The sequence below is a fragment of the Chaetodon trifascialis genome, chromosome 1, assembly GCF_039877785.1.
Source record: "Chaetodon trifascialis isolate fChaTrf1 chromosome 1, fChaTrf1.hap1, whole genome shotgun sequence".
Taxonomy (NCBI): domain Eukaryota; kingdom Metazoa; phylum Chordata; class Actinopteri; order Chaetodontiformes; family Chaetodontidae; genus Chaetodon; species Chaetodon trifascialis.
In genome coordinates, this window is record NC_092056.1 from 8,104,962 (window position 1) to 8,247,585 (window position 142,624).

The 142,624-nt window shown below is 43.7% G+C and overlaps 6 protein-coding genes across 10 annotated transcripts; 4 read left to right on the top strand and 2 right to left on the bottom strand.

Annotated features, from left to right (window-relative positions):
- The first annotated feature begins 27,542 nt into the window (after positions 1-27,542).
- Positions 27,543-68,712, top strand: dmxl2 (Dmx-like 2). 5 transcript variants are annotated; one of them, XM_070959999.1, is made up of 56 exons: positions 27,543-27,903; positions 35,027-35,152; positions 35,413-35,484; positions 35,604-35,682; positions 35,882-36,026; positions 36,871-36,937; positions 37,041-37,213; positions 38,749-38,929; positions 39,058-39,238; positions 39,387-39,605; positions 39,701-39,972; positions 41,302-41,571; positions 41,664-41,893; positions 42,079-42,281; positions 42,817-42,938; positions 43,483-43,572; positions 43,705-43,813; positions 43,914-44,033; positions 44,168-44,395; positions 44,557-44,843; positions 45,444-45,616; positions 45,705-46,356; positions 46,582-46,911; positions 47,001-47,120; positions 47,403-47,538; positions 48,388-48,498; positions 48,662-48,831; positions 50,485-50,582; positions 50,666-50,831; positions 51,304-51,568; positions 51,712-51,914; positions 52,015-52,413; positions 52,781-52,963; positions 53,049-53,345; positions 53,441-53,632; positions 53,760-53,836; positions 54,157-54,287; positions 54,768-55,013; positions 55,329-55,511; positions 55,872-55,955; positions 57,182-57,372; positions 57,489-57,622; positions 57,717-57,802; positions 57,986-58,187; positions 59,101-59,218; positions 60,468-60,533; positions 61,368-61,454; positions 61,598-61,719; positions 63,444-63,582; positions 64,468-64,528; positions 64,761-64,888; positions 64,994-65,071; positions 65,200-65,291; positions 65,375-65,427; positions 65,534-65,751; positions 66,803-68,712. In XM_070959999.1, exons 1-56 carry the CDS (start codon positions 27,817-27,819, stop codon positions 67,010-67,012), a joined length of 9,462 nt encoding a protein of 3,153 aa, XP_070816100.1. In that variant the 5' UTR covers positions 27,543-27,816; the 3' UTR covers positions 67,013-68,712. The 5 variants fall into 5 exon arrangements, with proteins under 5 accessions (XP_070816100.1, XP_070816067.1, XP_070816077.1 ...); XM_070959966.1 differs by lacking the exons at positions 55,329-55,511; positions 60,468-60,533 and having other exon boundaries at positions 42,076-42,281; XM_070959976.1 differs by lacking the exons at positions 55,329-55,511; positions 60,468-60,533.
- A 416-nt stretch (positions 68,713-69,128) lies between these two features.
- Positions 69,129-73,364, bottom strand: gldn (gliomedin). Its single transcript, XM_070960002.1, has 10 exons — positions 72,627-73,364; positions 71,923-71,974; positions 71,817-71,834; positions 71,581-71,679; positions 70,951-71,052; positions 70,695-70,802; positions 70,268-70,351; positions 70,062-70,187; positions 69,812-69,962; positions 69,129-69,722 (listed from the first exon to the last, which is right to left on the bottom strand). The coding sequence occupies exons 1-10, from the start codon at positions 73,146-73,148 to the stop codon at positions 69,257-69,259; spliced, it is 1,728 nt and encodes a 575-aa protein (XP_070816103.1). The 5' UTR covers positions 73,149-73,364; the 3' UTR covers positions 69,129-69,256.
- Positions 73,365-76,273: 2,909 nt separating this feature from the next.
- Positions 76,274-79,231, top strand: cyp19a1a (cytochrome P450, family 19, subfamily A, polypeptide 1a). The gene is made up of 9 exons (XM_070960001.1): positions 76,274-76,469; positions 76,566-76,716; positions 76,811-76,965; positions 77,048-77,212; positions 77,338-77,452; positions 77,579-77,690; positions 77,898-78,060; positions 78,345-78,586; positions 78,974-79,231. The coding sequence occupies exons 1-9, from the start codon at positions 76,274-76,276 to the stop codon at positions 79,229-79,231; spliced, it is 1,557 nt and encodes a 518-aa protein (XP_070816102.1).
- A 9,842-nt stretch (positions 79,232-89,073) lies between these two features.
- Positions 89,074-108,394, top strand: tnfaip8l3 (tumor necrosis factor, alpha-induced protein 8-like 3). Its single transcript, XM_070970494.1, has 2 exons — positions 89,074-89,571; positions 107,272-108,394. Exons 1-2 carry the CDS (start codon positions 89,526-89,528, stop codon positions 107,832-107,834), a joined length of 609 nt encoding a protein of 202 aa, XP_070826595.1. The 5' UTR covers positions 89,074-89,525; the 3' UTR covers positions 107,835-108,394.
- A 7,565-nt stretch (positions 108,395-115,959) lies between these two features.
- Positions 115,960-129,173, top strand: scg3 (secretogranin III). The gene is made up of 12 exons (XM_070983419.1): positions 115,960-116,538; positions 117,311-117,363; positions 117,528-117,570; positions 117,744-117,971; positions 119,181-119,323; positions 119,666-119,824; positions 119,904-120,138; positions 120,461-120,577; positions 123,416-123,499; positions 124,330-124,440; positions 125,860-125,949; positions 128,279-129,173. Exons 1-12 carry the CDS (start codon positions 116,436-116,438, stop codon positions 128,395-128,397), a joined length of 1,485 nt encoding a protein of 494 aa, XP_070839520.1. The 5' UTR covers positions 115,960-116,435; the 3' UTR covers positions 128,398-129,173.
- Positions 129,174-129,275: 102 nt separating this feature from the next.
- Positions 129,276-134,594, bottom strand: lysmd2 (LysM, putative peptidoglycan-binding, domain containing 2). Its single transcript, XM_070983524.1, has 3 exons — positions 134,158-134,594; positions 132,470-132,810; positions 129,276-130,020 (listed from the first exon to the last, which is right to left on the bottom strand). The coding sequence occupies exons 1-3, from the start codon at positions 134,401-134,403 to the stop codon at positions 129,969-129,971; spliced, it is 639 nt and encodes a 212-aa protein (XP_070839625.1). The 5' UTR covers positions 134,404-134,594; the 3' UTR covers positions 129,276-129,968.
- Positions 134,595-142,624: the final 8,030 nt, after the last annotated feature.

Here is a 142,624-nt window from a genome sequence, read left to right on the forward strand (position 1 = left end):
CTACATTTCACTCCTCTTTATTCCCCTTTTTTCCTCCGCCCTCTGCTTTCATCGCCTCCCCTCTCCCCGATGCCTGTCTCTCCTAGATAATGTCAGTGCCTCCAGGGTGAGTAGCACAGTGTGATCCTCCCCCCTTCATCTGTGCCTCCACGCCTTCTTCCTCTTCATTTCTCTCCTCATCCTCTCTTCTGCACCGTGTTTCTCTGATGTACTCCCTCTTCCTTTTTGATAAGCCCCAATCTCTCCCCCCACCCCCCTTCTCTCCCTCTGTCAGAATTTAGAGAGGGATAAAAATCACTAAGCTCTGAATTATCTGGCTCTGCTAAAGGTCACAGTCCTAATCATCCTGGATGATTGTGAACGGAACCAGCAGCAGTCATTAGCAGCACTCTGTCTGGGAGCGAACCAAAAAAGGATGACAAGAACATAGTTTTTGCTCCAGATCAAACAGGCAGTCTGATGAACAGGCAAGATTTCAGAAAGGAAAAACATTTTAAATTACCCACTATGGCAGTACATTCTGAACATTTATTGCACTGTACTGTGAGTTTATACTTACATGCATTTTCTAACATTTGTTTTGAAATGCAGACGCTGGCTTAAAAAAAAAAATAACTGAACACATCTCCAAGCATGGGTACAGTTTAGCGTATGTTAACAGTGAGAAATGACAGGAGCAGGAAAAAACGGTGCTAAATCATGGTGGTAAAAACCATTGAGGGGAGAGATGCAATCAATATTAAGTATGTGGGAGACAAAAACATCTCCCCACAAACAACAAACAGACAAAGCAACAATAAAGAAGATCAAGGCGACAAGCGAAGACACGACTGCGTGGATAACACAATCTAAATTATAAGTGAAACCAGCACGATGAAAAACACTGAGACAACAATGAGATCTAAAACATCAAGGGAAATACAATAAAATAAATCAGGCCTAATACTGGAAAGAGAAAACACAGGAGATGTGAGTGTGCCGATGGATTAGAGGATGTGTGTGCGTGTGCATGTGTGTGTGTGTGTGTGTGCATGAGGCAGAAACAGTTAGAAAGAGAGAGTGACAAAGACATCCAGTATAAGTAGTAAGGACAACACCTAATGCACATGAGCTTTTTCAACATGTCCCAGGTTCATATTTTTCAGGCATAAATTCATTTGGCATAACACTCTTTCGGTTTCCTCGCTCGAAGTGCGACGATCACACACTAACTGACTGATAGATAAGTGATTTCCACTGAAATTCAGGTTCACCAGATGCAGCCTTAGATTCACTGGTTCTGATTGTTTTCCACTACTGTTATCATTGCTACGTTTCACTGCTGGCTGCACCTACAAGTATTCACCACAACCCCCAACCATGACTGAACAACCAGCTTCAGGCAAATTCACGCATGCACACACAAACGCATGCACGTACACACACACAGGCTGATGAGATATGATAATTACTCTGTTAATGTACCATCTTTTTTGTTTTTTTATTAGTGTCAAAATGTTTGGTATAGTTGCACAAAGTACAATTTATATTTTGTCCTACATTGCCATCTTGTGTACTTAAAGTTACCCTGTGGCAGTTTTGACCTCTGGTGACTCGAGGTATTATGTTTTCATGAGCAGGCTGTTTTGTGTTTTGTGAGGACACACGTGCACATGCATGAGCGCGTGGGTTTCGCAGTACACGCTCCTGCCAACTGCCAAGGTCTTGTGCACACAAGCCATTAAACACGAAAGCAGATGAAAGGGTGAGGAGGGCTGTTGAGCAGGCAGGTAAGTCAAGAGTCAGAGCAAAGAAGCATAAGCCAGAATTGGCTGTTTGTGACAATAACCTGCCCCCCCCCCCAAAAAAGAGAAAGAAATAGAAATGCTCCAGCAGAAACATAAAAAGCCTTAAGACCATCTTTCAGAGGAGACACTATCTGCTATCACATGACCAAAGTTCCATACTTAGCTCATGTGATGACAACTAAGCTATTGCCATGACAACTGAGCATACATCACCCATTGAGGAATACTGTAAGATGGGGGGGGGGGGGGGGGCTAAAAAAGGAGCTTGAGAGAGAGAGTCAAATCTTTAAAATTGGGAATGCATTCAACTTGTTTACGCCAGAAGGATGCCCACAATTCCTTTGGCTGAGAAACACTTCCTGTAAACATTCCTGTATTTGTTTGCAAGAAGACGCCACAGAATACATTTAGGAGTGAAGTATAACCCAGCACAACCTACAATGTGCCTCAAAGATTTAGATGCCTGGCATGCCTACACACAGACAGAGGGCATCACAGAGGTTTAAAAAAAGCCATTTCAGAGTACCCAGTAGTTCTGACCGAACCAGCAGAGCACTTTGTTCAGAGCTGACAGAGTTCCTGTCAGCCCAGTGGCAGGCTATCCCACTTTCACCAGTCTATCAGTCAGCCAGCTTTCCAGCGACTCTTCGCCCCCACTCTCTTCCTGATAGCTCTCCATCAACTCTCTGATGCTATCTATTGCTCCAGCGAGCTATCGTTCCATCGGCCCTGCAGCGTATCTCCTCCCTCCTCCACAACCTCCTCGACAGCCCCCTCGTCTCTCTCATGGTCTCTCTCTCTCTCTCTGCTGTTGCATGTGGATCGATGAGTTACCGCTGTGCTGAATGTCAGGCTGTCTGGCAGAGGACACACCGGCTGCTGGAGGGACGCCAGGGGACAAGCGCTGACTTCATGTCCCCACAACATCAGCGTGATGGTCATGGAGGTGAGTGCGCATGTCGGTTTCTCTGTATGAGAGGAGACCATTGATTCTCACCAGTCTTTTACTCTGCAACAGTGGAGCAGAACAGGTAAAGGTCACAGGAGAGCCAGCTCAGTGCATACAGCACAGATATTGTGTGCATGTGTGGCAACAAAGGCCATGCAAAGGCCAACTCAGTGAAACAGGCACAAATCAAATCCTAAGCAGACACGGGATCTTGCAATACTCTCAAGTCGTCCCTATGTGTGTGCATCTCCTCACAGGAGCACCAAGGGGAGCATTTACAGCACAGCGAATCACTAAAATCACGCTGCACAGAAACAAGGCTCCCGTTTATGTCTTTCCTACTCTCTTTCCCTTTGTCCCCTCTCAACCACAAAGTAATGACCACCCTTTTCCGCCCTCTTAACTGACTCAGACAAACATTCAGACTCCTTGATTACCTGAGTGCCAGAGTGCCTCTGATGGAAGAAAGTCATCCCGACATTCTCTGTGTGTGATCCAAGCTCAAACTCCATTAACTGTTACCAGAATAGACTCACTTTAACCATCCCCAACTGTGTTCATGGAGGAGACAGGAAAAGGTTTGAAAATCAATGCTGCAGCAGGAATTTCCAGAGTTTGTATTTTAGAAAGTACCGACACGTGGAATGTCAGATAAATAAACAAATAGTAGTGATAATGCTGATGGATGTAAACAGAATAGATGTTTACACGTTGCACAAAGAAGCTAACTGAGTGATGTTACATTTCTTAGCAAAAAAATAAGCTGTGATGATACCATTTACCTCTGCCAATTTTCTTTCTTTGCCTCCTTCCTCCTTCTTTCCTCCTCTACTTCAGCATCAAACCTCCACCACCTCACCCACCCTCACCCTCACACACACACACACACACACACACACTGCTCCACTTGAAGTCACCAAAGGTCAATCTCTTTAATCTCAACTGACACAATCGTTATTGGATTCTCCTCCACACTTCTAATGAATATGGATACAGATACACACATAAGCGAGTTTGCGCACATGTGCGGACACACGCGCACACCTACACACACACACACACACTCACATACTCACCCTCCATTTCTATCTGTTGACACCACCCACAGTACATGTAGATGCATCTTGTTGCTATTACCCTTGTGACTTGCAGGCTATCAAAGCAGGAAAATGTGTCCTCACTGATACTTCTGCAGCCGAAATGTTTTATCAAGAGAAATAGCATTGTCAGTCAGATGTAAGGTCGTGATAGCTTTAATTTCACACATGTGTGGGCACAATGGATGTGAGCATGGTGGTGTGCATCACTGGAAATATGAAATGTATTTGTTTCTTTCCTTTTGAGCAGAGCAAAGAGTTCAAGAGCTACGGATTACTCATAGTCTCCAATGAGCCACCATGACCACGGTGTCAGCCTCATGGGAAATGTTCAGTAAGCAAAGCCCCACTCCTGTCATTCCATTCCTCTCTGTTTTGTGGTTAAACAACATGACAGGTACAGCTATAGCTGTGAGGAACAGCAACAGCATTGATGCTGTGTTCAATAGCTTCAAGTGACCTTTGTTCACGTTTTCCTGAGAAATGACATGTTGTGATGTGCAAAAAAAGACTGTCCTCTTCATATAGCAGGGGTGAAAGTGATGTGATGTTGCTGTACCACCACAACAAGTCTAAGGGTGGAGGTCATATTGGTGTGTACCAACCAGAGACTCTGGTTTTTATCCTATCTCTGACCAGCAGTTCGCATTTGTTGCTTTTAACCATGGTGGGTGATCTTTCCATAACCTTACTTGCATAGTTACACATTGCCTATGATTAACCACAAGTTAAGCTGACATGCTAACATGATCACAACGACAGTGCTAACATTCTGACCCAATGGCCCTAGAGGAAAAGTCAGAGGATCAACAAATTACAGTTAATCCTGTGGGGGACATGAATGTACCACATTGCATGGCAATCCATCCTACAGCTGATGAGACGTTTCACTCAAAAGTACAAATGTCAACCTCATGCTGGTGCTGGAGGCAAAGTCAGGGGATCACCAGAGTCGTTAGGAGTCATCCTCCATGGACCTTTAATGTCTGTGGAAAATCACACAACAATCCATCCTCTAGTTGTTTCCAGTCTGGGCTAAAGTGGTGGACAGACTGACCCACTGGCACTGACTGACATTGCCGTTTCTAGATCTATGTCACATGTGACATGAGTGATGTGATATGAGTCTTCTTTGGATCAGTCATATGGATCATTTTAGAAGTCACCAATAACAACCTGTTATGTCATTTAGGTATGCAGACTTGTTGTCTGTGAGGCATTTAACTAACACTTCTCATTTTTACAGAGATGCTCTGTACAGTAAACATATTCTCTTGCCTTGGAGGGTAGAATTAATTATTCTTGGATGTGCACCAACACTGCATTCATACACAACGCAAGGTTGTTCTGGAAGATGCATCACTAAAAACCCAAGCTGGCAGTCTTCAGCTTTCTCCCAGCTATAATGGTGTGATGAGGCACCAGCCAATGACAACAGTAAGACAGTTACTTCATAATTTAATATCCTCCAGGAAGTAGCCAACTATCTATGTTTAACTGCTGTCCAAATAATGGATGTAATATGAGATTTGGATAAGGTGTTCCAAGATGGTGCCCCATTCGTACCAATGGATATTGCTGTCTAGGCCCTTAATGCATCCTTCTCCGGCTGGACCTGGCTGACTGCCAACAGGCATGAATGATGCAAAAACAATCTGTTCATACAGCGGTCAGTATGTTAAGATTGCTGCACAGCCCGGAGCTGTTCTGAGGACTTTGTCCAAATTGAGGGGGAATAAACTTCACAGTTCCCAGTGTGCTCCATTATAATTAATCTCACAGACTAAACCGAGCTACAGTAATTACCCAGGGCCCCAACATGAGACAAGCCCTCAAGAAGTTTGAATTAAGTTTGTTTCTGTCTGCATGTTACATTATTGGAGTCGTAAGTCAGTTATTATTGTTGGCTGTCTATCAATAACACTGTCTAAACTGAATAAACACTGGTTTCTGGTGTTGTTTTGGAATAATATTGGTATGTGGATAAGGCTTTGCTAGCTAATGTTACAATTGTTAGCATGCTGATATTAAATGTTCTGTTCTGTCTAATTAAACAGTATCACATGTAAATTGTACAATCTGTTGAGAAGGGCTAAAATATGCTGAGACTTCATAAGATGCAGACTAAACCACATACGGTATAAATTTTTTGTAATGTTTGCTGAAATGTTGCACAAACGTGTAATGTTGTGCAATGAGATGATGTTCATATGTTGACTCTGTTATCTGTAAGTGAGTGAGAATGGATGCATTAAAGGTCCTGTTCACCCTCACAGGTGTTTGAATGTGGTTGATTAGATCTCTGCTCAGGCTGAAGGTGGACTGAGCGATGCTGGGAGCTCTGTAAGGTTGCCAGACCCCATGTACCAAACGCATGTGATTTGTCCCACCATAGATGGTGCAATAAAGCCAACAGGAGGCAGGAGATGTCAACCAAACACAGTCAGTACCCGCCCACGTGTTCCTGAGCCGCGCCACAATGTCCTTTCACCGCTGTGAGCAACAGACTTCCCCATTTTTCAGCTTTTGTCAGTCATTGAACTATTGAACTTAATTGAACAATTAGTTTTAGTTGGACAGTTAGCTGTAGTTGGAAAAAGTAGTTACTGTTAACTACTTTCTCTACGAACTTTATTGGTTAATTAGTGCCGTATGCTTCAGTGCTGCAGTTCACAATGTGTCACTGCCTGAAGTCAGATCTTGATGACCATCAAAGTGTGATTGCTCCCCTCTCTGGAGCACATTGTAAAGGAAAGCTGTCAAAATAACATTTTATTTCACTCTGAAAGGGCTCCATTGATCGTTTCTATTCAGCAGCAGGTACAACAGTGAAATTATAGTATAGCGACACTTTATTTTTCTCTCTATGTATCTGTGGCTCTCTCTTTCCACAGTGAGTCATGATGGTGTTTCCTAATGAGGTTTGGAAACCTCCCATTGACACTGAAAATTATAGTGAGCTAAAATTAAACCACTGCCTCGTCAGCCCCATTTTCAAGACATTCTGGCTGATGAATAATTGAGTTTGCTACTTACGCCATGACATCTGTTATGTATGACAGAAATGAAGGCCTTATTAGCGTGATCAAGCTTTACCTGCGCCTTCACTGACGCACAGTGTAAATATGTTTTACAGTGTAAACATGCTAACAAAACACTGCGGTGGGAAAGACTCAAAAGGCTGACCCCAGCGCTGTGCATGGGTATATAGTTCTTGAATATTTCAGAAAGATACGTGACTCCTTTTTTCCACTTGGGCAGCTGCGCAGAGACAGAGACAAAGAATGAAAGAGCGTGATTTGCAACTTTCCTCCCTACCTCCTCACACAGTGCATCCGGAGGGAAAACACCTTTTAGCTGTGTGGCTGTGTACTCGGCCTGTCAGCACATGGCTGGGAGTAAATCTCAGCAGAACTGAGGATGATCTGGGCAACAGAGAGAAGAGCCAGGTAAGTGTTAAAGTCTGAAAAAACAGAGAATAAAAGCGTCTAAACAAAACAGAAAAGCCAAACTGTGACTCAAAACAAGTCACTGTCTCATTACTTTACTTGCTTTGTGCAAAAGAGAAGCAAATAAGAGAAAACCTCTTGAAGACTGGTTTGCAGATGCTACAGCTTTTTTTTTTTTTTTTTTTAGGTCTAGCTTTGATGAACTAAGTGAAATTTCTTAAATCTGGCCAAAACTGCAAATGCAGTGTGATATTTTACATTTAAATTTTTTGTAATAACAAGTTTGCTGAGTGTGAGTACAAGATAAAATAAGTTGCGAAGCTTATCTCTCCCAAAGTGTGTCCACCGCGTCATGAGAAATGAAATGAGGTTGTGTAGATATTTCATTCTGCATTCTCTCAGCCTCATTTTACTTTTGCTGATTAAAATTCTCTCTCTGTAAAACTCTCCAGACTGTTTTGCTCTCTAACTTGTGATTACATCAGATTTTATACTTCTGCTGGGTTGCGCCGTTTTATTAGCGAGGAGGGAATGGGGTCAAAGAGCAACCGAAAATGTGTCGAAGGAACTAATTGGAGTGTGTGCGTGTGTGTGTGTGCGTGTGTGTGTGTGTGTGTGCGTGTGTGTGTGCGTGTGTGTGTGTGTGTGTGTGTGTGTTGGGAACCTACACATTCAGGAGGTTAGTAGGGAAAATAATTGAGGTGATGAGAGAGGTGAAGGCAGATTTGGTTTTAGTCTGCGTTTTGTCACTGAGCAGATCATTTACTTTAACCAAAACCTTTTTCATCACTATAAGCTGCTGCTTAACACACCTTCACCCTTCAGATAAATGGCAATCAATGACACAACCACTGACCTGGAGAGAGTAAAGAGTGACCTCCTCCAGTTTATGATTTAATTTAGCAGAAAACTGGAGGAATCTGACGTACTGTTCTTGAAATATTTGTCAGTATAAAGGTTGCTTTTATATAAATATTCATATGTGATTGTCAGTTGAGCTCAGTGTGTTTTATTCAATCTATTATAAATTTGGATGCAGCAAATAATGTATTTCAACTCCGGTTTAGTCGAATGATTTCATCTAGTCTTTTTTTTTTTCACAGAAAAATAAAAACTTTGCTTTCATCTGGATTTTACATCTGTACGCACGTCTGCAAGAAGGCACAGTGTAACACAGTTCACAGTAAATAGGGATCTCTGGAGTCTTGCAGGGCTTAGATTATTTGTTTCATGTTTGTTTATCATTTTTTTAAACGCAAAACATTATGTATAACATTTTTTTTTAATCTGATTTAATTCTATACGTGCAGTACGCTCATGCATGCTAACTTTAGAGTGGAATCATTTATGAGATCAAATGTCTGCTGTGACACCCAATACCATACAGCAATAACAACAAAAACACCACTACTGCTGCTGATAGTACTCTTAAATACTGTTATTATTGTTTAATTGGCAGATACTATTTCACCCATAGCGTGCATTCAGATCTCACATGGAGAGTTAATTTTCCAGTCTGTTAATGCTGCCATATATAAAGTTCAAAAAATGTTATAGCAACGGCTGTGGTAAATGAATAGACTACACAAGTAGAGCAAATTATAACCTTGGGAAATTGATGTATTAAAATGTCTGGACAACATCTGCCGATTCTATTAACAGTCTCCAAACTATTTCACCTCTGACTCTTTGGACGCCTCTCTTTACATAACGTTTTCCATCTAAGTTTGGTTCTGATTCCTGGAGTTTGACTAAAAGGGTGAAATTGGGGCCCTGTGACCCTGACCTACTCTGTTTCTGCAGCTGCAAAAACTGCCACAGAAATGACTGTTTCCTAACCCATCTAAGAATAGCCTGCAGTCATCATTTATCCAGCAGGCTGCAGCTCACATCTAACCCTGGTGTATTTAACCATGTCTAATGCACAAGGTTGTAAATTCTCTACAAGCCACTCTGCTCTGGTGCCTGCAGTAGACTTTACAATTACCAGATGGTTAAAGTCAGGGAGAAAAACACAATAAAACACTTTTGACCACATTTGGCCTTTTTGCAAGGTGAGTGTGAGTATGAGTGTGAGTGTGTGTGTGTGTGCGTGCGTGCGTGCGTGCGTGCGTGCGTGCGTGCGTGCGTGCGTGCGTGTGTGTGTGTGTGTGAGTGAATACAATAAAACACTCGTGTACATGAGTGTACACTGGTGAGAGTGGTAGTGTTCAGATAAAAGACAAAAAGGACCAAGAGCACAGAGTGTGAATAGAGAAAAACGAGCAGGACACACACACACACACACACACACACACAACAAACAGTGAATTTACACTGATGTTACATTCACAAACATAAGTATTGATAGTCAGTGACAATCACTTTAATGGAAAGCTCTTTGGACCTCATTACTGACATATAGATTTTGCTATAAGAGCTGCAATTAATGCAATTAACTAACTGCAAAGTTGCTCTCTTATTTCAGGTGGCTCACCAGAAATAAAAAAAAAATAGTAACTAATCGAATATAAAAGGCTATAAAAGGCTCATCTAAGCCTGACAAGTTCACTGCATTAGATGACAACGAATTGTTCCTATTAGGCCTTAATCCAGTTATTATCAAATGAAGTCACAGTTTAATCGTTCAGATCTAAATGTTTCAACAGTGAATTTATTTGTGATGTTCGCAACATTACAGTACCTGCAGTTACAAGATAATCTGAGTCCATCACCTGCCATTGACCATAAGGTTCCCGTCACATCTTTCCATTGTCTAATGTTTTATGAGCATGTAGCTACTGCGGCCCCTCAAGGACAAAAGACATCCAAAAGCAGAAAAATACATATTAAGCACTATAATACATACTATATAAGAGTGAAGGCATCAATATAAAACAGCCCGTCCTCACTAGGAAAATGGCTGTATGGATCAACCTTGCAAATAGATTATTACGACCCATATTTACCTTCTGGTCTGGTCTAGTAATTATGACAGGAGCAAAGGAGGAAGTTGGGTGACGTAGCATAAAGAGCAAGAACGTCCTCATTTTGGATGAGGTGGGGTGGACGTACGGGTCAAACACACACAGGAAGCAAAGCATGCTGACGCTACATCATGTACATAACAGCAACATACTATTTTAACCCATGATCCTTCCCTAAACCTAACCAAGTAGTTTGCGTGCCTCGACATAAGCAAACTGCAACTGTTTCGCAGCATTAAGACACAAAGAGAACGTCCAGTATGACGACCAGCTTGTCACTCGTGCCCTCCAGTTGTGTTGGATGTGTTGACATAAAAAGAAATCCAGTCTACATCCATAAATTCTACAAATACCAAAATGCATTATAGTGAAAAGCACGTATAGGGCAATGCAATCCACATCCCTTGCAAAGTGAAACAGTCCTGAGAAGAGATAAACAACAACGCAATAATTAACATGCAGTGAATGCCTGGATAATGAGGCACGAAGACAAAGAACATGCAATGGCAACCATCTGAGGAACGTAGCCCTTGTGGTCATTGTGGTCCTGCGAGTAGAAAAATAAATAAATAAATAAAATTCTTTTAAAGGTATTTTCAAGAGCATTCATAAAACCTGGGGGCCTAATATGCTTGATATTGAATCTAAACACCAAATTTCATGTATAATTTACAAGCTGAAATGGAGCACTGCAGCAAACAAAATGTAATTGATGGTTTTGATTACCTTTGACAGAGGCAAACATCTGTGGAACAGCTCAAACACTGCAAATGATGATAAATTACTATCTTTTTTGCCAAAAGGGCAGCATTTATTAGAATTAGAAGAAGCAGCATAAAGAAACTTTCCTCTCCTTCTATGTTTTGCACTCGTTATCCTCTAACATCACACATGCTCTACTCTTTGTCCTGTTGCTCTTTTAGTGTTTAGTCATGGGCATCTACAGGTCGCAGTCCAAAAAATATGAAGTGCCAAATAAAGTGAGGTAGCTTCACAAGCAAAGGGTCACACAGGGGCTTTTGAAAGGAACAAAGAAACATTCTGAAGTGCCATGACAAGCGCTTTAGGCTGTCATGTTACACGATCCCAATTAGCCAGGCAATCCTCATCTCCAAACTGTTTGTCCTGTCTTACATCACAGAGTACCCACACGATCCATCTGCAGCTTTAACGACGAATCTCTCTCCCTTCTCTCTCCCACAGACACTACATCAAAGGCAAAGTCGTGGCAGAAACAATACAGAGAGCAGCCATTCCACCATATTTGTTATGTCCTTAACAGGGGTGTGAGGGGAGCTCTGTGGCGGAGCGCACTCATTAGAGACCTGAGGATGTTGAGCCAGCAGATGCTAAGGGGGCACCTCTCTCACCCCTCTGTCCTCTGAGCCTCTCCTCAACGCGCGCGCACACACACACACACACACACACACACACACACACACACACACACACACATACATGAATTTGCCTGTCTTACCTAGAGCTGTCAGTTTGATGTGCCAAACACAGATTCACTCCCCTTTATTTGGAAGAGAGCTACTAGCAGTGCTTTACGATGCAAATTCCCCTGTGTCCTTTTATGTGGAACCTTGCTAACATGCCTGTCATGTCATGCTTTCCAACAGGGCTGCTTTGAATGCTGAACTCTCAAAGCTATGGTCAGGATCAACACTGCAGCTGCTCTTAACCGGAGTTAATATTCCATGAGTGGAGAAACTCTGAGTCAAGCCGGGCACTCCCAAAGCAACCCATCCTCACTCAGGTGGACTCATGATAGAGAATTATTTAGATGTGAATAGAAAGGACTGTCAGTGAGCGCGTAGGAGAGGGAGGGGGAACTGAGATAGTACCTCTGCGCCTTCCTGTGGTTTCATTGCCGAGCTTTGGTCAAATATTGCATCATGTGTTTTCTCTGGGGCGTAATAATTTTAGATGAAGTTCAGCAAGTGTCAAAGGAAGAACATTTAGCTTTTGGCCTGTTTTGGCAAATATATTTCTCATGTTTTGTACAATCCAGTTCATACCTAGCAACTTCAAGTAGTTGCGGCTTGTTTTTTTTTTGTAATTTATGATGAGAGAAATGGCTCTTGTTGGTAGGTGGTGGCAATTTCGTTCCTGCGCTGTTCACTTAGAATGAAACATAGCGTGACGATAAGGCCTGCAATAACACACTGATGTCCTCTGATGTCCTCTACGTTCTCCCAGCTCTCCCAGAACCTAAGCGTACCTCCTTATCACACGCAATTAGTGCACAGGTCCAATATAAGCACAGGAATATGTAAGCTTACGCATGCACACCAAAAACTGCTCCAACATCAACTCAGTAAGTCCATCCGATGATGATTAACAGCACAAAGAGAGCACATTTTTCTGCCTGGTTGGCTGTTTTTGTTCTGGATATGTTACTCTAGTCCACACAGACCTCACTGATTTTCATGAAAAGCCATTTCTGCATGCCAAATGCTGTTAGGATTCACAGATGTCTGAGGATGTCACCTCAGGTGAAATGTGAGCTGTCTAGCATATTGAATTGAGAAATTTTTCTTTCAAGTCTCATCCATTTTGCTGTTTACAGAGATGCATTTGAATCGTCGGGGCAATTTGCATCTTAGATGCCTTTCCACGCTGACGGGGAGGAGATCATAATCTTTATCATAATCTTTTTTTTTTCTCATTGGAACCTCTCTTATTCTGTACTGTACTGTAACATCACAATGTTATGTATTTACTTCAAAGCCAGTACGCAGGTAGGCACAAAATATGGAAAACACTTTGCGTGTATGACAAGATTGATGAAAGCAAACATAAAATCCCTTAAAGCATTCCCTTGCAATGCTTTATGTCGACTGCAGATGCAGGTATAGCTTGGCGTGATGTTTGAGTTATGAATGCATTTTTATAGCATCTGGAAGGGTTTGGAGCCTTATCTTGAGGTCAGTCACCTTCTCGTGGAATAAAGATTTTGACATAATCTGTAACGATATAGCATAAACGTCACTATTTTGAATCCCATTCATAACCTAAAGTTTGGATTTGTCAGTTACAATGCTTCTGCCAATTAAGTGAGATTCACAATTTTGTGGGCCTTAAAAACAACCTCATACAATATACGGTTGGCAAGGGCAACACTGTCTTTCATGCCACTCTGGTAAATTCAGAGTTTTCTGCACTCACTTTATGCACATGAATGCAACATAATGGGATGCAAAATAAATCTTTAATCTTCCATCATTTTTAACTCCACTAGCTTGTCTTCTCATGCCACTGCGAGAGCCAAAGAATTAGAGGCAAATTGATCAGATATTCTATTTTCATGTCCTTGAGTCCTCTGCAGATGGGAAATAGGGCACAGACTTTGTTTACAGAGCGTGCAGGTGATTCCTCATGAGAGCTGACAGGTGCTTGGGTTCTACTTCTACCTCATCTGTAATGTACTTGGCCAGTGGGGACCTGGATCCTCCCTCAGACAGACACATTTTTAGTGGCTGGTGATGCTCAAATGACCAAGTAGCAGTAACTTACTGAACATTTGGATGGCAAAAGATTTAAGTTTAGTTTTAAAATGTTTTTCATATTTTCAATGAATTAAAAGTGTTAAGTTGAACTCAGTGAACCCCACTCCCACTTTGTTGTACTCCTAACATCACTCTGAGGGTCTTACATACAAAATCCTCAAAAGTCTGTTCTAGGTGGGTGTGTTTGATTTCAGTCACTTGACACGTGCAAGGGGTGGTGCATTAAATCAGTGATTAATTAAGGTAGATGCAACCCTTTTATTTATCTTTTTTTTTTTTTTTAACCTAGGCTGTTGTAATGCTAATCTTAGATTGAAAAGAACAATGTGCAAGCTATGGCTGGAAAATGTTCATATCACCAGAATGAAAAATTAACAGTTCTGACACCACGTCAAAGATGTCTTTGTATTACGTTGCAATGCTGAAGTTAGCATGCTAATCAGTTAGCCCTAACCTGTCCTGTTCTTTTAATACTACTTTGTACCTCCAGTGGCGATGGTCCAATGGTAAAGCCCACTGTCATATCAGCTGGGAAAAGTATGCGGGTTTGCAACCCACCACCAGATGGTGATCAGTTGACAGCTCCACCCCTCTCTTCACCCCAAAACATGCGGCCTCAGGTCAGATGATACGATCATGAAATCGATCATCGACCTTCGACCTAGGGCGCTCTGGTACCATGTACACTTATGAACGTCCTTATGTTCGAACATGGTGTTCATTATGGACAGACCATGACTAGCACAGAAGTCCAATAACAAACAACCGCTCAGGTTCAGATCAGGGGGGCCATTCCTCCTAATCACGCCTCTCCAGGTGTCTCCATTGTTGCCCACGTGGTGGGCCCACAGGATGAAGATGAGGGTGCCGCATAGTCTTTTTGGGCTGTGCCCGGCCGGGCTCCACGGCAAGCCCGACCATCAGGCGCACACTGACGGACCTTCCGTTCAGGCCTGGCTCCAGACAGGGGCTCTGGGCTTCCCTCTGGGCAGGTATCATCTCTTCTTCCGCATTTTTTCATTGGATCTGATGAACCATTTTTAGTCTGGACCCTCACCTGAGACCAATCTGCCACAGGAGACCCTACCAGGAGCCCTAGGCTCCAGACAACATAGCTCTCAGGCTCACCAGGACACATAAACCTCTCCACTATGGTAAGGTGATGGTTCCCAGAGAGGTTATGTGTTTTTGATGCAGATAAATGTGCAGTGTCACCAGTTTAAGAAGGAACATACAAACCACCTCACTAATGGTTAAAACTTCAAATCAGCACAAAAAAGACAATGTTATGAACACACACATTACAAGAACTATTGTGCAAACACTGATCACCTGTAACCACATCCAACAGCGAAGTGCTTTAATGACACACCTTGGAGGCTATTTTTACATTGCCATAAGAGTTATTAAGATTTTGATTTTAAGAGGATGCTAAATTTTTACCACACCAAATCTTTACCCATCCCCAGCCATCTCTTACCATAACCTAAATATACAAATATCATGCCTAAAATCAACATTCTGGTCTGGAAAGTCCTCCCAGTATGCCTGAAGGGATTCATAATTTTAACCACAAAAAAATCAGTTAATGAAGCTTTAGGTCTTGTGGTGTAAAACTGAAGGGATTTAAAAAAATGAATGATATACTACACTGTAGTACAGCTGAACCCCCACCCGCAGAACCTGTGCCAAAGATGCTCCCTGCTATCTTTGTTCTAGTTTTCCCTCGAAGTATAATTTAAATCTATGATTACTCTTTGGTCGAACTCAATTATTCCACTCAGAGAGAGATATAGAAATCCTCTGCAAAAGTTTTCCAATAAAAGTTTTACAATGAAAGATGAGTCCAATAAAAGGCAATAACACTAGCACATCCTCATTAAAAAGTGCTTTGTCATATTTCAACTCCAAAGGCAACGTAGGACCAGAAGACTTTTATTAACCCATTAGCATGCTAATTACTCCAGACGAATAACAACACATGGAGAGATGGAGAGATGTTCAACCCCACATTTTAGTTGCAAGGAACGTGTTTTGAATAGTTAGGACGTATATTTCATGGCCCATTTCTCATTTAGGCAAATTATGAGAAACACGTTCAACTTGCCGCTGAAAAATGATATTGTCAGTGTTATGAGGGAGCTGCATTAAGCAATCCTGGCTACTGTTTGCAAACAAGCATCATTCATGATCAATATCCACAACTATGAAAGGTGATCCTCCAAGCTTTTCTCAGAAGCTCAATTGATTTTTAGCTTGCCTTTTGTCTGAGGTTTACGAGTATAGCGGAGTGCCATACACTCCGGGACGCCTTTAAACGTTTCTTTGTGCTCGGCTTGTCTTTGAAATACATCCTTGTCAGTTTTGTTAGATTTGATCCACAGTAACCTCAAGTAGCTAAATGCTTCGACAGCTGTTTCTCCCCCAGTTGCATAGAATTTTTTAAAATATATTGCCTCTTTAATGGTGCTTATTGGGGGGGGGGGCGGCAATAAGGATGGGGTGACGCTGTGGGGAAGAAACTGGTGCTGCTACCATAACACCATCAACCAGGTGGTGGATTATCCAATAAAAGGAGATAAAAGACATGACTTTTGGTCATGTACAAGAACACACCAAAGGCCTATATGGAATTGTGTGAGTGTGTGAGCGTGTGTGTCCGCATAAGCTAGAGACAGAAAGACAAAGAGGGGGAGTTTAATGGAGTGTCCCAGGGCGAGGCTCCGTTGTTCCCCCTCATCAAGCACGCTGGCAGTGCTTTAGCCCCATAATGGCTACCGTGTGCCCTGAGCCACTATACGCTCCACAGTTTCCTCTCACTCATTGCTCATTCTTATAGGCCAGGTGCAACCATACTGGGGACAGGAGTTGGAGAGGATGCACTACATTGCATGCACAGCACAAGAGATGGGGGGCAGGTGATTGCTGTGATATGGAAGAAAAGAGATGCAGGGACCAAAAGGGATGGAAAGAGGAGGAGGGAGAGCAAGGGGAAGGGCGACTGGTGAGGGCGGGAGGGGTTTATGAGGTGATTATGGAAGGAATCACATAACAGCACGGTCTAATCACTGAAACAAAGCGGCTGCCAGTCTCTGAGAGGGCAATGCTTGCTCTTATTAACATGCCCATCTGGGATCATGTCACACACATGAAGAGACTTGCACTCTTTCATGTGTACACAAATACATATATACTGTCAAGAACAGCTATGACAGCAGCCATTTAGAGGAGAGGAGGGATATTTGGCCGAGTGGAGAATAGCATGGGGCAGCTGAATCCCTCCCTCATATATCACAGGCAGAGACCATTACAGACAATCATAATTGTGTCATTCAATACACACGAGGAGGACATAACAACAAAGCTGAATGGGCTGCCTGCCTGCTCTCTCACTGTCTGCCTTTCTGTTTATGGCCACGCATTTCCAAAACCATTTTTATGCGCTGATCTCCATGTGACTGAAGATTAGACTTTTAAATCACTGAATATCTGTATCGACAACAAAAATTAATATTAGAGAAATCTCAGGTGAGAGAGTTATTAGTAACCCAAAAATGGCTCTTCCAGCTAGTTGCAGCTGAGTTTTTTTCTTGGTCTCTACTGCCCCCTATTGATCATAAAGAGAGACACTCACATGACTATGATTGTGGTAGGAAAGGTTAACCCAGAAAGGAATAAAGTCACATAAAGACACTCATTTAGAAATCGTGAGTGCTGCCATCAAGCCTCTTTTTCTACCCAAAGCATCCCACAGCCTATGAAAACTTCCATAACTTAGGCAAAATGCAATGCTGGCATAAGATCTGCAGAGAAGGGAAGATCTGCTTCTTAACACGTGAATGTGACATATCCGAGTCAGCTGAATGGCAGGATGTGCGACGCCGTGCTTGCTGAGTGCCCTCATTTCATATCACGCTGTCGGGGGAAATTATCTGACTGAGCGTGGTGTTTTCAACTTATCAGTCCCACCAATCACAAAGTGTCGTGCAAAATGAATAAGGTGATAATGAAGGGTGGCACGGAGCTGTTTTTTTATACTAGACATGGCTTGGACATTTAATCCTGTTAGCCTTTAGCCTATTTTCCATCCTATTTTCGTTTCTCTATCATCCTCATCAGCTGTGATGAAAGCGTGAACTGTTTTATTGCAGGGAAGCTAAGTTACTACTAATTCACCCAGTGTTTATTAATGAATTGCCTCATTCCCATTGATGCATGCCAGTCAAAAGATGTACGTGAAGTCACAATTTTGATACCATCTTTTTTTTTCTGCATGTGATTATCTGTAAATTTAAATGCAGCCTTCTTCAGAATAAGCATTAAAATGCTGGGAAAGATATTTGCTGATCAGGATTTTAGTGTAATGGCCTGCTAACAAGTAAGACATTTGTACCTTGTAGCTCAGCCAGTCTGTTAATTGGTTAAGATGGTAATTTGAGCAGAATTAATTAGAAATTTAGAAAACAAAGGAAATTAGTGCAGGTTAGAAATCAAATTAATGTCTTTATCTCAGTATCTGCACCTGGGACTGAATCTCATTTCACCAGACCTTTCTCCTCTCCCTGCCACTGTCTAATGGCTCTTGTTAGAACAGGCATGGAGTAGTCTTCACCATTTCTCCACCTCGTAGACCTTTATGTGGTCCCCTCTCTTCACAGGCTTCATTGTCTCCTCAGCTCAGATAAGAAGTCTATTATGAGCTTCCTTTAAAATTTACAAGGGCTGCAGTATGACCATCGTCAAACTCAAGGTCTTTTAAAGTGCAGTGGCTTTTCACACTCTCTGTCTCTCTCTTCCACACACACCTGTCAGTCTAAGAGTGGTCTTGTAGTTGATTCTCTCTCTAGAAACATTTTATCAGGCCTGATGGTTCAGATTAATGATCAGCCAGAGTACAAAGACACAAAGAAAGAACCATTTACAAAAGCCTGCTTTTAAATCAGGCACTATTCAAAACACCATTTATTATTGCAGCCCCTTTTCTCTCATATCTAATCTCCTTTTGCAAACACACCTTTTCAAACCTGAATTATAATTCCTAACTCTAGTGTCGTTTCTGTTAAATACTGTTGTTCACACAATGTGGACTATTGTGTAACTATGAAGCAGGTATTGAAAGGACTAAATCTGAGCCCACTGGGACTGGGTGTTTGGCATCACAGTAGGTACTAATTATGTCTCAGCCAACTCTGACAAGAATAGTTAGTCTGAAATTTCTTTTTCTTTATAGAATTTTTTTTTTTTTCTTTAAAAAAGCAGGTAGCTGTATCGGCTACCTCTCCTGATCCTGGATTCTAAGACAAAGAGCAAACAGTTTTCTTTTTTCTTTGTTTCCTAATCTTACTATGTGTTGTATATCCTGTTTTATTAACCACATTGGTCTGTGTCATAACATAATCCTGATAATCCCACTGTAGGTTGCTGAGCCAACAGAGCTGTATGTAAGCTTGGGGGGGAAGGAGGGAGGGAGCTACTCAGCAGCAGTAGTGGCACTGTGTGGTATAATAATTTCCTCCTGCTCTATAGGCTACTATATTCCTGGGGTTCACCCGTCTGCTTATTCCAGACACACCTGTAAATGGATGCTGCATAAATGCATGCAAGATAATACACACAAGCAGATGCACAGACAATAAACTCACTTATATACAAACAGACAGCTGAGCAGTTTGTGCACAAATTTGGCACGTCAGCAGGAATAAATTTTACAAGCAAGGACAGGAACACAAATGCTCACACTCACATATTTCATTGACTACAAATACTACTCTACTACAGGACCCACAGCTAAGATAAGGAAATGACTCACTTCCTTAATGCAGTTTATGCATACACCAAAACCACACAGAGCAGCCCCCCCAACCACCTATGTCTGCATGTTATTTACTTGCTTATTGCCAGTGCTGAAACGCTCCCTTGTTGTCACCAGTCAACAGTGCCCTCTTCTGGCTAATATATCACATTACAATTCGTTTGTGTTGGAAATGTGGTGTTTATGGTGGAAGTCTCTTTTATCATTAAACAAATTCATTGCTGAGGGAGCACCCATCACTTTCAGATGGTGTGATGATATGCCAGATATCTGAGTCATTTTCCGCCATGTTTAGGTTTGTATAGGCTAAGAATAAATGTCCCTGTGTGACCAAAATCACAGAAATATAGATGATGTAAGGCATGTTGCAGCCCTGCAAAAAACTCTGTGTTTGGAAATGCAGTGTCTCACATGTCTTCGTCTACATTTGAAAAATGGAAAACTGACCCACAGTCATCACTGTCGTCCAGGGTGATTTGAGGAAATCAGTTTCAGTTAGTGGGTTCACCACATCACCAAACCTAAACCTCTCTTTCATAAACAGTCTAAACCTGATCAAACAAAAACTGCAGAGACGGGAGACATTTAAACCCATTTTGAATTTGATTTGAATGATAAATGCAGAGCTCTGACACACATTTTAAAGTCTGGGCCACACACTTTTATTATGCATGATTTATTTCTGCAGGGAATTAAGAAATGGCAGCAAATCATTATTTTATGGAACATATTCACTCAGCATCAAGTGCTGGAAACCTTCCAAAATGAAGGGTCAATTAGGGAAAGATGTGAAATGGTCATCTACAGGTACAGCACACTACAAGAAGCCTTTCCCTTTGCAGGCAACAGTGTAGCCTGAGATATCCAACTGTGTGAATGTTTGAAATCCTATTAATATCACTGTGGCATGCATTCTCATGATGCTGTGAAATCAAACAAACCTCTCTCAGAAATAGCCATATTTGTTGCGAAAAAAAATGTTTTAAAGATTATTTTGTAGCATATTGCATTTATTAGATTGTTGTCAGGGGAGAGCGACAGGAAATATCAAGAGAAGCAAAGAGGGAGTATTGGATCTGGACAAAGGTCCCTGCTCAGATTCATAGTGACTACAACAAGGTGCACCGTGTGAGATGTTTTACTGAGTGATGATTCCTCTGTTGGCCTCTAGTGGTTCACCACAGAAGAACTCCCCTGCCTTCAAGGTACTGTGATGCAGTCAAATCAATTCCAATCATCTGTGCATATAAAATATGGTTGTAAACATTTGGGTTTTTTTTTTAAGATGTTATAGTCACAACAGCATTTTCCTAATGCTGCTCTCCTTATTTCAAAACACTGGTTCATTGGAGGATATTTCATGACTATTTTCATGAGCGTCAGTGCAACATGCACAATCCCAGTTCAATGGCAGCAGCTCCTGTGTCAGAGCATGACAGGTGGCCAACCTTTTTTCCAATCTTTGACCCTGCTCTGCCTGAATATCAGTGATCTCATAGCCACTTTGTCTGTTACTGCCATTAGTCTATAGATGCCCACTCTAAAAACACTGTAAAATATGATTAAACCATCAACTCAGTGTTTTACTCATACAGTAATATGAGCAGTATTAAGGGGCTGAAGCCCTATGATGCATATAGTATATGAATAACAGATATGTGCACCTCTTTCTGCGCAAAATGTTTGAAAATACAAATTCTAATAAATGCTAAAGTAAAGTCTTCTGAGGTGCATGCATGGATATAAAGGCAGTGCATAATATAAACAAAATGATCATACAGCTGTTAAATGCTCTCGCACATCTTCTCTCTTCTATTGATTTTCAGGAGTTCATCGCTGTCTGTCACCGTGATTCAGTAACCTGTTGCAACTCAGACAGGATTATAAGCTTTGGTATGGTCTGTTTGTGTGTGTCTGTGTGTGCATGCTTGTGTGTTTGCGTGCAAAGCCCTTGATCTTCTCTTCACACTTCAGAGCCACGTCAGAAATCTGCTCACGCCCACCATCTGCTCCTTTATCATGTACTGCACTTTGCACAGATGAACTCATATTTGTGTCTGACAAATTATTCGTACACTACAGTACCATCACTCACATCAGGTGCTTGGAAAACAGACACATGCACAAACACTGTGAGCATAGCACCTGCCGAAAGAGAACAGCATGTGGTCCAAATATGAATGAGAAAGAGAAACACAATAAAGCTCAATAATGTGGTGATGAATCATGTTACAGAACAAAAGGGGCTGAGGAAACTTAACATTGCAAATGCATTTCTGCTAGTGACCCCACCCACACACACATTTCAATTGTATTATTGAACAGCCCTCAATAGGTTTCTGAACCACTGAATAGGAAGGGAAATAATTCACACACACTCAGGGCAGTGGCAATGAATAATTCCTGAAACAACTGCAGGCGTGAGAGATTCATCAGTTAGCCCAAGGCTGGCTGGACAGGAAAGCAGGAGAGACAGATGGACTAGTTAAACCACAGTAAAAGAAGCTGACCTTCCTCCGAGCAGGAAGAGGAGGGGAAGCGACAAGAGTGTAGAAAGAGCGACGGGAAAGACGAGGCGGTGTCAAAGACAGAGACGATGCTCTGGAATAGCTGTCATCAATCTTCAGTATCTCTGCAGACACAGAAATCTCTGAGTAGGATTGCAGAGTGTGTGAGACAGAGATGGAGGAGGAGGCGTGGAGGAAAGAAAGTGAGAACAGATGAGACGTACGGTATGCTAGTAAAGCTCGTGTATGAGGTGAAGAGAAATTCGCACCAAAATCAAATACCTGTAATGTGGAGGAATTACTGAGGCCAGGCAATTACGCTCAACCGCTGCCAGGAAATGCTGACAGATAAAAGAACAAATAAAACCCTTATGAGAATCACAAATCATAAGCGGTTGTAATTTTTCCTCCAGGCAAGAGAAATCATTAGGGTCCATCCATTAAGATGCCCTGGCTGCCATCGAGGAAGTTTTTATTTTATTAAGTTTTACTGTTACCACATACTGAGACTGAGGAGAATACAGGATAATCTCTGATACTGATACTTTAAAAGTTTCACTTTTTTCAAGTATTCCAAGTTTAACTGAGGTGCCCCTGAGCTGGATGCTTTTAATTTGTAAGGACAGATGATGCCAAGATTGGAGACTACAATAGCAAAATGGCCACTGGCCATGGCTTCCTTTCATCATAACGTGCACGAACAGGATGCCGTGGATGCACCTTAACAAATGCAACATTTTTGCTCTGAGATACATGCCGGCCCCCTGCAGGGTTTTAGATTTGAACAAAAGAATGTTAAAATCCAATTTTGTCCTCTGTGGGCAAGCAATAAAGGGTGACATATAACATGGCAGAGTTAAATCTCTCACAGCAGCATTCTGCAGTGGGAGAGGCATCTAAGTGTTGATGAACATGGCATCATAGTAGTCTAATAAAGACAAAACTGATGGTATTATAGTGCTATTAAGTTATTGCTAAACAGACTCTCATCGTCATACTGTACAGTCTGACAGCAGTGGTGGACGTCCTATGTTACACTGCATCATGTTTTCTCCACTGATGGACACCCTGTCGGGAACCTCCTAATGTCTTCTCCGCTGGATCAGCACCCTGGAGGGAACTTCATCACATTTTCTCTCGTGGAAGTACACCCAGTCACGTTTTCTCCAAAATATCACACTCTCTTACACATTGGGTCACTGTAGAGTGCAATTTATCATGCTTTAGCACTACCAATAGCAGCATCTAAGGGCATTTTTGCTGCTTTTCTTTTTTTTCTTCACACACAAAAAGCAAAAAAGTTAATAAATGGCCAGACCGTCGCCCACCTCATCAAGGAGTAGACCTTGCCCCAGAGCAGAAAAGAGCAGTAGCAAGCTACTGTACAAAGTGGTAAACTGTCATAAGAGGCTTTTTAAAAAAGACCCTAATAAAACAGTTTATTGACGCTGTTCTGAAATGTTTTACTCTCCTGTGCATGCTGTTTTTAAGGCAAAAGCACTTTGTCAATTGAGTAGTTTGACTTAAAAAAGATGACTAATTATATATGTATTTTTTACGATTCAGCTGCTTATAGTTGTAAAAACATTTTATGCCCGTTTTACTTCAAATTTTCAAATTTTATTGATTTAAGTAAACCTCTACCACCATCATAAAACTTTAATAACTCACTATGGGGGAGCCATTATGAGATGTATAATAACACTATCAGTTTTGTTAGTGACAGCTGCTTCCTGCGTTTTAAATCTTTGCTGGTATCTTCTTTGTACATTTATATCATGGATTGCGATGTCTTTAATTATTAACATATTTTATTCATTTGTGCAATCAATTCATCAGGCATGCTATCATCATTAGTATCAGTTGTTGCAGTCGAACACAATCAGCTTTGTGAAACGATAGAGGGAGGAAGATAAAGCTAGAGACAGAGAGACTGCATGCAGCATGGTTTGAGACCGGAGGCAACACATCTGTTCATGAATAGGGTAGATGGATGAACACTTGAGTGGCCTGTTTTAAGCCCGCTTCCTCACAAGTGGATGGATGAGAAGCGTGCCCAATCCTGTTCAAGACTCGTGTTCTTTGGAATGCAGCATTGATTCGCTGCCATTGGCGCGACGCATTTCGCCTCCTTTCTAAGCAGACGGAAAAGGAAATGATAAGAATAAGAAGGAAATAATAGAAGGACTAGTGAAATTATTGCGCATAATGTGTGAAGAAGGTCAGGTGTCCGGCATGCATTTTGCTCATGCGCCGTTTTTACATAGGAGTTAAAGCCTGCTGGTCATGCTTTCTGAGCTGTGATTGATTGATTGTGTTAAGAAACTGTAAGAGTTGTTTCAACATACAAAGGTGACCTGATCAGATCATCGGATTTCATGAAGGCGAATATTTTGAGCTTTTCATTCTAACTCTTAGCTGCCATCAGTCATGTTGCAGAAGCAAAGAGCTAATAGTGTAATTTAACAGCAGTCCTGAAAGCTATCTTGAATCCTCTCTTCTCCTGTACAATACATTACTCTGACATTTCAAAGAAACAATCAGCACACTGTATTAGATATTCTGTGTTGCTCTCCTGGGTCCCATTAGTATTATTTGCAAACATCACAATGTGTTTATCTCATAATTTCCAACATAATTCATTTTCACTCACATTTTCAGAGAACCACTGAATAATTATTAAGGTTATTCTTTGCTCCCTGCTGGTTAGGGCCCATTTCTTTTGAAACAGTGACAAAGCAAAATGCATGTGCCAGTAGTCACAGATTGCCAAAACACACAGAGCAGCATGAATACTGATTCTCTTGGTTGTAAAATGAGATGAAATAAAAAAGACTCCTCAGACATTGAAACTTATTTATAGTTTTAATCAAGGTCTGACTGAAATGTCAGATTCACTTCTCGACATTTAGTGTGAAGAGGTACCATTGTGCTCAAGCTGTTGCTTATCTCAGCATTTACGTGCTGCTTTGACAGAAAACTAAGGCGCTCGCACGGTCAGTATTGTTACATTATGACAGTTACATTTAAACAATATACAGCAATTTAATTATTTAAGAATGTGTAGAAGCTCCATTACATTTTTGTCCTGGGGAGCAGAATGCGTTGTACCTCCGGCCCAGACCGGAGCTCCCTCCAGCTAGCAGCCATCCATGAAATGAGAAAATCTATAATGCATTTAATTCTGTTCTCTGTAGATCAAGACTCTGTCTCCCAATGGCACTGCAGGGACTACAAACACTGCATCAACCTTCTTCCAACCCTACTGCAATATCCATACATACAATGGCTGTTACTCACAGTGTCACTTGCATGAGCCTCATTTCCTGATCTAAATACACAGGTTAGCTATGCTAATACCCTCATATAACTCTTTTTTGGCTCTCTTCTCTCTGCAGTGATCTCAGCATTCTTGGCCAAATGCACAACATCCCTGGGATTTTAAGAGATGAATCCCCTGTTTCTTAATAATCTAAAGTGGATGCTCACCATAAATCATAATCGATAAGGAAAGGCACCCTTGAAATAGGTGAATGTGTCCAGTTTTTTTTTTTTTTTTTTTTTTTTTGAGTGTGAGTATAAATGGCCTTAAAAACATTTGAGATATATTAGCTAGATTACTTTTTCGGAGAGAGGTGCTTCAAGGTAAAGGCATGCAATCACAGCAGTCAGCCATTCAGGAGCTGAAGGAAGCAGATTTCAAGCAGGATTTCCCTGACTTTCAGTTTTCTGGGTGGTTATCTGGATTGCATAATGCTGCATAGTCAGGCAGGGATTTTGTTCCTGATTTATAAAGACTTACAAAGGGCTGCTTGTACCGTGTGAACTGGTCTTTAAGTTATTCTGCGACAGTAATTACTCAAACATCAGAAAAAACCTTGAGTGATCTTGAGCCTTTCTATATTTACTTACTCAGTTTTCAAATTTACTCAAATTCCCCCCTTCAGTCAGCACAGATAGTACTTCCCTTCCCATTATTGTGGCCTGTCAGTGATTACAGAGCAGCTGTAACATCTGACACTCCAAGTTCAGGCCACCAAATGTTAAATGGACAGACAAAACATTACACATCCTCCCGGACGAGTGTCCCCCGCCATTGTTGCTGACACTGCTTATGTGTACGTGTCACAATCTCTCTGGGCTACTGCCTCGCAATTTTCTGTTCTGCTGTCCTGCATGTCATGGTGCCTGGCAGGCTGGCCCTGCCTGATGATGTCAGTGTGGTTTAAATAAGTAGGCCAATGCCATGATGGTTGGTTGTGAGTATCACCACCACGGGTCCCCGTCAGTCCTCTCATGAGACAATGAAGGAGAGAGTCTGACAATGGATATGTAAGAGGGGGTTCAAAAGAGGAGGCAGATAGACAGTATAATGGTGATTTGCTCCATTAAATCTCATCAGTGAGATGAATGAGGGTAGATAAGGAGCTGAGGGACAGTTGCAGCGACAGTGAAGCTCAGACGGGTCTTGCTCACTCACTCTCTGTTCTCTGTAAAATGTCGAACAGTAATGGACATCATTGTCACAGCATTTCATGGCTTATGTTGCAGCTGTGACATCAGCTGTTGCCCATGCAGTCAGGGCTGCAACTAATGATTATTTTCAATTATTCTGCGAGTTATTTTCTTGATCATTTGGTGTATAAGACATTAGAAAGTTACACTTTCAGATTGTTTGTTTTTGTATTGTATAAGACAAAGAAAAGCAGCAAATCCTTACATTTGAGAAGCTGGATACATGAAATGTTTGCCATTTTGCTTAATGCTAATTAGTAAACAACTAAATGTTTCAGATGTGCATACCTTGAAGCCTTAACAACGTCACATAGGATGGAAACAGATTTTCTCTCTCATTTCTTCTTGCTGAGTTGTTGCAGCACCGTTTCATAAGCATCATTAAACAGTTTCAAAATTTGCATGTGACCTGGTTAGACTGCCACTTTCAACCCCACATAAGAAAACCCTTCAGCTCCATAAAGGCTCTCAGAGTATGGCTGCTGTCTGCTGCATTTCAACGCTGTTTTGCGTCCACGGTTTTCTCTCATTCTATAACATATTTCCCATCTTTCAATATTACTACTCCCACCACTTTTGGTTTCACCACAGACTCTACTTTTATGATCAATGAACTCAAATCATCGGCAGAGGGCTTCTAGCTCCACATACTGGCGCGCCGTAAACATAGAAAAGCAATGCTAGAGCGGATGCACAGTGCCCCAGAAAGATGCACGGTTCGTCATGAAGAGAAGTGTTTGCGTTATTTAAAGACAGGCACGGTACCACGCGCAGTAGGCTTTTATATTCAGGAAAAAGGCCAACGAGGCTTAAGGTGATATCCAAGAGTCGATAGGTCCCTGTCTAGGTTTCGCGTATCTATGATCATTCAGTCGTGCCTTGACAATGTCGTGAACGCGCATGTCAGGTTCGCTGCAGAGATCCCACTGCCTCGGCTCTCACGATTAATCGTGGGGATGGTGTTGACAGTGAGAGGCGACGGGCGGCCAGTCTTACATGTTTAAATAGATGACAGGGCCAGGTGAGATTACATTTATACGGGTCGAAGACAAATTCCCCGCAAACCTTCCGTTTGTGGAGGAAGACGACGCTGCCGGGCCGAGGACAACGTTAACGTTACTGATGGAATTCCCAGTCGTTGCTAGATGGAGAAACCGAAAGGGTGGACTCGTTATTAATAATTAAAAAAAAGAACATCAGCTGCTAAAATATAAGGAAAATGCATCTGCATCAGGTGCTGACGGGAGCTGTAAACCCTGGAGATTGCTGCTATTCGGTGGGAAGCGTGGTTGACATTCCGTTCACGGTGAGCTTTTATTTTGATATTATTTGCTCAAGATGACACCCATTGAAGCTAGCCGCTGACAAGCTAGCTGGCTAGTTAGCTAGCTAGCGCTGTATTGGCTGGAAGCGGGCTGGCTAGCGAGCTAAAGCCCTGGCTAGCCGGGCAGTGTGCTAGCCAATCTGCCGCACCGAGGGATTCACAAACAGTGAGTCGAGACCTCTCCGGGCACCCTGATCACAAGCCCCTCTTTCATTTACCTTGACAGTCAGGCAGACATTGGCAAGCTGACGTCCTCAAGTAGATACTCAATGGAAATGTCTGCATTTATCCCTTAAGGGTAACGTTATACTGTAACGTTATTATTTATAGCTACAAGACGCTAGCCACTCAAATGACCTTTAGCTGCATCTCGTTACGTTAGAATACTGCAAGGGAATCCCTTTGCGCAGCCATAACATTATTGGCAAATATTTGCAAAAGGGGCCAGCTCTGACCACATTTTGCGGTGCACACACCACAGGTGACTACGCACGGGGCTCGGCAAAAATTGCGCACCGCTACGGGATGGCAAAGCTGTGTTTTGTCTGGTTGCAGAACTAGCTAAGCTCGCTACCATTTGGCGTTAAATCCTCCTCACGGATCATTAGCTCGCTGTCATCCCAGCATCAGCTGCGCCAGCCATGACGTAGAGAGCCATATATGGATACATGAGCTGGAGGGCTGAATGGCAGCGTGTTAGTGTCGAAAATAACAATCAAAAACGTGGTGCCATCTGTCCTCTTTTTGAGTTTAGTAGAAGAGAAACCGCATCTATTGTATTGATGTCTGTTGGCTGCTTTTCAGCTCGCATGGGGGAGCTTGGCATCAGTCATTTGTTCTTTATGTACTGGTGCTCATGCTGATCAAATACTACCTGCTACATACTGTGTCTGCCATTTATTGACCTCTTTGGATTATACTCATTCTTTATCCGTCTGAGGTCTCTTTGTGCTTCAAGTTTACATTGCAGAGAAGCCCAGTCAATATCCCATTTAGTGCAGAGAGACATGGCAAGAACATGCAATAGTGCAGCCCCTTTTGTGATGACAACAGAGCGGGGGAAAAGTGCCAAATAGTTCATAACCACAACAGATGCTATGGCTCTTAAAATGCTTAAAGTGAATCTGTTGACGTTTAAAATGTAGTAGAAAGTAAAACTCTAGCATCCTGAGCCTGAATGGGGTATCTGTTGCTATCAAAAGCGGCTCTGTCACCTTTTCATACAGTTTACTGAAATGATGTCTGGAATGGTGTTTAGCTGAAGCTCAGGGTTTGCCGACCACAAAGATTGAAAGCTGGGAAAATATGCCACCGCTGTGTCATTACATAATGAAAATGAGACGTGATGGTCTTAAAGGTTAAGATTGGCTCAGGTGCAAACCGTTAGGTCATGATTTTGGCCCTGTTGGTGACGGTTGTGACTGCTTTGTCACCATGGACCAGATCCATGGAGTCTTTTTTGACCGGAGTTCATATCAAAAGCAACACGGCTGCGTTAGTTAAACTCTGTCCATGCCGCCTCAAAGTAAATTCTTGAGCAGATATGTTGCAGGCCACCATTCCCTCACGCTGAGAACACAGTGAGCCTGTCTAATGGCTGCCAAATCTGGGCTTGGTCTGTTCCTCCTGCGTATTACTGAGGTGCTGCTTTGTTGCTGTTGTTTCATATTTTTTCACACACCCTTTCCACCCTCCTTTCTGATTCCCTCAGACTGTTACAATATAGTGCACTGATTCATTGTCCTGTTCATTTCTGTGAAAACTATAAATAGGAGTTTTCCCCCTTTCCCCTTACACTGACCCCAGATCAAGGATGTTCGAATGTAAACAGGCGGGCTCTGTACCGAGGGTCATATCTGCTCAACAGCACAGGACAGAGCTGGTTGTGAGGCTAAAGCCCGGCACGTCGCCACAGGGCCCCAGTTTCTATGCCTGGTGTTTTCTTTCTGTGTCTGAGAGGATATTTGAAGAACACTAGACATCATGTCCGATGCAGTTACACTCACACTGACCCTGAGGGCTCCTAGGCCAGACCCTGACACACACACACACACACACACACACACACACACACACACACACACACACACACACACACACACACACACACACACACACACACACACACACCTAACCTACAGCAGCCAGTGCACCAGTTCAAGTGAGCAAGCTTGAGGCCAGCACTTCATTGGACATGCAATAGTTCCCTCTCCATGCTGTTTGTCTCTGTGCTCCAGCATGGCCTCTAAATGTTGTGCACATTGTCAGAAATGGAAAGATTTAAATGGACTTTGAATGATTGAGAGTAAAACACAGATGCCCTGTTGTCGTTGTTGTTGTTGTTGTTGTTTCTGTGGGCCCATGGATGGTGGGTGGAGTTTCATGTTGAGAAACCCGCTTCAGGAAAGTGTGAACCATGAGTAGAAATGTGAAGGAAGTGTACGGTGATCAGCAGGAAGAGGCCAAAAGAAAGTGATGTTTTTTCTGATATCAATTTAATGACAAAACAAACATTAACCATTTTGTCTTTTAGTGTCATCTGTGTCTCTCATATTGCGAGCGTTAAGCACTGAAGACTCGATGATAATGTCCTCTTGAGAGGCTGTAAAAAAATCACGGTTATAAAGACTATTTCTGGGTCTGTCGCACTGCTTTTTCACCTGTGTTTGTAAATGCACTTACAAACAGACCTTTGGGTTTGATATGCAGAGCGGCAGATGAGTGAGCCACTAAAAATAGAATACACTACAAAGCACAGAGAGAGAGAGAGATTACAAAAACCCACCCAGGCTGCATATTCCTTTACATTTATTTATCTTAATAGTGGAAAGTATTTACTCTGCATCAGGATCTTGATCTGTCAGAATAATAGAAGTGTGACTTTTGTAAAATTTCAGGTGTTTCAGACTCATAACCCAGAGCCCTTTAGCTTTAGCATGTAACTGTAGATACACCAATGGGTGGAATGCAACCAGATTTTGCTGCTTCAAATACGTTACCTTCTAAATTTGGTTGAAATTGCACAGTGCATATGAAACGGGTCATTCACTCAAGATTTTAGCCATCCCATACAGAGCAGTGATATGGCATACCAAAACACAATTGACTAACCTTTTCCAAGTTCCTCAATCATGTATCAGAATCCTGACTAAACAGGATGTTATCACCCCGTCTGTGTTTTGAGATCAATTAAGATGCTGCAATTGCAGCCAGTCCACTGGATACATGGATTTAGTTGGATATGATACGACCAACAGAGTGGAGACGAAGTGACGCTGGACTTGGTGTAGTTTGACCACTGCTTCACTGCAGTCATGCTGCAGTGAATAGCATGAACAACAGGGCCCATATGATATGGCTATAGACAATGGGATCAAAGTACAGGTCAGTGCCTCAGGCTTTGCCAGGGAAAATGCAGGCTGACAGAGAGACCAGGTTACGACAGGCCAGAATTGATCAATTCTTGCTTTTAAATATTTGCCGTTTTGACTGCGGCCCAAAGCCAGCAAGCTCGCACAAACATGAAAATGGCCCACATGGTAGCAGCTGTGGCTGTGGGACATTTTCACATGATTGCGTTAGGCATGGGGAGTGAGTGGCATTAGCAGAAGCAGAAGTGATTTCTCCTGTTATCTGCTTTCATTATCACAGCACATACCGTAACGTTCTGCATTCACTATTTCACTTTCTTTTGCAGTGAATTTCCCCTGAAAAGCAGCTAAACCGCCTACCTCAAGGTGTTTTCAGTTATTCAAATAGCATCTAAGATGCTTTCATCAGTAATATAAAGCAAATAAAATAAAAAGGACATTGCATTGCATAATCCGGATGAGCTGCAAGGACAATGCATTTAGTAAAATTGATCCAAACTGTCAGTTTGCGTCGAATAATTAACAGAGATGAAGGAAAACCTGACGTGGAAACTCAGTGATAGGAAGCGTCTGTGTGCTCTGGTCTTCATGGTGGACATTACCAAGTGGCTCTGAGAGCTGAACCTCAAGCTCCAGCCAGCTTCTCAGCTCTCTGCTGTGGCAAGTGCAACAGGGAAGAGGAAACAACACTGTTCATTTTCCTTCTCAACAACAGCAAAAGCCTGCCAGGACATGCATATTATGCTGGTGTGTGCAAAACTTCCTCTGTCGCTTGATGAGAGGTTTCAGGATATGAAACAAAAGGAGTTGAACATAGTTTGCCGTTTAATGTGGCATCAGCTGCAACAACCTCCAACTGAGAGCAGCTCTTTCAAAACTGACTCTATGCTGACTGACCCAAATCTAGAAAGCCATCCAGGAGTAGCATCATCTTCATCAATACCATCAGACACCTCAGCAAAGAGAGCAGCCCTAGTCATCGTAGAGGTTAGTGTGATACATGTGGTCAGTAATGTAGTATGGGCAGGGGAGCTGCCAAGGGGCGGCACAATAAGCTTCTTAGGTGCTGCCCAATCACCAGTGACCCACCTGGCATGCGTGCCACTCCTATGACAAATTTCTGGGGTTGCCACTGAGTATGGTCCTAGAAGGATGTTATAAAAATGGAAATGACCCTCAGTAGGACAAAGGTTCCCTACCCCTGCAGTAGTGGGACTTCAAAACACTTTAGATGAAATCAAAATGCTCCCAACGAAGTGCAATGCAAAAAGCACTTCCAGCCAAAGGTCACATGACTGCTCAAGACAGTCGCTGAATAAATGTAGTTCACTTTCTATAAAGCAATACCATGACATTGCAATTGTTTCTCTTCCCACTATAAATGGAACTGCTTCGTCAGTGTTAATGTGTTACGGAGGTAATATTTATCTAAAGGCAGCAACGGTCTTGATGTAAGCAGCTTTCGTGACTGACAGGGAGGAAACCTTGCTGCTTCAGGGTTGCACTCATTAAGTCAGCAGATTTATAAGCTACAAATACTTTAGTGTAGCTCCAAGCACATTCATAGACAGAATCAGCGGCTCCTCACTGCCGTCTGTTGCTGAATCAAATGAATATCGTGACAGCTCCTAACATTAAATTGATTAGACTGGGCGTCCAGCAGACCCTCATGTCTTCTGTCTCCAATATTATTGCCCCTCAGTAGTTGAACACAGTCATGTAGACAGACAGTGCTTGTGAAAGGCCAGATTGCACCGTTTTTGAACATTGTTGAGATGGGAAATTTTCTAGTATTGACCGTTGAGTATCTTATTCTCCGTTTAAAAGACCAGATAAACAATGAATGTGTGAAAATCAGATCTGTAAAATTACTTATGATGAAGATGCTAATGAGGCTTCATGTGAGTTGTGTCAATGTTTACCATTATGCCATTTATCAGTACTATGCCGCCACTACTAATGAATTATCCCACTTCATATTACTATCCCTCAGTACCTTGATGTTCTGCGTCCGTGTGTGTGTGTGTGTGCATGTGGATTTGTGGACGATGAGAGAAATACATGACACACGCCAGGCCCAAACCAAAAGAATAAAGCCGTGATGATGGGTCATCCTATTTAAGGCAGACTCATGTTTACCGGCCTGGCTCAAGGTCCTACCACATCCAAATTACCTTGCTCACACAGAGAGTGAAACGGACTCACACTTTCTGTGTGTGTGTGTGTGTGTGTGTGTGTGTGTGTGTGTGTGTGTGTGTGTGTGTGTGTGTGTGTGTGTGTGTGTGTGTGTGTGTGTGTGTGTGTGTGTGTGTGTGTGTGTGTGTGTGTGTGTGTGTGTGAATGAGAGAGCGAGGTGCAGAGCAGTCCTAGACAGTGCGTGACGGTGACCGCTTTTAATTCCAGCTGTAATGTGCAGGAGGAAATGCCGCAGTAATAGTAAAGCACACACTGCGCCACCCTTACTTCTCTTCCTACCTATGTCCCACATATTATGTAAGGGCATGTAAAGTATAATCTTATGACAGTCTTCAGAATAACTTCATCCCCGGCTGTCACTTTATATTATCCGACAGGCTGTAACGCGGTCCTGTTGTGTGACCCAGTGCTTCCCAGCCTCTCCTCTTGTTCTCCTGAATAATGAAAGACACAAGCCGTCATCCTGGCTGTACTGTTGCTTCGAGGCCAGCTTGCCTGTCTCCCAGGTGCTGCTGCCATTGCTGCCATTCTACACACGGCTCCCAACCGCCAGCAGCCACCATTGTATCACTTTACCTTGCTGCTCCTAATCGTTATATTAACAGAGGTCTGCCCATTAAGCCTGGCCGTTTAGCATGCGCTGTGTATTTCTGCTTATTGCACATGAGTAGGTGCAGTTCTTTCATGCAGTAGATCTGTAAAACAGCATCCTGTGTTACTTGTTATAAGGTTTCTGTGCTCATTTTAGCACCACATCCTGACAGTCGTATGGTGGTTTAAGGGAATTGCCGTGCTGTGCTAATCCTGTCGTAATATCTCACCCTGCTTATGCAATATTCATATTAGTGTCATGGAGTGCGATGACGGCCTGCTTTTAGTTATTCATGTGTCATTATATTGTATGTCCAAAGTAATAAGAAACTGGATCTATAAAGCAGTAGACTATGTGAAATGTAGAGTTAATTCAGAAATGTGAGTCATTGTTTTCAAGACACGTTTAAAGCATTAATGTACTTCACACTCATATTTTTGATTTAAAGTTTCAGTGCTTTGTAGGCCTGAGCAATCAATTGATATGTTAAATATTAGCCTCTATATGCAGCTCAAACACATCGGATAAGTGTGTCTGACGGAGGTTTCTCTCACGTTCAGGTAACGCTCCTCCTTGTTTGCAGTGCTTGACCAGAAACGGACGTAGCATGCAGCCAGGAGGTGTTCAGCGAACTTGCGTCTTGCGTTGCCGATGTGGTTGCACTTCTGAGAGTTTATCCAAGTGCTGAGCTCTCGCTAGCGCGCTGCCTCTCTCTCTTTGACACGACTTTGTTCGCGTGACACGAAAACACAACATCGGTGGCTTTTTGTTCTGTTCATCAGGCGTAGGTGCTGTGTGTCTGTTTTCTGCATTGTGTAAATTCACAGTATCGCAGTATTATTATTATTTTTTTTTGCTTATTGTTCATCCCTCGTCTTGAAGTGACATTTGTCTATTGTGACTGGCTCTGATTTGCTTCCTCTTCCTGTGCCCCTTTCTTTTCCAGGCCTATGGCTCAGGTTGTGATGTAGTGATCTTGGCTAGTGACTTTGAGTGTGTGCAGATTATCCCGGGAGCTCAGAATGGAAACATACAGGTGGGCTGTGTGGAGTGCTCCCACCAGCTTGGCAGGGTAAGTGTTGACTGCACCCTCAGACACACTCCCACATGCGGGTTTTGTTTTTCCACGATGCCAGAAGACATTGTCATTTACACCGAGCATAAAGAAGTACATTTAGCCTGGCGTTAGCTGCTGTCTTGCACTGCCCGTGCTCTCCTCTCCTTGCCGTCGTGCACCACTCCCCACCTACCCCTCTCCTGTGGGAATGGCTGTGCAGAAGCACTGATGGGGTGAGTAATGTTGTGATGATGAACACAGCTCTTTATTTTTAGATCGCTGCTTCCTACGGAAACACAGTCTGCATCTTTGAACCTCTTTCTACCAACCCAAACAAACGCCACAAGGTGAGCACAAATGTCAGTGTTTTAGACATAAGTAGTGCTTTAAGTCAGTACCCAGTGAGTTAAATCACACGTGTGCCAATAACATTGCATGGTGTGTGTCACTCTCCTGTCACTAACAGCAGCTTAACTATCAGTGGCAAAAGACAGGACAGTTCTTCCTCGATGCCATCACCTACAACCTGGCCTGGGACCCACAAGGTACGGCGATGCTTTCTGTGTTTAACCGATTCACTGACAGAATTAATCCACGCTACGCACAGCTCCCATTACAGCCCCCTGCGGTTTGTCAGGAACAACGTGTGCATTATGTAAGAGTCACAGTGTGCATGTGGCTCTGTGTACTGTAGTTGTCAACGTGGGACGAGAGGTGTGTGACATAGTGCTTTTGTGTCCTCAGGGAACCGTATCCTAGCAGCAACTGAGCGGCTCCAGCTGTGGGCTCCACCACTGACAGATGCCCTGATAGAGGAGGAGGATGGGCAGTTGACGGAGGACAAGCCCCACCCTGTCCTCAATGACTGGAACTGTGTCTGGCAGTGCAAGTACGCGTTTGCATTAGTGTATACTGTAAAAGCATGCAACATCATTGACGTGGAAAGAAAATATTGCCACTTCAAGGTTAACAATTGAAAGCAAATATGTACATATCCCGACAGCTAGCATTGATTAGCCTCAAGCAGACTTATGTGATTTCATTTTCTTCATTCCCTCCTCTCTGCACTCTTATTCTGCAAGTTTGTCACTCTAAGTGAAAGACTGCTTTGCTCGTCTTTGAAAACAGCAAAGCTTACTGTCAATTTTGTGAAAGAAAATTGAAGTGGAGTTGTTATTCAGGCTTTGAGGGAGCGGTCGAATATTACATGCGCGCTGTTCGTTTTCTCCCCACTGAAAGTAACACAAGAGCAAAATGTTTCTGTCTTTTCCTGTCAGCTGACGTGTTCAGCTTTTTTTCTGTCACTCATGCAGTAAAGAGTTAGTGCCGCGTGCAGACAAAATATTAACTCTAATTCTTCCCCTTGAAAGTTGTGACATTGCAGCATTTTTACTGATAAAAACTTATAGGCAGTTACTGATTATCCAGGCTCATCTGAGCTGGTTTGCATGCGCTGTTGTCAGCCATTCTTTTGAGTCTGTGGCCTGTGCTTGCTTTGAGCTGTGTAAACAGACATAGACATATGATACCATATGAGTAATTGTCATCTGATGACACTCATGCATATCCAGCAAAGCAGCTACTGTAGAACAAGGAAGTGCAAGTTCTGAAATAACTCATGTGCAAAATCACCACATACACGATAACAAACGACAGCAGAACTGCTTGTGGGTATTTTTTTGTCCTGTGGAGAAGTGAATGTAGCTGATACCATTGTTTATGCTTTCTCTCAGGACTGCTGCATCCGTGCACGTTGCCAAGTGGTCTCCTGATGGGGAGTACTTTGCAACAGTGGGGAAGGTACGATTCATGTAAACACGTTGCAAAACAACAAATTGCTGAGAAGTTTTTGTAAATGGGCCTGTGGTGATGTTTGTGGCGATGCATGTGTTTGCACACGCAGGATGACTGTTTACTCAAGGTGTGGTATCCCACCACGGGCTGGCGTTCTGCAGTGGTGGTCCAGGACCCCTCCGATAAAAAGCCTCCGCCCGTTCACTTCTCCTTCGTTTACCTGGCTCATCCCCGCTCGGTCACTGGTATGTCGTGGAGGAAGACCAGCAAGTTCATGCCCAAGTAAGAAAGCACACACACAAGCAAGCGGTCAGAGTGGATTGTTGTCTTCTAAAGGATGACATTATTTTTTGACTCTAGAAAGAGATTTTGATCCTTTCAAGTCATGTGTTATCAGTCTTCAAATACCTTGCAAGCTATACTTTCACAGATGCAACAATGAAAGAAAAGCTCCACTTATACGTTTTCCTGCAAAAATGTGCAGTCCCACGGCTGACCCTCACCACTGCCTGCTGTGTCTGTGGCCAGTCTAGTGTTGTTTTTGGCAGCCTGTTTTAATTTTAGTCTTAGTCTAGTCTTTGTGTCAAGCTGTCATTTTAGTTTTTATTAGTTTTAGTTACGTTCATACTCTTTTCAGTCGACTGAAAGTCTGAGCATTTTAGTCTTATTTTAGTCAGAATTATCCGTGGCTATTTTCATCTATTTCTAGTCGACGAAAACTGATGACAGTTTAGTCGAGTTTTAGTCAATGAAAATTGCATTTTAGTCTATTTTTAGTAATGCAATTGACTATATTGACTATTTAACCCAGTCAATATAGTGTAAGTGCCTAGTAGTACAGACGAAAACCAAAATTTTCTTTTAGCCAAACCCATTTCACAATTCAAACAAGGTTGTCTTATTATTATATTATTGTTACCTTATAGACTCAAGAATACATCCATTCCAGACAAGGAAGACGCTCTGATTTGAATTTACAACATATTTATTTTACCAAGCAAAGCCGGCTGGCCGGCCATCGGTCCTGTTCTCTGCGTCAGCTGTCTGTCGTTAACGCTAACCTACCGCAGCTGCATCTTCTAAATAATGCCACAAGTGGGAACTAATGCCATGACATCGCCTGCGACTGCAGAGTGTGACCTGATGCAGCCCCTGAAGTGAGACACAGGAAACACAAATACTGCAAAATAATAATAACGCAACTAAACGAGACGAAATAACGTGATAAAATTTCGTCTCGAAACGAAACGAAAATGAAGAGACATTTTAGCAGAGTTTTTATCTTATAAACCACATTTAGTCTCGTTCTTATTTGTCAACAATAGTTGACTAATCCACTGAGTGAATTATTGATTTCATCAAGCAAAAGATCACAGGCTGAGCAAAGAGAAGTGTGCGGTGTTAGTTACACATACTCTCAGCTTGTATTCAGAGCATCTCATTTAAACAGTTTTGTTCGTGAATCTGTAGCGTTTCATTGGATCTACAAATAAGAAGCCGTCTGGTTGTTTCCTGTCATGCAGTGAGAATCTGGACATGTTAAATTTTATTCCACCCACTTGCACTCCCACTTTATTTATCATTTTGTAATTCACTGTGTCTGTTGGAAGGGTTGTAAGATGCACTGAGAGAGACAGTGTTGAGTAAGTCACAGCAGTATATGCTCATATGCCACATACCACTACCAGTTAAACCCACGACCGCTTGATTTCATAATACAGTGTAATGTGTTTTAATTGAATGTTTTTAGGGTAAAAATATTAAAGAAGAACAAAGTGATTATTGATTGTGTAAGTGTGTGTGCTTTTATGTTCTAGGGGTTCGGTGTGCAACGTGTTACTGACGTCCTGCGAGGATGGTGTGTGTAGGTTGTGGTCGGAGACGCTGCTACCAGAGGACAGCCTGCTTGGAGGACAGATCTCTGAGAACACACAGTCCTTCAGCTCCAGCCTGCCAGGCCTGGCAGGCAATAAGGACAAAATCCAACATGCTTTGGAGGTACACTTATTTACTCAGTCAGATCTGACCAGAGGCAGTTCATTAGAGAGAATCTAAAATATGTACTATATCTGCTTAAGGAAGTATCTAAACCTGGTCTGTGTTATTCCTGTGCTTTACTTGATTAGTCAATCCACCACCTGAAGCATCTGCGCCGGGGCCGGAGACGGTCCTCGGCTCTGGTGGCACACAGTGAGCTGCTGCCCTCTCAGCTTAGCACACAGGACACACACACTCACCGCCATATCGTTCATCACGCTAACGCCCTGTGTCACTTCCATATCTCAGCCAGTATTAACCCCAACACAGGTGGGTTGTCCTTTGTTGCAACTGGCTCAGACATGTTTCTGTGTTTCTGATAACTTGTCCAAGCTCGAATAATACTTTATTGACCTTTTTTCTCAGTACATTCACCCATATTTGTCTTCCTCCTCCCACCTTCCTCTCCCTCCGTCAGATATCCCGTCAACGCTGGCTGACTCTGCAGTGTTCAACCCTGACGATGGCAGTGGTGGTGGAGGCTTCGTGGTTCACTGGCTCAACAATAAGGACCTCAGCTTCACTGCCTCCATGGAGCTCTTCATGTTGCAGCTTCGTAAGTTCTCTGAACAGCAGCTGGAGCAGACCACCGAGGACCCCCTGGACCCCGAAGGATCCCCTATGAAATTTGACTTTGGTATGACCCACAGCTGGGCCAACACTCATTCCTTAAAACACATTAGTTTAAAAGCAGCATCTCATGTAAAAACACACTGTTTTCTGGCTTTCCAGACCTGGATGAGATGTCTGACAAAGCCTCCTCAGAGCAAGGGGAAGAGGGTGAACCAGGGGAGCAGGGAAGCACCAAGGCATCCTCCCCGGGATCCAGCTCCAGCATGCCTTTGCCCTCCATGCTGCTGGAGCGGAAGATGGAGACTCTGACCACAGAGTGGAACAAGAGCCCAGACATGCTGTTCACCATCCACCCTGCCGATGGATCTTTCCTGGTCTGGCATGTGAAGTACTTGGACGAATTCAACCAGGGAATCTTCAGACAGGTTCAGGTGAGCAGAAAGCAAAGCAAGTGAGAATTATTGTTCCGAATAAGTAGCTCTTCTGCTTTAAATTCAGTAGTGAATCACTTGCTCACACATTGGTCAGTCAGCAGTGAAGTTGTAGTTTGACTTTTGTTGAAAATGTGAGGTGACTCAGCACTCCCCCAGCCTTATGTAAGACTCCTAATATCCCTTTTCTTTCCTCTGGGGGAGAGGCACTGTGCTCCTGTCTGCATGTAGGCTTTTAAAACTTTGCCATGTCACACTGTTTTCTGAAAATTGATTGAATTCCTGACAGCTGTTTATTTTATATTTGGAAAGGCAATGTGCATTGTTAAAGTTTCACTTGAATGAATCACACCTTAATTGAAAGTTTTCAATAATAATTCATGTATAAAAAATATGGAGGGGTGTCCCAGTCACATTTTTGGGCCCCAATCACAGTCATTAAATATTGGGTATCTGCAGAGACTGTTAAGTTTCTATTTTTTAATTATTCATCTGATATAAATACAAGTTTAAGTGGGAGAATGCAACCCCTGAAATTACAAATGCAATGCAAATGAGGCGAAGAGTTGTTGGAACTACACAAACACTCAGTCCACTCACAGTTGTAGGTGGTGTTACAGTTACAATTGTCAGCTGAGTGCAGACACTGGCTGCAGAGACCAGACAACAGTCAAATTTAATTCTGGCCCGTCAACAAGTTGCTGACAGAATTGACGGTAATTAGCGACAGCGTGCCCGCTAGCGACGTTTAACCGGTGAGGAAATGAGAGATAACAGATCTGTTAGCGAGTTTAGTGAATCCATGTCTTTTGCCAGCCTTAGAGTGCAAACTCCGAGTCGCTCCCTGGTCCGGCAAACTCATTTTCAAATGCTATAATTTTACAGCGAAAAAAGAATCAGAAATTGATCAGTTTGATTTAAGATGATGCCAACCCAAAATATCGCCAGATCGGCCCCAGGGAGGTCACCTCTGAGCATTTCTATAAATAAATAAAGATCCTTACTTATTGCGATTTCTTTGCATGCATGGCTGTGGTACGGTGCCGTATGCAGACATATAGCTACTGTATGTGTCTTTATTATCAGATCATAATGAGAGAACACAGACTTTGGCCTTGTCTAATAAGAACTTTATTAATGCTGTTTACACATAGGAAGTCCATATACTGTACACTGTAGAAAGTGGTGGTGTATGTATGTATTATGTAATAAGCTGAGTGTGTGTGTGTGTGTGTGTGTGTGTGTGTGTGTGTGTGTGTGTGTGTGTGTGTGTGTGTACTGTATGAGCCTGTGTTCCTAATTCTTATTTCCCCCCATCTTTCCCACCAGGTGTCCTTCTCCTCCCGTATTCCAGTGGCATTTCCTACTGGTGATGCCAACTCGCTCAGTAAAAACATCCTGATGTACGCCTGCACTTTGACTGAGGGTGAGAGTGCCGGGGCAGGGGAGCCAGGTAGGATGGTCCAACGCGTCCCCCACTCTGCTTCAGCCTCAGCCGGCCTGGGTTCACCCGCCCTGGCCTCCTCTCCCAACCCCTGCCTTGGCATCAGTCCTGCTGTCATGATGGTCTCCAAGCATGTTGATGGATCTCTCAACCAGGTAAAAGATTCGAGAGCTTGGGATGCCCCTTTTTTATTCCATGTTTTTCAGTGACCTTAGCCCTCACTTCATTTTTTTGGTTCCCTCTGCAGTGGGCTGTGACATTCGCTGAGCGTTCTGCCTTCTCCAACGTATTGACTGTATCTCACAAGTTCCGGTACTGCGGCCACCGCTTCCATCTGAACGACCAAGCCTGCCACACAGTGCTGCCCCTGCTGCTGACCTCCTCTCACCATAATGCTCTGCTCACCCCTCCCTCGGCCCCTGGCAGTCTGGAAGGAGAGCAGCCTCCTACCTTTCCACTACCAAAGGGACTTCCCAGGTACAGAACAGAGGGAATGCACAGGACAAGAAGGGAGTAAATGAGAAAGAATGAGCAAGGAGCACATGGTTGAAATGCCTTAGATGCTGATTATTGTAACACAATGTGACACATTTTCATACTGCAAATGATGGACTTGTCCCTCTGCATGATGATGAGTGCTAGTGTTACTTTTCCATTAGCAGGAAGCAGCTTCGTAATGCAGCTACAAGGACCTTCCATGACCCCAACGCCATCTACAGTGAGCTGATCTTGTGGAGGGTGGACCACATTGGACCCCTGTCCTGCACTGGAGGGGTCTCTGAACTGGCCCGCATCAACTCCCTGCACACCTCTGCCTTCAGCAATGTTGCTTGGCTACCTACACTAGTACCCAGCTCTGTACTCGGTAAACACCCCATGCATTTTTAATGTGGTGGAAATTTTAACCTCAGTGATGAATGACAGCGCAGAAACTTTGTGGCAGTGAGAAAATACTTCAAGAACTCAATACGAACTTGAGTGTAAAAGTGGAAGTTTCACAGTATGTTTCTCATAGAGCAAAATTAAATTTGGATCACTATATGTCAAAACAAAACCGTGCCAAATATGCACCACCTTGCATGTCAGATTTGCACTCAAAACTTTCTCCATGTCTCATTATAGCCTGCACATTTTCATGGCTGTGCTTTGAAAGATAATATATAGACTATATAATATGTAATTTTCCAATTAAAGTCCAACCTGGATCTAGTCTCTCTCTGCTGTCTGAGGAAGGAAATTTAAAATTTAAATTTAAAAGTAATTCTTTCTAAATCGTGAGATCATTATTATTAATTAATCATTTAAAACTGCCAAATATTTAATGAATTTCTTTGGATCATTGTTTTGTAGACAAAATAGTACCTGCGATACTTGCATGAACTTTGTGTTGTGTCCCTCAGGAACTTACTGCAACAGTGCGAGCGCCTGCTTCGTGGCATCGGATGGTAAAAACCTGCGTCTCTATCAAGCCGTGGTGGATGCCAGAAAACTACTGGATGAGCTGTCAGATCCTGAAACATCTGTGAGTGGACACACACACTCAGTCCTGCACAGGAAAGGAGTAATGGTGCTTATTGGGATGTGACAAACTCTGCTCAGTGAATCTTATACATGTGGGTCTTCATGTCTCACATCGTGGGTCTTTAAACCTTTTGTCAGAAAGGAATCGAGTCCAAAGCAGGCTTGCGGGCACCCATCAATCATGAAACATCACAAATCTGATATAACAACATCATTCACATATTTAATTCTTATTATTAAGCAGCTTTTCACTGTCTGTGAGCTATTTAATAATTTCCTTTTGATGCTGCCTTTAGTTAAAAATCTTGCCAAAACACAAAGTAACAATATGCTTTTGACATTGGACACAAGATCTTGCATTTATTGGAAATGTGGCTATGATCATAAAGCTAATTTTTCTATCTCTTTCTTCATAGCACCCACAAGCCTATATTACCCTGCACACTGCATCATAATATGCAGTATTTTCTCGCCACGATAGTGGTTTCAAATGCAGTACACTAAATGGATAATTTGCCATTTTTCATGCGTGTGTCCCTGTTTAGAAACTGGTGGGCGAGGTGTTCAACATCGTCAGCCAGCAGTCCACTGCCAGACCCGGATGTATCATAGAGTTGGACGTCATTACAAACCAGGTTAGCAGCTGCTCTGTGTTTTTCACACCCACCTCAGGTCAGTGTTGGACGGAAATGCAGGGCTTGAAATCCTGAAACCTGCTAATCAATAGACATAGTAACCTGTTTGATGCTTTTTCCATGTGCACCCAGTGTGGCGCCAACACCCAGCTGCTTCATGTCTTCCAAGAGGACTTCATTCTAGGTTACAAGCCCCAGAAAGAAACAGATGCATACACACCCGCCTTTCCATCTGGTGAAGGTATAGCACACTGTTAAATTAAAACTCTGTGCAGGTACGTTTCCAAAAAAAAAAGGATTTTCATTAGAAGAAGACAGTAACGTACTTTTACTATACCTAGATTACCAACCTGCTCCATTCTCTGAGAAGTTCTTCCTGGTGGTGATAGAAAAGGATCTCAACAGGAACTCTGTCCTCCAGATGTGGCACCTGCACCTCAAGTCTGTGCAGGCCTGTGTTGGTAAGTGTGCATTACACACAGCTGAGCAGCTGTTGGCAAAATTGGAAGTAGATGCATGAATTTTAAATATGAAGTCTAACATTTTATTTACATCAAACCAGCCAGCTATGATATTCCTGCATCTCTGTGTCCAGATGAGCCGAGCCCAGATTATAGCTTCCAAAGCCAGCTGATGGTTCCCAATCAAGTTGTCAATGCCGACTCGTCTCCGGAGACCTCTCCCATCAGACCCCTGCCGCGGTCCGCCTCCACAGCCAACTTACAATCAGCAAGCAAACTCATCCTCAGCTCCAAGCTGGTGTACAGCAAGCGGCTCGACCTGCCCCACGGGGTGGAGGTTACCAGGGCCACCCCCTCTGCAGGTGGGGATGGTTGTCACGCATATGACTCACACCACCTTGTTGTTGCCAAATTAAAGGGAATGTGTTGTAGGCATAGTCCCAAAAAGGTTTGCATTCATTTTTAACTGAAGAAATCATGGTAATGCACGTAAGCAACCTGGATTGCCTCCTCTTCCTGCTAGGTCACCTGAGTTCCTCCTCCATCTACCCTGTGTGCCTGGCTCCGTATCTGATTGTTACGACCTGCTCTGACTCTCGCGTGCGGTTCTGGCACTGTGCCGTGGAGTGTGATGACGGGTATAGCGAAGATGACCAGGACAACAGGGTGTACCGCTGGGAGCCCTGGGCCCTGATGAACGAAGAGGAAGACAACAACAGTGCTGTGTGTGTGTCAGGGCGGCCTGTCGCGGTGTCCTGCTCCTACATCGGCAGGCTGGCCGTGGCCTTTAAGAAGCCACGACAGGGACAGGTAGGAAATTGGAATTTGCCTTTGTAATGGTGTTTTCAGTGCAATGCACTAAAAACCTACAGCAGTGTGGGTAATCCATTTTACTGTGGCAATCACCTTGAGGTGGAAGATTGCAATAAAAATGGAAATGCAGTGAGTAAACATCATTTGGCTATATAGCCGGGATCCTCCAGAAATAGATAACAATTCCATATATCAGCATATGAATACATATTTATGTGAAGCAGAGAATGGCAGAGGAGGAACTCGATTGGATCAGCACATGCATTATGCACATTATACATTGCAGTGTGTTCAAAATCTGTGCTAACAATCATTAGCCATTAGTGAAAAGGAAGTGATAAAACCTGACTGTCTGAGCATCCTGCAGCTGCTCTGTATCTGGATTATGTGCAGCTGGATGTCACTGAACAGAAACTGAGTTGAGGTCTAAGAACAGTAGTCTGGCCTATGAGTTTGGGTTTGCAATGTATTTCGGGATATCTTGCAGGAGGCATTTGTCTTGTGTGCCTTGATTGTTTCACAGTGTCTACAGTATCTTCAGATGTGTCATGTTGTAAGAAATCAGACATTTTAAGAAATCACTCATCTTGTCTTCAGCTGCAAAGTTCTGGAGAGGACTTCTCCATGCATGTGTCTATTTATGAGTGCGAGTCCACCGGTGGCTCAGAGTGGGTTTTAGAGCAAACTCTCCACCTGGACGACTTCACCAGACCTTCAACAACCCTGGATCCAAGAGTCAGTGTGGACTCCAACCTCTTTGTGTACAGCAGGTCAGGAGAGCACTGCTCTGTTTATGTCATATTCTGTATGTATACCAATTATTGGGTGTTATAATAAAAAATATTTTCCACATGCCAGGTCTGACCTGTACATGAGCAGAGACCATAGCTCCCCCAACATTAAGCACTACGTTCACCTGGACTGGCTGTCAAAGGAGGATGGATCTCACATCCTCACCGTCGGAGTTGGATCCAACATTCTCATGTACGGCCGGATCTCCGGCATGGTCAACGAGCAGACGAGCAGCAAGGAGGGGGTGGCTGTCATCACCCTTCCTCTAGGGGGCAGTATCAAACAGGGGATCCGCTCCCGCTGGATCCTGCTTCGGTCCGTGGACCTCCTGTCCTCAGTGGATGGCACACCATCTCTGCCAGTCTCTCTGTCCTGGGTGAGGGACGGCATCCTGGTGGTGGGCATGGACTGTGAAATGCATGTGTACGCCCAGTGGCATCAGGACAAGAAACCCGGTGAGGGAGAGGAGGGCAGCCTATCGTCCGCAGACATCGCTGGAGGTCAAACTGCAGGTTCCTCCTCGGTCTTTGAAGGGAGAGCCAGGTCTAAGAGCGTGTTTGAAGGGAGTGCCGCAGTGGACGAGGCCCTCCGTGCCCCGGCAGGACTTCAGGAAGGGGGACTGTTCGAGGCGGCTCATTCCCTGTCCCCGACTCTACCCCAGTACCATCCCACGCAGCTGCTGGAGCTCATGGACCTGGGCAAGGTTCGCCGTGCCAAGGTGAGTCTGTTTCCACCTCATTCAGTGACTCCAAATGTAAAGTGGTAATTTAGCTCTCATTTATTTATTTAAAAGGAATAGATCATTAAAATCTCTAGACGGTTAGATTACTTTGAGACCTACTTTTAAAGAGACAGATGGCCACAGACACTGTCTAATGGATAAACAATGTCTAATCCACATTATTGTATTCCCTGTATAACCTGCTGCTCTTGTGTGTTTCAGGCCATCCTCGCTCACCTGGTGAAGTGTATCGCTGGGGAAGTTGCCGTGGTGAGGGACGTGGAGGCTGGTGAGGGCGGCGCCAGGAGACATCTGTCTCGGACCATCAGTGTGACTGGCAGCACAGCGAAAGACACCATTGTGGCTGGCCGCGATGGGGGCAGAGATTACACAGAGATCAACTCCATCCCTCCCTTGCCTCTGTATTCCCTCATGTTGGCTGACCTAGACACCTCGTACAAGGGAGCAGAAGAGGCTGCTAAGGGAGCTAAGGTGGCCGACGGAGAGGGAGCCCAGAAGTCCACAGAGGACCAGTATTCTGACCTCTTCCAGGTGGGTAGAGTTAAAAGAGCTCTGAGAGAGAGAGCTGATAGAGGTGTCATCCGCTGATGCTTTTAACTCCCTTCCTCCTGTGGAAACAGGTGCCAACAGTTACCACAGACGACTTTGTGAACTTTGCCACTGACAAACCAGAGAAGAAGTCTCGAGTTATCAACCTCTCTCAATATGGACCAACCTACTTTGGACCAGAGCATGCTCAGGTATAGCTCTATATTTTAGAAGAGGGTCCCATTTAAAAAAAAAAAAGGAGAATTACAGTTAATGTAGGCTATTTATGATGAAACTCAAAAGCAATTAATTCTTTTCATTCCTCAGTTGAATTTGAATTAAGTGGTAAATGAATTATACCAGAATAATATTTTCTCAATGAGCATGTGTGTCTTATTGTATAATTGGTGATGACAATATTAAGGCAATATTTAACAATCCATTTTGCGTTTTTCGTTGCTCCCCTCCATCATTTTCTTCCTTTGCGTGTCCAGGTATTATCCAGTCACCTCATGCACTCCAGCCTACCGGGACTGACCAGACTAGAGCAGATGTTCTTGGTGGCCTTGGCTGATACGGTTGCGACTACCAGTGCTGAGGTCACCAGCTCCACTGATCAACAGTACACAGGTTAGTATGTGTACTTGTGTGTGTAGGTTACAATCATATTTACATGTACAGTAGATTATTTAACAGTTAGAGAGTCTAACAGCCATCAGCACATTAAAATACAAAGTAAACACACTCTTCCTTATATTGAAACACAGCACTCAAATCAGCACTCAGGTCCATGTGAGCTGCAGCAGACCAAGCTCTTATCTTTGTTGAGTTATTACGTTGATTGAAGTTCTTCCATGTGCCTACTGAAGTGTCCTTGACTGCCAACCAGCTCCAGGGTCTTTATTTTGTAGCTGTCAATATGCTCTGATCTGTCAGGTGGGAAGACAAGTGACGAGTATTTTTCCTCTGTGGATGAATAAAGTATTGCCTTATTTTGTAAGATACATATACCAGGAGAACATGCTCGTATTGTAATTTGCTGTGTCTTCCCATTGCCTCAGCAGTCCATTAACTTTTTCCCTTGGTAAGAGATAATATTTTATTAAAGTTGACTAAAGGTTATAGACGTAAAAGCTCCAGCCATCAAATCTTTATTAACATAAACAGCAGTGCTTGTGCTGTTCTTCTTTCACCGTATATAAACAGACACTGCACTTTTTCCATTATCTTTGTCTTTTTTCTCCAATTTTCCATCTTATTTATTTAGTCTTTTGAGAGGAAGATATTAGCAGGTTGTTCCAGGGCTGAGTAAGCACAGAAAGGGTAAGAAGGTTCAGGGACGAGAGACTCAGACAGCATCGCATGAACTCAAGTGATACTGGACTTTTAAAGGGCTTTGCTCTCCGGCTGCATTTCAGTAGAGGGGTCGCTGGGAATCAGTGACACCACTGACGGCTCCCTGGCGTTGTGTTTGTGTAGGTGCTGAGGCTCTCGATGAGTGTGGACTGAGGTACCTGCTGGCCATGCGTCTTCATACCTGCCTGCTCACCTCTCTGCCCCCCCTCTACCGCATGCAGCTGCTCCACCAGGGTAAAACACGCTGCTGCTGCTGTGACAAACATATTAAACATTTTGTATGAAAATAACATCATTATATTGTCATTTAGTGGTTATGAGATGTAGATTTCTCAGGTATCTTGGAAATGAACTTTAAACATCTTGCTCGCTTCCTCTCCCTCTATCTCCATGGCAGGCTTATCAACATGCCACTTTGCATGGGCCTTCCACTCGGAGGCGGAAGAGGAGCTGCTGAACATGATCCCAGCCATGCAGAGAGGCGATCCACAGTGGTCTGAGCTCAGAGCGGTTGGAGTGGGTTGGTGGATACGCAACATCAACACTCTGCGGAAAATGGTGGAGAAGGTACCAGGACAAATTCAGACTAGATGATAACAATAATAGTGCTGTCAGTCGAGTAGAATATTTCATCGCGATTAATCTCATGAATGTCATAGTTAACTCAAATTAATCGCACATTTTTATCTATTCTACATGTGCCATTAATAATCATTTTAATACTATACGCTTTGTGCAAATGTTTAATTTCACACTAACATTCTCGCTTTGAGCAGTCATTCACATTTGAAGCAAAATCTCACACAATTTAACTCTGTCAATAAACTGATGACCAAAAATAAATACTTTGTTACAAAAAAGCCTCTTCAACAACCCTTTCTAAGAGATCAAAACAGGGTGATACAAAATAAAGTTACAAAGTGCACATCATTGTAAACTAGGACTCAGCCTATAGTGCAGTTAAACCATGGCTGAAACTTTCCTTTCTTAAGTTTCCTTTGAACATACAAGCAGTCAGACTATGATGCTCTTCTGTTTATTCACCAGAGGCTTATCAACCCAGCCTCTTATTTCTCTCCAGAAAGAATGAACATCACTTGGCTATGGCTGCAGTAAGCTTGTTTTTAGTTGCGGTATCCATATGCCTCTGTCCAAAGCCATCCATTGTCGCCTGGTTTTGACAAGGAGGCGGCGGAGAATTCGCATTCGCCGTGTGTTTGGCCAACAAGTGGTATTTCAGACTGGATGTGCTGCAGTGATAATTTAGTTCACACTGACAATACACACAGATAACTTTGGTCTTGTCAGTCGACCCATCTGGCAACTTTTTGAAACTAAACTTTCCATTCAGGATCTTGTTCGCATCCATTTCAGCATTTCGCACAAACCGGTAGCCTACTTTTTTACAGCTAGCGAGCAGACAAGACCAAACCTGTGCGTGAGGCGTGCCTATTGTTTTGTTTCCGGTTTACAACCGGATCCTGTAGTTTTTATAACGTTACTAGCAGTGGCCACAGCTTATAAAAACACTACAAGCTCACTAGGTCTCAAAGAGCGTTAAACTCGTGATAAAAAAAAATGACGCCGTTAAAACTGATTTGCGTTAACGCGTTAATAACGCAATATTTTTGACAGCATTAAACAATAACAATATGATTTAATTTCCTGTATTATGTTGATGGACTGACAGTTTCTAACATTGGCACAACTAACAAGAAAAGGAAATATGGACTCCTCCACAGGACAATATAAGACCAGCAGTAGAAAGTTCTGCCCTGGGAGTGGGTTGGTTGATAAACAGGTATACTTGTCAAAATAATCCAATCCTTTAAAACAGTTAAAGATTAGGACATTTCCTAATACTGTGAAAGAGAGCTTCCAGCTATGTTACATGGGCTGCTGTCTCAACAAAACAACAACGTTGTTCATCGGTGGTTCAGCCATCAAACATCACTGGCAGCGTGGCATTTATTGTATCTGGAAACATGCTTTCTTCTTTGTGCTAACCATCTGAAATGTATTTCCTGCAGGAAGTCTGCAGTTATAATGATAAGAAGTCAGAAGTATTTTTAAGAGCCATGCAAATCAAGGCAAATAGTTAAAGTACACAGAAGCTAAATAAGGTGACCGTTTGTACTGGCATGTGTGGCGATTTGCAGTGATTCGATTACTTTGATTTTGATGTCGTTACAGTAAGTAACTGTGACATTGTGTAATCAGTTAGGTAAAGCTGCGTTCCAGAGACACAACGACCCTTTAGATGCTGCTCTGTTCTACTTGGCCATGAAAAAGAAAGCTGTCCTTTGGGGGCTGTTCAGGTAGGACTTTGCCTCTGAACGCATCATTGTTTTGAATCGAGTTACTTTACAGGATACTTAGCTGTGCGGTTTCCTTCTCTCAGGTCTCAGCATGACGAGAAGATGACTCAGTTCTTCAAGAACAACTTCAGTGAGGACCGCTGGCGAAAGGCAGCTCTGAAAAATGCATTCTCCCTGCTGGGAAAGCAGCGCTTTGAACAGTCCGCTGCCTTCTTCCTGCTGGCTGGATCACTCAAAGATGCCATAGAGGTGTGAGCAGCACACACACTTCTACACTCCGCAACACACAAGATTGAGTCTGTATTTCCATTTCCCTCACAGTGGAAACTTGGCACCACCTTGTTTTATAGAAACAACAGTTTGTGAAGGTGTGTCTGAGAATTAAATCAATACATCAATAATGTGCAGATATCTCTTGCTGAGAAAGCTGGGTATTCTGCAGCCTGTAAAACACATAAGAGGAGTCTAAATTACACCGATAAGATGCATAAAAAGCCCGCATAGTTTTCCTTGGCCTGGGTTTTCATATCACACAGTCAAAATATACAGATAACCAAAAAAAGGAAATGGAAACATGAGCATTATGTGCTTCAGCTGCATGTATTGCACTCAGTGGAAGTTACTACCTCAAAGTTCTTTACATTTACATTAACTTACTTACATTTCTGAACTCCAAACTGAACCCAGTTGCACCTCTCCTCTTCTGCTCTGTGTTGTGTAGGTGTTGATGGAGAAGATGGAGGATCTCCAGTTAGCCATGATAGTAGCAAGGCTGTATGAGGCTGACTTTGAGAACTCATCCACTTGCCAAGGCCTCCTTCATGAGAAGGTCCTGGGCTGTAACAGGGATGGAAGTGGCTATCACTGTTCCAGACTGCACCCTGACCCATTCCTCCGCAGCATAGCCTACTGGATCATGAAGGATTACACCCGGGCCCTGGACACACTGTTGGAGCGAATCCCCAAAGAGGATGACGAGAACCCCGGTCAGTTGGTAGCAGGCATTTCAGTCACTGTTGCATAGCAAGATCCACTAAATCCTGTTTGTTCTGTTCATTATGTGCACTGTGCGCTGTACATAAAGGCCTTTTCTTATCACTCTCCTGGTTCTTCATCTGTCTGTTTTTAGATGTGATGGTGAAATCTTGCAACCCGGTGGTGTTTAGCTTCTACAACTACCTGAGGACACACCCTTTGATCATCCGTCGCCACTTCGCAAATCCAGAGGGCACAGCAACAAATGTGGGCCTGACAGCTGAGAAGAGCAGCGCAGATGAGATCAACCTCATAGAGCGTAAACTCTTCTTCACCACAGCCAATGCACACTTCAAGGTGAGCGCTTCCATAATATGACCACTCACTCCCATCCAGTTTTTTATACAGTGTGATAAAATGTGTTGACATGGTTTAATCATACATACATCTTCTGTAGGTGGGCTGCCCAGTTCTGGCTCTGGAAGTACTCTCCAAGATTCCCAAAGTTACCAAGAAATCTGGCTCCTCACCTCTCAGCAAAGCTTCATCCAAGGCCAACTTAAACTCGAGTCAGCCCCTGGAAAATGGCACCCAGGGAGGTGTGGACTGGGCCGCCCCAGCAGCCCCTGCCTACGCCTGGGGAGGAAACGATGCAGGTGCGGGTGGGTTGGATTGGAGCCAGCCCATGATAAAGATGGAGGACGACGGACTGAATCTGGACTGGGGAGATGATAAGGATGATGATGAAGATGAGGATGATGATGACGGTCTGACCATGAAGAAACCGGAGGCTGAGACCAAAGCAGACGGAGGCTCAGGGGGCGGCGGCTCCAAACTGCAGAGAGAGAATTCACAGGTAGGAATAATGTGTCTGTCTGTACAATTACAAATACTAGAATGATTATAGGACAGAATGATTTCACAGACTTGAAACATTAAAGATTCCTGTATTTTGAGTCTACTCAAAAATAAAGTCTTAAAAAAAGTCTTATATATTTCTAAACTTTAACAGCAAGTTAACTGGGATATAGAGACATGATGTCTTTTTTGCAACCAAAAGTTTTGCAACATCTCAGACGCAAAATCTCTTTAAGACTGCACCCAGAACGGACTCTCTGGAGGTTTACAGAAAGTGTGCTTGAGACAAAATTGAATGCTCCCGTAAGGTCAGCGAGTCTGCAAAGCACAGGGCATTTACTTAAACTCGCTCTCAAATATTTCAGGGCGAGTCAGAGGTGGACGTGATAGCAGAGCAGCTGAAGTTCCGTGCCTGTCTGAAGATCTTGATGACAGAGCTGCGTACGCTGGCCACGGGCTTTGAGGTGGATGGAGGAAAGCTCCGCTTTCAGCTCTACAGTTGGCTCGAGAAAGAGATCGCAGCCATGCATACGATCTGCAACTACAAGGTGCGCATTGACGATATTAGATATAATTCCATTATGTTCTTCATCCTGGCTGACCATGGTTATGCACCATAAATTCATTTTAAAGGTGGAGGGGAAGGAGGAGGATTCAGAGGTGGAGCGTTGGGGGGAGCGCACAGCATCAGTGGACATATCAGACGAGGCCCTGGAGAACACAGAGGCCGGGGCCTACGAGCGCCACCAGATGGAGCGACGTCGTCTTCAGGCCAAGCAGCAGCACTCCGAGAGGCGCAAGGCGTGGCTGAGGAAGAACCAGGCCCTGCTGAGGGTGTTTCTGTCCTACTGTAGCCTTCATGGAGCCAAGGGAGGAGGAGTCACCTCTGTTCGCATGGAGCTTCTGTTCCTTCTGCAGGAGAGCCAGCAGGTACACACACACTCATACACACATTTATGTTTTGTACTTCTACTGCATTGATGCAAAGCAAAAGCAAATCTACATCTTCTTGTCTCACTCTGTAGGAGCTCACAGTTAAGCAGCTGCAGTCTCCTCTGCCTCTGCCCACTACACTGCCTCTGCTATCTGCTTGCATTGCCCCCACCAAGACGGTCATAGCTAATCCAGTTCTCCACCTCAGCAACCACATTCACGACATCCTCCACACCGTCACCCTCATGGAGGCCCCGCCGCATCCTGACTTCATGGATGATCGGGTCAGAACTCAAACATGAGTCTAACTTGGTGCAGGCTTCGTATAGAGTCTGCAGCCTTTCTCGCAGTCACCTGAAGTTGTTCATTGTGATGCTGGAAAAGTGAAATGTGTTTGTCTTTCACACTCAGGTGAATGCTCTGCACACGCTAGCAGCGTCTCTGTCTGCTTGCATCTATCAAGCACTGTGTGACAGCCACAGCTACAGGTAACTGTGCCCCTGCAGTGCGGTCGCCTCAGGCCCAACAGCTTCTGCCTGTTTGCCATCCTGAAAACAAAAATGGCTTGTTCAGCATCATAAATGCTTTTTTTTTGTTGTCTGTTGTACACACACTGCTGCTTTTTTCCCCTGAGATGACATCATTGTAAGATAAAGTAGTAGTTTTGGGAAGTTTACTGTTGATGCCAAACTTATCTAACCACACCTTGACTCTAGCTCATACATCTCATTTCATTCTAGTAATGAAAACCAATTTGCTTTGTATGGTTGTGACTAACAGGTTACCTTTCTGCTTTTGGCCCTTTTAGCAGCCAGACTGAGGCCAACCAGTTTACAGGGATGGTGTACCAGGGCCTGTTGCTCAGTGAGAGGAAACGTCTCCGCACAGAAAGCATTGAAGAACACATAACTCCCAATTCCGCTCCTGCACAGTGGCCAGGTAACAAAGCCCGTGCTTTTCCAACCACGCGCATTTGTGGGATTGAGGGGCCTGGCTCCTCATTAACATTTTTGCCATAATGCTCTCAAAAATAGCTTTAATGAGTCTGAAGCTAAGTCATGATCATATTCCAGAATGTTGCCGAATGCATAGAAAGGGAAAATGGCATATGTCTGAGCATCAAAGACATGATTGAGAGAGAATATGAAAAGCAGAGGGAGAGGAAGAGCAGAGCAAAGCAGGCCGTCTGTGTTTATGCAGAGAGGCAGATGGTGTTCTATAATAGGAGCTTCATGGCCTCTGGGAAGGAAACAGAAAGACAGAGACTGATCACGCCATCATGCGAATGTTTCATAAATGTGTTCTGCCTTGTGCAGAGATAATGTTTTGTTCTCCTGTGGAAGCTTTTTTTTTTGCAAATTGCAGGTTAATATTTACCACAAATGCCATGTTGTGTGTACGCGTGTCCTCTCTCTGCAGGTGTGTCGTCTCTGATTTCTCTGTTGACGTCTGCCAGAGAGGAGGACCAGCCGAGGCTCAACGTGCTGCTGTGCGAGGCGGTCGTGGCTGTTTATCTGTCGCTGCTCATCCACGGCCTGGGCACGCACAGCAGCAACGAACTCTTCCGCCTGGCGGCGCATCCCCTCAACAACCGCGTGTGGGCCGCCGTCTTTGGAGGAGGGGCCAAAGTCATTATTAAGCCAAAGAGGCCCGAGGCCCCACCAGGTAGACTTGCTATTTTGTCGTTGATGACTATTACCTGTATTTCCATCATCATTGTTGTCCTTCGTCTTCCTCCCTGGTCTTCATAATCTGTCCCTGGCCCTGTCCTCTTTTCTTGCCGTTGACCTCTTCTGCTCTATCTGTTGACTCTCTGACATCCTGACTTATCTCTGATCCGAGGCAACGCTTCCATCCCTCAGGCCTGTCCCCACAGTGACATAGACATACACCTAGTCCTGTCCTGTTGATGCTCCTAAGATGCTGCTGCCCCCGCTGTGTAGTGTCTTGTGTGAGTGTGCCCTCTGCCCTGTGTCTCAGTGCCAGCTGATTTTGAAGCAGCCAGGCCAGAGGAGTCTCAGGAGGCAGGAAGACCTGAGCAGAGCAGCCTCACCCCAAGCCCCACTCCCATCCCCACTGAAACCCAGCGCCCCAAACGACCCCCTCCTCCCATTTCAAGGGGAGAGGGGTTGGGCACTGTGGCACCAGCAACTAAGGCCAGCTGTGAGTAACTGGGCTGGTGGATTGCAGTGCTGGTTTGCAGGATTGCAGTGCATGGTAACTGTGGAGGTTTGCATTGTTGCAGATGCTTGACTTACCCTCTCTCTCTCTCTCTCTCTCTCTCTCTCTCTCTCTCTCTCTCTCTCTCTCTCTCTCTCTCTCTCTCTCTCTCGTACAGCTACGACTGAATGCCCATTAAAAATAACAAAGCTTACTAGTGCTGTGAAGGCTTAGTCTGTGCTCAGTGTTACCATAAGCCAGCAGCCGTGTGTGTCGGTGTGAGTGTGTGTCCTGCATTGCATGCACATGTTGTAACGTCCTCTATGCTCATCTCATTGTGTCATTCCCATCATGCCACTGAAGCAACAGCTGGGCCTAGCAAGGAGTGTTCAGAGGACAAGGCTGAGCAGCCCTCTCAGACTAAATCTGAATCTGAGACTAAACCAGGTACACCTCAAGAGGTTTTTAGACCAGTAGAATGCTAATATCGAGCTGGCACTGCATGACTCGTTCTGTTTTGTCCTGTTTGTGGCATTAAATGTTGAAAAAGAACGTGAATGGATCAGTTTTTGCTTGTTTGTAGCCGAGGTAATACTTAGATTATGCACTGATTGTAGCTCTTGTGTGACTTGATTCAGCTGTTTTGTCAGTTTTTGAGATTTGTAGAAATTAAGCCATTTCCTGAGTAGCTGTGCTGTACAAGTCTTAGCGTGTTGACTGAACTTGACCCGTTCATTCATATTCATTAGGCCAAAGTAATCTGTGCTCACATTGTGTTTGTGGAGGAGGAAGATACGGGCTGGCATTTAGACTCGTTATCACTGGAGAGTCTGAGATAGCTCTCAGCAAAGCCAAGAGCCCGTTGAGGAGCTGCTTAGGGGGATCTTAAATGCCAGATGTTGATAGTAATCACTTTGCCAAATGTTAAAACCCTTTTTTTTTTTTTTTTTTTGAGCACCGCTGCAAACTCAACATGCATGTCACAAACACACAGCCGTATGCAAATGTTACACATTGATGCCTCCCATCATGTTCTGATTAACACTCATTTTTAAACTAAATAAACATTTTATAGTCGTTTGCCTCCCTCAAGTGCTGTGGATACAAGAAAACACTTAAAACATGACTGCTTGACAAATTCACCATTGATGTTGGATGTGTTTTTTTTTGTATGTATTTCCTTTCCGATATTTACTGATCCAATTATTTAATTATCTGTGTGTCTAACTGCACTGTCTACTCTGGTCTTGTTTCGTCTGGTGCGATGCCAGAGATAGTCACCAAGGATAACGGTGCAGGTTTGTGTACAACCTCGTGTGTCTTGCCCTGTGCCTCCACCCTAAACATTTGTTTGTGCATTTGTCTCCCTCTCTTCCAAGTGTGTCTCTCATGTGAGTTTCGCTGTAGAAAAGAATCTGATTTTAGAGAGGATTAAGATAGCATTTATAGTTCAGCTCTGTCGTGGATGCCGTGCTCTGTGCAGGGTTTGGGTGCAGTTCACTTCCCCCTGGTCTGTTTCTTGACCTTCTTTTGGCTTTAAAATGCTGTTGAGTCTCAGCTCATCCTTATCATTTGTTCAAAACTGCAGCACACTGCAGTCTGCAGCAAACTGACCTTATCAGAGTTCATTGTGTTTGATAGATAACATCTCTTCGTTCTTCTCCTCCCCCCAGCAGCTCCCCCTCAGCCCCCAGCGGAGGATGTGGATCGATACAGACGTAGGTTCAACATGAGGATGCTCGTTCCTGGACGGCCTGTGAAGGAGACGCCGGCCACCCCGCCTCCTGTGCCCACAGAGAGACCCGCATACAGGGAGAAGTTCATCCCCCCAGAGCTGAGCATGTGGGACTACTTTGTGGCCAAAGTAAGGCATCGAATTCTCCATATGAGGAATCATCCAATAAGATCGATGATTCATAGTCGCCCTGTCTGCCTTTTTCATCCACTTCTTCTCTTTCATTGTCATTTCCTCCCTCCCAGCCCTTCCTGCCACTGTCCGACAGCAACGCTCTGTGCGACTCAGATGAAAGCGGCGCAGAGGATGATGAAGATGATGACGACGCCTTCCTCTCTGATACGCAGATAACGGAGCACTCTGACCCCAACTCCTACAGGTGGGGCTCACCCTCTTTTGTTTGTCGGCCGCCTAATTTGAAGCCGATGTTTCAGATTTTAAACTCTCTGCTTGTCTGTCTGTGCGATGCGTAGCTGGGCTCTGATCCGCCTGGTCATGGTGAAACTGGCTCAGCACAACGTCAAGAACTTCCTCCCTCTCACTGGCCTTGACTTCACAGGTACTCACCTAAACCGCTCCTTACATCTCTATACAATACGATTTCTTCACTATGAAGATACACTGAATTATTATACTGTGATTTGAGGATGTATATAAATACACATAAGATATTCATTGGTGTTGCTGCTGCCTGTATGCAGTATTCACTCTATACCTACATGCATGTGTGTTTGTGTCACAGACCTACCAGTTACCTCCCCTCTCAGCAACGCCGTGTTGAAGACTTTAGAGAACTGGGAGCAGCTTTTGCTGGAGCGAATGAACAAGTTTGACGGCCCGCCTCCCAACTACATCAACACTTACCCCACTGACCTCAGCGCGGGAGGTGGCCCCGCCATCCTCCGTCACAAGGCCATGCTGGAGCCAGACAACACACCCTTCAAGTGAGTATTAAATCATGCACAGCATGCAGAAACGGAGATGCGCTCTCACACTAAGGCGGGGAATTCATACAACAACATCTAAGTTTTATTTTACTTTCTAAATTTGGAATAGACCACACTAGTCGTAACAGTAATACTTAACAGCTATTTCAGCAAATATTGAGTTTTGTTTGTGGGTAGATAAGAAGTGCACAGTAACAAAACAAAAGACACCAAACAGAGAGGTCGCAACAGTCATCAAATAAAAGACATATCTAAACTAACTCATATTACTAAAGGGCATGACTGTAGCACAGGAGCCCGCCTAGATGCTTGATCAGTTTTAAAAAGATCAATCATAGATGATACACCCGAGAGCAAGACCAATAAAATACACTACATATGAAACAGCACCTCAAAGTTTATGTCAGATACAACCACAGAGCACAGAAAACATGCAAATATAAAAGCATGAAGAGCGCTCCCCTCGAATATGTCACCCGAGCAACAATTTCACTATTGCTTTGAGAAATAAGAGACGTCTCTCAACAGTAACAGCAAGTAGTGGCAATTGATTACATACATAAGCTCTATCAAGAAGTAAAAGTAGTTAAGTTAATTACATAGCTTTTTTTAAATGCTTTGGCTCTACAACCAGTTTACACACTTCATCAAACAGCGAGCAGTCTTTGTTTAGATATGACTGTACTGACACTTCATTTACATTCTGTATATTGTGTGTTTGGATAATACAGAAGAAGGGACACTTCACTATTAAAATCATTGTGGCTTCATTTGCTCTTTCCATATTACCTATGTTGTACCCTTGTATACTTTTCAAACAACACAAAAGTTTTGTCGCAGATTTCAGTCATATTATTTTCCATGATACTGAAAACCAATCGGATTTGCCTCCTTATTTTGTTTCTTTCAGGACGAAGAACAATCAGTCCTTTCCAGCCCGACGTCTGTGGCATTTCCTGGTCAAACAGGAAGTTCTTCAGGAGACTTTGATCCGGTACATCTTTACTAAGAAAAGGAAGCAGAGTGAGGTCAGTGGTCCACATACATTAACAAAAAATCTGCTTGTTTTCTCTTGAGTGTTCATTAGCTGTGATGATTAAACCCACCGTTGTTTCATTTAAGTCACGTTCATTCATTTACATTTTATTTTTTGGTCTCTTCCCCTCATGCAAATACTGCACTGGCCCAAAAATAAGACTGTATTCTCTCGGAAATAACATTTCTCTGTGTGTTTGTCTCATTTAACAGCTAGAGGTTTAAAAGTCATGCGTAAAAACAAAGTACCCTTTGATTGGCTCGAGTTGCTGTCACTAAACTTCAATGCCAGGATTGACAGATGTAGAAACATTGTGTGTGTGTTTGTGTTGAAAAAAGTGGCTTAAAGTTTGCCAGAATAACTACTGAACATGACGGCCATAAGGATGCAACAGCTGTCACGCAATCAGAGAAAATCTTTTGTGTGTCATAGAAGGTGTTTTTGTTTTTTTTGTCTAGGTCATTATATATGGGCCAGTTCAGTACATCATTTAACTTCAGTATTTTTTGCACAGCATGTCTTCAGTACAGTAGGTTACCCATAAGAATGGAAACCAGAATCTCCACGTTATCCACGTAGTCTTTTGCATTGCAGCTGCAATATACTTAAGCTTGGAGGCGATGATTTATTGAGGTTTTATCATCAAACTTGGATCATTTACCTTAAATGAATGACTGGCTGACGTCTAATTTCACGTCACGTCTTTGTAATACAAACAGAAGTGCTCAATAAGCTTTTATCTCTTTTGCTCGTATGTATTTGTTATTGTCATTGTCATTGCTTTGACTCCTTAGTCTGTAACCTGAGCACAGGACAGTTCACTGCCCTCTGTGGTGTCTAGAACTAATCATTATTATGTAACCACTGCCACGACGGGCTGCCAGTCCAGAATGAGACAAAAATCCCAGAGATTATGGCTCCAGATTCTGAGTTTCTTTATGATTACAGCATTGATTTTAGTCTTTGCTAACTGTGGTAACCGCCTTGCTTTACATTAAACTGTAGCAGTCAGATCCGTAGTTCTGCCTCTATTCATCCTGCTGCATGACTGTAGCTCTGTGCCAATGAGGCAGACAGCAGAGTAATTTACATTTTATCACCAAGTATACATCAAAGTTCCTGTCAGCCTTTTACATTTTCTTTTCATCCCATGTTTTATTTTTCTGTGTTTGTGCATGTGTTTTGTGTTGTGCCGTGTTGGTGTGTTCTGTGTCTATATTGCCTCTGTGTGTGTTGTGTAGTCTGTAGAGAACCATATGGACCGTATAAGCCAAAACTGCATAGCAGGAGCTAGCAGTCCCTATAAGGTAGTATCATTTACTGTACCAGCCCGGGCCCTGGCTCTGTCTGTCCGTCTCTCTGTCTGTCCGGGAGAGTCACTGCAAAGCCAAGCTTGAAGGAGCATGTGCATCAAACTTTAAAATAATCATTGTGCACCAGTTGCACAGGTTTGCATGTTGTGGTTAACCATTGCACCAAACTGGGTGACGCTCTCGGTGTCTCCGCCCCAGCTCGGCCTCACAGTGACTGCTCTGGCAATTTTTCTGTCCTAAAATTTACTCAAGGCTCTGAGGCTTAGATCTAATGTCTAATCTTTTCCTCTCACTGGGACACCTGTGACATCCACTCACATAACCTCACATCCGATCCCTACCAATAACACGTCTCCCTGTGTCTCTCACTCCTTCCTCCTCTCTAGCTGGACTGATTCTGCTGGACCCAAAATCAAAAAAAAAAAAAACAAGCTCCCCTTAAGAGAGTTGGCACATTCAGTAGACCTACTAACTAACTTGCATGCTCACTGTCAGGGCTTGTGAAGCTTGCCAATGGTGCAGGGTGTGGTCACAGGGGAATCCCAAATCAACAGTCCCGATTGTCAGTATTTAATTCTGTACTTTGTGCTACATTCATGTGAAGTGGGAATGTTCTTTTGAGCAACTTTATAGCAAAAGCAAGTGTTTTGGAAGTCTGTATTTTAGCACCCTACTTGTTGTTGAAGGAAATTAACATAATTGATGTAAAATAGACTTCTAAACTTCATTGTTCAAATTTTCAGTCAGTGGCCCCGGAGCCCCCTGTTTTAGGTTTCATTTTATTAACGTATTGAACCCTGATGTATCCTGTTCTCTTTGCTTTTCCAGGTGGAGGCAGATCTTGGCTACCCGGGAGGAAAAGCTAAAATCATTCACAAGGAATCTGACATAATCATGGCATTTGCCATCAATAAGGCAAGCTATATCCTTTCCAAGAACCTCCCTCTGAAAACAAATACTTATCAGTTCCTTTCTGGGAAATTAGAGCAAACTGTTGCCAAGTCCACCTTTAATGTTGTCTTTTCTTCGCCCCTCCTCCCACTCCCCTCCGTTTCCAGGCTAACTCCAACGAGATAGTGTTGGCCTCCACTCACGATGTCCAGGAGGTGGACGTGTCGAGCCTGGTCGCTGTCCAACCCTACACCTGGATCGGGGAGGACTTTGATAAAGAGTCCCGCAGGTGAGGTTCAGGGCAGATCACACGTGGCATGTCTCAAATAAACAGTTTTAATCCTCACTGCTCCTGCACACACACGACTAACAGTTATTTAGTTAGTATTTATTTCCATGTCATGCTGAATATTTGGTGCACCCTGCATGAGATTGCAAAACACCACTATACACCAATCATCAATAATATTCACACATACAAAACACCAGTCATAATGGGGTATGTCAGGGCCAATCAGGCATATTTGAATGGATCAGTATCTACAACAGTAAAGCCAATCAGAATCCGAGTCTTTCTTCACTGACACTGCAAGCATTGTGCTCTGCATGACAGTGAAAATTACAGTGTTAAATTTTTTGATCGCACTGGTGATAGACTCCATGGTTGGTAAAATACACGTAAAGCTGTTATCTCTCCTCTCTAATTAGCAAAGCGTAGTGCACAAACCAGTTGGCCAGCTGCTTTTCATTTTGAGCCGGCACTCACCCTCACATGGTATTTCATTGTGTCAGATACATATTTAATAGTGATGTCAAAAATATTGTTATTAACTCGTTAACGCAAATCAATTTTAACGGCGTCATTTTTTTTATCGCAAGATTAACACTCTTTGTGACCTAGTGAACTTGTAGTTTTTTATAAGCTGTGGCCACTGCTAGTAACGTAAGAAAAACTACAGGATCCGATTGTATACCGGAAACAAAACAATAGGCACGCCCCACGCACGTGTTTGGTTTTGCCTGCTCGCTAGCTGTAAAAGAGTAGGCTACCGGTTTGTGTGGATGTCAAGCGCGAAACCCTGAAATGGATGCGAATAAGATTCAGAATGGAAAGTTTAGTTTCAAAAAGTTGCCAGATGCAAGCCAAAGCAAGCCTATCCACTTTTCCATGTTGATAACAGTATTAAAATGATAATTCAAGGGACATTTAGAATAGATAGAAATGTGCAATTAATTTGCGATAAATCGCGAGTTAACTATGACATTCATGAGATTAATCGCGATTAAATATTTTAATCGATTGACAGCACTAATATTTAATCAACATTCACATAAATATTAGTGTGGGATCAGTATCAGCAGAGACTGAGACTGATTTTGGTCAGAAAAGTTGATCATATACTCATACCCCAACAAATACGCCTCTACGTAATTTCAGGTAATGTCTTAATGCTTCAAATGAATTGTGCACTGAATAGCAGAGGAAATGGTGCCTGAGCTTCATCCGGATAAAAGGCTTGTTGTCCTCATCTCCCAGACTTTCTCTAAGCACAGGGCATGCTGAAGGCCTGCCGGAGGCAACGATGTTTGTTACAAAAGGTTTTCGTATCCAGTTGCGGGCTGTCAGGAAACATTACATACCTTTAAAAGTGAGATTGTTGCAGCAGTGGATTGTGGAGTTTCAGTCAGCACCATCACACCTAGTTAGCACTCTATCTAGGAAGCTCATTGTGTCATTTAGCATAACCTTATAATAATTATAAATGAATTATTATTATTATATACTGCTGAGAGGTAATATGGTATGAGTAATAATTCATTCTAGGCTATGTTGGCCCTACTGGTCTTCCGTCATCAATTGGGCAGGTATGATGGTATTACATTGCATTCTATGTGGTGTTATCTTAAAAGCTCTAAACCCTGCAGAAACCAACTGGCTGACTTCAGTGTTTTGTATGTGAATAGCTGACTGAGTCTTTGTCCATCAGCGACGGGTTGTGTTTTGTTTCTCAGCTCTGACGACATCGACCATCGTTCTTCTCATACCAACATCGCCCAGGCGAGCTCTGTCCCCTTTGCGCCACCACAGATGCCGGTCTCTGCGTCCATGCCCTGGCTCGGCAGTGGGCAAACCAGCATGGGAGCCAGTGTGGTAAGAGTCAATGCGCTTCAAGCACGGATAAACACAAACACAGTCAAACCTGGCAGTAATGGGTGTGCAGTTCTCAGTAATAGTCAGCAGGGGGATTCTAAGCTCTGCTTTGGAGCCTATAGACACAGAATGTTTTAATTCTTATCAGAGTTGAGCCAAACTGACCCATTCCGACTAAACAGTTGGCCTGCTGAGTCTATGGAGGCAGATACAAAGAGGGGGCGTGTTTGGGAGGCTGAGATGGACGCGTATAAACAGAGATAGCAGCAGGTCTCACAGCTGGCGACTCCAGATACAGATTTGCGTCACACTTACACGCAGGCAGGGTTCGACATGTCCCAGCCATGGCGATAAAAGACAGGACAGAGGGAGTCACACAGGTTCGGTGGATTACGGGAGGGGCTCTTTCAAGTCCGCACTGGGGTCTGGTTAGTTCACATCCAGCCTTTCAATGCCTGGATTGATAGTCAGAGGATCCTCATCTGCTGAGATTTATTTCTGGTCCTAGCAGAGTGTTATTCAGCAGGAAAGAATCAACATTGTCCAACACTCCTGATAAATGAGTGAAACAACAAGTTAGTGTTTGCGAGTCCTGGAGGACTGGGATTGATGGATGGATCAGAGCAGAAATATTGATGAAATAGAAAAAGCACAATTCAAGTCAGTTGGTTCAGACTGAAATATGCTCACTGGAAATGAGTTTGTCTTAAAACACGACAAACGTCCAACTCATTTGCTTTTCAATTTAGCGTCATCTGTTTGCACTTACCAGTAAAATAATGTGTGGTAGGCCCCATTGTTTACCACAGACGTTTTTATCATTATGGTAACTTTAATCTTCATGCTTTATGTTGATAAACCAATGCTTTTGTTGATGTTTTTCAGATTATGAAGAGGAATCTAAATAACGTGAAGAGAATGACATCCCATCCCATCTATCAGTATTGTAAGTGTGCACACTGAAGCCTCTTCACGGCGGTGTACATTTTAATTATGATCGTCTCTTAGTTGGTTTCTCCTCATCTCCTTCTCCCTGTTCCCTCCCGTCTCCCTTCTCCTCTGTCTGCCCCCATCTCACTCACTGCTTCTCTTCCTCTGTGTGTGTGTGTGTGTGTGTGTGTGTGTGTGTGTGTGTGTGTGTGTGTGTGTGTGTGTGTGTTTGCGTACATGTGAGTCAGACATGACAGGGGCTCAGGATGGCAGTGTGAGAATGTTTGAATGGAACAGACCGCAGCAGCTCATCTGCTTCAGACAAGCAGGCAACGCTCGAGTCACCCGCCTCTATTTTAACTCCCAAGGCAATAAGGTACACACACACACACACACACACACACACACACACACACACTGCATCGTCTGTGTTTGGTCTTGTTGGTGCGATTGTCCTCTTTCCCCTCTGCTTGTCTTCCAGTGTGGAGTTGCTGACGGAGAGGGTTTCCTCAGTCTCTGGCAGGTCAACCAGACATCCTCCAACCCCAAACCCTACCTGGTGAGGTCACCACTCACCTGCCTCACCTCTTTAATCAGCAACCCAGCACACGCATACACATGTTCAGACTAAAAAACAAAAGATGTGGCATTAAAATGCTTGTTTTCTCGCTCTGTTCCTGCCCACAGAGTTGGCAGTGCCACACAAAGACCTGCGGTGATTTTGCCTTCATCACGTCCTCCAGCCTCATCGCCACGGCCGGACAGTCCAATGATAACAGGTCGGCTTCTGCACCACCATTGAACCACAACCAATCCTCTTTCAGTGTCGACTAATATTATCCTTGTCTTATTTTTCCCTCAGAAATGTTTGCCTGTGGGATACTCTGATTTCACCTAGCAATACCATGGTCCATGGTAAGAAATCCCAAATGCTTCCAGTAAGCCTACTTTCATGATTTTCCCCCGTATATCAAGACGTTTTGTGATCCAATTCCGCATTTCTTCCCGCCCACCCCTCCAGCGTTCCCCTGCCATGAGAACGGGGCCACTGTGCTGCAGTACGCTCCTAAACAGCAGCTGCTGATCACTGGAGGCAGAAAGGGCTTTGTGTGCGTGTTCGACATCCGCCAGAGGCAGCTGCTCCACACTTTCCAGGCTCATGACTCAGCCATCAAGGCTCTTGCGCTGGATGCCTTCGAGGACTTCTTCGTCACTGGCTCTGCAGAGGGCAACATGAAGGTGACGCATGGTCCATCAGTCGCTCACCAACCTGCCAAAACACATTCATTTTAACAGTCACGCTTGGATTGTGTACTGAGGGATAATGTCTTATTCTCAGTACAGACGTACTTCAGAAAATCAAGTCAAATGTCCAGTTCTGGCATTTATTGCTCATAATGTTATCAGACTAATACTGTATATGCAAATAGTCTGGGGAGAGCTGGACTTTAAAAAGAAAGTTGGAAAGGAGGCCATGACGCACGTTATTAATGATTCCCTGTAATCTCCTGCATAAACAGCAGAATACTGTACTGTTTGAGCCGACCCGTGCGATGTGTGCGGAGGTATATGAGGTTATTTTGGAGCAGCCCGGTGTTGCGCGTGATTTAATGAAGGTAAAACACAGTGGACCGCAATGCCGAAATCAAAGGCTGCAGATTTATCAGCACATCTGTCGTGCTGCCTTCAGATGCCTGCAGAGAGTTAATGAACTGCAGGAGGAGGCTTTCATATCCGTATAAAGCAGCTGCTGCCAGCAGATCATGTCATGAATTTATAAATCACTGCGGACTCATTCAAAATGTTATTTTGATTCAGATTTCAGTGCATCTATTGGGCTGGAGAGTGTTTAGTTGAAATAGCTTATTTGCATTTTGAGCATCGCTCCATTATTTCTGTGCATTTGCTGCGAGCATTCAGTTCGCTCTTGTTCACTGAAGTGGCAGCGGTGTGACATCGCACCAGAAGCAGACGTCACTCTGACATCTAAGGCACAGTTTCCACTGAAATACCAAGACAGCTTTTTCCTTAGAGTTCTGCTTATGATGGCATGGTTACGGTGAGACATTTGTCAGCTTGATTATCGGTTATTATAAATTGGATAAAGAGCAGAAACACACTCGTTTTTACACCACTTCGAGAAAGTGTCACAGCAATCAAACTGAACTTGGCACTTGACCGTAGCAGCAGCAGGCTGTGCGTCGTGGATTTGATAAAGAGCAGTAAGTTGGTGTGAAAAGAAACTTAACGCCTGTTCCGTCCTCTCTCCCTCTGCCGTCTCTGCCTCCAGGTGTGGAAGCTAGCCGGCCACGGGCTCATGCACTCTTTCAGCACCGAGCATGCCAAGCAGTCCATCTTCCGCAACATCGGCGCCGGCGTCATGCAGGTGGAGACGCGGCCCGGAAACCGAATCTTCACCTGCGGGGCAGACGGCACCCTGAAGATGAGGGTCCTCCCAGACCGCTACAATATCCTCAGCAGCTTGGTTGACGTCCTGTAATGCCGACTTCCACTTCTGAGGGTCCAAAGAGGAAAGCAACAGAAAGAAAAAAAACGCAAAAGGCTTATGTAACACTCGCTAGGCATTAATAGTGTAATTGATGGGGAGGAGTTCGTCAAAAGATCACCACGCTTTTGGGCTCTTTCAGCGTGTGTTCACAGGTTTACACTCGGTGTGAATCACATCCAGAATGAGAAACGGAGCTGCAAATATTTCTTTTTTCCCAAAGGCTGAAAGCAAAGTTACAAGAAAAAGGTATCATACTTGATTTTAAAGCTAGATTTATTGTAATTTTACTGAAGAATCTCTACTCTTAGAGTGTGTCCATAGGGAAGCTATGCATGTCCTGTTCTCGTTACGCGGTGCAATCACAGGTCTATTGATAGTGCTCTGTAAAAGTGCTCAAGCAAAAATTTTAAAAGTGTGTAACTGTCGTCATTTTGTGCCCACAGCTGAAATCTCTTAGCATCTACTGTAACCAGCACTGTGGTTTGTTCTTAAGTCAGTGGTTTCCAGTGTGAATCGAGTTGTTGGAATCTGCATTTTGTTTCAATGGTTTTGCCCCCTCTGCCTTTTTGCCCGGCTTTTCTCAGCCCTTATGGAAGAGTTGATGGTGCATTGCTCTTATAGTGACACCCCCCACCCCCACCCCCTGACTCCCCACTTCACTGGCTGCCCGTCACTCACTCGGGCCTCTCCTGGTTTGGGCTCGACCCGGCCCGGTTTGGTCGTGGGGTGTGCGTTTACTCTGCTGTGTCTGCCATCTGTACGCCTGCCCGCCCCCCCCTGCCCTCAAATGCCTGTTTGTGCGGCAGACTCACCGCTAAAACATTCCTGTTTGGAAGACGATGTGTTTTATTCCTGTGACTGTGATTTCAATGTTCCCATCTGTCTGGTCCCAACCTGAACGCCCACCCACCCAGAGAAGAAACACAAAGGTTCACGTCTGGTTTTGCACAAAATATTCTTAAATTTGTCTTCTTTTTTTTATTATTTAAATTATTTATATGTTTGTGTTTGTTTGGTTGACCATTCCTTTGTGAAACTATTTAACTTATTGCCTTTTATTTTAGGAATGTAAGGGGTTTTAAGGTATCTGACTGGGAGATGTGCAGCACAGTCTACTGTATGTAAGTGTGTGTTACCTCGCTAGTTGTTTTTACCGTTTCATCCATAAGGAATAGATATTTGCACTCAAATTCTGGAGACACTAAAAGTTTATTTCAAATAAATAGGTTATTGAGGAAGAAACTGTTATATACAAATGAATGTCTGGCTTTATTTGGCCTAGTAGTAAAACGTTTGAAATAGTTTTAATATATAAATGATATAAATATATATATATATATATGAAATACCACAACAGCTTGTACAAACATGAAAGCATTTCTTTATTTTTGGTTTGTATCATACCAGCTGGATTAGTTGTAACTTTTGTTAAGTGTATGTATGGTATTTATTAAAGAGATTTGTGTTTCTCTCCCTCTTTCTGCCCACTACGTGTACTGTATGTATCTTAAGTGTTTTACCGATGGTCCTACTGGTGTCTGGTGTGTATGTGCGTGTGCATGTAATAATGCAAAAAGAAGCCAATATCATGGGTAGACGCTTACTAGGGCACTTGAGCCTGGAGGTGTGTGAGAGAACAGGTCATGGTCAGAGTTTTACCTTTGTAAAGTGAATAAATTCTTTTTATTTCATCAGGTGGAATTGGCGCTGTTATTTTTTTTGGTTTGTTTTTCGGTAAAGAATAAGTGAGCAGGGATATTATTATTATTATTATTATTCATCACAAAGGCAGACGGACTGTCTGTACAGAATATCAGGGAACAACATGTACATCTATGTAAAAATACGTGAAAGATAACTGTCATGCAAATACACTAAATAATGGAGCAACTTACAACACAAACGGCCACAAAAGTTGAGTGATAAGTTCAATTCGTAGAAACTGTTTGACACAAAATGAAAAAAGTTTTCACACTGTTAGTAAAATCTCACGTGCTGCGTATTGGGAGCAGGATATAAATACAGCAGTGTTTATTTCTGACAGGATCACAATAATTATTGAGCAAAACCTGATTTCCTTCAGTGAAACTGATTTTCTAAGAACTGATTACTGTCCGTACATCTGTTCAAAACCTAAATGTGACCACTTTCTTAAGAGTGAGTATTTGGTAATCAGCAGGCTTCTCGCTCTCACTGCGTAACAGTCATGTCTGCATGTCATCTCTCATGCGTTTCTCACTCGTCAGAGATGAAGTGGACCACGTAGAGCCTGACGTAGCTGTGGTCCCACACGTACAGGTGTCTGTCCTTCGGGCTGTATGAGAGCATAGCCAGCACTCCGCCCGGAGACCTCAGGTCAAAGGTCACATTGACCGGCTTTCCCTTCAGCAGGTCAAAAGCAAAGGTGACCCTGGTGTCTTTGGTGTCGGTGACATAGAGGATGCCGCAGGCGATGAAGGCGTTGCCAGCCTTGGTGCGGGGATAGGTGGTGTTTATGTAGGATGTGACGGAGAAGGTCTTCTGGTCCAGCTGGGCCACCGTGATGCTCTCATCTACGCTGGAGGCAAAGATCAGCCACAAGCCGTTCTCATCCGCTGCCAGCTTGAAGTAGGTCTTGGAGTTGTGGAGCAGGTAGGCGAGGTTGTGGTACAAAGCGTTTTCTATAGTGAGAGTGTGAAGCTTCTTGGTTTGAAAGTCAAATCTGGAGAAAAAAACAAAAAAAACAAGCAGCGAGTTGTTAATCCGCATAGCAAAGCGTCAGACTCTGCATCGCACGGTGTGTCTGCTTACCTGGCGATGCTGGAAGTGCCAGCGATGTGATAATAGAAGGAACCGTTGTGAACAGTGTGGCCGCAGCCTTGGTAGAACTTTCTGACATCCACAACGGTACTGCTGCTGTTCTGGAAGGAGGCGATGCTTTTATACTCCTTCACCACACGACCTGGAGGAGAAAGAGCAAACTGTTCACTGCCAGCTGCTAGAAATAGACATAGATCTTTGTATTGCTTAACCTGGTTTGAAATACAAAATTTGCTGCTACCGGAAAAGTGTTCCGCCACCCATATTCGCTCATCGTTCAACCGAGCGGTGTCTTTCATCCATGTACCAAATGTGCTCTCCATCTTCGTCACGTTCCTGGGGTTGATCAGAGACTTAATCAGGCACTCTGAGGGGAAACAAAACAACAAGCTTAGATGATGCTTCCATCTCTGCCACAAGGCACACATTGTGCACGTAGACACGCACCGTTCTTCTTCGCAGGTTGCTCGTGTAGTTTCACCGCCTCCTTTACCGATGAGGTCTCATCATTTGGAATCGCCTGCAACAGCCCTGGTTAAGAATTTCATCCCAAGTTATTCACTTGGCAAAACAACCCGTAGTAGCCGTTCTGGAGCTTTCAATCATATCACACAACTTTACGCAACAGATGTTCAAATTTCAGTACTTTGAAAATGTGGCTATGTGAGCACTTTAAGGTCTTGGATGAGAAGTCATGTATAACGCCTTCCCAATGGGGCAAACTCCATCTGCTGAGGAAGATCATGTCATATTATAAAAAGATCCAGAACAGCTCCAACATGAACATCGTGGTTGAGAACGTGTCCCAGAGCATGAACTTTCAATGTCAGCTGCAGAGCATGTGTTTGATGCAGGCCAAAAAAAGGCCTCTTACCCAGGGTCTGTGCAGCCTGAAGGTTGGCTCTGTGGTGCCTTGTTCTGGGAGGCCCCTGAGGCCCAGGAGGTCCTGGAGGTCCAGGAGGTCCAGGAGGACCAGGAGGACCTGTACAAAGAAGAGAGGACCACACTGAAACACTCTGAATGTAAAAAATATAACATGAAACGGATTTATTCTCATCAGATTTGATGTCCTATATGTGGGAATTCTTTACATCTCGCATTATTTTAATTGAAAGTTTAGAGTGTAAAGCTCTCCTTGCCCTCAATAATGACATCGTTGGACGGTTTCCCCGTCTCTCCAGGCTCTCCTCGCTCTCCTCTTTCTCCCGGGTCTCCTTTGTCACCTGGTGGTCCTGTGGATGACATTATGTAAACTAGCTCCAAGACTGCATTCATAAACTCAACACACTTCACCCTATTGTTAAAACCATGAATTATTCCATTGACTTGCTCGGGTGAATCATGCCATCCACTGTGGAGGAGAACGGAGTGAAGTGGGAGAATATTTCCGGTTAATTTAGCTGAAGCCCGAAACCGCAGAGATGAATAATATTATCTGACAATGTGAGAGAAAGGCCGCTGTTTCAGCCTCTTCGGCCATTTATGAGTTCCACGCAGAATCCACTGTGAATAAAATCTGCAGCCATTATGAAACATGGATGGATCAGGACACTGTGCTGGTATGTTTTGACTTTGTGTCTTTGTGTGACTTTAAGTGACTGTGTGCGCTTCGCTTTTTGGTATTTTTAACCCCAGGTTGCACTCAACCCTTTGACTGTTGCATTGTACTGTATTCTACGTTAAAATGGCCAGCACTGCCTGAGGCGTTAATAAAAATGGATGGGCAGTAAAAACAGAACAGAGCCTCACTATTTCCTTACCTTTCTTTCCTCTTTTCCCATCAGCCCCGGGCAGTCCATTCAGACCGGGGATCCCATCAGTCCCATTGTGGCCGGGCATACCGTCCGCACCAGGCAAACCTACAGTAACACAAAAAATCTTCACCATGGGCAGAGTGGAAAATACATTTAGCGGGGATATGGGTCACTAAACCACAAAGGAGACATACAGTATGGCTACATTTTAAATTTGGATCCAGGATTAAGAGTCCACTCACCAGGCGGTCCCGGGGGTCCTGCAACAGAAGGTTTGAGGATGTTAGAGAGCAGAAAGTGATGTTTTGGACATGAGTAGCTGGTTAACAGACCATGAGTGAGACATACCGGTGATGCAGGCTCCCTTGGTGCTGTTGCAAATCTCAATCAACAATTTGATCTGAAGGAAAGAGAAAATATCAAAATATGACAAATCACTAAATCACTGACCCCCCCCCCTTCTCGTATTTAGCGATACACCACTACAAAAATACTCCTTTCAGCGAAACTTACAAAGTTAATTAGTGCTGCAATAAAGCATTGAAGTATCATCAGTAAAATTTACTTAAATATACTAAAAGCTGGTCAAACTAATTTACCCACTTTAGATACAACTTTTAAGGCAGTTTAGACTCTAACAATGCATCATATTTCAAAAACTGATTGTGTTTTGGATGCAGAATCTTGATCTGCAAAGGCTAACTATAGCACAAAGTAGCACAAACTGGAAATCCTCAAGCTCAGCACAGGTATCTAAAAATGTACTGGACGGCCTCGAGGTTACACAATAAAGCAGGTGTTTCCCTGAAGCCCTGATTATTTGAGTTTGTGCTGTGCTGGTGGTGCATTTACCAAACAAATCAGGAATTAATCAATTCCCCCTAAAGGCCCCTGATGATTGCAGGCCCCAGGACCCCTGCCCATAACCAGCTGGTGATCCAGTCAGCAATGACAACACATGATACCATGTGCTGCATCAGTATTTCTAAATGTGTTTGCCTGCACCACCGCTCTACACCTCTGACAAATAAAATCCACCAGCAGCATCTCACCGGGACCATGGAGTAAGTCATCATCATCATCATGTCATCCTGCACGTGGGCTTTGTGGTAACTGTGTCGGTGTTTGTGCTTCAGCTCATGCTGCATCTTCTTCTCTGCCTCCTCTCCCACCTCCTGGCTGGCCTCCTGCTGATGGACCACCTGTCCCTCCTCCTGGTGATGCTCCTGCTGTAGCTCCTTCTCCAGCTCTTCACTTCTCTTATTCCTGGAGTACTGGTACTGGTATTGAGGAAGTTCCGCCTGCATCCCTGCTGCTCCTCTCGGCACCTCCTGGAGGAACTCCACCACGGAGCTCTGCTCCACCTCCGTCAGCCTTGCCTCTGTCTGCTCCAGCCAGGCATGTTGCTGATTCTGCTGGACCAAGAGCACCAGAAGGCCCACAGAGTTAATTAACGCCACGACGCACGTCCCGTACAGCACCATCCGCTGAGGGAGAGTCATGCTGGGGGTTGGGATCCACATGGTTACCACTTCACCTCCTCTTTTCTGAGCTTCGCCCGCCAACCTCAGCATTCACAGGCGAGCACAATACCAGCAAGGCAGTGAAAATAAAAGGACAGAAGTCAAACAGACAGGCGGAGAAAGTCCAAGTTTTATGACCTTGTAGCCCAAAATGCTGCCAGCAAAGATCAAATAAAACCAACTACAACAAACTAATCCAACAGGAAGGAAGTCCTCAGCTGAAATTCAAGCTCCTGTTCAGATTATCTGAAAGCTCCAAATAGAGTCCAGTCAGCATCAGTGTCTGTGCTCCACCCGGGTGGTCTATCCGAAGGCAGACTGGTAAATACCAGTGGAGAAGGGGCTGTGTGTGTGTGTGTGTGTGTGTGTGTGTGTGTGTGTGTGTGTGTGTGTGTGTGTGTGTGTGTGTGTGTGTGTGTGTGTGTGTGTGCATACAAACCAGTGTATGTATGTAGGAGTGGGCATTACACAATCTTCTGGGCTTGTCTGGGAAGAAACCCCCGCCTGTTCAGTCACCTGATTTATATTCATCACAACCCATTCTACTGCACCGCCGTGGGCAGACTGACATCACACACACACACACACACGCACACACGAGAGAATAATGCATGAAAGCATTCATAAACACACCAAATGAAAGCACGCATTGCACCAGACAAACTGGCTGGTCGCTGATGTTTACATACGCGTACACATTATTATCGCTACAACAGAACCACCCAGAATTAAAAGTAAATACATGACATCAAAACGCATTAGCATCAGTTTCAATAGTTCATGGCTTCTCTTACCCAACTCCTGTATCCTCCCTTCATCTGTCCCCCTGGGCGCTGGTCCTCCTTCACATCCTCACAGCTTCCATCCACCGACTGCGACCACGACCCATTTCCGTTGCTTTGATTTGGACCAGAAAAGTGACATTTCGCCAGAAAAAAGACAGTTCAGCAGAAACCTATCAGCTCTGGGCATTTGTAGCATTCTTCACTGTGAGAGGTGGCTGGCTTTGCATCTTTCGACTTAAGCGTAGGTGTAGCTGGCCCATTTGATAATTAGTTCAGTGGCAACACAGCATGTTTCAATAAGTCAGTTAATTGGCCTCTCTGGTGATTCATGTAGCTGACCTACTGTACAAGTGTTGTGGACACACACACAGGAAGAGCTAGAGAGATGCAGCGTTACTGTTAGATCCAGGTCCTGAGCTCTGTTGTGTGGAATCCTGCCTGAGGCTGTAGGTCACTGACAGCCAGTCACTGGACATTTTGATGTGCAGCAGATGAGCAGATGTGAACGCACATACGATCCAAAGAGCACTGAGGTCGTTCCTTTGTTGCCTCTCCTCATTCTGCTCTGGGTCCATTAACATGAGCCATATGACGCAAATGTGTGCACATGCCCAAAAAAATCTTCTCCACCTCTGGTCTCTGGCTGACCTTCTGTGGTTCTGTTTCCTCCTTCCTGAAGTGCAGCTGCTGGAAGAGCAGCCTTATCTCTGAGGCTTACATCTTCTTACCGCAGCGTTGAAAGGCCTTACTAACTCTCCAGGCCAAGGAGAGCTAGATGACCTGACTCGTCTTCCAAATAACTTGATCCACCCCGGCGCCTCTTCTCTCTGTTTCTAAGGAACTTGGGAGTCTTTTTTTTTTTTCTTCACACTGAAATCTAAGTTTCACGAGCTTAAATCTGCTGTTATTTGAATGCTAAAGTCATCAAGAAGCCAAAACAAAATTTACAAAATGAAAATATGTTACATGTTACTGAGACAAATCAGCTTTTCTATGTATATTACGTAAGAGACGTTTATTGCGTAAGTGTAAAGCTACGCTGTCTGTGACACGTAACTCTCATTGTCTTGTGAGAGAGTTCATGTTCTAGCTGTTATCACATCTCTTTACTGCCTCTCATCTCCATCACATATTCTATGTTTGTTTTACTGCACATATACTTAAGAAAAGTGAAAGGTAAAAGAGCTTTCTATCAACAACTCCCTACACATGCGGTGGAGACAAAGATGCGGTTGACCACAACATCAGAGCCCAGAGACGAGGTTACATTAACTGCTGCTTTCAGGAGGAGGAGGAGGGCTGTCTCTGCTTAATCATGCAGTGCAATCTGGGTCCGAGCCATCGCACAGGGCATCGTTTTCAAGGCAGGGCCTCAGCACACAGTCGGCCATTTGAACAATTCACATTCTTCGACTGGCGTGTGGGCGGTGAGTGAATTCACAGAGTCCTTTATACAGAATGAGCAAACGGAATGATGGCAGAGATAAAAGCGAACAGCGTTAGCGTTGTCACAAATCACTCAATAAGAACAAATAAATCAAATAAATCCATTTTGACTGAAATCTAAGCAAAGAAAAAAAATAGTTCACACAGCTCAGAGTTCATAGAAAGCAATACAGTATGTAATAAAGGGCTGGCTAAAAACAACCGTTCATATGTTTAACAAAGTACCATAGCCTACATGTGTGTGTAGGTGAATCCTATATTTACATATATAACATAAAAGAAAACATAGTCTTCACTTTTTTTGGCCTGATAACAGTCAAATTTAAAGCTCTTGCATCTAATTAAGATATGGTATCTGCCTTTAAGACCCCCATTATGACTAACATCCTCCAATTCATCCCCCACTAATTCAGACATCTTTAACAATTACCTCTACATTCATCCGTACATAATCATCCGGCATCTCTCAACGCTCATGGAGAGCAAACAAGAAGAAAATGATAGTGAACATTTTATGGAAGAGAGAGCAAGTCCAGATCTGCTCGCTGCCTGTCACTAGGCGGGCAGATATTCCCACAGCCAAGTGATCTTCTGCAGGATTTCCAATCAGATGCTTTTGATGTTCAAAGGAGGAGAAAATCTTTGCTTCTCATCAGCAAAATGTCAAATACGGCCCATGATAGAAGCTCGCTCCGACGCCGGATGGCACTGTAACATGTGCCCACTGAAAGTCCTGTACGCTCAAGGGCACAGGCACAAATCCAACCCCTCAAGGTTAGTGTATGTTTATCTTTTCCCTCCTCTGTTGTGGCTTTTACGTTACCCTGACCTGGCACGTAACCAGCTCAGACCACATATAAAGAGGAGGCTGATAGTTGAGGCAGCTTTCATTCATCCTTTTGGGTTTGTACGGTCGTGTGTGGGTCGTCTGAAACCTGCCTTCTTATGGATCTGATCTCTGCTTGTGAAGGGGCCATGACTCCTGTTGGTTTGGATGCCACAGGGGCAGACCTGGTCTCCATGTCCCCCAATGCCACTGCAGCAGGACCACTGGACATCTCTGTGGCAACCAGAGCTCTAATACTGCTCATCTGTCTGCTGCTGGTCGCCTGGAGCCACACAGACAAGAAAACCGTGCCAGGTAGGTTCACCTCAGGTTTGACCCTTCTTTCTACTACTATTCTTTCATGTCAGTGAATTTGCACTGAGATACTTTTACTGTCTTTTACCACAACAGGTCCTTCTTTCTGTCTGGGTTTGGGGCCACTTCTGTCATATCTGAGGTTCATCTGGACAGGCATCGGCACAGCCAGCAACTACTACAGCAAGAAGTACGGAGACATTGTGAGAGTCTGGATCAATGGGGAGGAGACCCTCATACTCAGCAGGTTGGCTATCTCTGTTAGTGCTGATAAATTAAGTTACCACACAGTCAATCTGAGTGTAAAATGATAATCTGGATGGTTTTTTTTTTCCCGTTAGGGCATCAGCGGTGCACCATGTACTGAAGAATGGTCATTACACGTCACGTTTCGGGAGCAGGCAGGGGCTCAGCTGCATCGGCATGAATGAAAGAGGCATCATATTCAACAACAACGTCACTCTGTGGAAAAAGATTCGCACCTATTTCACCAAAGGTAGCTTTTAACCTTTATGAACTCAGTGACTCCAGGTGCAACACATTTGACTAACCTCAATCACGACCCCCCTGACTTTCAGCCCTAACTGGTCCGGGCTTGCAGCAGACGGTGGAGGTTTGCTACTCCTCCACACAGACTCACCTGGACAACCTGGACAGTTTGGACCACGTGGATGTCCTCAGTCTGCTGCGCTGCACCGTGGTCGACATCTCCAACAGACTCTTCCTGGGTGTGCCTGTGGATGGTGAGTAAGCAGGCAGAAATCTTACTTATCATGTAGATCACGGCGCTTGGGTCGGTTCAGATAAGGTGAATTTATCGTACTGCCCTGCTGTGTTCTTAATACACCTGCGTTAACTCTGTGTCCAGAGAGAGAGCTGCTGCTGAAGATTGAGAAGTATTTCGACACATGGCAGACTGTGCTGATCAAACCAGACATTTACTTCAAGTTCAGCTGGATTCACCAGAGGCACAAGACAGCGGCGTGAGTCTCTATCATTTTATCATTCATATCATCAGGCTTCGTCAAACATAAGCTCATCTTTAGTTTCTTGGGCTTTTTGATCCCCTTTGTATTATCCTGGAGGGTTATATATCTGTTATCTCACAGCCAGGAGCTGCAGGATGCCATAGAGGGCCTTGTGGAACAGAAGAGGAGAGATATGGAGCAGGCAGATAAACTGGACAACATCAACTTCACCGCAGAGCTCATATTCGCACAGGTCAGCCTGAGAGATGAATCGCTGCTGTTTCATTCTGCAAATACAAAGAGTTCTTCACTTTCAAAGAGAAGTCTTTTGTCCTTGTTGCCATTCTTCAAGCCCTTTCAGCATTTCCTCCAACCCAAATGTCAGAAATCCTGTAATGGTGAAATACATTCTTTCTGCCAATCAGCTGATTTGTGTGTGTGTGTGTGTGTGTGTCCTCAGAACCATGGCGAGCTGTCTGCAGAGAACGTGACGCAGTGCGTGCTGGAGATGGTGATCGCAGCACCAGACACTCTGTCCATCAGCCTCTTCTTCATGCTCCTGCTCCTCAAACAGAATCCAGATGTGGAGCTGCAGCTGCTGCAGGAGATAGACACGGTTGTAGGCAAGTAGCTGGAAGATTTAGAGACACTGCGCCTGAAAATATATAGATTAAGGGCTGTCTACTGATGCTGAACAGCTAGATTTAAACATTTGAGAAGCTGTCACTTTGAGTTATCACCTCATCTGCTGCACATTAGAGACGCAAAACAGTGTGCTGAGACATGAAAGGAAGCAAAAGATTTAAACTAATGCAGTCTGATGTAACAGTCCCGCATTAAATCCAGCCTTCACGGCAGTTATAATGTTCAGTTATCATTACATCTCATTCCCATCGTCCTGCTACAGGTGAGCGCCAGCTTCAGAACGGGGACCTTCAGAAGCTGCAGGTGCTAGAGAGCTTCATCAACGAATGCCTGCGCTTCCACCCTGTGGTGGACTTCACCATGCGTCGAGCCCTGTCTGATGACGTCATAGACGGCTACAGGGTACCGAAGGGCACAAACATCATTCTGAACACCGGCCACATGCACCGGACAGAGTTTTTCCTCAAACCAGATGAATTCAGTCTGGAAAACTTTGAAAAAAATGTAAGTATCTGCAACTCTGAGACTCCAAAGTGTGAGAGGAAGTAGCTTAAAATGAATAAATCAACTCTTAAAGACCCTGAAAGCCTGGTTTCTCATTCAAGCTTTTCGCACTGGGCTCAGCTGTTGACATTCTGTCCACCAATTAGGATTTAGCAACATCTGAACGTGAATCTGATGAGTTGGTGTGTTTGTTTATATTGCCGCTGTCAATCAAATCTGATCAAACCACGCCAGCACAGCCCTCATGAAGCAGTTTTGAGTGACATTTTTTAAATAAATAATACATAAAGCTTTTGTTTTGAATATTTCTGTCATAGATAAACGTTTTCAGGGGCGTGAACCACCTCTCTCATCTGTCCTCTGCCCCTCCCCTCTGTCCTCCCTCAGGCTCCTCGCCGTTACTTCCAGCCGTTTGGTTCAGGACCCCGCGCCTGCGTTGGGAAGCACATCGCAATGGTGATGATGAAATCCATCCTGGTAACGTTGCTCTCCCAGTACTCTGTCTGCCCCCATAAGGGCTTGACCCTGGACTGCCTCCCACAGACCAACAACCTCTCCCAGCAGCCTGTAGAGCATCAGCAGGAGGCCGAACATCTCAGCATGCGATTCTTACCCAGACAGAGAGGTAGCTGGCAAACACTCTGAGACTCTTATACAGAATATATACAAATACTATATAGTCCCCAGTACTTCAGCTTTAATATCTTAAGCCTGTACAAAGCAAACTTTTATATTTTGTATGTAATGAAATTGTATTTCTACTTGAACTATTATGAAGTATGTGAAATGTAAGTTTAGACACTGAAGTAAATGTAAATTATTCTGCTGATATTGTGCGTCGTCGTTTTTTTTCCCCTAAATGTGATCACAATGTTTTAGACTAGTAAATATTTGGAGTATTTCTCATGGAAGGGAGTGACCCATTTAAAATCCCTCAGCTCAATTTCATAAAATGTCCTACAACAACATACTTATTAAATTCAACTCATAATTTATTTTAACTTTTTATTTTCTCACTCTCATCTCTCCCAGCTGAATTTTGTGCATAAATTAAAAAGTATTTTAATTACTGGAACACAAACTTTTATGAGCATCTCTACAATTGTGTAATTCCATCTCTGAGCAGCCACAGACAAAGGAGCAGAAATTATTTACGACAGTAAGAGTGAAAAAAATACATTGCTCCTCTTTTCTTGTCATTTTGTATTTGCAAATACTGGTCAGCAGAGGGCAATGCAGCACATAACACAAAGACCTGGTCTTCAGCGCAGCCCACTGCAGCAACCAACCTGCTCATCATGTTCAATTGCTCTGCCTGTGGGCAAACATGGCAACACATTCACACACAGACGTTTCAGTTTGAATTGCGTCTGCTTTCTGAACACAAAGGATTATTCTGAAAGGCCACAGGAGCTCTACTTTCTAACGTGTGCTTGAAAGCAACAGAGGTGGAGGTGTTGAGGAAGAAACTGAGAGAAAGTATATGTGTGGGTAAGGTTTTCAGCTGTGCGGTGCAGTTCCTCCAGAGATGTCAGCTGTCAGCTTTTTATCAGTGATGCAAGAGAGGGAAACATCTAAAATAAGAGTCTCAGTCTCACTGACACACAACCTCCTGGGAGCACAAGTGTGCTGATTACAGTAACGAGAAGTGTGTCAGGGAAACACACACACGCACACACACACACACACACACACACACACACACACACACACACACACACACACACACACACACACACACACACACACACACACTTGCTTCGCAGATGAATCAATATCTGCAAGAGAGCATTTCACCACCTCAGCAACAAGTTTACCAACTGCGTGTGTGTGTGTGTGTGTGTGTGTGTGTGTGTGTGTGTGTGTGTGTGTGTGTGTGCGTGTGTGAGCTGTAAGTGTGTATGTGTGTGCGTGTGCCTGTATTGGAGTCTGGCTTGAGACTCACGCTTGGTCATATTAATGTTTTTTTCTCTGTAAAATGTTCTTTTTAAGTGTTTTTAGTGTGTATGTGCATGCAAATAGCATTGTGTGCATGTTGTTTTGTTCGCATGTGTGTGTATGTGTCACAGGCCGTTGCTTGCAGGTGTCTCTCGAATGAATCACTATATTCTCATTAACCTCAGTCTCGTCCCTGTCCTCCATCAGAATGGAAAAGCTCTGCATGCACTTTGTTGGATGTAAATCTTGTAAATTCACCAGAAATATAATCGTCTTCACAATAATCTCCATCTTCTCTGCAAAGCCTGAAGCCACTACTGAGAGAAAAATGGACGTCAGTAGAAGAATACTAGGAAATATCAAGCTGAATATCCGATGAATCTGTTTCTGCTAAGATCCTCTCATTCGCTGCTTGTTGCTCTCTCTCTCTTTCAGTTTGTCTTTCCACAACCCAGAAATCCTTAAGGCGACACTTTGTCAGTCTATTTTGGCTAATAAAGTTCAATTGAATCACTACTCTGTAGAGGATGACTAAAGGCTGAACAGCCAGTGATGAGGCCAAACTGGGATCAACAGACTTGTCAGATGAAGTTTTAGTTTATTATCTTCAGCAGTTTTAGTGCCACTTCCAACCACATCTGTCACATTTGTTCGCACTTACTACAGTGTTCAGAAGCTTCGGGGTGAGAAGATGCCTTAATTATCACTTCTTCACATGAGGTCCTAATACTGTCTTCTCCAATCACCGTCAGTGTCTCTCATCTGTCTGTCTATCAGTCCAGGGATGGAAATATCTTACTCAAGTAAAATTACCTGTGCGAAAATCTACTCAGACAAAAAAAGAATGTGGCAAAGAGTAAACGTTACTGTGCGGGGTGAGGAAGATGACGGGGAGCATGATGGTGATAATGTGATAGAACTATTAAATTAAAGAACACCGTCAGGCTACCAAATCAAATGCATCGTCATGTCAGCTTATGCACGCGTGGAACAACAGCATACCTTTCTCTGCAGCGTGACCCGCACCACCGAGCCCTCACGTCCAGTGTACATTATATAATTGTGTTTCTGCAGACGGACACTGGCAGCCTGTGCATACAGCTGATCATCAGCTATAAAAACACAGCTGCCGTCCTCAGTGCAGCCTTTCAAAAGTTATGTTAAATGAGGTGAGCCTGTCACTACAACCACTGTGACAGCATCATAAAGCAGACAACACAGAGATGTAAAGATAATATACAGATATCAACAGCTGCTCCAGCCTCAAACACAGTCATTAAAGCATAAAGAGAGCCTGCGGCAAGCGCTCCATTGTTGTCGACGGTTGTTGCTGTTCTCATCTGGAGACAGAGTTACAGCCATCAGTGAGTTCGTGTTGTTTATTCGGAGAGCTCTGTACACTGCACAGAGCTCCTCAGTCTGCTCTGGGTCCATTCTGTGCATGTTATAACACACATATTGTTCCACTGCGCTCCTAAAACCTTTGAGCTGATTGAGCACTCAGCAGTCACAACTCTGACACGGATGGACAGATCTAAATATAAGAGTCAGCGCTGGATGACCATGAGCATTTTAGACCCAGTGTGCTGACGCTGATCACACAACATTATGGATGTGTTTGATTTGGGTTACTTTGCATGCTCACTGGGCAGTGCATCAATGATTAATTACTGTAGAGACAAACTTTTCTTATCTATGGTGAGGTAATAAACTTTACCGCAACTCATAGTAAGGTCACCCATGATTTTATTGCATTGTTTATACTGTTCACAGACTGATAGGCCTAGTTGTGAACGCTCCTCCCTCACACCCTGACACTCGACAAACAGTGAACGTTTCCATCACTGGAATCTGTCTGAGCCGTGTATCATGTTGTTGTATTTAATCAAAGAGTCCACAGCCACGCTTGCAGCCCTGTGAGGCTTTATGTAGGCACAATACTGCTTTGAACTAAATGCTAATATCAGCATGCAAACATGCTCAAAATGTCCGGAACAGCATGCTGATCTTTAGCAGCTATAATGTTTAGCATGTTCACCATCTTAGTTTAGATGTTAGCATGCTCACATTTGATAATTAGCACTAAGCTATGGATATCATCTGCTCATAAAAGTACTGGACAAATTAAAACTTTTACTTGATGATGGCTCTAGATGAAAAGACCGCCAAAGTTTTTACAATTTATTCGTGTCTGTAACAAATTACATTTGTGGTGGTGGATCAACCAACAGAGCAGCATCCCCAGAGCCATGCCACTAGCACGGGAAATATTCGATACTTTCTTTAAAGCTTCTTGTGTGTCTTTAGAGTAGAATAAATTTTTTGCCTGTCAAAACTCGGTTGCTTTCAGCGGTCTAGTGCAGAAAATGTGGAGAGCTCCTGTATAAAGAGTGCATACTGAGCTAATGTGATTCCTCTGGCTCCAAGCTGTGGGATATCAGGCATCTGCTAAATAGATCTGTGGTAAGTTTCACTTCAAGTCTACCACTGGGTACTGCGGTGTGTGTGTGTGTGTGTGTGTGTGTGTGTGTGTGTGTGTGTGTGTGTGTGTGTGTGTGTGTGTGTGTGTGTGTGTGTGTGTGTCAGTTTAGGAAATATTCTCAAAGGGGAATTGAATAATGCTTGTGGTTTCAAACTGTGTCAGCCTTGCCTGCTTTTGGCAGAAAGGTCGCCCGTCTGTCTGTCACAGTGATTGCAGTTTTATCATGCAAGTATCTACTAAAGTGAGAGTTTCTGACATTTTGAAACACTTTTTACCATTTCAAGGAAGAGCACCTCCAATAGATATGCATACTGGAAATCTACAGCACAAATCTGCATTTTACTTGACCAGCGAGGGGCATTACTGTAAGGCTCGCCTTGCAGAATCTGATGCACTTCTTTGAAATATTCAGTCTGTTCTCTCTCTTAAGAAAGTCCACGGTTCTTCATTTGTGGCTTTTGTTGGTCACATGATGTATATTTTCCGTCTCGTTCCATTTATTTCTATTGCCGCATGACAGATTTACAGAGGCAGGATGCCAGACAGCTTTTAAAATAACTCAGACGCAAGAGCCTCGCAGCGAAAAGTTTAGACCTTTCTGCCTTTTGGCCTGATTGACAATCTGACTGATTACACGCAAACAAACAGATGCACCGTGCACACGCGTTACGTTGTGCTAAAATTCTCAAATGCCAGTGGCCATATTGTCTCTCTATTTCAGTCCCCTGCTGGATCACCGCTTCATTAAAAGAGAGCCTTGGTTGCCATGGAAACATCGACCAAAAGGGTCAACTGGAAATGTACTCGTCTCTCTACATTGTGACTGTCGATGCAAATCATACCTCCTACAGTTGGTGGTCGCATTGTTTTTCATGACGCTGGGAGACGTTTACTTATCTGAATGTTTGCCAGCCTCACTGATGTATGAACTGTGTATTTCAGCGCTTTTCACAATCACAAGAAAACAGTAAAAGAAATAAGTCCTTGAAACAGGAGTGAATCTCTTTCATCAGGCCAGTCTGTCTGAAGAGGCCCAGACTGGAAGGCTCTCCGCCAGTAAAGGCACCAGATCACAGGGAAGCTCTCACTTCATGGCCTTTTCATGTGGCCCGCTTTGCAAAGTCAGCTCATTTTGTTTCTCATTGAACATCAGAGGAGGATGGCACTGCTCATCATTACAGGAAGCTCTTCGTCTTCTTCTTCTTCTTCTTCTTCTTCTTCTTCTTCTTCTTCTTCTTCTTCTTCCTTAGTATTCCTTTTCTGCCCACTTTCACAACAAGCCAGGCTAAAGGTTTCAGTTTGAGGCTGCAAAGTTTTGGTACAGCAGCTGGTCCACATATTACGCATCGATTCTGTTGTTTCACTTCTTTTTCTTTGGGTTGGAGTGGGAAAGTTAAGGATTATATTACCTTTTATTAACAGTTGTATTGTTTATTATGACAAGTACCCAGCCTACACAGGCATAAGAGCAATGAAATGTCGCCATCTACAGGTGCTAAGATTGTCATGAGGGGCGTTCAGGATCATCGGGTCAGCCGGTGAACCGTGGACTGCTGTTTCCGGTTTGTTAATCTGCAGCTGGAACGCTTCAGCTAGTGAGGCTAGCTAGCCCACCCGTGGCCGTCACAGACTTTCCTATTTATTTTTCTTCCTGTTTATTAATATAAACAGGACGTTCGCGTTTATACTCATTTTATACACCGTTAGAAAGTTAATTTTCTTATGAATCCAATGGTACAGTCACAACAGGAGGCAAAATTAACGGCAACAGAAGAAAAACAACCGTTTTTAAAATTCACAGAACATTGAGTTAACTCACCAATGACGTTTCTCAATGATTCACCGATCGATAATACTCCGACAAAAACGGTCTGGTAACATCAGCAAAGGTCCACACGATTCACTGCAGTGAAACCGGATAATAATCCTCAGAAAGATGTTTCCTCCTGTCAAATTAGCAGGTAATATGCTTGTCTTCCGGGTGGCACGGTGAAGCAGCAGGTAGTGTGCGTGCCTCACAGCAAGAAGGTCGCCGGTTCGATCCCCGGGTTGAGCGGGACATTTCTGTGTGAAGTTTGCATGTTCTTCCCGTGCATGCGTGGGTTCTCTCCGGGTACTCCGGCTTCCTCCCACAGACCAAAAACATGCTCATTAGGTTAAGTGGTGGCTCTAAATTGTCCTCAGGTTTGAGTGTGAGCGCGAATGGTTGTCTGACTTTGCATGTTGCCCTGCAATCGACTGGAAACCGGTTCAGGGTGTACCCAGCTCTCCCCGTTGACAGCTGGGATAGGCTCCAGCCCCCCCACCCCACCCAAAAGGTTGAGTACAGTGATAACTATAGTAAATGGACTCAATATAATGATATACAGCCAAATATTGGTATAAATACCTTAAATATGAAAATAGATGATGAATAGAGATTTCATCAATATAGATATACATATTGATGATGATGTATAGCTTTTTAAGCTGATTTTACTATCAAGATATTTGATCAGTTGATCAAATATGTTATAGATTAACCAACTTAGTAGTTATATCCTCCCTCCAGTGGTGGAAGAAGTATTCAGATATTTTAAAAGTAGCAATACCACAGCATAAAAAAATAAATACTTTGTTGCAAGACAAAGTCCTGGATTCAATCCCACCCACAGTGCAAAGACATGCTGGTTAGCAAACTGGTGCCTCTCCATGGCCTGTGGGTGTGATTGTAAGTTTGAATGGTTGTGTATGTACATGTGTTAGACTGGTGACCCCACCACCACCACCACCACCACCACCACCCACAGGCTCCTGCCCCTTTTGACCCTGCAAAGGATGGATGGACGGATTCAACTAGTCAACAGTATATCATGCAGTTAAAATGTGCTTAACATATTGAAGTATTTTGCTGATAAGACTTATGTTCCTATCCATCTTTACTTAAGTACGATCCTGAACGCAGAACTTTCTCTTGTGATTGAGTATTTCTACATTGTGCAGATATGAATTCTTCTTTCACCGGTGGCCATTATCTTCTATTAGTGCAGGCTGGTTTGTCCTATATCACGCACAGGCACAGTAGATTTGACAGCAGCTCGCAGTTATACAAGCAAAAGAACTTACAAACTAAATGGCCCAACAGTCCAGGGGGCACATTTACGGAGATGCTGGTGATGGTGATTACTGTCAGAGGGTGAATTACTGAAGCTTATCCAAAAACTCAAGAGCTCTTACGCAAAGGCCAGAGGGACTGAACTGCGCTCAAGAATAATACTCTGCTTCCATTTCGTGTTTGTGTTCTCATAACTTTTGATTACAGTAAAATGTCCAAGTACTCCTCCAAGTAAACCAGAATGCTGTAGACTCACTTTTATGCTTTTCTGTCTAACGGCACTGTTTGTTTGTATTCACGCTCATGCAGTGTGTACACGCACACATACACTCCGTTATACACATCAGGTTGAAGACATACACAGCATTAGTGCTTGGATAACAGTAGCTCAGCTTGCTGTGATTGCAGGCATATATTTTTTGTCACTACAACATTGCATAAGATAGCACACATGCGCATGCATGCAAATGCACACAGTGTCAAAGATAAGTCAGCCTTGGGCAGTGGGCAGACAGGCTAATGCCATCTGGTACCCAGTGTTCATGCTGAGCAACAGTCAGCTCCACACCTGGGAGATGGTATCGCCTGCAACTGTTGTCGGACCACCAACTGCACGCCCACCTGCCCCCACACTTCTCAATCTGAGCTTTCTGTTCAGACAAAAAGTCATTGAAGAAAAAAGAGGTTTTACACATCTTACATGTCACCGGTCTGTGATGTTCAATGTCTTGCAGGGATTTTGTGTTATTCATCTGGTGAGTGTGTTCATGCGGTATTTCCCAGAGTGCCCCTTATTCTTGTTTTCAGCTGGGGGAAAGAGAGTAAGACTTTTTTTTTTTTTTTTTCGCAGTTAGAGTTCCAGTTTCTGAAAGTCGCAGCGTCTTGCAGCTTTAAGTGGGTGGAGAAACTGTTAAATCTTCCACAAAAAAAACTTCTCTCTGTATGATTGCTGAATGTGTAAAATGGTGAGTCAACAAAGAATCTGTTGTGTTTGTTGTTTGATTCTGAAGCCAAATCCTGACACTGATTGCTAAAAATCTAATACAGCTGTGCTGGAAATACCTTGAGACAGTGTCTGTACTTTTCCAGTTATCCAAGGGAGCAATTTAACCCTATGCTGCAAAAAAAGTCTTACCAATAGTTATTTATTAAACTGTTTGAAGCAGATTTTTTTATTCATTTATTTATTTTTTTGGCTGCCTGAGGGCAGTGGAACAAGCTATAAACACATTAGTGACATGTTATCACCTTATAAAGCAGCTGTGGCAAACAGTTGACTTATTGTACATGTAGCAGACACACAGCAACGTTAGCTTTAATTTCAAATGGTGTTTTCTGTTTGTTTGTTTTTCTTATGTGTTGTTTTTCTGGCCACCCGATGAATGTAAATCAAATATTCCATCTCATTTTAGTTCTCTTTTGGTCTCCACCAACCCCTGGGGGACATATCTGCCTTTTTTGGTCACTAGATGTTCCACTTTGTTTATCACCTGGCATTTAGTGCATGCAGTTAGCATACATTGGCTTTATCTAGGCTTTTTCTTTTTGAAACAGCTGCCTCTATGCTGCTGGAAACCCATCTCATCTCATCTCATCTCACCTTCAACTGCTTATCCGGGGTTGGGCAACAGCTTCAGCAGGGGACCCCAAACTTCCCTTTCTGGGGCCACATTAACCAGCTCTGACTGGGGGATCCCGAGGCGTTCCCAGGCCAGTGTGGACATATAATCTCTCCACCTAGTCCTGGGTCTTCCCTGTGGTCTCCTCCCAGCTGGACGTGACTGGAACACTTCCCTGGGGAGGCATCCAGGGGGCATCCTTACCAGATGCCCGAACCACCTCAACAGGCTCCTTTCAATGCAAAGGAGCAGCGGCTCTACTCTGAGTCCCTCACGGATGACTGAGCTTCTCACCCTATCTCTAAGGGAGACGCCAGCCACCCTCCTGAGGAAACCCATTTCGGCCGCTTGCTGGAAACCCTGTAAAACCAAAACAATGGCCGAAAGACCCTAAAATGCTCTGCAGAGTTTCTGTGGGTTTAGCACAGCATTTAAGAAGTCGCCAGTTGTGCACGTTTATTGTGAACACTTTACAACAGAAAGAAGAAATATAAAGTTTGCATAACTGTCAACTATTTTCCTAAATTCACTTAAGTTTCCAGATTTGGCTCCTACCTTTCTGATCTAGCCTAGATCTGACCATATACAGATAAATTCTCCTTATAGTCTCATATGATTCATCAAGTTATACATTTACTGAATAGTAATGCATTTTAAAGCAGGCAGCGCTCTGACGCTCAAGGACACACTGACATTCTGAATTTCACAGTAGGCTTTCATAAGCTAAGTAATAAGAAAACCAAACCCAGGAGACAAATATGGAGACTGTGAAAGTGATTTCATGCATTTGAAAAGGCAGCTGTTTGTCGTCCAGCTATGAAATACTGCAAGCGGGAGCAACCTTGAGCATCAAATCATCGTCAAAAACAAGGAGCAGTTCTGTGCAACAAATGAAAACAAATCCATTTCTGTAAGAAGAAACCAAAACCAGGGCTTGGATAGAAGTGATTAGTGATGGAAAGCACACAATTAGTCATGCGAGTTTTGTGGACTTTCCTTCAAATGTGAATCATCATTTAAGACAACTCAAAAACTGCTTTTCTCTTTGATTTAAACAACCAAAAAACATTTCAGACCCATTCCATGATTACTGTAAAACCGTAACCTGGCCTGACTTCATGTGACCACCTCAGATAGTAAGTGACTGATTTTATAACAGCCAGTAACAAGGGGTCATGGGATTTTTACTGCTGGAGATGAATTTCAAGTCGCCATGAATGAGTCTCTCCCATTGCTCTGTTAAAACACAGGCAGCACTCTTACCCAGAGACACAGAGCGGGAGGGAGAGAGGAAGAGAGAGAGGAAGAGACGGCACTTACAGCATACAGAAAGAGGTAGAGAAAGAGTTTGAGTGGAGAGAGCGTGAAGAGGCTGAGTGTGACAGCACCGAACGAGAGGAGGAGGAGGTGGAGGAGGAGGAGGGACAGAGTGGCAGGGACAAGGGAGGGAGAGACCGAGAGGGGGACGGACCAAGAGTGAGCGAGGGGAGGGAGCATCAGAACCGGGGAAAGTAGATGAGAGGGAGAAGGAAAGAGGGAAACTGAGGGAGTCAGGAGAAGAGAAGAGAGCAAAAGGGAAAAAAAGGAGGACAGCTCAGCAAATCAGCCCAGTAGCATTCCTCACTGCTACAGTGATCCAGGCTGGGAGGGGAAGTTTAGCTCACCAGGAGAAAAAAAAATACAAGAAATTGCTTTTTTTTTTTCTCTCCGGGTGAAGAAAGCAGAAGACTCCCTGGAGAGGAACGGGAACAAGAAGAAAGAGGAATCAGAGAGCTTCTGCAGCCTCCGAGTGTCCTGCAGGGGAAGATGGATTCAGACTCTGGAGAGCAGAGTGACGGAGACCTCTCCCCAGGTAAGCATCAAGACCCTTACTGCAAGTACAGCATCACTTTCTGACATGTTGTCATAACTGGATTTTAAGCAAATGCATTCTAAACTATAGTTCATCCAGAGGGTCAGTGAGTTCATGCCGCCTGCTTTCCATGTTCACAATCTTCCAGAATCTTATCAGATGCTGGACCCTCAACACAGATGCATTTTGTCACTGGGGCTCATCAGCTCTGTGCCATTTCTCTCAAAATGCCACTTGCCTAACCATGTGAATACCTCTTTTAATGTCCCCAAAATGAAGAGATCAAGAGTCACGCTTATCCAGTATCTCTGGCTCATTTCTGACATGTATCAAGGGCAAGCTGCTGTAGGCTCTGATGGATGCACACTCTGATGCTGGTGACTGGCAGAGCCTTGTTGAGTGTGCGAATGAAAGCCGGCTCAGTCGCCACCAGGAACAGGCAAGCTCTGACACGTGCAGCCAGTTTATTCATCAACACGTCCAGCTACAAGAGAGCACAGCCTCCCTGAAGTCGTCCTCCTGTCTGTGGTGCATCTCACACTCGTGCAGCACGGGAATGTTTAGATTCTGGAAGTTTACTGGAAGCCGTTTGTGGCTGTTTCAGAAATAAATTCTGCTGCGCACACTTTGTAGTGTCACAGGACAGGATTGCAAAGATTTATCACAACGATGAAAGTTGGACTCGAACGTTAAACATGCAGATGCTCAAACAAACACTCCTGAAAGTTTAATGTCTCTTACTGGTTGTTTTCCAACATTCCACGCATGTGGGCGATTTACTGAACTGTGATCCTGTGGAAAATTCAAGCCAGGAGATGAAACAGCCTTCTGGAGATAAGTTTGAGTTCAAAGATCCAGGAGGCTTTTACAACATGACGCAGCAAACTGGAAGAGTCAAATACCTGCACTATATGTCATCCAGAACTGGAACTTTTCCATTTGCTTTTATATATAAAGATTCAGATTGATGATTACCAAATACCAGAATTATTTTCCATCAGGCACATGTATGGACTGCCCCTGGGTACTATCAGCAGATTTGCTATACATGTCAAACACTTCATTTATAATTTATCAGAGTATGTTGTTGTGTTAGTTAGTGATGGTGTAATATTGTTGATGGTGGTGCTGCCTGTTTATTTGACAGCATAGGGCTTTGTATGTTAATAATGCTGTGCTGAACTCTAACCATCTGTCTGTCCATCTGGCCCATTGTCTGTCTGTCTGTCTGTCTGTCTGTCTGTCTGTCTGTCTGTCTGTCTGTCTGTCTGTCTGTCTGTCTGTCTGTCTGGTCCATTTGCAATGGGAGGAGAACCTTAATATGAGAAACAGGAGATATTTTATGCATATCACCAGCAGGTGATGATGCGTATGTATCATCTGCCAATTTAAGGCAGACAGCTCAAGGTTAAAACATCAAAACTCTGAATATGTAGATCCATTTCACTTTCACGTGAAGGATGTACTCTGTTTTCCAGAGACTGGGCCAGAGATAAATCATGGAAGCGTTTTCCTACAGAAGCTTTGATTTGCTGAAGCTTCAGGCAGCAGTTGGATAGTCTTTGTCATGTAAGAGGACGCATGTAAGCTCTTCTTTTTTGGCCTGGCGCTACACAGGTTGAAAAGTTAGGGTGATGTGAGAGCAAAAGCAGAGTGACATTTTTCCCAGTCAAGACAAAGCATGAGCCTGAGTCATACTCAAAACGCATCGCACTTTGCAGCCATGTCGCAGTTTCTACTCTTTGGTCCACTGCCAGTGAAAAAAAACTGGTGTGACTCACTTCATAAGGTCAAGAAACCTGAGTGAAAGTATTTTGAAAACAGGCATATTTTGAAAGTGCTGCTGTACACAAACATGACCCTTATTACTGGGTACGTGCATGAGGGATGTGTGATTGATCTATGCTTTTAATATGTGCTCCGGCACAAAACTTCAGCAGTGTAAATATTGGGGTATTTTGTTTCAGGTGGCTTTGACCCTTCAGCCCTCTCCTTTGCCCTTGAGCTGTAAGTGGTTGTCGTTAGAGGATGAGACTGACATCTTAGAGTTCTCTGTTCCCTTAAATTCACCCTAAGACTCTGTTTTTAGTGGCAATTAGCGATGTTTGGGACATTCCTGCATATCACAGTTGCACCAAATTTCTCTCTATCTTGTATTTTTCTTCCGTTTTTCATCTCCCACAATGCCTTTGTAAAACACCAGAGAGTATGCCTGACCTTGGTCCAATCAGCTGCAGATTATGCTGCATTCACGTGAAACACGAGAGGTGGTGTTTTCAACATGTGGAAGTCAAGAAGACGCATTATTGTAGGCATTCGACCGGTGTAGGTCATGAGAACATTGTTGTTAGATGGCTATAGAAAGACAGTATAAACAGATGGTTGAGTGATTCTGTGTGCTTTGCATTTTATCATCCTGCTAGGACTAGGAAAACCATAGACAACAAAAGCAATTTAAAAACATCAGCATGCATCAAAACTCTAGCGGAAATTTCCACTTAAAAAGTCGTGAACTCATCAAATGCTTCCGATGGAGTTAGACGAAGCGATAACACCAGGTGGGTTTGGACAAAAGGCAGCATGTTAAACAGGTTCTGTTGGTTGAAACGTTAGTCCTCTCCCTGATAAGACTTCAGCAGTCTTGCACTTGCATTATGAGCGGCTGGCTGCTGCTGTGTCTGCAGCGAAGGCTTTTCTACTGTGCTCTTTTTAGCTGCAATGGAAATGATTCAGCGTGACTTCATATAACCTGTGTTTGTTTGTTACCTCATCCCCAAAAATTCGCAAAAACCCACACAAAAGAACTTTTGCAGGCAGAGTTTTGTCAGGTATAATTAATGTTTTTATGACAGGTTATCATGTGAGAGTCAGGATAGCGACTATAGAGTGAGACAAAATCACTAGACAGAGGCATAATGCTTTTCTACCTTTGCTCTACTGCTCTCTGTACCTTTTGTTGTGTTAAAGCCCAAAGACCAGCCATAATACGCAGAGCTCAGCTGTAACTGCTGTCAAAGAAATACCTCCTAGACCTTACACAAAACACAGACACACGCACTCACACAAAGGCTCACATTTTTTCCCGTAATCATCCAGTCATGCAATGAGCACGCCACTGACCATACCAGAACCCACAGACTGATTCATCTGGCAGTCCTGTCCTTCCTTCCTGTGGCAGAGTGGAGGTGACCACACCTGGTTTTGATTATGAGTCAAAGCGAGGCACACCTGTTGTGCTGCAGGACTGCTGGAGGCCACATTGCAGATACGGCTGCATTCTGGTTCCAATTTTTTTGTTATATTAGTCTGATATTGTGTTGGTGAATAATCAGCCCACGGTCCACTTTTGGCTGATTCACCGTGGTGATGCGACGCACTGTAACACCATAACCCAATCTGCCATCTGCAGAGCTATTTCCAGCCACTTGTGTTTACTTCATATTTTCTATGGAAAGCGGACTTGTTGAAAAGAGGAGCTGTTCGGCTATTATAATAACAGCTGTGAGATGCATAAGGGCATGAGGGTTGTTGCTGTGCTTCCATTACAAACAAAAAAAACTGCAGATGTTGTTTGATGACACAACCGAAATTTTAATCCGCGGAGAGGTGATCTTCAGCATTCACACATTCGCATACGGACAAACTCTTCAGCTCTATTGCCCCGGCTAATTGCCACTGATCCACACTTCCACAAACACTTGAAAGATTCTAGAAAATAAATCACTGCTGCATTAGACCGAGCCAGGAGCAGCCGGCAATCAGAGGACAGCTTCTGCCTCATGATTGCCATGTTGGCAGACTGGCCACATGCTTTACACATGAGAGACAGGCAGAGTGGGCCAGCCCTGCATACACTGAAACACTCCCATCCACAGACACACACTCTAAAAAAATGCCCACACTCTTCTTGCTCATTCCCCTGGTCTCGCAACACATGCATCCCTGATTTGTTCTCCCCTCCTGCCTTTAATCTGGCCCACAGATGGAGAGTGCTCGCTGCACCCCAGCCCTCTACGCACACACACTCAAAACACCAGGAGCTGGTTCTGGAAAATTGTAACATGAACTGAGAAAAAAAAAAAAACAGGAGCGAAGCTGTAAGTGGAAAAGACGACTCAGGAGAAAGTGTTTTTTCCTCTCGCGGCAGCAAAAGACAAATCCTAAAGCTCCCAGGTCTCTGGTTGGTGTGTAGGCACATGCATGCTCTGACACAATAATACTGTGGCATTTCACAGTGTTTGTGGGACATTTGGAGAGAGAATTGTTTCCCCCCACGGCTGAGCCATTACTGAAACATGGAATTAGACCACAGCGGCATTTTGACAAGGCCTCACAGACACACACTCAGGAGGAGGAGAAGGTAGTGGTTTCACTGGAGGGCCAGTCGGAGTAAAGCAAACAGTCACTGGTGGCGCCTGGTGTGAGAAGCGAGCTGTTTGAGGGAGGGCTGGCGTCAGTGGTGCATTGAGCCTGTGCAGGTATCTAGTTCTGTGAATCCTGCACATACGAGGCGCTCTTTCGCTCTTTTTTTTCCCTTTTTTGAGGGAAGTCTTTTGGCTTTTTAGGTCCGGTTCCACATCAGACGTCACAACTGTTTTCATCATTAGTGCCAGTGAAAAGTCTGATGTGCCTCCGGAAGCCACTGCAGTCTGGCTTTGTCTTCCCCACCTTCTCCTAATATAGCTTTACCATGCAGATTATATCAAGTTAAACGGAGACTTCTCCTCTCCCACGTGCATATCATGCCAGCAAAAAGGCATTAGAAAACTAGGTAGAGTAGGAGGCAATTACACACAAAGCTTTTCACACTTAACTCTGGTTCAACTCAACTAACTGCGCTGATTATAGCGCTATCGCTTAGTTTTAGGAAAGAGTAGAGCATGCAGAATGTATGTTCAGCATAATATATCACAACAGTTGTCACATTAAGTGTGTTATTAGAACTATTTGCCTCTGGGAGGTCGAGGGCAGCAGAACAGACAGGACTAGTAAATGTGGCAATTACATTTGTGGGTTTAGACATTTCATGGGTAATAATGGAAACTAAACTTCCACAGTCTGTTTTCCTTAAAGGCGAGGATTTGAATTAAGTCATGGAAGGATTAGGTTTGGGCTGGTAGTGGAGAGGGTTAAGCTGAAAGAAGGAATGTACTCGCTAAAAGTCATAAACAAACCTATGAGTGTGTGTGCGCCTGCATGTGTGTGTGTGTGTGTGTGTGTGTGTGTGTGTGTGTATGAACCACAGTTATTTCCTGGTCATTAGTTAGCGGTGGGTTGGCAGCCAAGAGAGAAGCAGCGCTCTGGCTTCACACTAAAGCGTGTCATGCATAGAGAGGGCCTTCAAGGCCAAAGCTCAAAGTCTATCCAGTTTTATCACTCCAATCAAAGTAAGAGCAACCTTTTAATTGAGGCCGCACAGACAGCTAAAACCCCGCCCCCTGTCCTGGCCAACTTTTGCTTCCTGAACACGAACTTCTGAACATCTGTCTCCTTGAGAACATCGCGGCTGCAGCTGTACTGGCTAGTAGCATTTGTACACTTCGTCATTTGAAATTAAAAAAAAAAGCATATGACGTTTGCCATTGGAATGTTGTGGTTGCTAAATGCTAAATGCTAAATGTTGTGTCACGTCCTGAAGTCCTGAAGTCACGTCCAGGATAGCTACTGCTCCACTAGCTTCTGTAACTCAGTGCAATCTCTCTGTCAGCATTTCTTTCAGCATTAAAAAAAAAGAATTTCTCAACATAGTTAAGTGCTAGTAATTAGAAACATCACCGTGATCCCCTCAGCCTCCCGTTAGCCATTAACAAGCCGTCAAAGCCTCATGGGAACTGTAATTGTGGACTGCTAATAAAATCATTATTTCAACTTTGTTAAAGTGTTAAGATCTTCAGATTTTATCATCCAGTGCATAAATACCCATGTAACATAAATAATAGACCTGGAGCATGTTTCAGTTTTACATGACAGCAACCCTCTATGAGAAAACCCACTGAGTTATGGATGCCTGTGGTCGAGAGGGTAGCTGGAGCCGGGGGCCGTGCTTCAGCTCTATATAAGGACAATGACAGACGAGGCTTCTAGTGATTCGAAGCTTCCCAGTGCCTCACTTTTACGTAAACTCGGTTAGAGTGGGTGAACTAGTAAACAAACCAGGGGGCCAAAGTTATGGGGAAAACTGGCAAGCCCCGCACAATTGTGCATGCATGTATTTGTGTGTGCGTGCGTGCGTGCGTGCGTGCGTGCGTTTGCATGCACGTGCGTGTCTCTTTGTGAACGATGCCACGGCATGCTGAGACTTGGCCGAGGTCTATGAGAGGAGCGACTCACCCGGGGCCGGAAAACACTTACTTCCTTGCCACTCACGCTCAGCTCAGTGTTGTGGATGTGGTGAGAAATGGACAGAGAGGAAGAGATGGACAAAAAGAGACGAGAGCTTCTTGAACGTTAGAGAAAAAGACGCGCTACAGCCAGCTCCTAACACAGCTGCAGATGATGTGAAGAACGAGGGTGAGGAGATGCGTTTGATGCCGTGTGGGTCTGTGTCTGACGAAAAGGGACTTTGACAGGATCCAGACAATCGAAATATGGACATATGATTTCACATCTCTTTCTTTAACACCACCACCACCTCCTCCATCCTTCCTCCCATCACTCCTCCACGCTCCCTTTAAACGGAGTGACACATCCGCAGACATTCAGAATGGCTGCGACTGTATATTTATTTTCTCATCCATGCATTTTTCAAGCAAACATATTCTCTTTCCTCTCTTTTTTCTTGCTTTCTTCTGCTCACTTCTATTCTAATCTTGACTGAATGGTGTGAAATGAAAATGTACATATTGCCAGCGCTGCCCACACCCCCTCCCTCTTTCTCTTGCCCTCTTTCTCTCTTTGTAAATAGCTTAGTTTCTTTATTTCAGATGGAAAAAGTTAAGGGAACTTTCTATCCGGGTTCTAGGCCGGACAAAGTCAGGAAAGCCCCAATATTTTATCCTCCTCTGTGTTTTATTAGGCCTCAGTCTCACAGTCTATCATTACGGTCCACACACCCACACATTTGTACCCAGCTTCCTATAAATGGAGTGCCACTGTTTCATGAGTCAAACAATATTTAGAGGTGGTTGTCTATAGGAGTTTTTGCTCAGCTGTGTTTCCCACTCATCACATCAACTGAGCAGCATTTCTTGTGCTGTCTCACATTCCCTTGCATTATTGCTCGCCGATGGTTAACTGTAGTTGGCACTCTTATCTTTGTTTGTCCCGTCACGGTGGTTATCCACCCACTTTCTCTTCAGTGTATTCCAAACAAACCGCACTTATTGTTGACAAAAATGTAAAATGCACCTCGTCCTGTGAGCCAGTACAGGTTCACAGAGTTCCTAACGCTATAAATGTAAAATCTGTTTGAGTTCTGATTGTGTTCTATGAATGATCAGCGGACAGAAGCACATCTGTCATTCATTCGAGTACATTGTTTTGTCCCTCGACCAACACAAACCTGACAGGATTTGTCGGATGATCGTGACAGAGTAGTTTTCCAGAGAAGCTCCCAGAGGAAGGAGGCAAAGAAGGGAGACAGCCTGCAGCCAGTTCCCATGCCCGCTTAACCAACCAACTGTGGCCCGGCTCTTTACGAGCGAAACAATGGCAGACATCAGCGAACCACAGCTGGTGAAGACGTTAGATTTACAGCAGAGGACAGGTCAAAGGGCAGGCATCTCACAGGACCCTGCAGTCCAATCTTGTTCTACATCCTGGATACCGCTTCTCATCCTCTGTGGCCCAGCCGCGTCTCTGGTCTTCATAACAAGAAGTGACAGCAATGAAAGACAAGGACAAGGCTAAAGGTGGAGGTCAAGTCGCTGATATCTCTCTCTCTCTCTCTCTCTCTCTCTCTCTCTCTCTCTCTCTCTCTCTCTCTCTCTCTCTCTCTCTCTCTCTCTCTCTCTCCTTGTGACGAGCGATCAAGCCAGCGGCACATTAATCAATCAGACATCTCCCACCACTGCCTCATTTCGCCTCATCTCTCTGCTTCAGCTCTACAGGGACGTGGCCATTAAAACCAAGAGACAGAAGGAGACAAAGAAATAGATGAGGGATGGAGCATTAAACACAGTTGTGCTGTGGCCAAAAGCAATCTGTTCTTGTGTCCCTCCTGTCTCACAGAGGCTCCTAAGTGCTTTTCCCTGGACTGTTCGCCACAGCACAGGCACTTAGACCAGTCTCAAGATAAACACACTTCAGATTCAAACACTGTCTGATATATCAGACCTCTTCATTACGCAAACACTCCTAACAGGTGATTTTCATCCATTATGCCCATTACCATGAATTCTGAGCAGTAGGCAGAGAATATCCTATACTGTACTCCACGTTAATTAGACAGCTTGTTAGCAGTAGTTTGGACGTTTCCATTCAATCAAATCCATCTTCTTTTTTTTCTTTTTTTTAACCAATACTGTATACTCACATTTGAGCTTTTGTAGATCACAAAATAAGGACAGTTACATATTATTCAGAGCAAAGTTATACCAAAAGGTTGATTAGAGACTTGATTTTGTGTTCCTTATTACTCAAATAATGTCCACCTAGCAGACTATGTCATTCAACTTATTAAAGATTGTCAACAATTTTTGTGAGTGCGACACTTTGCAGATGAACCTGTCAGTGCTTATGTGCACGAACAAACCATGTAAGGGCATTGCTGCTGCCTCAGACATATCTTTGGCATGTCTGTACTGCACTTTCTTACATATTGGTTGAAATGCACGCTGATACCGATATAGCTGTAAAGTTTTAACAAGTCAAGCATAAATCTGTTGAATTACTGCACTTGTGGCCAGGTTTTCAAGGGAAAGCACTGCAGCCATTTGCTATTTGTCATCCTCTTGTCAGGATAAAAGATCATATATAAGTGATTCACAGGATCAGGTCTTAATCTGAACATTTATTGCACTTTTAACCCCAACATTAATGAGGAACTTCACCAAAGTGATTTTACTAACATCCATTCATCTTCTTTCTCAGTTGTTTTGCACTTGGCATTTCCCCTGATTCCTTTCCTTTATCTCCATGCTTTGTTTTGTTTTTGTGACGATTCCCCATTTGGGTAATAAAAACTGAGTTGAAGCCGAGACAAGTAACACCTGCACAAACCATTACTACAACAACAAAAAAAATGTTTGTCTTGTCCATAAAGGTTACACAGCAGTGTTCCTTTTATAAGCCTCACGGATCAGCGAGGAGCATAAATCTGTATTTCCTGCTATTACTCGTTCTTCCAGTAAAGCCTCACCAGCCTCAGCTGTAACCTGCACGTTCCAGTTTCAGCCAGACGCTACATGATCCACATCTATAAAAGGCAATGAACTTTAAACTCTGTGACCCCACTTCACACAAATGAGAGTCATTACGGTATTAAAATAGAGTTATTTATTAACCCTAAAGGTCTGGATGCCCCTCTACATCCTGAGCAGCTGTTAATGGTGCGGTGAATGATCAGAGTGCCCTTTGGAAACTGGCTCAGAGTCAAATTTTACAAGTCATGAATAATGCACATTAATGCACTACACTATACGGTGACTCTCTCGCTTTCTCTCAGTAGAGAGCATATCTTTCTAGATCTTTGTCATCCCCACTTGCTTGATCTAGATCCATAAACACACACATGCATTATAAGAGACAGAGAGTGAGCAGGGGTGGTGTGTTTGACTCATCTTCTGATTAGCTGTGGGAGTCGGAGACACGACAGTACAGAGCCTTTGTAGGTTCAGAGCCTCAGTTTATTCCGGTGCTGGATAATTCTGCAGCTCTTTCCTCATGTATGAAGGCTTGCATCATGATTTATCTTTACACACTATTTGCCATATGTCTGTAAGCATGTGTGTGCATGTGAAACCGCAGGAGTGAACTGACAAACATGAACCTTGCAGCCTTGCAGGGTGAAGCTGGAAAGTTGATATTTCTCTTCTCCAGCTCCGACAGTCGAGCTCTGGTACCAGCTGGCACGACTCATCATCCTCTGCTCCCCACTCCAGTCCACTGGCCTCTCAGGCTTGCTTAACACTAACCCTGCAGGCCATTAAAAACCCCTTTACTGTTGCTGAATGACCCACTCCATTGTTTTCCTCAAGCCTTGTAAATGCAGCCAGAGAGAGTCTACAGCGACTCCTTAGTGGAAACCAAAAGCAGATGAAGAGGCCATGGCTAAAGAAGTGGAAGTCAAGCTGTCACCCCTGTTCACTTCTGCTGCACAGAGAGCATTTCCCCTCACATTTTCTTAGTCTCCATACATTGATAACGTTGCCTTTGGGACACAGCAGTGCTGATGGGTGACAGACTTTATTACCGCGGGCTTTTCCTGGACTTTTTGGCACAGTATAAGCTGGCAAACTTTAAACTCTAATATGTGAAATACATGTAACTGCTGCAGAAATCCAACTTTACAGTACACATGAGGCAAAACGAGATTAACGCTGTGCTGCTGTTTCCCTTATAAAAGAAAGTATCTGAAAAGGAAAATGTCTGGAAAATTATTGCCGTTTTAGCATTTACAGGGTGTAAAGAATGGCCTGGCAACCATTCATTTCAGAGAGGCCTGTATTGGCTACTTAGTTATACAATACATTACCGCCTATGAATGGAAAATAGGTTGCATATGGAAAGTAAATGTACAGAAGGGAATTTTGGTGATGGCTATGACTGGGCTCTAAGGAAGCTTTGGAGAGCTGAATCACTTTTTTTTTGTCAGTCACCACAAAGACTCCTAACCTCTCCTACCTTTCTGCATCTCAAAGCTAGATTGCCTGTCAGCAACTGTTATTGTCTGGTTGTTTGAATTAATAATGTTTAGAGGAAGGAGCGACAGGTGACACGCCATCGAGAGTATGCTAAATATATCTTTTTCTTTATCCTTTTCTTTCTTCTTCTTGTCTCTGTCTGACTATCACACTTTCATCCTATGCAACCCTAACAGAATGATTGTGCACCAACACCTGTGTCTGTTGTGTGGGCACATCCGAGCAGGTGTGGTGAACATATTTTGCTGTGTCTATCTGGGAAAAAAACATCCCATGCACCTGTGCAGAGAGTGTGACCTGGTTTTGTCCCATACTAAACATGAACATGTTGTCATTAGCAACGCCAAACAGGGAAGCAACGATCAAGCATTGTGTTTTCTTTGTGTGTGTGTGTGCGCGCGTGTGCGTGCGTGTGCTTCAGATACCTGATACTGTCAGGGTCTTGAGCCCTGCAGAAGCTCTGAATGGTTCAGAGCAACAACATCACATGATTAGTGGCTGCAGAAATAAATGACAAACAGTTTTATTAATACAGATGCTGTAGTTTTAGACTTTTTTTGCATCCATTTTTTTCATTAAACTCAGTTCAGTTCACTTCATTTCCAGATAATAAATAGATAAAATGTGTATATACTGTATACAGATGAACGTCTTTGATCATCCCTGTAAACAAGCAGTCTCTCTCCTACTTTGCGATGATGACTGTATTCTATTTATCTTGGAGTTGTTTATTCTGCTGTCGAGACATGAAGCCCAGCAGCCACTGAAGGACACACACACACCCACATGGATTCGCACACACACTCACACAGTTGCCTCAGTCAAATGTGTGTTTTTCTGCAGCGTTAAGCCCACAAGTGCCTCCAGCATTGACTCAGCAAAGGCCAGTCGGCCCTCGTCGGTGCTAGCTGCTGGTCCTGCTAATGGCTCATTCCTCTGGTTTCTCTGGAACGAGACCAACACAAGCCTCAGGACCCCGTCTCACAGCCCAGCTGCCCAGCACGCCACAGAAATGTCCACATTAGCAAGTCGTGTCACATAGTATTGAGCTTTATTGCTGTGCAGAAATAATAAATCTGCTAAAGTGTGAGGGTCATTTAACTTCCAAAGAAGGCTTATTTATGTTTTGATTAACCATCTAGATGACGCTGGAGCAGTTTGTCTATCAGTAAGTAATGATTTAGGAATGTGACCAGGTGAACAGGTGCATGTGGGAGTCAGGTGACCAGGATTGGTGGGGGAAGTCTCAGGGCATCTGGTGGACAGGTGGAGAATGGCAGGTGTGGAAAAGTCCTCAGAGATGCTGAAGGCAGGGACAGAGGGGCAGACGGAGCAAAATAAAAACAACTGAGGCAGACGTCATGTGTTACGTGTTAATTAGAGATGCTGGTAGGCAGATTATGTTATCTTTGGGTAGAACTGGGCTGGGTTTCCTGTCTTTGTGCTAAGCTAAGCTACACTGTTGCTGGCTGCAGCCTTACATTCACCGTATTTGACTCAATTTTCTCATCTGATCTGAAGGTGAATTCAGATTACAGTGGAAAAACAATAGTCTTGCACTGCGCTTCCACATTGCCTGGCACAGTATCCACCACTCTGGAACTCCAAAAGATGCTGCAGCGTTACTTAGCTCCTACGATATGGTGTTGCTAGCACTGGATCACTATATAGACAGTCATCTGTGCAGACCCATCACAACACACCACATAATGTGAAGGCACATGCACCTATACATAATAGTACTATGTTCATTTTATCTTTTTAAGCTTTGTTTGTTAGCTGTTTTAGCCTGTGTCTATCTTACTGTAAATTGCTCATGAAACTGGAAGTCACCATTAAGTCAACTTAATACCAGAGTCAAAGTCTCTAAAGATAAAGCTGACTCTGCTGTTTGTCCACTGAAAAAAGCCAAATGTCAAACTATTACTTTTAGAGAAAATAAGTTTTCCAGTCCTTATTTCTGCTCAAGTCTTTTGACAGAAGCAATTTGCTATAAATGGTCACATCATTAATATAAAAGTCTGACTGAACTGAAATCAAATCCGTCCAGATTGGCTTTTTTTGCAGAACGCCACCTTTAGCAGGGCAGGTTTGGCTGGTCTCCATGTTCCACACTGGATGTATGTTCTGATGCAGCGCAGCAGAAACTGTTGACTCAGTGCTCTAAAAACATCAGCCGGAACAAAGAGAGACTGTCTAGTCAACAGCCGCGGCCAGAGAGCAGCAAGCACCTTACTAATCCTGATGTTAAAAGTAAACTTCACCAACTCCCAAAACACTCTTATATAACCGCTTTGATGGGCCGATGGCTCGCACTGGCCCTGCAGCGGCGGAGAGCTGGTCCGCTTTCAGTGACTTGTTCCCACATGCTACACAGAAAACCCACTTTGTTTTGTGAAAGCTTCACACATGACAGCGATGCAGGGGAAATAATGAGCAGGCCGGAGAGAAAGTGTGAAAGCAGGAGAAAGATAAGTAAGAGGATAGACAGTTTTTTTAGCCATCTCTCCCCCGACAGCTTGGACTCTCCTCTAACTCGTTCTGACACTCTGGCTCATGCATGTCACTCATCCCAGCCTCTGGGTGACAGGCAGTGTGTGTGTGAGAGCTCGGACTTCTCAGAGCCTCCATGTGCACCCTTATAATCATCTACCCTCACTTACTGTATGTGCTAAAATCTCCAGCCAGACTCTGAATCACCCAGCTCCTTCCCCAGCACGCTGACTCACACCTCAAGCAGCCTCATGTCCATTCTTCACAGAATCCTTTCCCCCCACACTCCTTCACTTTTGCTTACATTCCTCGTCACTCTGGGATGTGCAAACAGACTTGAGAGATTCGATAGCCACCTGCTGGTCCTCAGAAACAGGCTCCAGGCTGTGTGTTGGGGGGTGGCCGAAGAATAATTAGTCTACTTTTAGCTCTGCACTAAAAAAGAAAAGATCAAATCAGTTGCTTTTATGCAGAGCCGTTTCCAGTTATGAGTTAAACTGACCTTTGCGGTGACAGTTGCAGATGTGGGTTGTTTAATAGCAAAGAAGAGGATTCATTTAGGAAGGGACAGGCCTCACATACTGGTAGGATCCAAATCCAAATAGACTGCACGACCATTGGTCTGACAAGGCCGTCTTTATGGAGTAAGCTGTCACCTTTATCAGTGTGCCAGGGTTTCAGAAATCTATCCAGTTGGGTTTCTGAATATCAGAGGCTCACTGGAACAAAGAGCTGCTTCAGAGAAACAGGAAATAACAGTGACAAAGAGAGCCTGTTGATGAGAGGCACAGATCTGCCTAATGAAAACCACAGTTATATGTCCTCATGTTGCTGTTGGAATATCATGGAAATTACCACATCGCTGGTAAGCTTACCTGTGTTATCTATTCGTCACCTCCCATGCGGTCTCTTAAGAGCAGTCTCTAAACAGCAGCCTGCAGGGATCAGACACTAGCGCGCTTCTCCCGGACTAATGTTGGTTGATGAGTATAAAGTCATGGGAGGCTGCTCTTAGTATTGTGTGTTGCTTCTGGCCACAGTTTATTATAGGTGAGGATAGATTTGTACTTTGAACATCCTTCATGGATCCAGAATGGATCCTTGCACACAACAAAGAGCACAGAACAGTTAATTTTAATCTGTCCACTCGTGTAGAAGATGTACTTTTTGATTATTTCCTTGAATTTCTAATTTACTCAAAGCTGCACTAATTAATATTCTTATTCCACTCATAGTGACAAACACACAGAGAATTATCTCCAGACTGAAATTCTCCTCAGCTGTGCTCAATGTTTCAGCATCGTTCAGCTTTTCGTTTTGGTTTCATGGGTCGGAAATTAAAGATTTTGGTTCAGTCTCACCACTCTCATCAGTCTTGTTCGCTGTTTTCAAGGGAAAAATCTTTAATAAAACCACATTCACTACCTGTCCAGCACCAAAAGGCAGATGGACTGCTAGCTGGTGAAGAAAGGAAAATATTTAGCCGCTAAATATCCAGATATAACCCTCAGGAGACCAAAACAGAGCTAGAAGAAGAGACTTCCAGTTGACAGGTCACCAGAAAAATTATCCCAAATCTATGGTTATGTTGTCCCATGTACTGAGTGTGAAGTGGCAATTGTTAGCTAACATGCTGACCACAAGAAGTGTGAAATGTCATATGAAGATTTGCACTCAAACACAATCTGGAAAAGCAGAAATTATGTCACAATCAGGAGTTTGATTTTTGACTTTTATTGACTTTTATAAAATGTTAGAAAAAAAAAAACAGTGCACAACCCTGATTAAAAAAAAAGTTGGGATGCAGCTTAAAGTGTAAATAAAACAGAATGCAGTCATTTGCATTGTCTGTGTCAGTGGTCCTAAGCCCATGCAGCAACATCATTTACACAATCACATGTTCACAAAGTGGTGAACCTCGCTCCATCCTCACTTGTGAACATCTGAGCCTTTCCAGGATGCCCCTTTCATACCCAATCATGATACTGCCACTTGTTACCAATGAACCTGTTTACCTGTGGAATGATCCAAACAGGTGAGGATTCGTCAGCTCTCCCTGTCTTTTGTCGCTCCCGTCCCAAGTTGTTTGAAACATGTTGCTGCATCAAAGTCTGAGAAAGCAGATATTCCCAACAATGACTGAGGCTGACGAGGTCAAACATTAAATATATTGCATTGTTTTGAACTGAGTATGTCCAAAAGGATCAGCAAATGATCACAATCTGTTTTATTTCTGTTTTACACAACATCCCAACTTTTTTTGGAATTGGGGTTGTATTCATATAGATTGCACATAATTTCTGCAGGGTTGACGTCTCTGTACTCACCCACTCCGTGTTTGACAAAACATAGGTCTCACTCGTACTCATGAAGCTGCAGATCACTACATCTGATCTTATGTACTGGAAAATGACTGTAGACAAAGACATTTGCCTTATTAGCTGGAAATGTCATCGCGGGCTAATTATATATACACGAAATGTCATTTAGCTTCAGCCCAACATATGAAATGTCACTTCAGCACATTCACATGAAATGCCATGGATAAGATTTCTCCCAATTGTCATCCTCCACACACACACACACACACACACACACACACACACACACACACACACATAGACACGCATACGCAGATGATGCAATCACGGTGTGAATTCTGCATGGCCACATAGATGTCTGTTTTAATCAAGTTAAAACGAATACAAAGCAGGTTTTCCTCGTTCAGTCGGGGCTCATCTGCTGCTCTGTGCTGAACTGACTGGGCAAGACGCCCCCATCCACTCTCTCTCTCTCTCTCCCTCTCTCTCTCTGTGGACATACATGTGGAGGAGGAAGAGGCTGACAGTGTGCCCAGGCTTCAGGAGGAAAAAAGTGAGGCGTCTTTCCTGAGCTTTTATCATAATTGGAGTTATCTGGTGTGTAATTTGTAGCTGGGTGGCACCTAAATAAAACCCCCTTCCGTCCTCCCACTCCTCACATTCACACAGACACATGTTAAGCTGCTGGCATCGCTGTATGAGGACTCAGGCAGCCTTTGATGTTCTCCTCTATGATAAAATTGCAACAGGAGTAGGACACGGCATTAAACTGTGATGAGTCTGGACTTGCAGAGAGGCAGTGTGCAGAGAGGTTCTTATCGGTGTACAGCTGTTTGATGTTATCCAGAGCAGATAGTCATTCCTCCCATAGTCGGCCAACCACACCGCTGTCTGCCGCAGGAAGGACGCCGCCCTGCTCTGAATGTGGCTGCGCCGCGTTTCATCTGCTCCTCAGCTTCCACTTGTTCAGGCTGAACTCTGCATGAGTTACTTTTGCAACTTTGGAAAAATCTAAATTCAGTACTGTTTTCACTTTTAGTCAGTAGCAGTTCTTCATATCCAAGATTGGATTTAGCTTTTGTTGATGCCAAAAAAAATAAGCTGAATCATCCAAGAGTGGTCTGATCACTGCTGTGCCTTCATATCTGCTGAGATCACATTAAATACTGCGACCAATTGTTTCGTTACACAACAGCAACAGTTGTGTAACAACGTACTGTTGTTGTTGTGTAAGAAAACTATAGTTAAGATCACACTTTTTTTTTAGCACACAGAGTTCTTTATGGAAAGATAAAGTGGTGTCAGTGACAGATGGAGAAAGGAAGGACTCCTATTTTTATTACAGCGGGTCATTGCAAATGCTCTGTCTTGATGAAAGTCAGCTGTTACATGTAAACATACTGTGCTGGAATTTAAGGCGAGTGGTTAAAGATCAGAATAAGAACGTGTACACAGATGTACTGTAAAAGTGTTTCATCTTTTTCCCAAGTTCAGGCTGCTGTATTTATGGAAATATGCCTGAGTTTATCCATTCAATATCTCTCAGAGAGGCAGCACACTGTCTGCTGATCTGTTCATTTACCTCATGTCCTCTCAAAGGTCCCAGATTTAGAGAATTGCTTTCAGTCAGTCAGTCAGTCAGTCAGTCAGTCAGTCAGTCAGTCAGTCAGTCAGTCAGTCAGTCAGTCAGTCAGGATTTAGTTTTTGTTTTGGACTGTTTTTCTCAATCAGTACTCTACTCAACAGCAAAGCAAAGGCAAAGTTAGCGACGAGCTGGTGAACATAGTGGAGCATTTAGCAGCTAAAGAGCCGCGTCTTTCAAGAGCTGGTGGAAACCAAAACGGAGCTAAAAAGGAGAATGAATGTTAAAGTAAGGTTCATCAGGTGAACAGAAACATGCTGATGTTGTTCCATGTCTGCTGGATGTGTGAATACACAACTGTTAGCTGTATAGTGTGGTAATATGTCAGTGTTGTGTTTCCAGCTTGTTTTACGGCACACAAGTGGCCAAAACAACATTTCTGACCTTTCAGACTAACAGCAAACCTTGTCTCTCTCTTTGTTTCTCTTTTCCGTGCCCTCAGGACAGGAGAGCTTTAACTCTCGCTCCCTGGCCCTGCAGGCCCAGAAGAAGATCCTGAGCAAGATGGCGACCATGGTGGTGGCCAACATGCTGACAGACGACACCAGCAGCGAGATCTTGGACGAGCTCTACAAGACGAGCCGGGAGTTCACCAAGAGCAAGAAGGAGGCCCACAAGATCATCAAGGACGTCATCAAGATCGCCCTGAAGATCGGCATCTTGTACCGCAACCACCAGTTCAGCCCCGACGAGCTGGACACAGTGGAGCGCTTCAAGAAGAAGATGAACCAGGCGGCCATGACGGCGGTGTCGTTCTACGAGGTGGAGTACACCTTTGACAGGAATATTCTGTCAGAGCTTCTGCTGGAGTGCAGGGACCTGCTTCACACCCTGGTCGAGCAGCACCTGACCGCGCGCTCACATGCCCGCATCGATCACGTTTTCAACCATTTTGCCCACGGGGAGTTCCTGGCCGAGCTGTATGGGGACGCAGAGGAGTACAGACTCTCTCTGAGGAAGATCTGCAACGGCATCAACAAACTGCTGGACGAAGGAACGCTTTAACCTCTCACACCTGACCTCTTTCTCCTCTTGCTCCTTCTCTCGCTCGTCTCCCCTGCCTCCTTCTTTTTCCTTTTCACTCGCTCACCCCGACCGCTCACACGCTCTGCCTTCTTTTTGCTCTCATCTTCCTGTTTCTTCTTCATCCTTTTCCATGAAGCTAGTTGTAACATCCTGCTGCGTTGATTCAATGAGGGAATTTTTTAGACTGTTTTTCCACTCAGTGGATCATTGCTGCACACTGGGACAGCCTGTGTCATGTTGTATGCATTATAGCGTTCCAAGTCATCCCCTTTGTGTGCAAAAGTGTACTGTACCAATGGCCAAAAAAACATACATTAGGTATATTTGGATATGGAAGATAATCAGTGGTAGTAATCAGTGTCTTTCTCTGTTCGTGTGTGTGAGTGCGGGTGTGTGCACATGTGTTTGTATGGGACTCGCTTGAATAATGTGTTTGTATATATGACCAACTATGACAGTGTGTGTGTTGTGTATCTGTGTCAATCTTCTCTACAAGGGTGTAACACTTGTCTTTTATTAAAGATTTCTTGTAAACATTATCTTGCACTTCTTCTGACAACACCTCTCTGTGAACTGGGAAAACTTTTAGGAAGGATGAGTTTGTTCATAACGACCCCACGACCCCGAAAGGGATAAGCGGCATAGAAAATGGATGGAGTTTGTTCATAACGACTCATTTCTTAGACGACACGTGACGGAAAACAACGATCTGCATGCTTGCTAACCAGCTACTTTTACATTAATGCCTCAATTTGACTCAAATTCTAATAACTAAAGATCTTGCAGCCTATTTTTTGAACAGGGGAAACAGGCACCATGTTAGAAAATGCATGGATGGATCAGATCTGGAAAATAAGCCACAAATGGTGCATTAAGCTGTTTCTTTCCCGTCCATTTGACCCACATGCACGCCAGGCATAAATTTGCCAACACTCTTTTTGAAATGAGCAGGAAAATCAGTCATTTGTCATTTCTGGATCATTAGATGCCCCCTGCTCTCCAGTCCAGGAAAACTGTTGGTTTGGTGTGACTCCAGATGAATTATTTTGGCAGCCAGTGGAGAGGAAGACCAGTTTTATGCCTCTGTCTCCTTGTAGGAACACAAAACAGACCGACCACCCACCCGCTGGACCTTTCACACTCACATACTTGCTGTCAGGCAGAAACACATAAGTTAGCTCTGAGTCTACTTGCATATTTAGACAATAAGGGAAAGGTGAAGGTCTATGTCTTTGTATACTGCAGGAAATGTCAAAACTATAGGAGTTTGGTACAACACGTACACACTTAAAAAGGCACAAGTGAATAAAGCAGTAATCGGTCAATCATGAATGTAGCGTTGGTCAGGGAGTCATTTCTATCATCACATTAGGTCAGGACAGTGTTTACAACAGTAGAGCCAGAGTGTAGCTTAGCATAAAGACTCAAACATCTGCAAACAGCCAGCCTGGCTCTATTTAAAGGTCACTAAATCCCACTACCAGCACCTCTAAAGCTCACTAATTAACATGTTAAATCTTGTTTGTTGTGAGCTCCCAGCTGCACCTTCATGCACCTTCATCATTACCGTATCACACCCTAAACTTTATCTTAATCTTAAAGGGGTAGTTTATCACATTAGTACTGCACTAAAGTCAGGGACTCGGAGGAGATAGATTAAAAAAGAATTGTCAAAATTGAAGCAGCATGGTCCAAGATACTCTGACCTTTACTCCTATGAAGAAGAAGAAGAAGAAGAAGAATCAAAGGGACAATCCCCTTTATTTGTCACACAACACATGCACATGCACACGCACACCATGCACTGGTGAAATTTTTCCTCCGCCTTTAACCCATCCTGGTAAGTCCTTCCTCCGCGGCAGACCAGGAGCGGTGGGCCGCCATCCGACCGGCACCCGGGGACCCAGTTTTCTTCATTGTCACCATCGGTCAGGTGGTGATCTTTATGCATGTTTTTAGAAGGGGGTTTCATTTTATGGAGGATCCCCCATGTGAACACGGGGAGAACATGCAAACTCCACACAGAAAGGCCCCTTTTCCTCGAGCAGCAGGCACCTAAGGCATGGTGTAGGACACGGCCCTGGCACGCACAGTGGGAATCGAACCCTTCTAGCTGTGAGGCAACAGCGTTACCACCGTTCCACCATGCCACCATGTGTGGGGTTTCGCTCTTAAATATTACAGGTCCCATTATGCAACCAGTAACAGCATCTTTATTTTCTACCCAAACTGCGTGGTGTGAATCCACATCTTTCAAACTCAATGCCAAAATCTTCTAACAGTCTCCAGATCCAAGCAAAAATAGCCCTGAAGACATCATTAGGGGTCATTTTCTCAGACTTGACAATGTTCCTCCACAGCCAGAGACATTAAACAAGTGTTTTCAGAAGTGCTGTCAAACAAGACCGCACACCAACACAAACAAAAAATGCACATATCTGACAGACTGAAACAGCCTGTGACTTAATGATCTCCCAGCGCTGCCACCCAATGGATCAGAGGATGAGGAGGGAGTCAGCTGCATCATCACTTAATGGCAGCCGCTGAAAGAGAAGCCCAACTGTTGATACCGCCGATCCCCACTGCAGGATGCTTGACCTTTAAAAATGTGTTTGAGGAACACAGAGAACAACCGGCTCGCTCATTGGAACTGCCTGAAGGTGGTAAAATTCAAAAATAGCACAGCTAGCCTGAAAAAAGCAGATAATAGGAAATCCTAAACCAGGATGTGGCAACGTGACAGATGTGCAGCAGCATTTCACCCCACAATTAACCAGTTTGCATGCAAACAAATAAGAGGGTGGTTAAGATTTTTGCTTGCCCTTTTGCCCTTTTTTCTAATTCCATGCAACTTCTCCATCTCCACTGTGTTTAAGGGGAAAGCATAGACCTCTAGTGGTGAAGCGTCGCCTCGCACTGATTACTACGTCACTGGGCCTTATGCTCTCCAGCTGATAGATTGCAGTCACAAAAAAATTGTGTAACTAATTGGAAATAAGTGGCTTGTATCAAGGTTTATCAAAGGCATTTCATTGTGTTACGGCTGTTTTTTGTCTCGGTCAAAACGGCTGTTCAAATGGAACAAAGGAACTACTTCAAATGGGACCTATTTACATAGGCCTGGTGACCACAGATAGCAATCTGAATAAAAGAATGGATCAATGCGTCCACACAAAGGCTTGTTTGTCCCAAACAACCACAGGTTTCTTGGTAAACACTGAACAAATAAAAGTGTCCTCTGCATAGTGTTTGAAAAGGCTGTATATAGACGAAATATCAAAAGCGCCTCTCTCCCTCAATTTCCTCTGGTATGAATCCTTGAGTCAGGGCTCCGGTCTTTGAAGCCCTACAAACAGTTCAGCCTGGGATCTGATGCAAAGAGAAAATTCATGTCCTTCCATCTCGGCCTCATTCTCCAGAGACAGCCTCTGTTTTGAACCTTCCCAGAGGAGAGTCAGAGGGCATTTACAAACAGCAGAAGGACAAATAAACACTATATCAACAGCGCGTCCCACCACCTCTCCCCACAAACACACACAGACGATTATTCGGTCAGGTCAGGTCAGGTGCATGTGACGAACGCTGAGAAACTTTAATCACCAACCTCCCAGAGATGCAATGTTTTAAATGGTGAATGCTGGAAGTGCTCAAAGAGAAAAAAACGCCAAAGATCTGACACATCAAAGTCTGTTTCCAGGTCTTGGGGAGGGCGACCACATATGGGGAAAAGAAAGTTGTATAAAGCCTTCTGAGGCTCTGATAAACTGCCTCAAGTGATGTCATTCGAGTCAGTGTCAGTCATGGCTGAAGGAGTGAGCATGAAAGACCCCTGTTACCCAAATCTCCGACTGAACTGTCAACGGTCGAGGTGCATTGTGGGTGATGTAGATGCCAGGTCTTGGCAAGGAAGTGGAATAAAAAAAAGGCATCTCTGAATGCACTGCATCAAATTTGATGGGTTTTTTTTTGAATGGGGCAATGTTGTTGGAGTGCTACATGCTACTACATGGTGGAGTACACATGCAGTCAATCCACTGTCCACTGAGCTGTGACATTTGTTGGGCAACTATAATGGTAAATGTGAGGGTATTGAAGTCATAATACATATTTTCCTAGTTAGAGCCACACAGTACAGTAGGTATGTGGACATCCAACACAACAAAACTGTATGATTGTTCAACATCTCATTCCAACACCACACCACTTTAAGACCAGGTTGCACAGATTTGACCTCAGAACAGCCGCTGATCGGGAAAAATCATTTCTTCATGGACTTCAACGCGGAGTCACTGTCATGACGAAACAGGAAATAAAGGACTTTCCTTTCCAAACTGTTGGGAGCACACTATTACAAAGTACGGTTGTATTAAGATTCTGCTCATGACTAAGAGCTGAAGGGTGTGGCTCACCCACCACAAACCACGAAGAATGACTCCTGCTCCTACGACTACTCAGAAGTGTGTGGTTTACAGCAAAGCTCGTGAAAGCTGTGCTTCTCAGAAACGGTTAGCTCCTGTGTTACCTCCTCTAGTCTCTGCTGTGTCGTTTGTTCACAGTTAACTCCCTGCTTGTCTTAAAGCTTCACCTGTTTGGTCTGTATTATCAAATGAGTATTCAATCACTGAATCTTCTTATCTTCTTAAATGATTCCAATACTTGCATTGATTTTACACGGTTATTACTCAGTTTTGACTTTTCTTGTCATCACCACCTAATAAGACAAAAACATAACATAATGTCGATTTCTAAGATTATCAGTGAAATATCTGCTGAGCAGTGATGTTCACCAATCCACTGGCACTATAAACCATATCATTATGATCTAGTTTGTTATGTACATCTGTATGAAATGTATAGTTTTTTTAAAAGATGACCAACTAAAAGCCTCATTTCAACACAAACTGCGGTATATTCAGCAAACACATGATGGCAGTATATTCACTGTATGAACCACAGACTTCATCTGGGAATAGTTACTGGGTACCTACAATATGTTGAAAAATTTGACTAATTTTTCATTTTAACAAAGACAAAATAAAATATTTCTTAGAATTTAGCACTTAGAGCTCCCATATGAAGCTTCTCCTGCTAATATTATATTGTTGTTTAATTTATTCAGTATCATTGTTCAATATTTATGACGCTGTGGTCCAATTTGCAGGAGTGAAGCTTCATTTATCTCATAATTTCAAAATAAAACTTTCTGGTTATGTCTCAGCTCTTTTGGGAAGGCCAGTGAAAGAAACCATCTGTGAGAAAATACATTGTATAGAGGAATACTGCTGCAGTGTTTACAGGGAGAAACTATGTGAGTAAGCAAGCGTGCAATCTGAGCCAAACAAGTTGTTTACATGTTTTTTTATTATTATTATTGTCAGAGGTCAGGAAGTCTTTGTGAATACAATTCCTCCCAAGGGTTGGAGCTGATAGATGAACTCTTTCCTCCATGGAGGAACTCGTGAGGTTTTTTTTTGGCTTGCATGTTGGCATTTTGTCAAAGGGACGACGGACTGAGGAGTGAGTGTAATGACAGCTCCTCCACACAAGATGTCAGCAGTGTAGTGCATATCTGAGACATGATGACAGCCTGAGCCAAGTCAGACACAGAAAAGATCAGCAAAAAAATCAAATATGAGGGATTCGCAGCAAATATAGCTGAATAAATCCACGTAAAGCTGAAGAAAATGAGCACTGCTGCACACCCATCCCAGTCCCCCCTCTGCTCATCCGTTAGGTAATTACCTCTGCTTTGGATGATGATATTCCTTGGATGTGTCCTTTGGTGTTCTTACTAGATTGAGTGTCGGATAGGCTTGATCTTGGCTGTGCTCCTGCTCTTAGACTGCTGAGACAGGCATTGGACAGGAAGTGCAATCATCCCACAGAAAGTGGCAAACATCCCATCCTGCACTGAAGCAGGCCGAGTGATGGGGCAGAATCAATTCTACCACCCTGAAGCAGCTTCACTGCGTTGATAAAATGGCACATTTTCTTAAGTATGAATAACATTTAAAGATGATAATGATGATGATGTGAGACTTTATTCTTGTGATACAAATGATGCTTGATGAAAACAAATGCCCTTAACTCAATGGTGTATTCCATATGGTGAGCGTAATTGCACAAACGCTTTCAGCAGGAGGTATAAATACCAGGAACACCTTATATTACACATTACTCTGCAATCCAGCTTAACATCCGTGCAAAATAAAAACACAGTTTTTAATCCCTTGTTGTTGACACAGAGCGAGAGGTGGATTATCTCTCTGATCATTTCTGAGGTCACACGATGTTGTTGTGTTGGCCTATATGATTAATTCTAAGTGTTCCTGTTATCCGTCTCCGTCTAAGGTGCAGACATGCTGTTCACTCCTTTGCGAACACCTCACTGAAAGCCATCCTGTCAGCATTGTCAAGCGAACAAAGCTGTGCGTCCTGTTATTAATAGATCTGAAGTGAGGAAGAGCTCTCCGCTTGATAAATGTTGAGCATGTTGTTTGCTATGTTTCCTGGTCTTCACTCACTGAAATCCTCCTCAGGACAGAGAAAGAGAAAGGGAGAGAGAAGAGAGCTGGAACTGAGAGAGAGCACATTAGAAGGAGAGGAGGCCTGGAGGAAAGTGCAGCCAAATGCTGCAAAATGCACAAATATGTTCAGGTTCATTATTATATTTCACAAACCACAAAAAGAAAAATATCTCTGGTGTGAATATGTGGAGATTGGTATAGACCTGGTTTTATTATCCCCGTCTGAGACTCCACTTAGCTGTTTTGGACAGGACAAATAATTGAATTAATAATTAAATAATATAATTATTGATGGTTTCAGTTTCCTGGTAACAGTTATAGCAACACCTGAGCTTTTTCCCTCCATGACAAGCCAATGCGTCTACTATTGCACCATATCACAGGGTATCATCATAATGTTTTATATTGACTGTTCCATGACAGCAAGCTGCACTGTAACGACACACACACACAGAGAGATCACTAATGGCTCACAGCCAGCCAACAGTGGTACCAAATCTAAACAGGGTGAAAGCAAACAATAGCTCACTCCTACATGGTGTGTGGGAAACAACTGGCAGCAAACAGCCTTTAAAAGTCATTTACTCTGCTGCCAGAAGGAAAAGAATCGAAGCGAAGAGTTCATCTCACTTCACTGCTTCTTATAAAGGCCAACAAATGGGTGGTGTGAAGTGAAATGACTCCTCTGAGAGAAGAACTGTCAAATCGCTGACCAGGGTGCATTTTAATCTCACACATAAGGCTTTTAGAAATCAGAGGATTACCAACAACATGCTGCATCATCCAGATCATATGGCCTGCAGCTACGAAGGACAGCCGCCCGCTGTGGAGGGACATGACCTCTTCATGTAGACCACAAACTTTTTCATGATGACACCTGATTTCACTTCATATTTTTCAACAAGTAGACCATATTTAAAGACGTGCTCTAACAGCTGTAGTATTTCCCTCTCTGCTTTTTATTCTTAAACAATAACATGGCAAATTAAGCCACTTTATTTCATCAGGACCGGCACTTTGGGAACTGAACAGCCCGCTGGAAACTGAACCTAATGACCCCTGAATCATCCATAAGAGACGTAAGCCCGCATCTAATTAGCAATGCGCTGGGCTTATGAAAGCAAAGTGGTCATAAAAGTGGCCCAATAGATCTCCCCCTTTGTTGATGTGTCTGATTGTTTGCCGTTTTAATAACGGTTGCTATTGACCGGCCAGTGGAAGATCTACGACCATGACGCAGGTTGTGTGTGACGCACGGAATGGGCGGATTTTCAGCTCAAACGCTGCCCAAAGTATTGAACCCTCGTGTGCACTTTGCAACGTTGTGGGTTAAGAATTCAGCAAATGTAAAATGTAAACTAAATGCGGCTTATTACATGTGCAGCATTGCTTGTTTCTCGTTGTTTTCTCCTGCGAAAAAAAGATGTTGAATGATGCGTAAAAACGCTCCTCCAGTGTTCAGACAACTGAACTTATTTCAAGAAAAAAAAAAACTAAACTGAATTTTAAATCTTTTGGCGCTGCAAATATGTGAAATCACATAATTGTTTTATTGTTTCCCCCTGATCATCAGTGATAAAGCTACAGTTCAGCAGCAGCTGAAACACCAGCTGAAAAGTCTTGGCAGGATGGACACTTCTTGCAGTGTTCTCCTCCTCTTCCTCCCCCTTCTCCTCCCCCTCCTCTGTAAAGACATGAGAAGGCAGGTCTTGTAGTAGGCTCTATTACAGCTTCGGCAGATGATGCTGTAGCTCACACGGGGCTTGAAGAGCCTCCCTGCTTATCTGGTTATAATTATAGAGAGGTGACCTGGTTTCAGCACCGCGGCTCGGCAACAGCTCCAGCGCACAGCGGAGATTTGGCCAGCCCCTCCCCGCCCGGTGCGTCTGACAGAGCGGGTACCCGGGGCGCATCCTCCGCGGCTGTTTCAGCACCATTGACCGGCCGGAGCAGGAGCGGAGCTGTCCACCCATTCAGCACTTCTCATCAGGGGGAGGGCAAGACAGCCAGGATATATCTTCCTCCTGGACAATCCGAGGCGGCGTATTTCAGGATGGCGTCAAAATCCGTTGGCCTTTTCGTCCTTTTCCAGCTTCTAGCCCTGAATGTAGTGAGCCAGATATCTGCCTTCCCCACACCTACAGCCTCAGCGGATGGTGAGTTCGGCATCGCCTCCAACCGGGAAATAAAGGTGTATTGTGGTAGCCTTGTGCCGTAAAGCATATGTGCAAGAAAACTGTAGAAATGTGAGAGAAAACTGTTTCTGCGATGAGAAATTAGAAATAAGAACATCACAAAGTGCAGCCGGCACACATGGCACCTGAAATTTAAAAATAGAAAATACTACAAGATTATGGTTAACTCATTATTGATCGTCCTTAAAACATTTACAAAAAATAGGAATATCTTTACAGATTTAAACTAAATTTGGCCACCACGTTGCACACCCTCTACAGTCCACGTTCAAGGATTATTATTTGAATTTATTAGTAATTCCTGTTCATCTTTGTACAGCCTTTATTATGGTTTCATATACTCCAATTTTAATTCAGCTATCAGCCTCCTGACTGACTAAACACTGAAAGAACAGTGCGTTTAAAGTTGAGCTCCAGCTCAGCAGAGGCGGGCTGGTCGCATGTTATGGCCGCTTGTGGTCTATTTTCGCCGCAGTTTAATCTTTTGTTTGATAATCCGATTAAGCTCTGCCTCTGCCTTTGGTGAGTTGGGAAAGCAGGAACGATCCCGTACAAGTCTGAAAGCAGAAAATGTATGAAAACGACAAGAAAAACAATTATTCACTTACATCATCTTGTCTGAGATTTGTCAAAACGTCTGTTTATGTGTGTGCAATGTGCATTTGTAATTTCATTATAAAGTCTTCTTTGAGCCAGCAGTTTAGCAATTTCATGCATTTTGTTTCTGTTGCAGATAAAACTGTGTACAATAGACAGTTAACAGAAGAAAGACCACTACAAGAGCAGGTAAGCCCTCCTTCTCCATGTCCCATAGCTAATTTTCCCATCCAATATCCGGCCATACAGGCTTTATGGTCACTTGTTAAACAATATGTATTAGCACAGTAAATATTATCAATCAGAGTTTATATCCTGAGTGGAAATTATTTGTTTGTTCGTCATTTCTCCAGATTGCTGAGGCGGACAGCGTGAAGGCTGCGGTTCAGTCAGCTGGTAAGAGGAAACCTTATTGCCAATCAATTAAAGACTTCATTTCCGGCTGCTGAGTGAGTTTGTGGTGCAGCGTTTCCAGTAAAATAGGCTTCATCTGAACTGGGAAACACAATCATGTGAGAGGAGTTGGTCTTTTTCTCCGGTTTGCTCATTCTGTCTCTCCTGCCTTTCAGAGAGCAGGCGTCCCACTGCCTCCAAGGACACAGAGACGCAGCAGGACCTGGATGACTTAACTGTGCTGAAGTCACTGGCAGATGGCCAGAAACCAAAGGAGGCCACCGAGGTGCCACTTAAGAACGAGGACCAGTACGTTCCAGATGAGTCAGACTCCACCAAGAGCCGGCGCCTGGCTGAGGACTACGACTCCACCAAGAACGGGATGGACAACGGCAAATACCAGGGTACGCACACCTGTCACCATGCACCTCGTTCCAACAGGCCCTGTCCTGTTTGAAAGGGAGCAGTGCTGCTCACTGCCGGGCTGGGTGTGAGTCCTTCTGCTCGGGCGATCTTTGCCCCTGTCACCAAGGGCAGGCCTCACGCCGCGTGCTTCTGTCTGTCACTGGCAGGCCAGCAGGCAGACATTTTAAGGAAGGGGAGGCAGAGAAAACACGTGCATGTGATGGGGATAAGCAGAGACAGATAGAAAGAGTCAAAGACAGAACACGTGCTCGCCAGTGAGAAAGATTATCCTCGTCCTGTCAGACACCGCAGCCGTGAAAGCCAGCCCTCACTACTGCACCGGCCTCTTCTTTCATCTATTCACAGGAGACTGGATGTTTCTCATAAACACAGGCCACCACTCATCTGCATCTCATATAATAACAAAGAGAAATACCAAATATTTCTGACTGATCTAGCTTTAGAAATCACACTCAAAAGACATTTTCTCCAGTCATTTGCTGATATCTGCGTAGATTATTTCGCCTCCATAGTTCTCTTCAGATCAGCACACATTTCACTGCATACGCATGCAATCTGATATCCAATTATCAGCATAAAGCAGAGACTCTGAGGTGAGGTGACTCAGACACAACGCGCTGAGTGCTACGCTTCATCGATCGCTGGGTCGGCCCGGCAATGACAAGCAGCTCGTCGGGTTACGCTACGTCTAAATTTGGCAAGCGCAGCTAGATTTCATTTCTTATTTCCAAGAGTGAGACAGAAATAAGCCCAGAGTGTGGAGGTAAAGCACATCACTGATGATTCAAGCCGCCAATACAGGCAAAAGTATTCTGGCACTGTTTATTTTTATTGTGTGTGGACCTTTGGGAGTATCAGGGACCATTATGTAAGAGTCAAGCTGGAACAATTGCACTTTTCTTATTCAATACTGTAGATATAGATGTGTGAAATATGAGAAGAGGATTTATTAGTGGAAAATCTTTTTCCGCCTAATGTGAGAGAGGCTTTATTTATGCTACAATAGAGAGCTAGAGGAAAAGGCAGATAGAGCACAGTAAAGAGCAGAGAAAACAAGCTTGAAACCTTCTACAGAAGCTGAAACAGATCAAGAATTAGAGCAGAAACACCTGCTTTATATGCTGCACAGCTAACAGCATGTTCAGAAAGTTTTAAATAATGTCAACACGTGTGTCGTCTCCTCTTAGATGACCCCGAGAGCTTCCGTCAGGTGGACGGCACTCCGCTGACAGCCGAAGACATCGTGCAGAAGATCGCGAACAAGATCTACGAGGAGGACGACAGAGGGGTGTTCGACAGGATCGTCTCCAAACTGCTCAAACTGGGGCTGGTGGGTTGTGAGCTTGTACTCTCATGTGCCGTTGGACCCAGCATGCAGCGTGACATTTTCTCAACAGGACTGCTCTCCCTGCAGTTCCTGCTTCCTCAGCAGGAGACAAAGAGATGTGTGAATTGTGCTTTGTTCTGGTTGTAAATTGTTTTTTTTGACACTCAATAAGTTTCTGTGCAGTATCCACATTGCTGCCCGTGATGGATTTTTCAGTGACAGTGATCAATATATGTGATACATGGAGGTTCGTCGTCAGCACGGGTTGTTCTGTTCCACCACTTTTCGCAGCACATTTGTTAACACACACAATTGTTCTCCGTCTGTCTCCTTGTCTCTCTGTAGATCACAGATAGCCAGGCAGATACTCTGGAGTACCAGGTGGCCGAAGCTCTCCAGGATCTCATCACTAAAAACGCCAAGAACAACGAGATTGAGGACGTTGACAGCAACGACCAAGAAACCAGGGGAGAGCAGGACGACCAGGGCTCAGACGCAAACATGGTAAAACCTGTAAAGAAGTGATGAACAGTAACAACAATAAGGATGAGAATGACAACAACAAAAAAAATGGCATTTCCAGGACACGTGGGAGCCTCCCAGACGCCACTACGAGGATGAGGACGAGGACGAAGGAGAAGATGATGATGAGACTGAGGACGAGATGGACAGGGATGCAGAAGAAGAGGGCGGCGACGTGGCTGACAACACCTGGGACAGAGATGCTGAGGAGGGCAACGAGGTGAGCCCAGAAGACGGCCTCCAGGACCTGCAGTACTTCCCCAACTTCTACCGTCTGCTCAGGAGCCTCGACTCCGGTAAGAACTCCAGCGCACGCCGGGGTCGCCGTGACGTTTTACATCACTGCTTCACTGCATCCAAAGATACGAGTTCTTCACATCCATGGCAATATTGTTCACAAGGATGAGCCTGTGTTTATTTTGTTCACCTTTCTCTCAACCATACATCCTCCTAGGAAGTGCACATGAAACACACACACAAGCGTTCATAATCCCATCATCATGGCCCCCACAGCCAAGCACCATGTGATAGCATTAACGCCTTGACAACCAATGAGCATTAAGGAAACCTTGATGCTAGACGCTGGTTCTGAGTTTGTCCTCTGCTTTGCTACTGCAGAACAAGACACCCAGGAGAGAGAGACCCTGATCACCATCATGAAGACGCTGATTGACTTTGTGAAGATGATGGTGAAGTACGGCACCATCACTCCAGAGGAGGGAGTGTCCTATCTGGGTAAGACACAACACAGCAAAGAGTGTCGGACTTATTTATTTGCTTATAGTGCACATTGAAGTGAGGCTCGAGGGGTTTTCTAACTATGACCTGCGCAATTTCCTTCTTTCCTTTTGTGTTGTGTTTTTAATGGTTTGATTTCACTATGCAAATAAATGAAGGAGTAAGATAAAAGCAGTATTTAAATAAGCAGTTTATCTGCAGTCCGGCACATTCAGTGCCAGAACGTGAGGCGTAGAATCATATAACAGGTGCTACAGTCCCTGAAGGCCTCGCTTCATTCCTGACTGTTAGCTTCTAACGCAAGTTCAGTTTATTAGCTTTTTCCAAACCTTTCAACCATACTTCACAGTCTTTAAATGTGTGAAAGGTCCAGGAAAAAGTCATAAACTAGTATCAAAACTAGTATTGTCCACCTTGATTTAAAATTTAAATTGCTTTATTCGCATTATTCTATCTTATCTGGTGTCATGTAATATCATTTGCCATCTTACATCGTATAATACATATATAATACTGTGATATTGATTCTGACCATGTTGAATGGCAGCAAGAGGATGAAAGATTTAAAGTTTCAATCCATCTATTGCATTAGCCGACTAGCACGCATGCATTTCTATGTCTCTTCACGTTACGTGTGCTTTTTCTTCGCGTTCTCTGTGCGTTCAGTCGAGCCAATATTCCCTGTCAGTGGGTGCACTGGAGTGTGAAGCCTGCACAGACAGATTAGTGTCAGGGGCACCCTATATAACCAGCCCAGATTTTAAGGCTTGTCATCACATCAGCGGCCAGTGAAAAGGTCAGCCACCTGTAAGGGACAGCTGTCATCTCCCTGTGTGAGCCTCAGGAGACCCCAGACCCAACATCTCTCTCTCTCTCTCTGTTCAGACGTCATTCAGTGCCAGACACAAACAATGGAAGCGATTTCACACATTTAGCTGTGCTTTGAAATCAGGTCTCACAAGATTATTGTCATTATTGATTAATGTGTCAATGAATCAATGTTTTTCATTAACTTTCCAGTCATTTCACATTGGAATTTAGAATAATGGCCATCAGAGGTTTCCAGAGCCCAGGATCATGTCCTCAAATTGCTTGTTTTTCAATCCAGCAATCCCAAATGGAGAGAAATGTACATTAAAAACACCGAAAAGCAGCCAATCCTCATATCTGAGAAGCTTAAAACAAAAAATCTTTGGCATTTTCTACTGATAAATTACCAATTAATTTTCTGTCTGTTGACTACTCAGTTAGTTAGCTAATTGTTTCAGTCAGTTCAGATCAAAAATAGGTTTACAATGTGTCTGCCCCACGCGATCAAGTGTTATATCTAAGGCTGACTTATGTGGGCTGGAGAGGGATTAATCAATACTCCTTCAGATGACCCCTGGCAGCAGCTGGCCATTGTTATCCCTTACAGCGGAGCAAATGACCAGTGCTGACGTTACACACCAGAACAAAACAGCCATATACTGTTACACAAGATGTGACTGTCCTTGGCAACCATTCTGGCTTTATGTAGTATAGGTTGTCAGGAGACAAGAGGAAGGAATCCCACCATCACCTAGCAACGTGTTATGCTAATAACCCCCACCCCCCACCCCCCAACTGGCAGTGATGCTCTGATGAGTCACCCAGGTACACAACTGAATAAACACAGCTGTCAATCAAAGCTAATCTGCCTGAAGGTGATGCAGACAAATAGAGAGAGAGAGGAAAGGAAGGTGGTGTGTGTGTGCTGTGTGTGTGCGCGTGAGAGTGCGTGTGTGGGCAGATGGAGTGGATGAAATAATGGACCTCCACTCTGCTACAGGTGGGTGGAGGCAGCTTGAATTTACAGAAAGTGAAAGGCAACGTGAGATGTTCAGACGATAAGAAGTGAAAGGAGGCTGGAGTGAATGCAGATGAGAGAGGAAGTCGTAAGGCTCCCTGATGCTCGGTTACTCTGCTGATGTCATCTCTTTGTTGTCCTCGTGTCCTCCTTTCCACATATCTGATATTCTGTCAGTAGGCAAACCTCCCTTATGTTCTGGACTTATGTTCCAGCTTTCGTCACATATCACATATTTTCACAGTTTTCACATATTTTATCACAGTTTGGGACTTTGCATAGTGTGTCTTAGACATATATTAGCTTATGTAACATTTATATCTCCTCTTGTGAGGCACCCATAAGTGTAAAAAAAGAGATAATTAACGACAATATAGTTAAACACACTTGCAATGATATAAAATATGTCATCATCTGAAAAATTGTTGCTAAATAGGTGTAAAATCATACACATTTGTCCTGAGCTATGTACAACTACACTATAGTGTGTATAAAACATGTATTAAACATTTAAATAGTGCTTTCAAAAGCTAAACAGGAAGAAGAATGATCTCTCCTCTCCTTTTTGAACATAGTGTTTACCCATTTGTTAATCCAGGATCAGTTGTCACTTCACTTCTTTGAACCGTATGATCTGTTTGTGTCAATCCAGTCTGAGGATCTTTCAAATTCTCTAATCTTGTTGTGAAGCCACTGTAAATATAATTATATGTGTAAATAACTTAGCATTTTTTTTCCTATGGTCAGCCTGCAGCATAAAAAACATCTTGATAATGACCATGGAAAAAAACAAGATTTATTTTTTTTGCCATCGTCATGCTCCTGAACCTCCTTTTCATTAATTAGACGGCACGCCTTTCTAATGCTAATCACCCTCTGAGTCACACAGGAACAGAGTGGGACTTTCAAATGGTTAAGAGCTTTCCATTCATCGTCTGTAGAGGGAACTGACAACACAAGGCTAATCAAATCTAAAGTAAATGTTTGGTCTGTTTCACCCACTGCAGAGAACCTGGATGCTATGATAGCCATGCAGACCAAGAACAAGCTGGGCAAGTCCCTCGGACCTCCTGACTTCACCGGACCCAATGGTAAAGAGGCTCACAAGTCATCCTCCGTTCATCAATAAAATCAGATACTTGAATTAGACAATGTCAGATGTAAACGGTTTATTAGGCAATGCATAGCTACAAAGGTAGAAGTGTGCAAGTAAAGGCTCTCTCTCCTTTTGGGGGGGGTTAAATATGGTTTAATCATATTTGTACCTACATTTTTTAAGTTATACACCTTTTTAAGTCATGACCTTGAAAGATGTGGGACAAAACCTGGACAAAAACAAATCATTTGCAAGTAAATATAGGTTCTGGGAGGTTAAATTTACCTTTAAAGGAAGAGTTTGGGATATATGCTCATTAGCTTTCTGGCCGTGTTCAACGAGCAGGTCGAAACTGCTTTCAAATCTGCTACAGCCAGCAGCCAACTAGCCTAGCTTAGCCTGATAACAGGGGGCAAACAGCTAGTCTGGCTTTGTCGGAAGATCCACGTACCAGCACATTTAAAGCTCGCCATTGAATATGTTATATTGTGCTTGTAAAATCAAAAACCTGAATGTAAAAATGTTGATTCAGTGTTTTACGGGGGGTTTGTGCTGGACTATTTCTTGGGTGGGATCAAATCAGGCAACAGCGTCTAGGAAATGACTGCTCCTAGCCAAGAAATAGTCTGGCCGCTACCCTCCAGAGCAAAACAGCAGACTGTCAGTCGTAGATTTCAGTCTTTGACCATATGAAAGAAAAAATATATAAGCTGTTCATTACTCTCTGCCAGAAAGTGAGCAAGCATATTTCCCAAAATATTGCAATACTATCTTCAGTATCTCTACCAGCAGCTGAGCAGTAATTTTTAGCGCTCTTCGCTGTAGGAAAAAACTTGGACGAGGATGACAACACCAAGGCCGAGGCCGCCAAGATGCAGAGGGATTACGAGAACCTGAAAGACTCAACCAAGGAGGAGCAGCCATCAACTGAGACCAGTCAGTCCACTACGCAGTCCCAATGACCAGAGGACACATGAATAGCTGCTTGTTTAGTGATAGTCATAGCTTTCTAAAGTAATCGATACAGTTTTGCCACTCATGTAAATTGCACGGGTCATTTTTTATTTTATTCTATTTTTTGTTTCAGTTTGTTTTTTCCATTATGATTTTATTGTTTTGTTTTCTGTCCAATGTCTCAAATAAATGTAAAATTCTCAAATATGGCAAATTCCAACCATATCAGTTCAATAGCGCAAAAACATCTTCTTCGCTCTACCTCAGTGAAAGGTCTTCAGACCTTTTGTTTGCCCTCGACAGGGCTGACAGGAAATGAGCAACACTGCGTAGTCTGGGCCAATCATAGTTAAGTCCCTGCTTGTCCCTGATCTAGGCCAGTCCAATAACACTCATAGAAAAGCTTGTCACAGCTGCCGCTATTCTCTGTCCCTGAACACGGCGCTGTATCAGTCTAATGCACACACACACACACACACACACACACACACACACACACACACACACACACACACACACACACACACACACAGAAAGAGAGAGAGACACACATAAAAAAAAGCAAAATGAAAATATAGAGCAGGATTACAACCAGGAAATTTGTTTCAGCCGGAAATGAAGTAAATCCTGAGTAATGTTTACTGAACTCTGTACTATCTGTATGTCAACAGGATGCACTGAGTTGCATATTTGTGGAAAATCTTTAAGGGCGTGTATTGCAATCCAAATTTAATCTGTGGTTAAGCAATAGTCTGATCTTGATTAGTGATGAATATCAATTAAATCTAAAACTGCAGATATCATATACAACCCCTCTGAGCCCATGAGCCCTTACCCTTCATACAATCATGTGTTCACAAAGCAGTTAACCTCATTCCATCCTCGCCTGTGAGCGACTGAGCCTTTCCAGGATGCCCCTTTCATACCCAATCATGATACTATCACCTGTTACCAATCAACCTGATTACCTGTGGAACAATCCAAACAGATGTTTCTGGAGTGTTCGTCAGCACAGCATCCAAACCTTTTTTGCAGTCAGGGTTGTACATACTGTATCAACCATGTCTTCACTTTTAACAGGTCTTTTCTAGACCAGAAAAAATGTGTCTTATTGTGCCACTAACTTAATATGAAAGTACAATCTGAGCTGCCAGCATGTTCCCATTGCTACTGAAATTTAAAAGACATAACAGAAATTTGGCTTGAGGGAAATTATGGGGTGTAAATAATTGATAAGTCTAAGATAGCAGTGACTTACTCTTTAGTGGAAACTAGGCTACTCTGAGCGCCAATATATGACAGAATCAGTTAGGACAAATTCAATTATTTTTCTACTTTCTAATAGATTAAAAGGGAAGATTTTCATGTCTCCTTTTCTTCATTTTCTCCTTCTCTTATCAGATCATCCAGGCAAGTCGGAGACTTATCTGGAGGCCATCAGGAAGAACATTGAGTGGCTGAAGAAGCACGGCAAAGAAGAAGGCAAAGATGGTGAGAAAGTTAACAGAAAGCAGCTACAGACCTAAATCTTGTGTCTGCATACACTATCATTTCCTTTTGGACCACTCAGCCTGGACTGATCTTTCCTGAGTTTTAAGAGCCTCGTCTCCTCACTTCACTGTAGTGGGTCACAGACAGGTCTGAGGCGATGCACGGAAAATTTGAAGCCTTCTTTGTTAGTCCCAATTTGCAATTAAAATGAGTGTGGGATACACGGGATGGATGCTTCACTCCAGATCTCATGAATATGCATAATTCTTGATGAGTCTGTCCTAATTACTCCTGATACAGCTTCCTTGTTCAGAGACAAAGGTCCATTCATTTATTCCCTCCTACCTGTTCCTCAGCAGTTATGGTGTACGTGTGTGTGCCCTGGTGCATAATTAGCACATCTATCACAACAGCGCCATAAATAAGCCATAAAAAGACCATCACGTCTTTGTCATCAATGTCTACTCACGCCTTGAGATTTATAGCATTTGTGAGTGTGTATTTAAATTTGCTGCCTTAGCCTCACTGTAGCTGTCAACATTCATTAAGAGGCAGCATGTGACCCAGAAACGGCACCAGTCTGCAGAGCTGTGAAAACTGTTGTAGCTTCACACACAACAGTGCGCTGGTCTAACAGGAGAAGCCTGCTGTTGGACTCTCCACAGTGTAAAATCAATGCCCAGTGGTGCTTAATTAAGCAGCGGAGAATGAAATGTTAATGAGTTCTCACTATTCAGGCCATCCGTCCGCTGGAGATCATCTCAGCGGGACATCTCAGACGCAAAAACAAAAGTTCCAGCTGAGTGAGATTTATATTTATGCCCTAATCCGAGCCAATCAATAGGTGATTCAGCCGCTGAAAAACAGCTCAAAGACAGAGACGTTACAGATGAAAAACAAAGTTTGACCTAGATTCTCGAGCGCATCTTAACTGCAGAAGAAAGAAAGTTAAAAAAAAAAAAAAAAAAGGCTGACACTGAGCTTATAGTCTGGAGCAGAGGGGCCGAAGCAGCGGGGAAGTTTTGTTCGGTGCTCATCTCCGACCTGGCTCTATATGGGACACTTCATTAGCATTCTAGTGTGCGCTGTGGTTGTCTGGGACAACAGGGGCCTCACCGCCTGCCTGTCAGTGATCTGGGCAGAGGAGACAGACAGATAATGGTGTCAGAGCGGCCCAGCTCAGACTGAACACACACTGAGAGTCAAAATGTGCCTCCAAAAATCACCCAATTTTCCCATAGTGGGCCTCTCAGTAGGTGAACCATCAGGAACTCATTTTCCAGAACACCTTATCCGCCACATTAAACTGCTCTCCTCCTCGTCCTCACTATATTTTTCCTCTCTGTGCGGAGACAGTACAGCTGGAGGAGAACAAAAGCCTTTTCAACCAAAAAGCAGTGTCATAGAAACAGAGAGAGCGACGGGCCATTTATTGTGTTTACTCTGCCAGAAGCACCCATTAGGACAATCTCAGCAGACTCTGTGTGTTTGTAAATGTGTGCATACGTGTGTGTGTAGTGTGTGTGTGTGTGTGTACGCCCACACACTGCACAGATTAGCCAGAGGAGCAGATGGACGTAGAGGCAACATCCTGGTTCTGCCTCTTGGCTCCTCACAGCCAAGATTGAGAGAAGCGGCGCTGCCTCTAATCACATTCTGCTAATCCCTCGCGCACGTCATGTTTGTCATCTGCAAAGCAACTGTATCTCAAAGTGGTGCGATAAATTTCTTATGCTAGGAATGTCATTAGGAAGGCGCAGAAGTTGTTGTGAGACTTCTTGGCTGTCCTCTGTCCTTCTGTTCCCCCTTCATTCAGAGTCACTCGGAGCAGGGAGAAGTGGTGCGGCAGCTGTTTGCTCGCTCTCTGAAACTCATTTGTTACCATGATGGATAATACAGAGTTAGTGTTCACCTCTAAATATAGCCACATCCTGCCGCGGCCTTATGGCGCTGCGTTAAATGATAGCAGCTTGTCTAGAGCAAGGTGAATACGTATGGTGCTTCAAAAAAAAGGTGTATCAAGCTTTTTTAGCCTTTGAGGGAACCTGGTTTGTTGTTGAAACTGATTTAAAAATGGAAATCGTTTCATTGTACAAAGTTTCCAATCACGCTTCCCTCTGTGATCTTTTGGCCTTCTTATTTCATGTGGTATCTTCTTAACTCCAGACATGCTAACTTTGACCTTAATCCTACTTGATAATGAACTACCAGATTATAGCTTGTTTGGGTGTGCCGCCTTAAGAAGACCGGAGTTTAATGTCTGATCTATGGCGCCAACCGCTGCAGCCTCATGATCTCCCTCTTTGAATCGCTGTGTCTGTCTTTCCAGATTATGACCTGTCCAAGCTGAAGGACTTCATGGACCAGCAGGTGGACTCTTACATTGAGAAGGGCATCATTGCCAAGGACGAAGGCGACACCATCAAGAGGATCTACAGCAGCCTGTAAAACGCCCGCGCCCATCCTCCAACCAGCCTAAAACACAGGACTGAATCTGACAGCAGGATCAACAAAACCACGATGACTTACAGTTATTTCCCGTGGCATGGTAAAATATATACTGTGTATTCAAAACTACCTGCTTAGGGGAACTTTCACCCTCTCAGACATTCCCAAAATGCAGAGAAGGGATTTAATAAAACATCCACAAAACAGTAAAATTACTCCTTACAGCTACCTAATCATATTTGCACGCCAAGATTGCAGAGTAATAATCACTAGAATATTATTGAGAGAGAAATCAAAGTATTTTATGTAACTGACTCACGTCCAACTAAATGCTAGCATTTACTCCAACCTGACTCTTGTGGGAAATGAATGAGAGCATGATGCTGTACCTTCATCATCAACTGCTGTCCCCAGTACATTTCTTTGCAACATACACATATATCAAACTGTACTCATTCTGTGTAACATGTCTTAGCCTACTACATTTCTTTTTTTCTGGTGTTTATGTAATATCTTAATGTATTCTTGCTTTTTATTCTACCAAAAAATATATTTGTTGTGTATCATGTCAGTGCCCTCCGTGCTCCTCTGTTCCACTCTGCTGTAATTCTTCTGGAGCCCACTAGGGGGCTGTGTCTGTATCATCAGTTCTCTGCATGTCTCTGTGAGTTCAACATTTCCATCTCTGTAGAGACAGAAGATAAGTATTTTTAAATGTAAATATTTGTGATTTTTTCCTAAAGTTTAAAAGCAATTAAAGCATTGCCTTTTCTTTATCTGTGTGCTTTAACTGTGCCAATGAAGCAGCACTGAGGCCGGCAACCACACGCTCGCAAGACACTGCATCGTCACGAAAGCCCTTAGAGACCTTTGTGTTTGGTTTAAATACATATTTATTCTCACATCCCGCAGCGACAAAAAAAAAAAAAGAAAGAAAGAGAATTTTAAATCACAATAAAACAGCTGTAATAAGACAGTTCTCCACACACATAAATAATGCATTCACGCCTCAAAAACAGAGCAGTCCCTTCTGTCCCGAAAGAAAAAAAGCTTCTATGAGGCAAATCGAATGTGTTCAAAGGCTTGAGTCCAACCACTGCTTCTGTTCGTGGTGTGCTCGTACGGGGTAAACACTGATGAGGAAGGCCTGAATATGCTTTCCAATGATACTATTCTAGGAGGGGATTTAGAACATCAGAAGCGGTTAGCAAGTCCAACGAGCTAATCCGTCTGGAATTGCTTAGCGCTGTGTGTATGAGTGCATGTGGACATATGCAGCAGGTGGGATCTATACAGCAGCGTCAGAAGCGTACGATGAGTGCACGGTGCGATGCCGTTTATATCGGACGCTCCCCTGGGCTGTTAAGTCTCCCTGTAAAACTGTACAAAACGGTAACAATCATATACATCATCAGAATTGCATATCAATAAATAAAAGGCAAACATGACACTTGCTCAACGCGGTTTGGTAAAAGCAAAAAGGTAACGAGGGACAAAAGCCATGAGGTTGTGTTTGTGTGTGCGTGTGTGTGTGCGTGCGTCTGTGGGCTTCAGGTAAACAGACTGGTCCTTTATATCTCCTGATATGACGCCGTGGGGGGCGTGTAGTCCTCCTCGTTGCTCCTGCGAGTAAGAAAAAGAACACCTTTAATTATGGGGGAAATCCACAGTGGACACACATTTTAATATGACTGCACACACACACACGAGCACTCTTTAACTCCTTCCCTCCCTTTCTCCATCTGCTGAGCGGCGTCCAGGTGTGTGAATAATGGATGAGGCTCACCGTGCGGCGTATTGTTCCCTGTCACAGCTGAAGGCTCACCTGGCCACAGAGCGGCCTCAGCTTAATCTCAACGTTCAACTTCGGCCGTTAATTGGCCGCTCTCTTCGGAAAAGTTACTTCAGAAGTGCGCCGATTCCGACATTTAGAAGAAAGAACATTTTCTTTAGAGCTGCTGTTCATGTCCAAACTATCCACGAGGAGGTGAGAACAGTCCAGCCAGGGGTTACAATTCATGAGGGGAAGAAATATAGAAGGATCAGAATCAATAAGGGATGGGAAGGGAGGTTTTACACCATGACTTAGCTGGAAAAAATGAGGAGAGGAGAGAAAACAGTAAAGTTAGGACGCTAAAAGAATGTTGCTATTGATTTTCTTCTGTGCACTTCTGGACTAGAGAACATCCTGAGGCAGGACAGGATCAATCCTTCAAACTATGGAGAACTCGCTAATGACTGCTCAGCGTCTTCAAGAGGCCTTTCATGGACACGGGGAATCGTTCCAATAGACTCCACACCCACTGATTTCTTGCAGGGGTCGAGCAGAAGGTAAACTTGTCCGCTCCCGCATTATTCTGCTGTTTGCAATCGGTTTGAAGCAAATGATGCTTTAAACCTTGTATCCGGATTTACGAAGCTTTGGTCTGAAGAACAACCAGCTGCATTTGGATCTGTGAATTCTGACATTACGAAACAGAGATGGAGCAACTTCCTGGCCACATGAGGCTGGATCCAAAAGTGAGTCAGTCCCCACAGACCCCCATATACGCCCAACTTTACAGCCTGGTAGAAAAAATGGTTTCGGTGTCTGAAGCGACAACTGTACAGTTTATATATCACTCATTTAAATTATATTAAGGCTTAAAGTTATGTATAATTATGAGCATGGCAGCTTTAACTGACAGCTAGCCTTTAAGTTTCAGCAAACAGGCTTCATTCAGCTGCCTCCGCTCCACCTATGCTCCACCTCTTTGCCCATTTTTGGATTAGCCAGGAGTTTGGCGGAGGCCGGAGCCACTGTCACTGAAGTCATAGCAACTAGAGGGAGTGAAGCGATATGACACCACTGACAGGCGACCAGATGAAACGCATAAGAAGATGTAGGGTCTCCTAAAGAAGACATATCTATCAGTCAAGTCTTCAGTCCAGTTTATCTTAAGAGGGTTTGTGGTTTGTCTCATGTCAAAGTGTTTGCTCTGGGGCCGTGTGGAAAGCTTCTGTTTGTCTAAACACACTGCGGCTCCACAGGCCAGCCTCTGATGTGGCTGGAGTCACAGACAGAAGCTGGGCTTTGCCTCAGCTGCAAGACAAACATTTAAAGAGACATCTAAAACTCTGTCTCGCTCATGTGCTCAAGCCTCACACCTTCGTAAAACAAAGCATGGGTCTTTACTGGCAGGGGGTGACAAAACTAATAGTGGATGTTGTGCAGTCAGTGGTGACGCAACAGTGGAATGCTTCTTATAATATGTCTCCATACACTGACAGATAGTAGCCACTGTGTATTTATAGCAGCATTTCAAACATGAGCCAGTAAATGAAGGTTTATCACATGCTGTTAATGAAGATAACTGTCTCGTAATCTGCATCTGAAGAAGAAACTGCTGCAGCGTGACTCAATCCCGACTAACCTGATAGTGCCAACAAAGCCTGTTTCTCTATGAATGGGTGCATGCCAGGCGTCCATTACTACCTCACTACCGAGCAGACGTGACAGCCTTCTCTGTCTCAACATGCAGTGTCAGGAAGACATGCCTGATTCAGCGAGCCAAACCTCCTCCTTAAATACCTGACTGCTGACTAGTACAGCGGATAGGCATGACCCTGATTCCTGTCTTCCACCCAACCCCTTAAAAACCCTTTCACTTCCTTGTTTCTGCTGATTGGGGCTTCTGACAAGGCTAAGATCAAATGAGGCTGTGTGAACGGTGACGACACAGTGACGCGGCACACCTACAGATGCTGGACATTATCAAAGCAAACATACAAGTATATCTACTAACTCCTGTAAGGTTGCTATCGACACTGTGCATGCCACAGTTTGGCAGGCAGAAAAAAATGACCAGCATTTATGATCCCCCAGTGGCAAAACCAAGAATCAGGATCAGCATTTGCTGCTGACAGGTACCCATCAGTTTAATGAGGCACCAGTCAGCAATCGCACCCAGAATAAACACCATCTGACTGGATGCCGAAAAGATAATTACTGAGTGTTCACAGCCTGGTCTGAAAGAGCGTGCACACGCAGGCTAGAAGCAGCAGTTTGGCTGAGGGGGGAAGTTCACCTCACCTTACTTCCTCTTCTTTCAGCCTGCGTGCCGCCTGCTTTGACTGTTTAATTTGCAAGTCCAGTCTGTGTAAGAAGTCTTTGGCTGACAGCTCCTCTGGCTGGGGGGGTTTGGAGTCCGCAGGGGGCGGGGAAGGGGGAGGCGAGGGTCCCTCGATATCCTGCGTCACCACGCAAGGCGTGTCCGCCTCCTGGCATGCCGCTTCACCGTCCCCATCAGGGGACTCCAGAGACAGTCCATTAAATATGGAGCGCTTCTCAGACACCACGGGGATGTTGAGGCTGTTCCTCAGGAAAATGCAGTCATTGCTGAACAGCTTGTTGGCTCTCTTGATTTGCTCCATCTGGCATATCAGGGTGACAGAGAACACCACAGGGTTAAAACCGTACCGTCTCAATGACTAACCTCCCACCTTCCACGTCCACTCCTATAAATACACAGACATGAGGGCCAGACTTCAATCCTTTTTGATTTTTTGCAAGTGAATCAAATGCACCAGGTTTTTACATCACACATGCGTTCTTAGCTATAGCCAAACAGTCTTGACAGCATCTTGGGATAAAACCTCTCCACTGAAACTCACTGGATCTACAGTGAGTCTCATTTTCCGTTTCCATTTTCTATCTGTTTTGTCCTTCCATCCTTTTATATGAACTGCTTGGTGCATGTGTCTTCCTTGTTGTGAAGTACTTTGAGCGGTGCTCTACAAATCAAGTTTATTATTACCGTTGGAGATTTAGCTTCTCATCTCAAGTGTGCATTTAGTGGCCGTGTTCAGGGTGGAATCTCCAGTGAATCAGCAGTGAATGACTCACGGCAGGCCAGTAAGCAATATCTATTTAAAAAGTAGAAACTCTGGAAAGTATCTGGTGGACCGGCTGGATTAACCTGCTTGGGGTCGAAGGGGAGAGATCTTTGTTGATGGACCCCTATTAAATAATGCACAACCTGTTTTAGTACATATGGATGCAAATAAATGTGCATTTCACCAAATTTCAGACAACCAATTAACACAGAGTGAACGTTGGGCTTTTAGGGCCAATAGGAACTGAGGCCCCTGGGCAGTTGCCACTTTGCCAGGTTGGTAATCTTAATAGTACACGTGCAAACTTTCACTTTCAATCACTTTGCTTTGACTTTGAATACTGTGTGCAGGAGCACACCTGGGACTTCTGAATGCTGTCTGCCTCCATTCTCCACTTCCTTATAACGTATCCTATTGCGTGTACTGGGGGCTCCGAGAACTGTCAACAACTTTCACTTCACTGGCACTAAAAATGAAAGTTGAATTATGAAGAAGGCCCCTGTTCTAACGAGATGAAGTGAAATACAGAAGTAGTCTTAATGTGTTGGATCAAATCCCCCTTCAGTATGCCTGTAAGACGCTTCAGCAACATTTCTGAAGACCTCTGGTTGATGCAAACACTGCGTGCTCAAAGGCTCTTTAAGTGATATTTCTGGATTCAAGTTTATTTTGCTCCATGAACTGACTTTAAAGATCCCTAAAGATGAATGAATTAAAAGTAAACGTGGTGTCAACATTATAGAGGGAATAGGCGTGATGTTGCGGCTTGCTCCTCTTATCTGTCAGTGAGGAGTAATCAAATGCATTGACACTGATTTCAATGTTGTTCTCTTCAAGGTGAACATCAGATCACAAAGCATCGCAGCGGGTGTGTGGAAACCTTACCGTAACTCCGTATTTGAGAGCAATCCCTTGCAGGGTGTCACTGTCTGTAACCCGATGCTCTATGAATTTCTCCCCCAGAGAGGCCGTCACGCTAGCTGTGCTTCCGTACGAGCGGATCTTAGTTCGGGCCAGGCTCTGGGACAGTTCGCTCTCTGACTCGGAACCGGACCTGGACCGAGGGAAGATGGGTTGGCCAAATCGTCCTCCTCCATCCCGCATCGGCAAGACGGGCGAAAACTCCGCCATCTTCTCTCGAATAAATAAAGAGCCCGATTGTCTCTGTTTCTTTTAGAACTCCAGTTGGCTCGCGGCAATGGAGGAAATCGCTGATTTAGGCGGCAGGGAGATTCCCATCCCCGGTCATATTCAGCATGTCAAACCAGAGCATAAGCGACATGTTTCGGGACCACTACCTCAGGGCTGGCTTCTGTCATAGATCCGTTACGTTGACGTAAAAACGTAGACAACGTCGAAACGTCCAGCAGGAACACTACTACTACCATTTCCTGTTACACTTTCAAAATAATTCATAATGACAAAGAATAATATCATATTTACGAACATTAGCCGAAAGATTTTTACTTATCAAATTGCTATGACGTGCAAGTACTTGAAATAAGATTAAACTAAAACGTAAATTTTACCTTCTCGTCCTGTATTCATGATAAAAGAGCAGTTGCTTACATCCGGTAACTTCCTGGTAACGTTAGCTAGCTACCAGCTGGCTACCTAGCTAGTTTTAAATTGCTCAAACCAGCAAACTTCCTAATCCTGTGCCTGAGGATACGGTTGCGTGTTACTAATCACAAGATAATACAAATTTCAAAATGTACACATTCACTGGCCTGGGCGTGATTAATCCAAACATTTTCTGAAAACTGACACCACCAAAACTACAATGTAAAGATCTGTCATTAGGGTGAGACATTCAATGCACTGTGAAGATACCGCAAAGTGCACCTCATGAGCACAGCAAGTAGCTATGCAAAGAGAGTTACTGCTGAAGTCACCTTTGTATTTATTTACTTATCATACCTGAACAATTAAGTAATTGCAATTTTGTATATTAATTCTGTATGGGCCACTAAATCACAATATTTATTGAAATGGGACCTGAAGGCAACATCTGAATTATTCCCCAAAGTTTAACCTCCATTTTATAGATATAATGTATATATATGAGTTAAAATGTACTTTTAAAGGCCTTATTGTGTCAGTATATATCGTTCTTTTACTAAATAAAATTGTGCGTAATAAAGTTATCACAAATTATTCACCTCTTAATGATTAAAAAGATGGCCCAGATACAGCCGGTACTTTCTGTTATGTTGACCTCATAAAAAAAGCAGTCCCCTTTAGATGGCTGCAATAAAAGGTCCTTAGAGCCGAGATCCAGCTTGCTATTAGTGAAGCTGATCCACTTTTACTGTGTGTGCTACAAGGAAGAAAGACTGGAGTGACCCTTACACATGGGGTGGAAACATTTAGCAGGTCTCTGTGACCACTAATCACTACATGAGACATCTGGAGCCAGTGCTGTAAATGCAGAATAACTTGTCTGTGTCTGTGAGAGGAACCTGTTAACAGTCTCATGACCAACTGTCCATAAAAATAACGTGTACTTGATTATCATCACATGGTAAAAGCTATAAAAAGGTATAAGGGATTTCCTAATCTAGGCTATCAGTGCCATAAAGTCGAATGAGGGGCTGACTGTTTATACTGTAAACAGAGTTTTTCCTTATGATCATATTGACATCAGCCACACAAACAAAACAGTCACCTTTATTTTTAGATACAAGTTACAGTAAAAAGACTCAGACATAGAAAATTAAGCAGAAGGGTAAAGTTTTTAATCTTCTTGTCTTTGACCCCTTTCATACATTCTAGGTCAGTGGTTCCCAAAGTGGGGTACGTACCTTCAGTGGTACAGGAAGTGATGTAGGGGGTACGCGAAAAAAAAAAAAAAAAAAAAAAGTAGGTGAATTCATGGGCTGCGGAACCGGGATTATTGTTTTATTTTTTCTTAAGTACATCAACTGAAAAAAAGAAGGCGAAAACTCTCTCAAATTCTACCCGCTTTTTCCTCCCCTTCCTTCCGTTTCAGTCAGGGGTTCGCATCTCCTCCACACACACAAGTGCGCACGTGGTTACTTAATACGGTAATTCATTCACGTGCTACTTTGCATTGCATTGAGGCCATGATAAAGAAGTTGAACCTCTGATTAAACTGCATGGACAGCAACAAAACAGAGGTCTTTCCGTCGTTGCGTGACTTTCTGTGCGCAAATGAACTCTGTTTGACTGACAGTGTGAAACGTGACGTAAACCGCGCACCTCGGTGAGCTGGCTGCACAGATGCGCAGGTATTTCCACAGAACTGACACGTCAGACGGTTGGATACGTCATCCATTTACAGCTGTGCCTGCTTCTTTATCAACATCCGAACAGGAGAGCCTCATTGAAATCACAACCGATGGATCCCTGAAAATTGAATTTAATCAGAAGCCTTTGTTTTTACAGAGCAGCCTGCGCTGGCCAAACGCGCTGTTAAGACTTTGATGCCCTTTGCCACCACGTACTTGTGTGAGAGTGGATTCTCAGCTCTGACAAGTATGAAAACAAAATACAGAGCGAGACTTTGTGTGGAGACTTTCTCAAATTCAGCCAAACATTGCAGAGTTATGTACGTCCTCTACAGCACACCATCCTCATTAAAGCTGCACGTGGTGTTTTTTTTTTGTTTGTTTGTTTTGTTCCACAATAAAAACGAACTGGTGGTGCTCACTGAAAATGCTGGTAAAATGTGGTGAGAAATAAAAAGAAATCATTTAAGTGCGTAAGAGAAAGAGTGAAGAGAAGGAGTGAGTAAGAGATTTTATTTGATGTGTGTGTGTGTGTGTGTGTGTGTGTGTGTGTGTGTGTGTGTGTGTGTGTGTGTGTGTGTGTGTGTGTGTGTGTGGGCGCGGTGGGGGGCTTACAGACAGTTTTTTGTGTGTGAGTGGGTAGGGAGTCCATGGCTGGAGGTCAAATGTCTGAAGCAGGGCCGTGCAGAGACCTTTGGAGGGGCAGGTGCTCAAAGTTAAAAGGGGGCACATGGAGCACGAATTTGAAACACCATACAGAAACACACCTTGCAATATAACCGGTTGAATGGTAGCAACCCATATTCATAAAGAATGTAACATGGAATCACAACATACCATATGATTGTCCACACCTCATATATTTGTTAGAGGCCAGTGCAAAGTGAAATTAGTCTCTGTTTTACCTGATGGGGTACACTGAACAGCTTCTGTTGAGGGGATTGGTGAGGAGGCTGCTGCTGATATGACATTTCATCTATCCATCCATTTTCTATGCTGCTTATCCCTTTCGGGGTCGCGGGGGGGCCGGAGCCTATCTCGGCTGTCAACGGGCGGGAGGCGGGGTACACCCCGGACCGGGGCAATTTAGAGTCATCAATTAACCTAATGAGCATGTTTTTGGTCTGTGGGAGGAAGCCGGAGTGCCCGGAGAGAACCCACGCATGCACGGGAAGAACATGCAAACTTCACACAGAAAGGCCCGACCCGGGAATCGAACCGGCAACCTTCTTACTGTGAGGCACACACACTACCTGCTGCTCCACCGTGCAGCCTGACATTTCATACCTTTTCAAAAATTGTACTGTATAGCCACGAATTTAATCCATTCATAATCTACCCTTTATTATTCCTAGTGCTAAAAAAAAAGTAAAATAATAATTAAATGATACAGAAATCATGTATTTAAATATTTTTGCGCTTTTATTCCGTTTGACTATCGACTTTGCACAAGACAGCAAAGTTCTAAAAGTTATATAATTTGTATGCATATTATATTTAATTTGTGTGTAAATGTTATAAACAGAAAATCCAAATTCAAATTCTTCTATTATTGTTGTATTTATACTGTAATAGTCCAAAATTATGTGAATACACATATTGCATAGTTTTAGTAAAATAACAGTCTATGCCTCATTGCCTCTAGAAACGAAGGAAAAAACAACTTAGTAAAATAACACATGATATCTCTCTAATGCACTTTGCCCATGACAAGAGAAACATACAGAAACAAACAAAAAAAAAGTGTGGTTAACTAGTGGCTAATACTTGTGAGAGGTGTGTGTGCAGAGTTGGACGACACAGAGGATGCTCAGTGCTCAGTGCTCACTTCACTTCGTCAGTCATCTTGCAAGAATACACCGTGCACAAACGAATACCGCCGCAAAACCTATTCACCGGACCAGCTGTTTACTGCCTCGGGTCTTCTTCGGTCAAAATCGGGTCTGAAGGGGTTCATGGCTGCGAAAGGTTTGGGAACCACTGTTCTAGGTCATTGAAGAACATGTAGCCGCTGTATGTTTGGCCTCTACACTTGGCTGTTCTGTTTTAATGCAATATTAGGTTTGTTTGCATTATTTATTACAGTACACTGATGTTTTCATCGTATGACACTGGCAAAGGCAAACATAAATGACCTTTTCTACCATCTGACATGCAATAAAATCCCTACTATCTCATCTTTTTTTTCTAAATAGTGTGATGGAAACCCGAGGATTGATATCAGATATCAACCTGCCGCCTGGGACGAGTCAGTTAATCATTGCAGAGTGGCAAATGACAGATAACAAGCAACAAGATAAATCAGTCACAGGATAGCCAATATGGGAACTCAGACAGTACCCCTCTCATCGTGCATTCACTGCTGGATAGTGGCTGGTGGAAATGTTCACTGCCTCCTGTCCCTGTCAGCTGTGCGCTCAGTACGGTTCATGATTATTCAGAACCCAGAATTGTACTGAATTCCCAGAGGTTGTTTTCTCCTTTTTGAATCTGTTATGATGTTAATGTGATTACTTACTCACAGAAGCACAGTGTTGGCAGTGGAAAGCAATGATGGTGCGTACTATGTTCTTAACACGCTATGTCATTTTAGTGTAGTGTTGGTGAAAGGTAAAATGTAAATCAACACAAAGGACACAAAGACTGCAGGTGCTACTCTGGGATGCACAGGGTGAACCTCCATGAAATCGCTCAGGAACAAATACTGGGAAGCAACAAGTAGATTCATGATCTCTGAATAATTGATTAATTCAATTAGTCTCTCTTGGTTATAGATGCTGCTGCTGTAATCTCACTGTCTGGCATTTTCTAATGGAAATCAGGTCATTAAAGTTAGGAGTACAAAGAGGGACCAGGAGGAGGGAGCTTAGTTCATTAATTAAACATGATGTTCTCAATGTGAGTTGGCACTTTTTAGATTGAACTGCAAATCAGTTCGCTGTTCACGCTGTATTTGCTTCCCATCTTTGGTCTCGGCTTGTCACATGCACACGCGTCTGCTGATGTGAAAAAGGTGAGAGGCACAAATCGCTGCTTTTTTTCTACAGTGCGCTCCTGGGATCTACCCGGGTGCCTAAACAACAACAGGCTCTGGCAGAGTGACCTACAGCAGGAATCGGATTACCTCACTTGCATCGCTCCACCCGCTCTTTGTCTTATAAAACAAACGAAAGACACAAAGAGGGAGGACAAGCAACAACACCGTGAGTCATCTATCACAACGTTACCATGGCAGCAATCTCCCGAGCCACTTCCTGGTCCAACTGCACCCACAGGTTGTGGGAGAGGAGATATTGCAATCAGTGCAATATCACCCCTGTGATCAGTTAGTTGTCTTGAAGGAGGCGGTGAGCCATATCTGATGAGGCCTGTAGGACTGCAGGTTTTACGGTGTTGTGAGGATTAAAGTTCATTTCAGTCTGTGTTGTTGGAGGAAGATACACTGGGTTGATCAGGTATTAAAGTATCACAGTTGGCAATCATGACTGTCACACTGCGTCTGTGGACCGCAATAAAATGAAAATCGTGCATCTACAGGAGGTTTATGAGGTTGGACAGCAGTAATCTATCAGCAGCCTGTCAAAGAAAACCTGATGAAACTGACAGACATTGGACCTCTTTCTTTCGGTTTTTCTCTGACCCCTACTGGACATTCTTTGGTATTGCAAATGTGCAAAGTCCCTAATGTTTTCAACCACTAGGTGGAGCCACTTAATCACCAATCAATCCTGAACCTCTGTAATAGAAATGTGCTTTTCTTTGATATTATATGCTTTGGAAAACCTGTACATTTAGTCATACATATTTACATTATAAAACACTTAAGGATGGAACGGGAGCTTCTTTGCTGAAGGGAACTGGTTGGTTTGGTTTGATTTGATTGTACACAGACTGTTCTGCAGGGTTGTCATCCATAAATGTTTCGTAACCACTTCAAGTAATCATAGAATAGTATCTTTAATCTGGATATTAAGCAGCAAAATGCTAAAGGGATAAACTCCTTCGTACACTGGAAAGCAAAGTTTTTAGTGTCCAAAAAGTTCATTAAATCACAAACTTTTTATTCCAATCAAGCCCACGGAGAAGAGCCAGCTATTCCACTCTCAACAGGGATCACACTGGCAGCTTCACTTGGTGGAGTGGGTCTGAGGCTATGAGGCGGGGATAACTTACTATTTTTAACACAAAGGGAAGGAAGATTAATGCTTGAGTGGCTGCCCTGAAATAGAGCTGGCTGTTACTCCTATTAAAGCTGACATTGAGGACAGGATGCACCTTTTATACAATAGAGCTAGTCACGGCTCATCATACACCTTCCCTGAGATGAAATTTGAAAGAAGCAAGCGCATCTCCACCATCGCTTCTTATATAACCAGTGATCTGTTGGTTTTTGCTGAGAATTAGACAGAAGATACGCTTACTTGGACGTACAGGTTCAGGCCAAGAAAGATTAGATCAAACACACGCTCACAGACTTTGTTTACTTCTTATCAAGGTTCAGTGTTTTTCAGTTCGGGTGATTATATAACTCAGCCAGGTACGAGATGGAGCTGGTGGACACCGTCACTGCTCTCTTGGGCCTCATGTCAGCTCTCACCTTGAGGGGCTTCAGCAATGTGAAGCGAGCAGCACAGTGAGTTCAGCACAACACTGCTGAGGATTTGATTTCTTCCCTACTTCAAATTAGGCTGTTGGTTTGCTTTCCTCTAAAATTAGCTCATCGTCGCTGGTATAGTACTACATTCAGTGAGTGATTGACTCACACCTTTTGCTTGGCTGCTCGCGAATGCAGTACAGCACAAGCTGCCTTCCCATTCTCTCCTCTCTCTTCTCATCTGGAGCCTTTGTTTACCAGGCGCATGAGGTCATGATAGAGAGGTACTGCTGAGAGCCTGACTCACCACAGCGTTTACTCTGGTGGAAAATCAACTGCAAGCGAGCATACCTGTTTAAGAACAAAGCCCCCGTGTGAACGCTTGCAGAGGCAGAGAAGACAGAGGGGAAGGGCTGATGGCAGAGGAGTGAAACAATGATATGAAGCCACGGTGACGCAAAGTGTTGCATGTCGGCACAAACATTTTTTGGAAAGAGATGAGAGGACACAAGTTTATGTCTGTAAATGTGCAACATCTGCTGCCTTATTTTGCATCACTCCAGTTCGTGTGGGGGCAAGTCGACTCCGGCGCTGGAGACCGTCCAGTGATGTGTAATCCTTGTCAGCATCACCGCCTCGACTAATCCAACTGCCTGACCTCCAGCTGCCTTTACATCCCTGTCGGTCAGGCTGTCCATGTACCACAGTGCTGAGGAGAACATCATCCGTTTCACCTTCAGTTACTGAATTATCTTATCTCATTCACTGTGAGCTGCTGCCTTTGCTTCATCAGGCTTTGCTGTTTGATGCTATGCATAACTAGTCTCAATTTTAAATAGTCAATACAGTTAGCAAAGAAGCAAATCAAAGACCCCCCCTCTTTATTTAAAACTAAACATAACAACCTCTTTATAGGTGAATGTCAGCCTAGCCTCTATTTTTTCTGCCTGCGGAGGAGCAGTGCTTAGCCTATTAAAAATCATGTCTTGGTCTGAGGCAACAGTTTGATTGTACTTACACAAGCACTCAACTGTGTATTCTACTGTCAGATTCTATACTGAAGTTTTTCCTTTGAAATGATGCCTCCTGGTCTAATTAACAGACATGACATAAACCTGCTGTTCTCGTTCTCTCTAGTCTCACAGAGTGGAAACACTTGAGTCACACACACGCGCACACACACACATCCTCCCAGCCACAGTTCACTGCCAGCAGTGCAGAGTTTTCTCTGACAGCAGCTCACCGCAGCGCTCTGGCACAGGAAACCCAGAGAGGGATGGAGTCATATACATTACATCATCTCTCAGGCATGTGCAAACAATCTGAAAAACTGGGTTTGATTAAAGGGTGCATGCATACACCACCTATAGTAACTCCCAAAGCAAAGAGGCCTATCTATCAGCCACTAAAAACACTGTTTGAACTTGAGATATGGCCACAAACACCTTTAAATCTGCACTCCTGTAGAAGCACACAGAGTTAGGTAAGTGTTTTGAGAGGCTGCTCA

What these genes read in the sequence shown, in the direction of transcription:
- dmxl2 (XM_070959999.1), top strand. Translation starts at nt 27,817, where the DNA reads ATGCATCTGCATCAGGTGCTGACGGGAGCTGTAAACCCTGGAGATTGC. An exon ending in CAGTATTAACCCCAACACAG is followed by an intron (nt 39,239 to 39,386) that starts GTGGGTTGTCCT and finishes TCCCTCCGTCAG; the next exon opens with ATATCCCGTCAACGCTGGCT. An exon ending in TGAATCTGAGACTAAACCAG is followed by an intron (nt 55,956 to 57,181) that starts GTACACCTCAAG and finishes TCCTCCCCCCAG; the next exon opens with CAGCTCCCCCTCAGCCCCCA.
- gldn (XM_070960002.1), bottom strand. Translation starts at nt 73,148, where the DNA reads ATGCTGAGGTTGGCGGGCGAAGCTCAGAAAAGAGGAGGTGAAGTGGTA. An exon ending in GCAACCTGCGAAGAAGAACG is followed by an intron (nt 70,188 to 70,267) that starts GTGCGTGTCTAC and finishes GTTTCCCCTCAG; the next exon opens with AGTGCCTGATTAAGTCTCTG. An exon ending in GGCACTTCCAGCATCGCCAG is followed by an intron (nt 69,723 to 69,811) that starts GTAAGCAGACAC and finishes TTTTTTCTCCAG; the next exon opens with ATTTGACTTTCAAACCAAGA.
- cyp19a1a (XM_070960001.1), top strand. Translation starts at nt 76,274, where the DNA reads ATGGATCTGATCTCTGCTTGTGAAGGGGCCATGACTCCTGTTGGTTTG. An exon ending in TCGCACCTATTTCACCAAAG is followed by an intron (nt 76,966 to 77,047) that starts GTAGCTTTTAAC and finishes CCTGACTTTCAG; the next exon opens with CCCTAACTGGTCCGGGCTTG. An exon ending in CAGAGCTCATATTCGCACAG is followed by an intron (nt 77,691 to 77,897) that starts GTCAGCCTGAGA and finishes GTGTGTCCTCAG; the next exon opens with AACCATGGCGAGCTGTCTGC.
- tnfaip8l3 (XM_070970494.1), top strand. Translation starts at nt 89,526, where the DNA reads ATGGATTCAGACTCTGGAGAGCAGAGTGACGGAGACCTCTCCCCAG. An exon ending in TGACGGAGACCTCTCCCCAG is followed by an intron (nt 89,572 to 107,271) that starts GTAAGCATCAAG and finishes CCGTGCCCTCAG; the next exon opens with GACAGGAGAGCTTTAACTCT.
- scg3 (XM_070983419.1), top strand. Translation starts at nt 116,436, where the DNA reads ATGGCGTCAAAATCCGTTGGCCTTTTCGTCCTTTTCCAGCTTCTAGCC. An exon ending in AGGGCTCAGACGCAAACATG is followed by an intron (nt 119,825 to 119,903) that starts GTAAAACCTGTA and finishes TGGCATTTCCAG; the next exon opens with GACACGTGGGAGCCTCCCAG. An exon ending in TGACTTCACCGGACCCAATG is followed by an intron (nt 123,500 to 124,329) that starts GTAAAGAGGCTC and finishes TCTTCGCTGTAG; the next exon opens with GAAAAAACTTGGACGAGGAT.
- lysmd2 (XM_070983524.1), bottom strand. Translation starts at nt 134,403, where the DNA reads ATGGCGGAGTTTTCGCCCGTCTTGCCGATGCGGGATGGAGGAGGACGA. An exon ending in CTCTCAAATACGGAGTTACG is followed by an intron (nt 132,811 to 134,157) that starts GTAAGGTTTCCA and finishes CTGATATGCCAG; the next exon opens with ATGGAGCAAATCAAGAGAGC. An exon ending in CTGAAAGAAGAGGAAGTAAG is followed by an intron (nt 130,021 to 132,469) that starts GTGAGGTGAACT and finishes TCTTACTCGCAG; the next exon opens with GAGCAACGAGGAGGACTACA.